At 48.4% G+C, this 140,313-nt stretch overlaps 6 protein-coding genes and 1 non-coding gene across 27 annotated transcripts in view; 2 read left to right on the top strand and 5 right to left on the bottom strand.

Moving 5' to 3' along the window:
- Snupn (snurportin 1) overlaps window positions 1-39,015 on the bottom strand; it is a 43,712-nt gene extending 4,697 nt beyond the window's left edge. For 2 of the 14 annotated variants that reach the window (XM_063265666.1, XM_006243128.5), the window contains exons 1-8: window positions 37,169-37,808; window positions 30,478-30,640; window positions 27,135-27,282; window positions 18,484-18,588; window positions 18,163-18,259; window positions 16,037-16,134; window positions 9,967-10,044; window positions 7,519-7,599 (exon numbers count right to left, since the gene is read on the bottom strand). In XM_063265666.1, coding sequence (XP_063121736.1) covers window positions 7,519-7,599; window positions 9,967-10,044; window positions 16,037-16,134; window positions 18,163-18,259; window positions 18,484-18,588; window positions 27,135-27,282; window positions 30,478-30,640; window positions 37,169-37,217 — 819 coding nt within the window. In that variant the 5' untranslated portion in view covers window positions 37,218-37,808. Of the gene's footprint in view, window positions 1-3,656; window positions 3,863-5,078; window positions 5,636-7,518; window positions 7,600-9,966; window positions 10,045-10,607; window positions 11,533-16,036; window positions 16,135-18,162; window positions 18,260-18,483; window positions 18,589-27,134; window positions 27,283-30,477; window positions 30,641-37,168; window positions 38,294-38,422 lie in introns of those variants that run through there. The other 12 variants (XM_063265673.1, XM_039081666.2, NM_001004270.1 and 9 more) reach the window with 12 other exon arrangements.
- Window positions 39,016-45,568: 6,553 nt separating this feature from the next.
- On the bottom strand, window positions 45,569-46,457 carry Imp3 (IMP U3 small nucleolar ribonucleoprotein 3). The gene has a single exon (NM_001108152.1). It carries the CDS (start codon window positions 46,446-46,448, stop codon window positions 45,894-45,896), a length of 555 nt encoding a protein of 184 aa, NP_001101622.1. The 5' UTR covers window positions 46,449-46,457; the 3' UTR covers window positions 45,569-45,893.
- Window positions 46,458-49,046: 2,589 nt separating this feature from the next.
- Rps15al7 (ribosomal protein S15a like 7) lies at window positions 49,047-49,534 on the bottom strand. The gene has a single exon (XM_039082397.2). The coding sequence runs from the start codon at window positions 49,485-49,487 to the stop codon at window positions 49,080-49,082; it is 408 nt and encodes a 135-aa protein (XP_038938325.1). The 5' UTR covers window positions 49,488-49,534; the 3' UTR covers window positions 49,047-49,079.
- Window positions 49,535-57,028: 7,494 nt separating this feature from the next.
- Snx33 (sorting nexin 33) lies at window positions 57,029-68,822 on the top strand. Of its 2 annotated transcripts, XM_006243123.5 has the most exons (3): window positions 57,029-58,945; window positions 59,141-60,824; window positions 67,253-68,750. In XM_006243123.5, the coding sequence occupies exons 2-3, from the start codon at window positions 59,354-59,356 to the stop codon at window positions 67,504-67,506; spliced, it is 1,725 nt and encodes a 574-aa protein (XP_006243185.1). In that variant the 5' UTR covers window positions 57,029-58,945; window positions 59,141-59,353; the 3' UTR covers window positions 67,507-68,750. The 2 variants fall into 2 exon arrangements, with proteins under 2 accessions (XP_006243185.1, NP_001120960.1); NM_001127488.1 differs by having other exon boundaries at window positions 58,446-60,824; window positions 67,253-68,822.
- Window positions 68,823-85,967: 17,145 nt separating this feature from the next.
- Window positions 85,968-121,013, bottom strand: Cspg4 (chondroitin sulfate proteoglycan 4). The gene is made up of 10 exons (NM_031022.2): window positions 120,856-121,013; window positions 102,425-102,588; window positions 97,276-100,824; window positions 95,704-96,186; window positions 95,236-95,412; window positions 93,529-93,727; window positions 93,294-93,428; window positions 93,024-93,190; window positions 89,122-89,305; window positions 85,968-88,828 (listed from the first exon to the last, which is right to left on the bottom strand). The coding sequence occupies exons 1-10, from the start codon at window positions 120,941-120,943 to the stop codon at window positions 86,994-86,996; spliced, it is 6,981 nt and encodes a 2,326-aa protein (NP_112284.2). The 5' UTR covers window positions 120,944-121,013; the 3' UTR covers window positions 85,968-86,993.
- Cimap1c (ciliary microtubule associated protein 1C) lies at window positions 104,970-137,229 on the top strand. Of its 7 annotated transcripts, none has more exons than XM_039081470.2 (5): window positions 104,970-105,094; window positions 134,178-134,306; window positions 135,068-135,178; window positions 135,834-135,947; window positions 136,599-137,229. In XM_039081470.2, exons 1-5 carry the CDS (start codon window positions 104,998-105,000, stop codon window positions 137,078-137,080), a joined length of 933 nt encoding a protein of 310 aa, XP_038937398.1. In that variant the 5' UTR covers window positions 104,970-104,997; the 3' UTR covers window positions 137,081-137,229. The 7 variants fall into 7 exon arrangements, with proteins under 7 accessions (XP_038937398.1, XP_038937399.1, XP_017451140.1 ...); XM_039081471.2 differs by lacking the exon at window positions 104,970-105,094 and adding an exon at window positions 116,178-116,647; XM_017595651.3 differs by lacking the exon at window positions 104,970-105,094 and adding an exon at window positions 116,751-116,862.
- Trnap-agg41 (transfer RNA proline (anticodon AGG) 41) lies at window positions 115,527-115,607 on the bottom strand. The gene has a single exon. It is a non-coding gene; the product is annotated as a tRNA-Pro (tRNA).
- Window positions 137,230-140,313: the final 3,084 nt, after the last annotated feature.

Here is a 140,313-nt window from a genome sequence, read left to right as displayed (position 1 = left end):
TGAGAAAGGACACTTTCAAGAGCCAGTTCTTCTAGTCGACATGTAAGTCCTAGGGGTGGAACTCAGGTTGTTGGGTTTGATGGCAGCCCTGTATCTCACTGGCCCCAAAATACCATCTTTTTTTGAGACAAGGTCTCCATATGTAGAGCTCTAAGTAGCCTAGAACTCTCTATGTATACCCAACTGGGCCTTGAGCTCACAAAGATCCACCTCCCCGTGACTCTGAGGTGCTGGGATCAAAGGTGAAGGGTGTATGCCACTAAAGCTGGCCCAGCTTCAGTCTTGGGCTAACACAATCAAGCATGGTATGACTATCCTGCTCCTACAGATCTCAGACTACAGATGGACTGATGAGGAAAAACCTGGGGGCGACAGAATGACCAGCAGTAACTTAGTGACAAGTCACACTGTACATACACTGGAATAAACTGACATTGTATTTTTACCATATCTCCCATAGACACTGTCCTACATTATTTTCAGCTGGTTGTGATAGCATAGGTCTTTGATTCCCAACATTCAGGAGGCAAAGGCAGGCAGATCTTTGTGAATTCAAGGATATTCTGGTACACATGGTGAGTTGTAGACCAGCCAAGGGTTCAAAAAGAAAGAACAAACCTAAAAAATTAAATAATTTTTATTTATCGTCTAATCTCACCATAATACTATAAAGGATAAAATAATAAATTTCATTTTACAAAAGATTTTTTATGTGTGTATGTATACACATATATGGCAACACACATATACACACATATATAGAAGACCTATATTACCAATATAGACTCAGTCATCTAAAACAGAAAGTGGAGACAAATTAAGGAAGATACCCACCATTGACCTCTGACCTCCAGATGTATGCTTATGTATGCACATGTGCGCACGCACGCACATGCACACACAAAAGTCACCAGTGCCAAACATGCTGGCGCACATCTGTAGACACAATACAGGTTGAACCCAAGTTTGACTCTCATCCTCCATCCAAAAAAGAAGGGTGTTGGTAGAGTGCTTGTCTAGCATGCAGTAGCCCAGAGTTAGATCTTGATTCTCAGCACTGTATGAAACCTTGTAGCAGAGTTCAGAAGTAGACATAGGACTAACTAAAATTTCAAAGTTGAGCCTGGCATAGTGGTATATGCCTTCAATCCCGGCAGAGGCAAGCATGAAGTCCAGGCGGACTGTGAGTTCCTAATTTTCCTTTCTCTTCTTCTTTCCAAATGCTGGGATGACAGGTGTGCATTCCACCATAGGCCAAGGCCAAGGTGAGGTCAGTGGCATAGCACACACACTCACACACAACCTCTCTCTCTCTCTCTCTCTCTCTCTCTCTCTCTCTCTCTCTCTCTCTCTCATACTTTTATTGATTTAGGAATTTCACACCATGAACCCCAAGCACACCCACTTCCCACTCTCCCAAGTCTTCTCCCCACCATTGGGACACACACACACATACATACACACCAAGTCCAATTTGTGTTGCCCATATACTCACTGGAGCATGGCCCATCTCCCAGTGGCCCACCCCTTAAAGAAAACCAAGTCCTTCCCCATCCACAAGAAGCCATCAGTGTGGAGAGCTACACTCCAGCATCCTTATCACAATGTTTAAAAGTTCTCTTTGATAACTTTCTGGCTAGGCTATAACTTTGTGGGGTGGGGTAGGGGTTGTCACATAAGCCTTCCATTTCCTTCTTTCTCAACTGAATCTATAGTCATCAATATATGGCTGGCAAAAGTAGCTCCCTTGTCCTTCAGAAGCATGGACCATGGCTTCCACGTGGTCTCAGTGTCAGCAGATGCCACTGACCTCAGCTTGGTCTCCTGTGGCAGTACAGACCATAGACGTCAACCCAGCATCTTCCACAGGCCACAGACCATGGATACTAACTATCATAGCCCTTGGCAGCAGCACAGGCCACTCACATCAACATGGCTTCAGGCTGTAGCACAGGCTGTATGGCCTTTATATGTTAACATGGGCCAGTCATCAGCATAGACCTTAGCTGTAGCAGGACCATGGACCCAGACACAATTCTTGGTGGCAGCACAGACTTGGACATCACCATGGCCTCCGGTCATAGTGTAGGCCACTTATATCAATATTGAAAATCTCTCCTTTTAATCAAATTCATATAACTAAATTTATAGTAGTTGTTTTTTTTAAGTCAAGCTTATTTTTTAAGATTTATTTATTTATTATATATGAGTACACTGTAGCTGTGTTCAGACACACCAGAAGGCATTGGATCTCATTTAAGATGGTTGTGAGCCACCATGTGGTTGCTGGGAATTGAACTCAGGACCCCTGGAAGAGCAGTCAGTGCTCTCAACCGCTGAGCCATCTCTCCAGCCCTATAGTACTTGTTCTTAAAAATCTATGGCAAATTCAAATCACCTAGAGAAACATAAGTAAGGGGCAAGTGGTTCCATAATTCCCAAAAAAGTATGGCTGGGAGACATACTATTATGTATGACCAATAATACCAGTACCTCGGTTAAAGATATTAGGAAATATTTATTTCGACAATATAAAATTTTGTTTGTTGTTAAATTTAGTCGATACATGTTTTGACTTCTCCATGAATCTGTCTCCAGAGTGGGTGGTTTGAGGAAGTAATCCTTACAGGTTTATTTTGGGTTTTACTTATTTATTTTTCAGATAGTGTCTCACACTATAGCCCTGGTTGGCCTCAAAAGCATGGCAATCCTCCTGTGTCAGCTTCCTAAGTACTGGGATAATAAACATAAGTCACTATACCCAAAGCCCAGGTTTACTTGAAACCAGGCCTTGTCAAGTTTATTTCTAAACTAGGGACTTATTACTAAACCAGGCCATGCATGACACTGACATGCACAGTCCCCAGATTGGATAATGCTGGCTGCTAAAAGTCAGGGCCTGCTGGCCAAGGCATACAATCCCAGCTAGTTGGGAGGCTGAGAGTGGATTGAAAATTCAAGGCTTTGCCTGGGCTGAAATGCAAGTTCAAGGGCAGCTTGCAGAAACTAAATGTCTAATGTTTCTACATATTCCTGAACACAAGGAACACTACTATATTCATATTGCAAACCTGACCCTACTACTAGAAAGACCTTCTGTAGGCAAATGCCTGTATCTGTAGCTAGTGGGCTCTATAACTGGGTGAGAGTAAATGCAGGGTTCTCCCTGCCTGATCAAAGCATCATATGCCGAAAAGAGCATATACTTGAGGAAGTTCCACCGGATGCACTGGTCTGTGGCATCAGGCTCTGCTTACCCACTACTTCTGGCCAGATTTCTCTTCAGAACTAATTAACTCAAAAGGACCACTGAAGTCCTAAGACCTGCCCTGGATTCCCTTGAAAGTTTCTTCACAGGACACTATTTCTGTTGAAGGGAACAATGATGTCAGTTTGTCCAGTAAGAGCAATCCTGGTGTTGGCCACAAGTCAAAGAAATTTATTCTAGATACTACCATTTCGTTTTCAGACTCCATTTAATCATAGGGAGAAACCAAATTCAAGGTCCGTGGCCCTAAGGTAGCTGAGGGCTTCCCTATATAGCTGAACAGCTTTTGTTGTAAACAGTTTTCTGAGTCCAGACATCTGCCTGATGCAGGCATCTCAAGGACAAGTTCATGATCCCAGGCCTAGGAAGGATCCCATTTCTCCAAATGTTTTCTTTTAAGATTTTTATTTATTTATGTATGAGTGCTCTATCTACATATACACCTGCATACCAGAAAAGGGCATCAGATCAGATCACATCATCAGTTGTGAGTCACTGTGTGGTTTGCTGGGAACTGAACTCAGGACCTCTGGAAGAGCAGCTAGTACTCTTTAACTCTCCAGACCTCCAAATGTTTTCTTAATTGTCTGTTAACTGGTAAAAAATACAGAAATTGCTGTTACGTAAACCAAGGTGCATAAGTTGCAAAAATGCATAACCAAGTGTCTATTAGGCCCTAATTATGTGCAGCTGCCCCACTCCTCTGCCCCCCGCTTCCCCACCCCCTATCACTCTGAGCTCTGGGTCAAATGTTTAAGAGAATGAATCAAGGACCTTGAGGCCAGGTGCCCTGGATACGGTCCAGTCTCCAACAAGTACTCCCTTGTTTAACCCATAATGTTCAATCAGATCCTGAACTGGGTGCCTCCCAAGAGTGCTCAGAAAATTAAGCTTTCCTACCTGATGTGAGTTTTCTCTGCCTCCCCTCTGAACCCAACACTAGGAATGTGGAAGTCAGTGTTGGCTGCAGACTGGGGCCATAGGTCCATAGGCTCACTTTCTGAACACAGTGAAAACTAACTGGTCGACTTCAAACACATCTCTACTTTCATTGCTGATGAAGAGCTTTGGTTCATACATCTTGCCCGAGGGCTTCTCCTTAACTTCCTTTCACAAAATCTCCCTCTGCCCTCCAGCATCCTCTCCCCAACTCTCCACTCTTATTTTATACCACACCATGTTGAACATACTTGATTCTGGACAAATCCCACCCTGCTCTAGGGAAGTGCCCCTACATACTATGTAACTCTTTGAAGACCTGCCTTCTTACTGGTTTGCAAAGTATACTAGGTCCCTCCCCAGGGCTCAGCCCGGCTATATCCTCCTCTGTGAAATCTGCTTTTCCTTTGTCCCTAAGCTCTGGACACTTTCTGCACTAAAGCAATCACTTCACCACACTCTACACAGTGTAGGGCTTTTTTCTCGATGAATGAGGGGTGCCTCAAGGACTTGTCTGCCTCTATAACCTACATCTCAGAGGCCTAGCACAAAGTTTATCTCCTGAAAGGGGCTCTAACATTTCGGAAAGTAAATGAACCCCATTAGCATTTTATCTCTGGAAAGGTCTAAACAGTAGAAAAAATCACACTTGTTTTCTCAGAAGAAGGAACATATTCAAATACCAAGAATTGCAGTTCCTGGTAAGACCTTTCAAAAAATGGCATTACCAATAGCAGCAACTGGAAACCAGCAGAATGTTTGAATGCTAAAAGGGAGAAATGGGCCAAGATTTGAACAGTCATGCTACAGGCATCCTAGGGAGTTGGGGAAGGTGGAGGAATTTTCTGAATCTGAATAATCACAAGCAAACTTTTTCTTAAGAATCACATATATTTACAAGGTGGACTAGGATATACTTAACACATCAAGAGATATTCATATCTCTCTGGATTCCAACTCCATCCGAAAGAGACCCACCCCCAACAGTCTGAGCCAACGTTCCAGACGGGGGCAACCTGTTTTTGGCAGCATGGGTTTGGGAAGTCTGCTCTGAAGTGAGGTCACCTATGGCTATCATCACTGCCCTGTGCCCCAGTCTTTCATGGGTTGTCCAGTTTAGCTGTCCATGAGGCTCTCAGAGCTGTGGGGAGGACTCCTCAGCTTGGGAGTAGACAGGTGCTCCAGCTCATAGTGGCCATTCTCAGAAGCCTTGTGTGTGAGTTTCTCCTTTGTGTCCTCCTGACTCCTCTTGTGCTCAATAATCTGTTGGAGCTGGTGCCCAGCATATTCTGGCTTGGTGGTCAGAGGACCAGCTGGAACAGCTACACCTAGAATATCTGACACCATGTAGGGGCGCAGCCAGCCCACCAAAGGGGTACTCCCCGGGCTATAGTGGGTCTGTTTGTGGTAGAAGAGCAGTCCATCTACCTATAGGAGAGAAATCAGGAAGCATAATGACTCTGGGCCACATATTTCTAGGACAGCTATTCAGCTATATAGAAGCTTGTGGACTTTCTTTCTTTCTTTTCTTGGATCTGTGGGAAGCAAGGTCTCTTTAATATGTAGCCTGTCTATCTGTCCTGCCATGTAGATTAAACTGGCCTTAAAATCACAGAGATCCACCAGCCTCTGCCTTCTGGGATTAAAGCAGGTGCAACCATGCCCAACCAATTTTTCCTGTTTTATTCTGAGTCACTACCAGTAGAAAAAAGACTTCTTGTATCTCACATGCAGTTTCTTCAAATAAACAAAGTGCTGGGGCTAGAAATGGTGGTATACACCTGTAATCCCAGAACTCTGCAGGTTGAAGCAGGTAAGATCTCAAGATCAACCAGACTGAGCTGTAGAGTGAAGCCTTATCCAACAGGAGGGGTTGGGGGAGAAGATTTCATAACAACACATGCGTACTGCTCTGTGACAGGATGCTTTCCCACTCACTGATTTCCCTTCTTACCCATGCAGAGGGGGACTCAAGAAATGGTGTTTCTCACCATACAAAGTTCTAAGCACAACATAAAGACAAAAGTATGAAGCAGGAATTCAACCTGAGTCCTTGTCCTCTGACACCACATTCTGGACACTTTATACCACCCTGAAGTCTCAGTAGCAAAGCTGAGTTCCTTATAGGGGATAAAACCAAGAGATACGGACATTCCCACCAAGGCAGCAGACTGAGCACAGGAACAGAATGGTCCTTTTCAGAGGCCCTGCTTCCCAAGCTACTGTTGCTGCCTAACACACACACATACACACCCCACCCCACCCCAGCCCCTCCCCACCTCAGCCCCTCCCCACCCCAATCCACCCCCCTGCACCACCTCCCTCTGCACCCCGCACCACCCCCCTGCACCACCCCACCCCCCTGTACTACCCCACCCTACCACCCCCCCCACCCCTACTCCACCCCCCCCACCCCCCCACCCCGCACCCAGACTGTTTGGAGCCATATTCTGGGAAACTCAGTTTTTCTAAACGGGAAAACCTCCTACAGCCCATACTTTCTCTTCTGTGATTCAATGACTCACCCCTAAAAAGCATTTCTTGCCACTGGGATGTAAGGGTTATAAATAAAGACAGTGTTCTTACCACCTTCTTAATTGACTCCCAGAAATGAAGCAACTTAGTCTTTGCCATTTCCTTATCCAGGAAGCTGTTATCCTTTACAAAATTAAATAATCTTCAAACAGAAACTTGACTGTGACTAGGCAGAATTATAAAAGGGATGATGGGCAAAGAAAACTTTGCTTGTTAAATCAAGAGAGATGTTCTGAGGATGATAAAAGACTATCTCAGATCCAGGAGTTCCTGGGAACAGGAGATTGTCAGTGCTAACACATGACAAATAGGGGCAAAATAAATGAGTCAGGCCTCCCAGCGTGCCACTGACTAGTGAACACTGTTATCCTAGGAACTATGCTTCCACCGAAAGAGAACCAGAGGTTCAGCCAGCAACATGTGCCTATGTGCCTAACGTTACCTCCAGCCATGGCAGTCAAACAAGGGGCCTGATTCTTGTGCTTATGGCAAACAAGTCATACAATGATGATCTGGGATAAAGGAAATCTTTCTCTTCTCTCAGCCTCAGCTTTTCAGGGGATGCTGGGGACTATGACATTCTGGTGTTCTGACTTATTTAGTAGAAGCACAGCTGGGGCTCCTGGAGGGCAGCAGCTACATCATCTCTTTAGAATTAATCTTTAGCTCTGTTTTCATGCTAAGACAGAAAAATCAGAGGTTCCCTTAAGACTGCATATACACAAGTCTCCTTGTATCCTACAATCACTCAGAGCACTAAACAATGGTTTCATTACCTCAAAAGGAAAATCCATAGACAGCACCTTGCACAGGCTCTCAGGGGTACACGGGAAATTCTTAAGCCCCACAAACTTAAACTGAAATATAAATTAGAACAAAGAGTTAGTACATGTTTCAAATGATACTGGCTCCAGTGACTGAAAAGCTTTATCAAGTAAGTTTTCCTTCCCAGCACTCAGGAAACTGAGTCAGGGGAATATCAATTTTATGTTTCAAGGTCAACCTAAGCTATCAACCCTGTCTTTAAAAAAAAAGAGGTAGGGGTTGGGGATTTAGCTCAGTGGTAGGCTCAGTGGTAGAGCGCTTGCCTAGCAAGCGCAAGGCCCTGGGTTCGGTCCCCAGCTCCGAAAAAAAGAAAAAAGAGAAAGGAAAAAAAAAAAGAGGTAAGGAATAGGAAAAAATTATTGGACCCCACTTCCAGGACTCTGAAAAGCCCAGAAGTATATATTTCCCCAAGTCCCAGTTACTACTCACAGAGATCTGGGCTACACTGATTTACTAGCAAGCCTCAGGCCAGCATGCATTACGCAGAGAGACCCTGTCTTTTTAAAAAAAAAAAAGCTAATAGATTGTTGTATAACAGTTTCCTCAAGATTGAAACATTCCATTCATCCTGCAGGGAAGCTCCTTATGCAGGAAGATGGACAACTCAAAATAGCTTCAGGAAGTCCCTGAGGTTGACCAGATTTACTTAAGCCCTGCTCTGTGAAAGTAAGCAATAAAGGCTGAACATCCCTTTCAGAACAAAGCTACAAAGGCAGCTTTGGGACCAGACAGCTATCTGGAAGAAACAGAAACCACCCTGGCTGCCTGAAACCTGGTTAGACCAGGGTCACTTGGAAAGGACATTCTCCAACCTGTTGAGCTACTTATGGGTACTCCAATTTCCCAGCTCTTGTGAGCTGTTTCCCATGCTGGAGTGGGCTTTGGTGATGCAGTTGTCTTCGAATCATTTCTGCTGCTATAAGCAACCCTTCACCTATTTTCTTCTAGGAACCCCAATAGAACCACTGCTTCACCATGTTGGATGTTGGTGAAATCTTACTTTGGTCTACCATGGGTTCCCTATCTGGGGTGATTAGATGGGTATAGTGTCTCCCCGTGAAAAGTTTTGTCATACCACATAGACACAGCTCAGTGCTAAACATGTATGAGGCTCTGGGTTCAATTATGCTACACACACTCACACATGCACGGCATTTTATAGCAAGCATCATTTACTAAGTGTCTTAGCATAAGGATAAAGCTGTGAGGAGTTGTGGCATATACATGCTTCTTATAGTAACTGTTGATATTACCCTTTACTTTTAGAGATGGGCTCCCACTCTATTACTATGTTGTCCAGTCTAATACCAGTCTTGGAACTCCTGCTTCCTCAGTCTCCTATGTGTTATGATTACAAGTATGTATCAGCTCTCCTAGCTTACTAGTGCCATTTGAAAATAAAGAAAAACAGTAAGTAAGGCTACTATCCTTATAACTACATTATTATTTTTAATGGTGCTAGGGACTGAACCTAGGACTTTACACATGCTAAACAAGTTCTGTACACTGAGCCACACCTCCAGTCCTTACACTAGTAATTATTAAACCCACACACAAAGTTCAAATCTGGATAACTATTAAACCCATTGACTTACCATTATAGAATGATAATATGCTGCCTCAAAGGATAAGCTCATCAATCAAGAGTGGTGGCTCTGGGGCTAGAGAGATGGCTCACTGGTTAAGAGCACTGCTCTTCTAGAGGACCTGGCTTTGATTCCTAGCATCCACATGGTGGTTCCCAACCAGTCTGAGGAGATCTGATGCCTTCTGGTCTCAATGGGCACCAGGCACTCAAGTGGTAAAGACATATAGGTGGGGGAAACACCTTACACATAAAATTATAAAATAATTTTGGGCTAGGCATGGTGGTGCACACCTTAAGCCCCAGCACTCAGGAGTCAGAGGCAGGCAGATCTCTGTGAGTTTGAGACTGGTCTACAAAGTGAGTTCCAAGACAGCCAGGAATATATACACACTTCCCCCCCCACCCAACCCCCCAAAAAAAAGAAAAGAGAAAAGAAAGAAAAGAAGGGGGCTGGCTGGAAAGATTGCTCTGTGGTTAAGAAAACTGACTGATCGTCTAGAGGTTCTGAGTTCAGTTCCCAGCAATCACACAGTGGCTCATAACCATCTGTAATGGGATCCAATGCCCTCTTCTGGTGTGCATGAAGACAGCAACTGTGTAGTCATGTATATAAAATAAATAAATCTTTAAAAAAAGGAAAGGAAAGGAATTGTGGTTCATGCTTGTAATCTCAACACTTGAGAAGCTGAGGCAGGAAGATCAGGAAGTCATAGCTACATAGCCAGGTTCAAATCAGCTTGGACCTATGAAACCTTGTCTCAAAAACAATCAATCACACAAAAGAACTCTGTAACTGTAACAACAGCCTTACGGGATTAATCTTGGTTTTCTCTCCAAGTCCTTCTTCTTCTGGTAACTTTGAATTCATCCAGTAGAATCGGAAATCAGTCTGCCACAGAAAAGGTTGAGTAAAAAGATAAAATATTGTTCATTTCAAACTTTTATTCTCATTCTAATACCACTGACTTCTAAAGATCTAAGCCCTGCTGTTGCTCTCTCCATTTCCATTTATAACCACAGTTTATCAAGTCTTTCAAGGTTTTAAAAGGTGTGTGAAATGAACAGCATTGTTTATCAGAAACAGTTCCAGTCAGCCCCTGCCACAGTGAGAATGGCACAGCCGTTTCCTGCACAGTTTGCACTCCAGAAGAGAGCTGTGGGAAGAGGACTCAGCCACAAGACATTTGGTCCTAGGTGTTGGCAAAGCAGAGAGCAGAGGTTCTTCAGTCCACGCAGCGGTTCTTCTCTGAGCAGCAACAGAGCAAACAGATAGGAGGCAAAGCCCAGAAAGTGGACAGTGATACAAGTAAACCTGAGACACTGAGTGACCCTCCTGGTACCTGTCAGGAAAAAGTAGAAGAAAAGCCACCCCCTGCACCCACCATAACCACCAAACCTGTTAGAACTGGACCAATCAAACCTCAGGCGATCAAAACCGAAGAAACAAAATCATAAAGGCTGTGGTTTATTGAGGGTGGGTGGGCAGGGAAAGTGAAGTCAAATAATGCCAGCAGCCACGGGGTGAAGTGATCTGTGACACTGTCCTGTGAGATACACAAGGGGCATAGAGCATTTTACACTGACAGCTGCTACACCGATTACAACAAGGCTCCACAGGCTCGCACCTCCCGTGTAACATCTGCATCTTCGGTTGGTTTATATACAAGTGTGCAAACAGTCTGTAAGTGCGCACAGTTTAATCTTAAGGAGCATGAAACACCAGAAGTAGGAGAAAAGTGATAACCACAGAGTAGCTCAGCTGGACACTGGGCAGTCCCATTGCCCCATCAGCTGTGGTTCTTTTGCTCCCTTGTGTTCTTTGGATATGTCTATGGCATTTCTAGGCTTGAAAGTAAAATGATGCTATCTGGTGCTGGATAGAGGAGCCTTATTTTTTATTATGGCAGCTTGCTATTTTTGTAACATGGTGATTTGGTTGAACACAATAAAGTACAGTAGTAACTGATCTCCCCTTCTTCCTGGATGAGTGAGCAGATGATTAAATGTTGGTGTCAGCATCCTTGAGCATATTCAGATGAGCTTCTGCTTCTGTTGAAAAGGATGCTGTGTTTGATTGTAGTCCGAAGCTTTGAAGCACTACTTGGCATCTCCTTCCTTGGAGGTCTCACTGTTTAAACGTAACAGATTTGATAGCTTGTTGGTAAGGTGAGGTCCAGCTTGTCTCCACTAGGTCATCTTCATGTGAATCCGGTGGTTATACGGTTTTGTTTTAGGGATATTTCATTTTTTTAATAACGGTTTTAGCTGACATTCATGGAGAGAATGAATCCTTAGAACTGTGCCACTAGTGAAAGGAAATCCTGTCTAGAGTATGTTTCTTTACAAAGCTGTGTCACACCATCCTTTGGGCCCTCTGCTGGAAAAGTAGAATCAAGTCTCAAATAATGCCTTTTAAATTGTATCCTCTAGTATTATAGAGGTAGGACAGTACTGTATCATACCTCTGTGGATGTAAAATAGCTTGTACCTGCTTTATGATATGTAGTAGTGACCGTGCTTTATCAGAGCTGTTTTTAATGATGTTGCTCAGAATGTTTTCTTTCCAGATGATGATTGAGAAGCTAATTTAAAAAAAAAAAATGGTGCCAGGTACCACAAGAGTAACAGAACTGTGCTGTTTTCTGGGGTTTTGTTTTTTTACTTTTTTTTTTTAATGGAGTGTGCTGGATGTCTCTACAGTTTTGTTCAGATGACTGCAGAACCTGGAAAAGCTGTTGCTGCTGTTGATGCATAACACACTGCTATTATTGGTCTTTTTATATAAATATAAATATATATATACAGATATATAATTTGAATTTTTGGAAACTTTAGCTGTGCTGTCAACTTTGGAAAAAAGTATCCCCGTTTACTGTGTTGAGTTGGCACTGTACAGAAATTAACAGCCATATTGGTCTAGAAATGTTGAACTTAAGTTTTTTCCATTTGTACAGGGGTAACGCACTGTATTAAATATGTAAGGTCTTATCTACGTGGGTTTGATTACAAAAACTAATAAAGTATTCTCTAAATAAAAAAAAAGGTGTGTGTGTGTGTGTGTGTGTGTGTGTGTGTGCGCGCGCGCGTGTGTGTGTTTCAGATGGCAAAATGGATCAGTGGCTAAAAATGCTTACCATGTAAACCTGATAACCTAAATTAGATTTTTAGATTCCACACTTGGAAGACAAGAACCCTCATCTAAAAGATATTTGGCCTCCATATGCTCTCATTCATTCATTCATTCATTCAAACACATCACACACACAATAAGGATAAATAAAATTATAAAACATATTTTCATTGTTTATATCATACACAGTACTATATTACACACAAACATTTTTATACAAGTACATGTTATAAAGATCTTTTTCTTTTAAAATTTAGCAAAGCTGCCAGACATAGTGGCTCAAACCTGTACGAGTTCAGCATTTAGGAGGTAGAGGCAGGTCAGGTCATCCTTGACTACACAGTGAAATCAGCCTATACTACATAAGGTCAGTCTTGACTCTACTCTCCTTAAAAAATAAACACTTAAAATGGCTAAGTATGGGGGCTCGCACTTGTAACCACAGCAATCCGTAGTTTGAGTCAGAAAGACCACAAGTTGGAGGTTATCCTGGGCTATACAACAAGATCTTATATTTATTTAGTTAGGGTTTTTGGCGGGAGGAATAGAGTTGGGGGGAGGAGTTGGTTTTTCAAGATAGGGTGTCACTATGTAGTCCTGGCTGTCCTGGAATTTGCTCTGTAGATCAGCTGGCCTCAAACTCACAGAGATTCAAATGCCTTTGCCTCCTGAGTGCTGGGAATATAAGGCATGCACCAATACATTTGGCTATATTTATTTTTTTTTTAATTTTTTTTATTTACTCATTTATTATATATAAGTACACTGTAGCTGTCTTCAGATACACCAGAAGAGGGCATCAGATCTCTTTACAGATGGTTGTGAGCCACCATGTGGTTGCTGGGAATTGAACTCATGACCTCTGGAAGAGCAGTCGGGTGCTCTTAACCACTGAGCCATCTCTCCAGCCCTATATTTATTTTTTAAAGACAGGGTCTTACTGTGTTGTTCTAGCTAGCCTTGAACTCATAAAGATATGCTTGCCTACCCTGGGTCCTGGAATCAAAGGCATGTATGTACTAACAAGCAAAGCCAACACCTATAATCTAATTAATGTATCTTCAACCTCTTATATAGGGTAAACCTGCTTCAAACAAGAATAACAACAGGGCTGGATAGAGACAGGCAGATCTTTTTGAGGGTTCAAGGCTGGCCTGGTCTACAGAAAAAGTTCCAGATCAGCCAGGACTACACAGAGAAACTCTGTCTCAAAAACCAAAACCAAACCAAACCAAACAATAATAACAATAGAACCTTCACCAGGACATTAATCTTCAGGCTGTGCTTCACTTAGTTCATGCCTGAAATCTCCATTTTCGGAAAGCTTAAGCAGAATTATTCACAAGATTAGGCCAACCTGGGCTACACAGTTAGTTCCAGGCCAGCCTGAGTTACAATGAATGAGACCCTGTCTTTTTGTTTGTTTGTTTCTCAAGAAATGGTTTTTCTGTGTAGCCCTGGCTGTTCTGGAACTCATCCAGTAGACCAGGCTGGTCTTGAACTCAGTGGTTAAAGGCATGTGCTGCCACCACCAGGCTGAGACTGTCTTTAAATAAACAAATAGGTGGATGGTGGCGTCACAGGACTTTAGTTCCAGCACTCAGGAGGCAGAGACAGGTGAATATCCCTCAGTTTTAGGCCAGCCTGGTCTACAGAGCGAGTTCTAGGGCTACACTAAAAAGTCCTGTCTCAAAACAAACAAACAAAAATAAACAAACAAAAAACCAACCAATAAATAAACAAATGAATAAATAGATGGTAAATAAATAACTTCAAGTACACTATAGGAACTATATCATCTCCTGTCTGTTTTATATGCTTAGAATCAGAAAGGTGAAGTCACTTGCCTGGTTGAACAAAATACTGTGAGACTTAGAACTCCTCCATTCCAAAGCACATTATACCAACTCCCTTGTTTCATTTTAATATAGCTATTAACAAACACTACCCAGCTGAATCTTTCCCTAAGAACTGATTCTCTAAATTATTGATGTGTACCCTTCTATAGCTGTGAGACACTCCCTGTTCTTTTACTTTGCTTCTGGAAATTTGAAACAATAAGAGGAGTTTCCTTTCCCTTTTCTTCTGTTTTTGAGAGAAGGTTTCATGAGCTCAGGCTGCCTTCAGACTTGCTATTCGTCAGAGGATCACCTTGAACTTCTGATCCTCTACAGAGCTTATAGGAATGGATCAGTTTAGAAGGGGCCTAGGACTGAGCCCCAAGTTTTGTGTGTAGTAGGCAAGCATTCTTCCAACTGAGCTGCATTCTCAGCTCCTTGCTTTGCTTGGCCGAGACAGGGAAGGTCTTGCCATGTAGCTCAGGGCTGGGCTTGAGATTGAGGATATTCCTCCAGCGTCAGCCTATAACACAGAGGCTTCGTGGCTACCACTGAGCTGGTCTTTTCCTCAGAGTATACCTGTACATGCAATTTTAATTACCCAATCTGTCAGTTGTGAATATATGTGGTGAATATCCTGTAACAAAACTAAAGAAAATGTACCAGGAACAATGACAAACATCTGTAATCCCAACCTCTGGGGAGACTGAGACATGAGGAGGATCATAATTTGAGGCTAGCCTGAAATACAGAGTGACTCCTTGTCTCAAAAATGACAGACAGACAGAATCATCACTAGCTGGCATTTCCTGAAATCCACCATAGGGTAATAGCTATAGAAAGAAGCAGTCTAGCAGTCTATCCAGGTGTGGTGGTATATACTTGTGATCCCAGCACTCACGAGGCAGGTAGGTGCATCTCTGAGTTTCAGGATAGCCTAGTCTACATAGTGAGACCTTGTCTCAAAAAAGAAAAAGAAAGGGAAGGGAAGGGAAGGGAAGGAAAGGAAAGAAAAAGAAAGGAGTCAATCTGGAGCTAGGAATCATGGTCCATGCCTGTTATCTCTTCCTAGAGCAAGCTTTGAGATTGAAGACTTTGTTTCATACCAAGAATGACCTGGCATGGGGCTGGGGATTTAGCTCTGTGGTAGAGCGCTTACCTAGGAAGCGCAAAGCCCTGGGTTCGGTCCCCAGCTCAAAAAAAAAAAAAAAAAAAAAAAAAAAAAAAAGAATGACCTGGCATTATCAGGATCAGGATGTGGTGGGTGAAGGAGGGTACAGGAATTTGTTTAATGGTGCTGTCTGCATAAGATGGCGTACTTCTTACTCTTCAATCATCCCTGCAACAATCCTCCATTCTCTGGAGAGAAGCGGTGGGCAGCCACAGAGGCTAACATAGCCCAGCCTGCACCTCTGCTGCTTCTTCTTCCTTAAGATATGTCGTATCAGTTAGGCAGTGACGGCACACGCCTTTAATTCCAGCATCTAGGAGGCGGAGGCAGCCGGATCTTTGAGTTCAGGTCAGCCTGGTCTACAAATTGAGTTCTAGGGCTACACAAAGAAACCCTGACTCGAAAAAAAAAAAAAAAAAGAACTCTTTTTTTTTTTTTTATTAACTTGAGTATTTCTTATATACATTTCGAGTGTTATTCCCTTTCCCGGTTTCCGGGCAAACATCCCCCTCCCCCCTCCCCTAAAAAAAAGAACTCTTATATTTCTCTCAGTTCCTCCTATTTATTTTCAAAGTGCAGCTAATTCAAACACCCTCAAAGATGCAGAGAGCATTAGATAATGTTCTTGATTACCACATCCTGTACATACCAAGAAGTTGGTCACGTACCAAACCCACATGCTGAACCACCTTCCCGGGAGGAGAGAAGACAGGAAAGACATGAGGACATTATCAATCCTTACCTGACAGTCATAAAAAGGATGTCCCCGCCAGCACATCACATCCAAAACATAGTATGTCTGGTTCACTTCACTGTAAATGCAGTCCAGAATGGTGTAGTCTACAGACACAAGGAAGAAAGTCAGCATAGAACTCAGGTTCCAGCCCGGGTTCCATCCACCATGATAAAAGGCTCCTAAGAGGATCAAGGTGAACAATCCTCAGGGCTTATGGCAGTTGTCAGTACTAAGCATGAGGGGTTCTCCAAGAAAAGCACTCCACATAGCCCTCTGTAGCTACCTGGCTTAGTTTAAGAATGCTATAAGGTGAGACAGGATGAGAGAGAGATCAAAACAGCACTGTAGATAAATGGGAATTCTAAACAAGTTGGGACATTTTAAAATTTACCTTTAAAGCAGCTCTGATTTTAGTTTTGCTTTTTCTGTTTTTAAGATGAGCTAAGCTGACCTGGAACTCGCTATGTACCTGAAGACAACTTTGAACTCCTGATCTTGCCTCTCTCCCAAGTGCTAGGATCATAGGCAGGCGCCACCAAACCTGCTGCTTTGCTGCTTTGATCCAAGACAAGACCTCACTTTGTAGCCCAGACTGGCCTCACACTCATGGCAATCCTACTGTGCCCGACTTTAGGAATGCTGGGATCACAAGCGCCTGCTACCACTCTAGGCTATTTCTATTTTCTGTATATGTCAAAGAATTTTTACTCTGTTGCCCAAGCTGGCATTGCCCTTCTGAGTGACTGGCTTACAAGTACTTGTTACCTTCTTACTGTAAGTACTGTGCCATGTAGGGATATCAAGTATAAGTTAGCTACAGAGCAACTTGAAGGCCAGTCTGTGTGACAAGAGATTGTCTCATAAACAAAACCATGGTGCTGGAGCAATAGCTCAGAAGTTCAGAACAGTGGCTGCTCCTTCAGAGAACCCTGGCTCAATTCCCAGAATCCACATGGTAGTTTAGTGCTGGGGGGGGTTGCCAAATTCTTCTGACCTCCAGGGACACTGCATGCAAATGGTGCAGATATACACACAGACAAAATATCCATACACACAAAACAATAAAATATATTTTAAATTTTTTCAAAGAAAAAAAAAAACCCAGCCAAACAAAACACCATCTTGTACTAGTTTTTAAAAAAAATGCAAATACACCAAGCATAATGGCACATGTCTCTAATCCTACCACTTGGGAAGACCAAAGAAGATAAAGATTTCGAGTCTGGACCACATGATAAGCTTGAAGACAGCATAGGCAATGCAAGACTCTTTTCTTAGATGATAAAACTCAGTGAATAACTAGTATAATCATTTTATCTCAGTATAATCCTAGCACAGGGAAGGCTAAGGGTAGGACGACCAAGAGGTTTGGGCCAGCTTGGGTTACATGGCTTGCTGGATAGTTTTTTGTCAACTTGACATAAGCTAAAGTCATCAGAGAAGAGGGAACCTCTATTAAGAAAAGAAAATGCCTCTATAAGAATTGGCTGTAGGCAAGCTTGTAGAACATTTTCTTAATTGGTGGCTGATCAGGGAGGGCCCAGCCCATCCTGGTGGATGTCACCCCTGGGCCAGTGGTCCTGGGTTCTATAAAAAAGCAAGCTGAGCAAGCTAGTAAGCAGCACCCCTCCATAGCCTCCACCACCTCCAGGTTCTTGCCCTGTTTGAATCTCTGCCCTCACTTCCGTAAATGATGAACTACAATGCTAAAGTGTAAGGCAAATAAGCCCTTTCCTCTTGAACTTGCTCTTGTGTTACAACAGTAACCCTAACTAAGACACACGGCTCACATCATCCCAAGTGAAAACAAATCCGGGACCATGGATGTAGTTTAGTGGTAGAGTAATTTCAAGTTTTACTATTAATGTATGTTGCGTGAGCATGGCCATGTGTTATGGCACATATGTTCTGTGTGGCGACTACAGGACAACTCTTAGGAGTTAACTCTTTAACTTTCGCTGGAGGTTTTAGGGGTCAAACTCAGGTCATGAGGACTTCTCAGAAAGCACTTTCACCTATTGAATTGGCTGGATGGCCCCTGAGGCCTCAGCCATCCTTTGTGACTGAGCCTTAGCAACAAAGTGATGGTCAGAAGGAAACCAAAACACAGTAATGATGTCATATGCAGGTACCTTTGGCTGTTGTTGAGTTTCTCCTATTGCCTCCTGGAAGAAGGGAAGAAAACCTATTGACGCAGTAGCCACTCTTAGTGTAGGCACTGGTTGAGCCCTGTAGGGAGAAAGCCACCACTTCATCAGGCATTCACAGGTACCCTGGACTCTTGCTGCTTCATTCTATAGGGTTGCCATTCACACAAAGATGCTGGCAACAGATTTCTCTGCAGGAAAGTCCTGGAAGCCAACTGTAGGTCCAGCTGCCATGGCAGATGAACAGGACAATCCCTTTCAGCACACACTAGGCTTGCAGCAGAGGAGGAGAAAACAGCTACTCACCCTGGAGGCCACGATAAGGGCTCTTTTCCCAACAGGGCACACAACCACAATCCATTCCTGCCCCAAATCTGAAGGGACGTCAATTAACCACTCAGAAAGCATCAACTGGGAAGACAAAATGGTATAAAAGATCATCAGGAGTGTGCCGTTCAAACATGATAGGAAAACCATTCCTATCCTATACACGTAACACAAGTACAGATAAAGCTGAGGACAGAGGCACTTCCACCCCTGTGTGCTCAGGAAGCAAGCTGGTCTACAGTGTGACTGACAGATGGAAGACATTCGCTGGTGACTTGGCATCTGTCCTAATTATTATCACCATCTGCATCCTACTTACTCCCTTACCTCAAGGCCTGAAGTAAGGGACTTTCCCTTTCCTTATTTGCAGGCTGCCTACCAGCATAACTATTGCATTCTGGGTTTACACCTCAGGAATGAGCACTCATCTTGAGCCATGCTCAGACTTGACTATCATTTCCCAAATTGCCATGCCACACATTACAATAAAAGACACTAGGAGGTAGGCACAGTGGTATAGGTCTATAATCTCAGCTACTTGGGAAGCTCAGGTGGGAGGATGGCAAATTCACAACTTACCTGTGCAACTTAATGAGACGTTATCTCAACTCTTTAAGGTTGCCTTAAACTCACCATGTAGGTGAAAATGACTCTGAACTTATGCTTCTCTTGGCTCTACCTCCTGAATGTTAAGAATGCAGGCCTGAACTGGCAGTGATGGCTCACACCTTTGATCCCAGCACTGGGAAGGTGGAGGTGGGTGAATCTCTGAGTTCAAGACCAGCCTGGTCTATAGAGTGAATTCTAGGACAGTCAGAGTTACACAGAGAAGCCATGTCTGGGGGAGAAGGGAGAATTTCAGCATATCACATGCATGAGGTGCTCAGAAACTCATGCAGGCATAGATATAGTCACATTAAAAAAAAGAATTCTCACATGATTGCCAATATTTGCTGAAGGGCTATTCACCCACATTAAATACTTTAAAGGTTCTTTTAGATTTACTTATTTCATTTTACAAGTGAGTGTTTTGTATGCATCATTATCACTGGTGCCCTTAGAGGAGATCAAGAAAGGGACATTTAGTATATTTACAATAAACTAGGCTTAGTATACAGGCTTAGGCATATACCTTGGATATGACCTTACTCTTCTGAATATATTCTGGGATTCTCACAAACAACAAGATTATTCAGTTTTATTTACAGTTACAATATCCTAACTCCCTGTACCCCTGTGATCTACAATTCTGATTACAAAGTGTAATCCTGCCCCATAAGCCTCAGGAATTACCCTGTGGTCTCATTTAAATCTCCTAGCATATACATATTTTAAATGGGTATTTGCTTGCATGTATGTTTGTGCATCCGGTGCTCAAGGAGCCGGAAGGGTATCAGATCCCTCAGACTGGAACTACAAACTGCTGTGAATGATCATGTGGGTGCTAGGAATTAGATTTAAGTCCCCTGGAAGAGCAGCTAATGCTCCTCCTGAGGAGCTCCTCCTAGCAAGTCCTTAGTGACAATAATATCAAAACTCATCAGAACCCTGTGTATGGCTATCATAAAGGAAATGAGGAATAACTCCATCAGCGCCTCTCCTTCTTTAACTCCCACAAGTGAGTCTATGTTAAAAATACCTTTTTTTTTTTTTTTTTTTTCGGAGCTGGGGACCGAACCCAGGGCCTCGCGTTTGCTAGGCAAGCGCTCTACCACTGAGCTAAATCCCCAACCCCCTAAAAATACCTTTTATGAGGACTACAGAGATGGCTCGGCAATTCAGAGTACTTGTTGTTCTTGCAGAGGCCCAAGTTCAATTTCCACACCCACACAGTAGCTCATAACCATCCGTAACCCCCTTTTTAGGGAAGCTGATACCCTCTTTTGACCTCCACAGGCACCAGACATACACATGGTATGCATATATACAAACATGTAAGCAAAATACTTGTGCACACAAAATAAAATATAAATAATAAAATATTTTAAAAATTAGAAAACTTGGGGCTGGCGAGATGGCTCAGTGAGTGGTTAAGAACACAAGCTGCTCTCCCAGAGGTCCCAGGTTCAATTCCCAGCACCCATGTGGCAGCTCAAACTGTCTATAACTTCAGTTCCAGGGGATCTGACACCCTCACACCAATGCACATAAAATAAAAATTAATAAACTATTTTTTAAAATTGGGCAACTTCATTAAACAAACAAACAAACAAACAAACATCTGGTTAGCAAGATAACTCAGTGGGCAAAGACAATGTCCACAATTCAGGCTGATAACCTGAATTCAGTTTCTAGTGCTATGATAGACCAGGCCCAAAAGCAACTTAGAGAAAAGGGTTTCTTTCGTATATAACTCCATTGAGTAAGTCAGGGCAGGAATCTGGATGCAGGAGCTGATGCAGAGATGACGGAGGAACTCTGCTTCCTGACTTGCTTTCCACAGCTTGCCCAGCCTGCTTTCTTATAGCAACCCTGGACCACCTGCCCAGGGGTGGCACAGCCTGTATCAATCATCAATCAAAAAAGATGCCCTATAGACTTGCCTACAAGCCAATCCTATGGAGGCATTTTCTCAACTAAGAGCCCTTCCTCCCAGAAGAATTGGCTTCTGTCAAATTGATATAAAAACTAGTCAACATACACATGGATATATTCACATAAATAAAATGTTAAAAAATAAAATAAAATATAACATTACTTCCTACTTTCATTCTGAAATTCCTTTCTGAGACAAAGTCAACAATCTGGCTTTACTAGAGTAGAGTTCTGAAAAGGACTCCTCAGGCTGCTGGGGCAGCAGTGAGCTACATCTCTAGTTTGCTGAATCACCACTGACAGGGTCCAATCCCCCCACCCACTCACCCCACCCCCCGCAAAATCAAATGTGGCTGGGATACAGCCCAGTGGGGAATGCTTGTCTGTCAAAGTCCACAGAGTTGGGTTCAATTCCCAACATTGCTAAGGAAAGGCTAAAAGGGAAGGAGAGGGGAGGACAGGAGAAGGGTAGGAGATCAGAGCTAGGGAGAGGGCTCAAAGGGTTAAAGTGCTTGCTGTGAAACCAATGGGGAAAAAGCCTCTGCAAGTTGTTCTCCCACCATGGCATGTGCACACTTATGCGCGCGCGCGCGTGCACACACACACACGTGCGCACACACACACACACACACACACACACACACACTAATAAATGAAATATTCTTGAACATAAAGAAACTAAATGGTAAAGGATAGAACAGACATTTTCCTAAAGAGTATATACAAATGTTTAGTAAGCATATTAAAAGCTACCCTACACACACACACACACACACACACACACACAAACACGCACGTGTGCACGCGTGCACGCGCGCACACAAACTACCATAGCATCATTTATAATAGCCAAAAAGTAGAACAACGCAAAAGACCATTCACTGAAGAATGAGTAAATATGTCCCTTTAATGGAATATTAGTTGACAATAAACACACAGAATGATAAATACTATAACATAAGTGAACCATGAAAATCTTATGCTAACTGAAAGAAGATAATCACAAAAGTCACATTATCCAGAATAGGCTGGTCTATGATGTAGACAGATTTGCAAAAGGAAAACGAAGAACAGTGGAGAATGACTGCCAATGACTGTTGGGATATTTTTGAATACCATGTAGAGGTGTCTCTGTCCTTCCCCCACCTGCCTAAGGAATTCTCTGACTGGCTTTAGTAAAAAGCTGATGGCCAATAGCTGGGCAGAAAATAGTAGAAGGGACATCTAGGGGGAGAGAGGGACTGTGGTAAGAATCAGGCTCAGAGGGCTGGGGAGATGGCTCAGCGATTAAGAGCACTGACTGCTCTTCCAGAGGTCCCGAGTTCAATTCCCAGCAACCACATGGTGACTCACAACCAACTGTAATGGGATCCGATGCCCTCTTCTGGTGTGTCTGACGACAGCTATAGTGTACTCATATAAATAAAATAAATCTTTAAAAAAAAAAAAAAAAAAAAAAAGAATCAGGCTCAGAGAGACTCACTACAGAGTTGGGGAAGAAGCCAGACAAATGAAACTGAGGAGAGGTAACCAGCCATGATTAACTTAGAACTTAGATTACTATAAACAGGATAACTGAGTTATGAGCTAGTTGGAAACAAATGACTACGAAGTATTTGTAATTATGTGTGTTGGTGATAAAACTGTTCTAGAATTAGCCAGCAGCAGTAAAGTGTACTTAGAATTCTACACTTGGAAGTAAAATTCAGAAGATCTGGAACTCAAGATCATCCTTGGCTATATAGCAACTTAAAGGTCAGCCTGGGCTACTGTCTCAGCCAGCAGAACAAGACAATAGGTAGTGATTGCTGGTGCTGGAGAGGTGGCTCAGTGGTTAAGAGTGCTTGTTGCTCTATCCAGTTCCCAACACCCGTGTTCCAATGGCTCACAACAACCCACAGCTCTAGATCAGACCTCTTTTGACATCTGAGGTCACCCCCCATTTATGTATACATACATGCACGCACGCATGTATGCACACATGTATGCACACACACAGACACACAAACTCAAATATATATAAATAGAATGAATCTTAAGACATTACTGCTAACGATAATACAGTCTTACTAGTTATAAGATAACAGAAGAATCAACTTGGAGCTAAGATGGAAGCTTCTTCCTTCTAGCTAGCGTTCATAGTACCAGAAGTTGCCACGCAGACGGCTGGAGAGAAAAGACAGGCATGGCCTTACTCAGCTGTGGAAGACAAATTTATGGTCCTGCCCAGTACATGGCTTCATGCATAGAGTCACTAGGGGTAAGCCAAACTAAATCACACAGGGTGGAATTCCCCACCAGCCTCTGAAAACTTTTTTTTTCTTTTTTTTTTTTCTCTTTTCTTTTTTTCGGAGCTGGGGACCGAACCCAGGGCCTTGTGCTTGCTAGGCAAGCGCTCTACCACTGAGCCAAATCCCCAACCCCCTCTGAAAACTTTTAAACCCCAAATATTCCAGTTGTTCTGGGGATTTCTCTACAGGCACTCTCTGCCCTAAGGCCTCTATCGCACCATCCACGATTGCTAATCTCTTACTCTTTTACTTTAAGCTATCTTCTGTAATGAATCGCCTTCCCAGGTTTGTTTGTTTGTTTGTTTGGAATTTTGTTTGTTTAGTTTTTTTGTTTTGCTTTGTTTGAGCCAATATTTCACTATGTAACCCTGGCTGGTCTATAACTCAATATGAAGAAACTAGACTGGCTTTGAATTCTCAGATCTGCCTGCCTCTGCTTCCCATCCTGGAATAAAACAAATTCACTATATACCTGTCTCCTTTCCAGGTTTTAAAAGGAAGCCTCTTTTCCCCTTTAAGGCCCTGTCCTATTGCCTCTGATATATGAATTGCTCTTTTGATGCTTTCCAACTTCAAGGTTCAATCACAGACCCTTGACTCTCTTTGGAGAGAATGACAGTACTGAGAATGAGTGATGGTCGAATACTCAGTCCTAAATAAGACATTTGGTCTGGAGAGATGGCTTAGTTAAGAGCACTGACTGCTCTTCCAGAGGTCTTGAGTACAATTCCCTGCAACCATATGGTGGCTCACAACCATCTATAATAGAATCTGATGCCCTCTTCTGGTGTGTCTGAAGACAGAGACAGTGTGCTCACGTATATAAAATAAATGAATCTCTAAATAAGACATTTATACCTCCCCTCTAAGGCTTAGGGAACACCATGGAAGAAGAAATGGAAAGTATGGAGAAGAGCTGTAAAATGCTTTCTTCTCCATCTTATGGTATGATCTAACCACTGCCATCATGAACTCACAGCAACTACAGTTCCTTATACTGGGCCTACAAAAGACTGGCCCTGTCAAAAGGTCTACACCTCTCTGCTGAACTAGAGGCTACAGATAGATTCTGGGAGGGGGAAAATCAATACTTTCAGATGCATATCCATAAATGAGCATCAAGCTCCAATGTACAGGTTCAAATCCAGACAACACCGGTGACCCTGATTAAATACAGCAGGTCACAAGACAAAAAGACATGGACTTAGGACAGGGATTTGAAGGGAGTGGTAGGGTGACAGGGATATAAGACAGGGTGAAGGCTGAGTAAGCAAAATGCATTATATATGAGATTGTAAACGAATTAATGTGACTAGTGAAAATACTCCGCACAAGAAGATGATGACCTAGAATTGAATAGTGGTGATAACTGCAGTCCTATTCTCTCTCTCAATCTCTCTCTCTCTCTCTCTCTCTCTCTCTCTCTCTCTCTCAATTGAATTTTATACTGTAGATCAGGCTGATCTATAATTTATTATGTAGCTTTGGCTGGCTTTGGACCCTTGGCAATCCTTGGCCAAGGCCTTGGCCTCTCAACTAGATGCTGGGATTTAAAGATAGGAGCAACCATACTTGCTCAGGAGTTTTCTTTTCTTTTCTTTCTTTCTTTCTTTTTAATTTTTTTTTATGTGCATAAGTGTTCTGCCTTCATGTCTCTGTGAGGGTGCCAGATCTTGGAGTTAAGGACAGTTGTGAGCTGCCATGTGGTTGCTGGGGATTGAATCGAGGTCCTGGAAGAACAGTTAGTGCTCTCAACCACTGAGCCATCTTTCCAGCCCTGAATTTTATTTTCTTATAGAAAAAGTTATATTCTGGGATGGAGAGATGGCTCAGGAATTAATAGCACTGATTGCTCTTCCAGAGGCCCTGAGTTCAATTGCTAGCAACCACGTGGTGGCTCACAACCATCTGTAATGGGACCCGATGCCCTCTTCTGGTGTGTCTGAGGACAGTGACAGTGTACTCATAAATAAAATATATCTTTTCTAAAAAAGTTATATTCAGGGCTGGAGAGATGGCTCAACGGTTAAGAGCCCCGACTGCTCTTCCAGAGGTCCTGAGTTCAATTCCCAGCAACCACATGGTGGCTCACAACCATCTGTAAAGAGATCTAATGCCCTCTTCTGGTGTATCTGAAGACAGCTACAGTGTACTTATATATAATAAATGAATAAATCTTTAAAAAAAAAAAGTTATATTCAATGCTATTTACGATCCATGTCTATATCACTGTGAAGCCTGGTAGCATATACCAAGTCCTTTAATATTCCTGAACCGAAGTGAATTGTATGAGGCACAAGAATCATGAGTTCAAGGCCAACCAGAGCTGAATAGCCAAATCTTGTCACAAATAAATAAAAACAAAGTGAAGTTTATTGTAGAAGGTATTATCTGTACTATACTTGGGAGAGAAAACCAAGTAAACAGGTATTTCTAAATTCTGAAGCCAAGAGGATTCTACAAAGTAGTACATTACAGCAGGGAAGTCCCTGCCGTAACTCAGACTCACACCTTTCCTTCTGGACACAAGGACTGCCTAAGACTGCATCTTTCCTGTTTTCCCTGCAGCACCACCAGCCACAACAGAGCATTTAATTGAGTGTGGCATAGTGATTGGCTCTTTCATGGTTCAACATTACCTTAACCAACCGGTTGTTCTACCCAGGGTCTCTTTATTTAAGGCAATTAAGTAATTAAGATGTACTTCCTGCCTTGGTATACCGCGTCGGGACTGGCCTCCTAATATTCTAGGTGGGAAAGTCTACCAACCAAGGAAGGGATGAGGACACTAGGGTAGTGGATAGGCCCCACCCAAGCCAACTATGCTATGACTATTAAAAAAAAAAAAAAAAAAAGCCGGGCATGGTATCACACACCTTTTAATCCAAGCACTTGGGAGGCAGAGGCAAGCCGATCTCTTGAGTTCAGAGCTAACCTGGTCAACATGTGAGTTCTAATTCCAGGATGGCCAAGACCCTGTCTTAAAAAACTAAAAAAATATATGGAAGGCCAGATATGATGGTGCCTGTGAATACAGCAAAAGAGGGGACTGCTATAAGTTCAAGGCCAGCCAGGGCTACACAGAAAGACCCTATCTTTAAAAAAAAAAAAAAAAGGGCTGGAGAGATGGCTCAGAGGTTAAGAGCACTGACTGGTTTTCCAGAGGTCCTGAGTTCAATTCCCAGCAACCACATGGTGGCTCACAACCATCTGTAATGAGATCTGATGCCCTCTTCTGGCATGTCTGAAAACAGCTACAGTGTACTTATATAATAAATAAATCTTTAAAAAAAAAAGACAACCCCAGCTCCGAAAAAAAAAAAAAAAAAAAAGAAAAGAAAAAAAAAAAAGACAAAAGACAAGGAGGCTGGGATTCGAGCTCAATAGTGACAGGACATTTTGCCTAGCACATGTGAAGCCCTGGTTCTATGTAGTATTCCCTGCCCAAAAGAATGAAGGAGGATGATGAGAATGTGGAATCTGTTACTAGAGTAGGAGGACTCAGGAGCTTTCTGTAGCGAGCTGACAGCCTCTGGTTAACAGCACAGGCTCTATGGGCTAGGAACTCCAAACTGCTATCCACACACTTCATCAGTGGTTTTTGTTTTGTTTTGTTTTAGGGTCTCACTCCATAGCCCTGGCTGTTCTAGTACTATGTAGATCAGGCTGGCCTCTAGGTCCAGCTTCATCAGTGCTTTCAAGTCAGCCACTATTCTCCCTACAAATACCCTTCTTCACTAGCCTGCATGTATTTTGGTGGCTTGACTGCATGTGGAAGGAAGGTGCACATGCTGCACCACTCACTTGATTAGCATAGCGTTTTGGTAACTTCTTGACAGGGTCCAAATCCATTTCCTCCTCATCTTTCTTCTTCTCCTCTTCCCCACTCTCCATCCCTGTCCAGTCATCTTCAGCCAGTCTTCTGGCATGGTTCACATAGTCCAACCGCTTGCTGGAAGAGAAAAAAATAAGGTCAGGTTTATACCTATCATAAAAAGATAAGACACGATGTGACAGATTTCATTCAATTCAAAGATGACAAATTTAGATTCTGGTGTGGGTAAGAAATAACAGAATTTCCTTTGCGAAGTTAAACTTGTATCTGTCTCCTCATCATTCCGAATCAGGAAACTTCCTCAGAACACATTCAGCCTTCCTCAGAAATTAAGAATGTTCAAAATAAAATATTTATTCTTAAAGGAATGTCCAAGATTCACTAGCTGGATCTGCCGAACCCACATTACCCCAGATGAGGAGTAACATTTCCTGCTTGGCACAGCCATCAAAGGCCCCAGAGACAGGAGGGAGGAAACACTAAATGCAGTGAGAAGTCCAAAGGAAGAACATCTTCTGGGACTTTCCACATTAGACACCATGCTGACAAAATCAAGTAAACAAAAACCTCAGGCTAGAGAAATAGCTCAGCAGTTAAGAGCACTAGCTGCTCTTCCAAAGGTCCTGAGTTCAATTCCCAGCAACCACATGGTGGCTCACAACCATCTGTAATGGGATCTGGTATCCTCTTCTGGTGTGTGTGAAAACAGCAACAGTGTACTCATAACAAAAAAGAATAAATAAATTTTTAAAAATGTATTAAAAACAAACAAACAAACAAAAAACCAGAACCCTCAAAACTCAGGCTTTTCTTGTTTGACCTTCAAAAAGGGTCTCTTGGCTTAAGACTTGACATCATCCTGGTAAAATGGCACTCATCCTTGATCCCAGCACTGGGAAGGCAAAGGCAGGTGGATCTCTGAGAGTTCAAGGCCAACCTGGCTTACATAGTGGGTTCTAGGAGAGTTGCGTAATGAGACTAGTCTTAAAAAAACAGAAAAGAAACAAAAGCGGCGCCATCTTTAATCTGTTCCTTTTCTCTTACCTTTTCCTCCCACTTCCACTTCACTCTACAGTGAGATTTAAACTTAGGGCCTTGTACTAAGACATCCGAGGCTGGCCTCTACCAATAAGCTGCATATCCCCATCCTCTCTTGCTTTTTATTTAGGTATTTATTAGGTCCAGTTTCACCTACTTGCCCAGAGTGACCTGCAACCAAGGCAGGCTCTGAACTCCTCTGCTCTCCAGCCACAGCCTTCTGTTTTGTTTTTCTTATTTTTTTGAGTGTTCTGGCTGTCCTGGGAATCTAAATTGAGGTCCTTATATAAGAACTTTATACACTGAGTCTTTTCTCAAGCCCTGAGACTCTATCTCAAATAAATAAACAAACAAACAAACAAATAAACAAGAACGAGAAGAACCAGAGACTATTAAGCAAACATGCAGATATAGTAGGTATATAGCACATTGCTAGTTGAATTTTTAAATTACTACATTTTATCTATTTATTTTATGTGTGTGACTTTGTGTTCAAGCGTGTAGGCCCACATGTGCCAGGGCACATGAGGAGATCAGAGGATAACCTGTAAGGAATCAGTTTTCTCCTTCAACCATGTGGGTCCTTGGGATGGAACTCAGACCAACAGACTTGGCAGCTGGTATCTTTACCTATTCAGATAACTCACTGGCCTGAATTGTTTAATTGTATTGCAAAGATAAAATAAGATTGTATACAAGTAGACACTTCTATCTGTACAAGATAGCTTTGCAAGGGTACACGAGGAACTAGTAATTTCTGGGCAGAACTAGGCCAGGAAGGAATGTTTTTATCATATACTTTTTCATGTATTTTCAGCCATATGAATGTGTAACCTACTTAAAAGTAATAAACTGGGGTTGGGGATTTAGCTCAGTGGTAGAGCGCTTGCCTAGCAAGCGCAAGGCCCTGTGTTCAGTCCCCAGCTCCGAAAAAAAGGAAAAAAAAGTAATAAACTACAATTGAAAATAGGGAAGGAGCTGGTTGGTGGCGGCACACAACTGTTAACCATAGCACCTGGAGGCAGAGGCAGGTGGGTGTCTAGGTTCGAAGCCAGCCTGGTCTACAGAGTGAGTTCCAGGACAGTCAGGGCTACACAGAGAAATCCTGTCAAGAAAAAGCAAAAAAGAAAAGAAAAGAAGAGAAGAGAAGAGAAGAGAAGAGAAGAGAAGAGGGAAGAAAAGAAGAGGGGAGAGAGAGGTGGGAGAGAGGAGAGGGGGGGAGAGAGAGGAATGGGGAGGGAGAGAGAGAGAGAAAGAGAGAGAGAGAGAGAGAGAGAGAGAGAGAGAGAGAGAGAGAGAGAGAGAGAGAACACAGAATGGAGTTCTGTGGAACGGCATGGGAGTATAATCAGCAAACAGCTCAGAACCCATAGGATTATCTGTTAAACTCATCTACTGACACAGCACCTCACAAGGTCCACACTCGATGGTAGTGGTACAGCTGTGGATCATTTCTTCTAATCCCCAGTTCCTTCATTTCTGACCCCAAAGAGGCTAAAGACACATTGAGAACGAAGTTCAGGCCTTCAGTACAGACAGCCTAAAACATGCCTATCTTGCCCTTTCCTATTTGTGCACTCTGGCATTTAGAGTTACGTGTATGGGAACCATTTCTGCTGATTCTCTATGGAATTAACTTGAATTCCCAAGGGTACTACAGAAACATTTGAGCTGAAGGCGGATGGGAAGAGCATACCAAGACCATCATCACAGTGAGTGAGAAGCCTCGTGAGCGATCCAGGGAAGGAGGGGAGGGGAAGTCTAGGCATGGCTTTCATAAATCCTTAAACTGCAAAGTTGAGTACTGTTGCCAAGAAAAACAGAACATTTTAACCAAATAACTGAGTTTTGCTTCAGAAGTTCAGCTTTTCTCTCCTTATTTTCCTAAAATGTAGGGACAAAAGATAATTACCTGTGACAGAATTGACCCACCCCACCTTGTGCACAGGAAATGACCTTCTTCTGTGAAGGGGGCTCTAAGGAAACAACATTCCTAGCTGCCCAGGAATGATGCACAGCTCCCAGCATAAAGAAGGAAGCCAAGGAGTTAAGAGCGCCCTTACGGGCTGGAGAGACGGCTCAGTGCTTAAGAGCACTGACTGCTCTTCCAGAGGTCCTAAGTTCAAATCCCAGCAACCACATGGTGGCTCACAACCATCTGTAATGAGATCTGATGCCCTCCTCTGGTGTGTCTGCAGACAGCTACAGTGTACTCATATATAATAAATAAATAAATCTTTAAAAAAAAAATAAAAAAAAAAAGAGCGCCCTTACGATTTCTGCAGCTCTAGCAACTGGCGCCGCCGCTCACTCTGCTCCAAGGAGCTATACTTGGACTTGTATTGAGACAGGCGAGGGTGTGGGGCAGCTGTGCTGTTCAGTTCTTGAGACACAGAAAAGCTACTAGCTAGGGCTTGGCTCAGTTCTTCCATCTTCCCTATGAAAGAAACATAAAGACAATGGCTTATTAATTCACTTCACCTATGATTATAGGCACTTATGATGTAATTAAAAACAAAACAAAATCAAACAAAACAACTCACGTAACCAAAATTAGTTGTTTCTGTGGTGGGAAGGAGTTATACATTAGCAACAATAATGTTATTTTCTACCAGTACTTCAAAAGTTTAATAGCTGAGAAAATAAAGTCACTCTTTGATTGACTTTTTTCTATTTTCCATTGAATGAGACACCCCTCACATCCAGTAATGTAACTGAACAACTTAATTTTTTCTCCTAAGTAATTCTAAAGAGCCATCATCACTTAATAATAAGCATAACTCTGATAAAAACATTTTGTATTTGCTTTGAGACAGAGACTCACATGCAACCCTGGCTGCCTTTAAACTTACAAAGACCTCCCCCTGCCTGGGATTAAAGACATAACCTTAAAAAAAAAAAAAGGAAAGAAGAAATGAACTGGGAGCCAGGAGAAGCAGAAACCATCTGGGACTCAGGGCCATCCTCAGCTAGAGAGGAAGGTTAAGGTCAGCCTCCATAATGAGACCCTGCATCAAAAAACAAAAGCAGGGCCTGGCATGGTGACACACCCCTTTAATCCCAGCACCTGAGAGACAGAAGTAGGTGGGTCTCTGTAAGTAATTTACGAATTTAAATATTATTCCCATGAAAATTCACCCCAAATTCCAATAAAACTATTTACAGAACTAGAAAAAAATTCAAGGGGTTGGGGATTTAGCTCAGTGGTAGAGCGCTTGCCTAGCAAGCGCAAGGCCCTGGGTTCGGTCCCCAGCTCTGAAAAAAAAAAAAGAAAAAGAAAAAAAAAGAAAAAAGAAAAAAATTGGGGCTGGAGAGATGGCTCAGTGGTTAAGAGCACTGACTGCTCTTCCAGAGGTCCTGAGTTCAAATCCCAGCAACCACATGGTGGCTCACAATCATCTGTAATGGGATCTGATGCCCTCTTCTGGTGTGTCTAAAGACAGCTACAGTGTACTTATATATACTAAATAAATAAATCTCAAAGAAAAAAGAGTCTACCCTTTAAAAAAGAAAAAAATTCAAAACTCTATATAAACACAGAAAGACCACATATAGCCAAAGTAGCCCCAAACTGCAGGAAGTATTACAACATCTGACCTCAAGTTATCCTATGGCACTACAGCAACAGACAGAACAATTCTGGCACAAAAGCAAACATGCAGAAGAGTGAAATGGAGGACCCAGAAATAAATCTACACAGACAAACCTAATTTTCGACAAAGTCATCAAAAACATATGACGGGGGGGGGGGGGTTGGTAGGAAGAGGGGAGGAGAACCACACTGGCAAAAACTTGGTATCTACACACAGAAAAGTGAATTCATTCACACCATTTACTTGCCCAAAAAAATCTATTAAAAATGGCTCAAAGACTTTAATTTTAAAATTTGAAATGTTGAAACCCCCTAGAGGAAAACAAGGAATACACCTCAGGTTCTATTTATAGGCAACTATCAACAGTGCACAGGAAATAATCCCAGAGCCAACAAGTGGGACTACATGAAATTAAAAATCATATGAAACTATCAGCAACCTACAGAATGGAATAGAAATCTTTGTGCACATATAAAGAACTAAAATATATTAACCACCTCTGATGGTTTGTATATGCTCAGCCCAGGGAGTGGCACTATTAGAGGGTGCGGTCCTGTTGCAGTACTTAAGGCTTGTTGGAATAGGTGTGTCACTGTGGGTGTGGGCTTTTAGACCCTCATCCTAGCTGCCAGAAGCCAGCATTCTGCTAGCAGCCTTCAGAGGAAGATGGAGAACTCTCAGCCCTGCCTGCAACATGCCTGCCTGGATGATCATGAACTGAATCTCTGACCTGTAAGCCAGCCCCAATTAAATGTTGTCTTTATGAGAGTTGCCTTGGTCATGGTGTCTGTTCACAGCAGTAACCCTAACTAAGACACCACCAAACCCAAAATGGACAAATCCCTCCCAACAAATCCATGAGCTAATGAAATGGATAGAACTCAGTAGAAGAAACACAAATGGCCAATTAATATTTTTCCAAAGATTCAGCAGGGGCCAATGTGATAGCCCAGAGGTAAGGCATTTGCTGCCAAGTCTGGGGACCTAAGTCTGATCCCTAGGATCCACATTGTGGGAGTCATCAGGAAAATGTAAATTAAAACCACTTTGAGGGGCTGGAGATACAGCTCAGTGAATAAGTGCACTTGACATTGCAGAGGTCCCAAATTCAGTTCTTAGTACCCATGTGGTCATTCTTAATCCTCTGTAACTCCAGTTCTGGCCTCTTCGAGATATTAAGGCATCACACACACACACACACACATACACAGGCAAGTCCTCATACAAATAAAAAAATAATTAAAAACCACTTTGATATTTCACCTCACTACAGTCAGAATGGCTATCACAAAGAAAACTGATAACAAATACTGGAGAGGTTGTGAGGAAATATGAATTTATACTTACTTCTGCTGGGAGTATAGGCCTATTCAGCTATTATGGAAATTAGTATAGATGTTTCTAAAAAAATTTAAAATAGAGCTATAAATGACACAGCAATACCATTTGTGCTGGCTAATTTTATGACAAATATGACAAAAACCAGAGTCATCTTAAAACAAGAAACATCAATTAAAAAAATGTCCCATGATCTGGAGAGACAGCTCAGCAGTTAAGAGCATGTACTGCTATTGTAGGAGACCTGGATTTAACTGACAGCTCACCACAGCCTGTAACTCCCGGTTCCAGGGTTCAATGGCTTCTTCTGACTTCCAAGGTCTCCTGCACTCACTTTGCTGCACAAACATACACTCAGGCAAACATATACACATAAAAAATATTTAAAATATAAATAAGTAATGCCAAGGTCAGGTGTGGTGACACACAGGGCCTTAATTCCAGCCTTAATTGGGAGGTGGAGGCAGAGGCAAATCCGGTCTACATAGAGTTCCAGGACAGCCAGGGCTACAAAAAAAAAAAAAAAAAAAAAGAGGAGGAGGAGGAGAAGGAAGAAGGGGAGGAAGAAGAAGAAGAGGAGGAAGAAGGGGAGGAAGGAGGAGGAAGAAGGAGGAAGAGGAGGAGGAAGAGGAAAATGTCCTCACCAGACTGGCCTTATAAGAAAGCTTGTGGTACACTTTCCCCAATTAATTTATTTATTTATTCACTTTACATCCTGATTACTATCCCCATCCTCCCAGTGCCTCCTCCCCTTCTCCCCTGAGAAGGGGGAAGTCTCCCCAGGTACCAACCTACCCTGGCACTTCAAGTCACTACATCCTCTCCCACTGAGGCCAAACAAAGGAGTCCAGTTAGGGGAATGGGATCCACAAGCAGGCAACAGAGTCAGGGACCTGCTCCAGTTGGGGGACCCACATGAAGACCAAACTGCACATCTGCTACATATGTGCAGGATAGGGGTGGGAGGTAGGTCCAGCCCGTGCATGCTCTTTGGTTGGTAGTTCTATCTCTGGGAGCCCCCAAGGATCCAGATTAGTTGACTCTGTTGGCCTTCTTATGGAGTCCCTGTCCCTTCAGGGTTCTTCAATCCTTCCCCAACTCTCCCACAAGACTTCCCGAACTCTGTCTAATGTTTGGCTGTGGTACTTTTCTTCATTGATGGATGATGTGGGAGGACCCAGTTTACTATGGGCAGTGCCCCTGGGCAGGTGATCCTTCATGCTATAAGAAAGCTAGCTGACTAAGCCATGAAGAACAAGCCAATAAAGAAAATTCCGCTACAGCCTCTGCATCAGTTTCTGCCTACAGGTTCCTGCTCTCATTCCCTCAGTGACAGACTGTTACCTGGAATTGTAAACCCCTTACTCCTTAAGTTGCTTTTGGTTAGTGTTTTATCATAGAAATAAAAGGCTAATTAAGACACCACTTCTGGATATATACCCAAAGGACTCAGTGTTCTCCCGGCCTTCTTTCCTGTTATGTATGTGTTTTGTTTTGTTTTGTTTTGTTTTGTTTTGTTTTGTTTTTTTTGTCCTCTCCTCCCTTTAAAAAGACTTATTTTCATTTTCCATTTCCTGTGTATGAGTGTTTTGCCTGTATGTATATATGTGTGGCATGTACAAGCCTGATGCCCTCAGAGGCCAGAAGAGGGCATCAGATCCTTGGAACTGGAGTTACAGAAATGTGCAGATCCATGTTTATCGCTGCATAATTCACAAAACCAAGGAAATGGAACCAGCTTAGATAGTCAACAGAAAAGATAATAAAAATATGGCATTCACCAGCTAGGTTGGCACACCTTTAATCCCAGCACTTGGGAGACAGAGACAGACAGATCTTTGTGAGTACCAGTCCAGGAAGGGCTAACATGAGACCCTGGATCTGTAAAGCATTGTTTTAAGTGAGGTAATAAAATAGGTAGAAAGATAAACATTGAATGCTTTCTCTCATATGTGGATCCTAACTTTTAGTGTTATATAAAAGGGTATGGGTTGGGGATTTAGCTCAGTGGTAGAGCGCTTGCCTAGGAAGTGCAAGGCCCTGGGTTCGGTTCCCAGCTCCGAAAAAAAGAACCAAAAAAAAAAAAAGGTATAAGAATTGATATAGGTAATTGATCAAGATATATTGAAAGGGTATTTGGGATGGGTCTACAAAGATGGCTCAGCAGTCAAGAGCACTGGATGCATGTGGAACATAGAAGTGTATACCTTTAATTCCAGCACTCGGGAGGTAGGTGGATCTCTGTGAGTTCAAGGACAGCATAGTCTAATAGTGACTTCTAACAAACAAACAAACCATAACTATCCACTCTTCTACAGGACCTGAGTTCAGTTCCCAGCACCTACATCAAAACCATCTGAAACTTCAGTTTCAAGGACTTGGTGCCCTCTTCTGGCCTCTAACAGCACCAAGCATGTATATGTTGCACATATACACATATAGGCAAAACACTCATATACAGGAAATGGGAAATAAAAATAGAACGGGAGAGGACGAATAAGAAGAACATACACAACAGGAAAGCAGAAAGAAGGCTGGGAGAAAAAGCATAACAGGGAGATGTTGGGAAGAGAAACAAAAAGAAAAATAGATTTTTGTCTGAATATGCCGCAATGACACCTAAGTCTCTACTTGCTATTAACAAGTCAACAAACACATAAACAACAAAGAGGTGGTAGCCAGGTACACACATTCCTATAACCACAGCACCCACAAGGATCACTGCAAACTGAAAGCCAGGCTGGTTTATATAGTGCGCTCCAAGTCAGTCAGGAATACATTAGAGAGACCCTGTTCTAAAACCACAACAAAAAACATGGTGATTCACACCTATAATCTCATAACCTCAGCTACTCCACAGGGTGAGGAAGGAGGCTGACAGGTTAAGGCCTGGCTGGGTTACAGAGTAAGCTCACAACCAGCCTGCTAACCTGGTCAGACCTTACTTACTGACTTACTTACTTGCTTTGTCAGGAAGAAAAAGAAAACAGGCTGGAACCAAGCTCACCAATACCTAAAATCCCAGCACTGGGGGGGATCATGGAGGGATGGCAGGAAAGGAGGATCAGCAATTCAAGACCAGTCTCAGATACATAGGGAATTCTAGACATGTGCAGGTCTATTGAGACCCTGCCTCAAAAAAACCAAACAGGCTGGAGAGATGGCTCAGGAGTTAGGAGCACTTGCCACTCCTACAGAGGAAACTAGGTTCAATTCCTAGCACCAATACAGTGGTTCACAACAAATCTGATACCCTCTCCTGGTCTCTGTGAGCACCAGGCAAGCACATGGTACACATACATATAGTTAGGCACATAAATAATAAACTTAATCTTTTTAAAAGGGGGTAGCTGGAATTATAGCTCAATAAAGGAGTTGTCTCCTTTGCATATGTGATGCCCCTAGGTCCAACTCCCGGTTCTGCATCAACGTAGCTGTGCAGTTGGCTTTGTAGCTCAGTGACAGTGCTTGGTTTTGATTGGTTTGGGGGTGGAGCAAGGTTAGTAAACATGAATTCACCATCTTAACCTCAAATATACAGTTCTGCAGTGGAAAGTATTTTTACATTGTTATCAACTGTTTCCACCCTGCAAGACTGGGCAGGACAGGATAGGATCTAGGGTGGAAGGGTACTGGAGAGATGATTCAGCCATTAGATTAAGAGTACTGGTTGCTCTTCCAGAGGACCTGCGTTCCACACGGTGATTCATGACCACCTGGAAACCAGTTCCAGGGAACTGGAGCCCTCTTCTGACTTTCCTCCCAGCACTGCACCCAAATGGTGCTGATACACTAAGGCAAAACACACATACACATATGCATACATGACCCATGAAAATAAATAGGAAAAATAAAGGATGGTGCTATACCTCAGTTGGTAAAGTACTTGCCAAGTATGCACCATATTTGCACCAAGCCTTGGGTCATACATAACCCAGGAGAAAAAAGAAAGCTGCATTCCTATATTCTTAAGACATTAAACATATTTTTCTTCTGTTTTGTTTTTTTCGGGACAGGTTTTCTATGTAACACACCTGGCTGTAATGGAACTCGCCTTGTAGACCAGGCTGGCCTCGAACTCATAGAGCTCTGCCTGCCTACTGAGCGTTGAGATTAAAGGCGTGCGCCACCGCGCCCAGCTAAGAGTGCTTTCTTAGAAAATTTGTTAAAAGTGCCATTATCAGTGTGAATTTAAGGTGTGCATTACAGTCTTTGTAATATAACGGGGAGTATTCGGTAGATAATTACTGCGCTTCCCCCTCAGTATGCCATTGAAACGGTCCCTAACGGTACCCTAGGTGGCATACACCTGCAAAGCAGCAAGGCAGGAGGCCGAGGAAAGAAGCAAACGAACTCTTAAGTGTCAGGCCCACCAAGCCTCTTCTCCAGCGCTACAGATGCTCCCACCACGCGTCCGTGAACTCTGCCGTCCTCCCCTCTGCTGTCTCTCTGGCAATGGAGTTGTCTGTTTCTCGGTTATAGAATTCGCCTTGCTACACATTAATGTTCCTCATGAGTTAGGGCCAGTCTGTCTGGAATACGACGACAGAAAGATGGCCAAATCCGAGACCCGCAAGACTGGCCGGCCTCCACAGGTAACAGCGGTGAAGCCAGAATCCGTCGGAAGAAGTTACAGCTTGCGCTGAGAGAGAACTCCAAAGTAGACAAGGCCAGACTTACCACACCAAGGTGCCACTCGCGCACGCCGCTGGTGCCTACGCCGATTGACCAATTAGGTGCCCTAGCGGAGCTAGGCACGCCCCCTCAGACTTGTCACGCAAACTTCCGGCTCCGCCTGCCGCGGTGCATCGCGGGAGTTGAGTCGCGGCAGGCCATTACTTCCGCCCTGAGCTAAGGGACGCTTCTCGCCAGGAAGGGGCTTTCAGATTTGGTTTAGGGTTTGTTCGAGATTCTAGTGATATTGTCAGTGGCGCGGAAGCTTCAGTACTGATCGCAAACTTGCCCCGTGTCCTTTCACCGACAAAACTGTGACTTCATGGCCGCCACCTTCCCAGGTCTGCCCAAGTTGCAGAGTTGCGGCGACAGCCCCTTTGTCTTGCTTCTGTGGTTTTCTCAATGACTTTCAAGTTTCGAACTAATAAACTTTTTTTCCCCATTATCCCTTCTAACACGACGCGAAAGGGCCCTGATTCGATTCCTGAGAGGTAGCGTTCAGCACTTGAGTCCGATGTGAAAGTGACTAAATGAGTGGACCAGACCAAACCCATAAACCGTGTCTGCAGGGTAAGACTGCTAGGATGTAAAATGAAAACAGGCTTGCTACTTACCCAGTGCTTATAATGAGAGCCAGATGCGTTGCTTCTAACGCCTCAATGAACCCGGGTGTGGGTAGGGATGTAGCTCAGCAGAGTGGGTAGGTGGGAGGTGAAAACAAGACTTGTGATAGTGCTAGCGCATGCCTTTTAATACCAGCACTCAAGAGACAGATAGGCAGATCTCTATGTTAGAGGACACAGAGTCTTCAGAGTTCCTGGAAAGTAAGGAGTCCTGTGGGTGGCCGGGAGGGAGTAATTTGGAGAGGGTGGTGGTGGTGGTATCTGGCGCAAGCCATTAATCCTAGCACTCAGGAAACAGAGGCAGGCATATATCTGTGAGTTCCTGCCTCAAAAAGAAATGACAAAATATACATGTATAAAAATAGCAGGATGGACTGGAGAGGTGGCCCATCGGTTAACAGCACTAACTTCTTTCAGAGGTCCTGAGTTCAATTCCCAGCAACCACATGGTGGCTCACAACAATCTGTAATGGGATGCGGTGCCCTCTTCTGTTGTTTCTGTAGAGAGTGATCCTCCTGAGTTCAGCCCAGACTGCCTAGAATACGACGACAGAAATATGGCCAAATCCGAGACCCCACCCCACCCCCCAAGACTGGCCGGCCTCCCCAGGTAACAACTGGGAAGCTAGAGTCCTGGGTCTGTCGGAAGAGGTTACAGCTTGTACTGAGAGAGAACTCCAAAGTAGACAGGACCAGACTTACTGCACCAAGGAGCCACTATCCCGCAGCTAGTGCCTTCAAGGACTGACCAATTTCTGAATGACCATGTCATTCAGAAAATCACATTAGCAAGATAAAGGGTCTGAGCAGACCCAGGGAGGTGGCCACCATGAAGTCACAGTTTTGTCCTCAAAAGACCGGGAGCAAGTTTGATTATCAGTATTGAAGCCTCCACACCACTGCCAATCTCAATAGAATACAGAACAAATAAAATAAATAAATCTTTAAAAATAATAATAAGATAACAGGAACAGGTTGTGGTGGCCCTTGACTGTAATAATAGGCACTTGAGAGGTAGAGGCAGAAGAATTAGGATTTCAAGTAACGTCTTGGCTCTGTGACACGTTTGAAGCCAACCTGGGCCACATGAGATCCTGTCTCATAAACTAACACAGAGGGGATGAAGAGATGGCTCAGCAGTTAAGCACATTGGCTGTTCTTCCTGAATTCAATTTTTTCAGCTCCGAAAAAAAGAAAAGGGGAAAAAAAAAAAAAGAAAAAAAGAAAAATCCCAACTCAGGAACCTAAACTGTAGGATTTAGAGTTGGAACAGTGGTTCATAACCAAAGGGGGGAAAATGCCAGCTAGCATGTTGGCACCATGTCTCTAATTCCAGCACTTGGGAAGTAGAGGCAAGCAGACCTCTATGAGTTTAAGAGAAGCCTGCTAAGTTCCAAGACAATTAGAGCAACATAGTGAGACCATGTCTCAAAAAGCAAAAAAAGAAAAGAAAATGCCACCAGGCCAGACTGAGTGAGTGCTGAAACAGAGCAAACTGCAGACCTGCAGAAACTTCGGAAACCAAAATGCAGCAGACATCTGAGTTCCCAAGGCAGAGCCACCAGAGGGGCAGATAGAAGTCCTGGCAAGTGAAGAGACAAATATATTTTGGGCTACTGGGAATTGGAATTTCTTCAGGAATCACATGTTGGGAGAAGGAAAAACCTGAAGCCTGGTGCCAGCAGAGGAAGAAACATTTTCCTGGATAGAGATTTGACACTGCTCCAACATCTTATTAGAGACCACCTTACCCAAGATTCCTTTGGTTTAATTTTCACCTTTATTTAAGTTCTAACCTCATGTCAAGACCCTGAGGATATGAAGGCAGGTCACTGGCCACTCCTGCCTCAGTCTCTTGAATAACTGGAATGTGAGTCTATAACATCTCTTACTGATGTGTTCAGTGGAATGCACCATGCCTGGCTTCATCTTCCTTCTTTTTGGGAGTTTGAAGGGTAGGGATAGTTTCAAAAGTCTTGTGCAGCCTAGGCTGGTCAGGAACGATACAAGTAGTGGATGACCTTTGATCCTTCATCTGTTCTGAAGTTCTGAGATTACAGTGTATACAGCACGTCCCATTTTTCTTCCTCCTTTTCAACAGTCAGCTGACATCAGGTTAAATGTATTCAGTCAGCAAGAGAGGCCAGTTAATATTAAATTTATAATTCTATTTTCATTGTATTTATTTTTCATTTCAGGGTACTGGGGACTAAACCCTAAGACTCACATTCTAAGTGCTTTTCACTGGCTAACTGAGCCATCCATTAATCTAAAGGAAGCCTTAGCCCTTTATAGCCAGTCCTTTGTGGGTCTCATGAAGTTGCCTAGACTAGCACAGACTTACACTTAAATCTAGGAAGGTTTGGGTTGGGGATTTAGCTCAGTGGTCCTCCAGAAAAAAAAAAAATCTAGGAAGGTTTAATCTTATAATTCCCAGCTTTATCATCCAAGAAGCTTGGATTACAGATCTACACAAGACCCAATTTCTAGATATTGTTCTTGTTTATAAAGATTTATTTTTAGGGGGCTGGAGAGATGGCTCAGCAGTTAAGAGTACTGACTGCTCTTCCAGAGGTCCTGAGTTCAAATCCCAGCAACCACATGGTGGCTCACAACCATCTGTAATGAGATCTGATGCCCTCTTCTGGTGTGTCTGATGACAGCTACAGTGTACTGATATAAATAATAAATAAATCTTTTTTAAAAAATAGAGGAAAAAAAGATTTATTTTTAGTCTGTGTGCATGATTTGCCTAAATATATGTGTATGTACCACAAGTATATATACCTGCTACCCAAAGAAGGCAGAAGAGAGCATTTCAGAGGGTATATAAATGCTAGAGCCCTGATTGGTTGTTGGGTTGTTGCTGGTTAAGTAGTCATGTGCAAAGACAAAAGGAGAAATATATCCTCATGGTAAAGATCAAACTTGCCCAATCTCATGGAGTCATTTTCCTAATTGAGGATCCCTGAACTCTAGTGACTCTATTGAAAAAGAAGTGTATGAAATGTGTGCGGAGCTGGAGATAGCCTGGCAGGTAAGAAGACTTAAGGAGACTGGGCCCCATCACTCGCACCAGACATCTCATTAACACATAATTCCAGCTCCAAGGGACCCGACAGCTAGCCAGCACAGCAGGTAAGAGCATATCTGGTCTTCCAGAGAACCTGAGTTCAATTCCCAGCACCCATATTAGGAAGTTTGACACTTCCTGTAACTCCAGCAAGCTCCAAAGGCATCCAATGACAGGGTTTTTCTGTGCAGCCTTGCTGTCCTGAAACTTGTTCTACAGATCAGACTGGCCTCGAACTCAAGAGATTAGCCTCCCTCTGCCTCCCAAATGCTGGGATTAAAGGTGTGTTCACCACTGCCAAGGAGTAAATCTAAACAAAACAAAACAAAAATCTTTTGAGCTGAATGTGGTAATAATCACGTGTAATCCCTGCTCCTCTAGAAGCCAGAGGCAGGAGGATCACTGCTTGGGTTCAAGAATTCTAAACTAGCCTGGACACTATAAAGCTCGTTTCAAAAATTAAGCTGGCGCCTGCTTTTACTCTCAGTATTTGGGAGACAGGGGTTGGTGGATCTCTTGAGTTCAAGATCAGGATAGCCAGGGCTACATTGAGACCATGTCTCACCTCCTACCTTCCAACCCCATGCCTTAAAAACAAAAACAAAAACAAAGAAAAACCAAACAAACAAACAAAAAAAACCAAGAAACAAAACACAAAAAACCAAAACCAAGAGCTAGGCATGGTGATGTACACTTTAATCCCAGTACCTGGAGACACGCAGGAGGAACCCCCCCCAAATCCAAGACCAGTTGGTCTACACAGTGAAATCCAGATCAGCTCTCCAGCTAAATAGTGAGACCCTAGAAATAATTTAAAAAGTAAAAGAAGCCAGGCAGTGGTGGTGCATACTTTCATCCCAGCATTCTGGGGGCAGAGGCAGGTGGATCTCTGAGTTTGAGGCCAGCATGAGCAACAGAGTGAGTTCCAGGATAGCCACGGTGACACAGAGAAACCCTGACTCGAAAAACCAAGAGTAAAAGAACTAGGCTATAGCTTAGTGGCTAAGTATTTGTGTAGCATGCCTGAGGGGAAAAAGAAAAAAAGGACTGGCTCTTGCTGCTAGGAGATGCAATAAACACCTCTGAGCCAAGTTGCCATAGCTACTTTTAAGAAATATGTATTTATTCTCATTTTATGTGTATGAGTGCTTGCCTGAATGTATGTATGTTTATCACCTGCATGACTGGTGCTCAGAGGTCAAAAGCAGGCACTGGATCCTGGGAACTGGAGTTATACATAGCTATAAATACCATATGGGTATTAGACATCAAACCTGGATTTTCTGCAAGGAAAGCAAGTACTCTGAACTTCAGAGATCTCTCTCCAGCACGAGGCCATAGCTATGTAACAAACCCCCAGACCTCACACACTGATTCCATGGTGGGAGAGCCATTCAGGCTGTAAAACAATGAAACAATGAAAACAAATACCTAATCCATCAAAGTCCATAGTTCTGGAAAAGTCTCTAAATGTACTAACTACTTTTTGGCTTCAGTAACTCCACTTCTGGCAAACTGTTCTTGTTAAGTATGTCACCCCAAAACATGATTGATTGATTTTGTGCTTAAAAGCTCCCCCTGAAAAAGGCTCTGTGTAGTTGAGTAGACTGACAGCCAAAAGATTTTCTAGTGACAAACCCACATCCAAGCAGTATTCTCTGGTGAATACCCCACAAGGTATTTATAACAAACATACATCCAGGCTGAGCCGTCTCTCCAGATCATTCTTGTTCTTCTCTTCTGTTTTTGTTTTGTTTAGTTTTAGACAGGGTTTCTCGGTGTAGCTCTGGCTATCCTGGAACTCACTGTAAACCAGGTTGGCCTCAAACACAGAGATGCACCTGCCCATACCTCCCGGGTGCTGGGATGTTTAAAGGCATGTGCCATACAGCCCAGCCTCTATAATCCTTTAAAAGAATTAATTTTGTTTATGTGTATGCGTGAACATATGTAAGTGCAGGTACCTAAGGAGGCGAAGTTATTTCATGCCCCTGGAGCTGGAGTTATAGGTAATAGTAAGTGTAACACCCTGGGATCCTCTTGAGGGGCAGAGTAAGCTCCTAACATCGGAGCCATTTCTGTCCTCACTTTCAGCGGTTGTTTTGTTTTTTTTTAAGGTTTTTGGGGTAGGTGGTATTGAGACACGGTTTCTCTGTGTAGCTCTGGCTGTACTCGAACTTACTCTCTAGACCAGAGATCCGCCTCAGCCTCCTCAGTGCTGGGATTAAACGTGTGTGCTACCACTGTCCAGATGAGTCAAAAGAAAAATTATGGGGTTGGGGATTTAGCTCAGTGGTAGAGCGCTTGCCTAGGAAGCTCAAGGCCCTGGGTTCAGTCCCCAGCTCCGAAAAAAAAAAAAAAAAAAAAAAAAAAGAACCAAAAAAGAAAAATTATTAAAGGCATTTGCCATCACACCCAGTCTTTCTCCCCCTCTCTTGGTATATGAGTATTTTGCTTGCATATGTCTATATATCATGTGCACGACTGAGGACACTGGATCCTTGGAATTAGAGTTTCCGGAAGAACGGCTAGTGCTCTTCACTGCTTGGTTATCTCTTTAGTCTGTTTCTTGAGACACCCTGGCTGTGTAGCCTTGGCTGACCCCACATTCTCAGTGTTTCTCCTGTCATTACCACCCAAGTGCTTAGAGCATAATACAGCAGCTCTGTCTAACTTCTTAAAAAGAATCCTGCTGAAACCAATCATGGCCTAGTGTCGCTACTGAGCAGAAAGCTTAGACTCCTACACACCTTTTAAGGGCCAGCTGTGCATTAGTACTCAAAAGATTATCTTAATCATCATGCAAATACTGATTTATCAGGGGCTGGGGATTTAGCTCAGTGGTAGAGTGTTTGCCTAGCAAGCACAAGGCCCTGGGTTCGGTCCCCAGCTCCGAAAAATAGAAAAGAAAAAAAAAAATACTGATTTATCTTCCATTCTCTTCTGAAAAATGCAGGGTAACTGGTCTACCCATTTAAATGGGCTTGTCGGGAGGGTTAAATAAACTAATGTCATTACCCACCTAAAACTTAATCTAGTATTTGGAATCATTTAATGTTACCTCCCCTAGTTTACTTTCTTTTGCTTGTATGAATGTAAATGACATACCATGCATGTGGAGGGTCAGCTCTCTCCTTCCAGCATGTGGGTTCCAAAACTAAACTCACAGCTTGAGCAGCAAGTGAGTGCCTTCCCCAGTGAGCTATCTTGCCTGGCTCACTAGTGAAGAAGAGAAAATACAGACAATCTGAGCCTCATCAGTGCACAACGCAATCTCCACACTGGAGAGGCTGAGGCAGGAGGATCCCTTCAAGTTCCAGACCAGCTTGAGCCTCAAATCAAAACCTGTCTCAAAAGAGAAGAAAAATACCGGCCACCACATACAAATACATTAATCTGCTGGACTCTGATGAATTTTATTTTGTTTAGGATAAAACTTGGTGATCTATTTACCAGTTCTATTGCTTCATGTTTTTCCTTTTGCTGCTGGTTTTTTTTTTTTTTTTTTTTTTTTTTGGTCCTGAAATAGTTTCTCTGTGTATCCCTGATTGTCCTGTAACTCCTTAATGTAGACCAGGCTGGCCTCAAACTCAAAGATCTGTCTGCTTTAACCTTCCAACTGCTGGGTTTAAGGCTGTGCCAACACTACCCACCCCTTTTGCTCGTTTGTTTGTTTTTTTTTTGTTTGTTTGTTTTTTTTAGTAACTCTGAAGCCAGGACCTTGAAGAACATCTGTTTTCAGGAACCTCCTGGGTCCCTTCTAACCACTAGCTGGCCAAACTACAGGGCGATCATTTCCTTAGGCAAGCAAACACTCCAAGACTTTAATATGGTATTTCCTGGGGCTGAAATATCAACAGGAAGTCTTGTGGATAAAAGCTCTGCCAAAACATTCATTCCGAGAAAAGGACTGGGTAAGTGACAAATCTGCCCAGCGTGTACAACATCCTGCAGCCTCCACGTGAGGCTGCAGAGTCTCACGTCTACAACCCTTTTCCTCCTCTTAGGCTCTTCAGCTAGCGAGATCAACAGATATGGTAAGACGAAGGACCAGACCAAAATGTGCATTTAAACAACGTGGTCGGGACATTTATTGGCATTAGGAAAGGATTTCTTTAAATGGTATAAATAAAATGAACTCAAACTCTCCATCTGTTCTATTTCACGATGATAAAGCAAAGAAGGGAAGAGGTAACATTCCTGCTTCTACACCACAGTTTAAGGTACAAGAAGCTAACAGTCCCCAGAGCAGTAAAAACTGCTTCCCACTGTCTCTCAAGACACAGTCAATTGTCAGTCCAAATTCTAAGAAAATTTCCCGGAACACAGAGGCGATTCTCCCCATCCCCGGTTCAGTGACCTGTAGCTGAGAAACCAGGACAAGACTCGCTAGGCATCAAGATCAAAGTCATCGCGCTCCTCATTGTACTCCAACACGTGCCGCTTGATCTTGGATGAGTCCACCCAGGTGACAAAGTCTTCCATGCTGCGAGTGACGAGAAAGGCGGGATCGGTGACCACGTCTGGGCCCACGCGGACGTGACCCTGCTCCACAAAAGCCACAGCAGCCTGGAGATGCTGTGCCATGCGTAGCTTGAGGAGCAAAGTAGGCAAGCGGCGGCGGCAAAAGGACGAGGCGGAGACGGAGTCGCAGAGTTCTAGTGAGCCGCGCGTGGGCACCAGGCCCAGAGCGTACAACTTGTCCAACAGCGCCGCCGAGGCGCGAACGCGAAACGGGTCGCGTTCCGGCAGGTCGCGCAGGCGCCGCGCCAGCTCGCGCACGGCCCGGCTCAGCTGGTTGTAGCGTGTGTACTCCTCGCGCCGCTGGAGCCCGTACCGTCGCAGTACGCGCAGCTCGTGAAGGTTATGGTCGGTGACTTCCCAGTTTAGGAAGTCCACCTGTTTCAGCAGCTTCTGCTCATGGAACTTAAGCTTCCGCACCATGATGGAGAAAGCCCGAGAAGCTGAGAGCACGTTGAGAACCCAACGTAATTTCCGCCACGACAAGGGAAGACCCCCGCCTCCATGCTCCTGGACCAATCAAAAGAAATATTGAAGACACGCCCCCGACTTTTCATTCGTCCAAATCTGGAACTTCCTGTTTTGAAAGGGGAGTGGGGAGAAAGACTTGCGGAAGGAGAGGCGTGTTGGGCAAAGACAGCTTTATTAGCAGTCCGGTAGACTTTCTCTAGTGTTGTGTTTTTTTTTGTTTTGTTTTGTTTTTAAGATTTATTCATTGACGTATTTTATGTATGTGAGTGCTCGGTCTTCATGCACACCAAAAGAGAGCTTCAGATCCCATGTTTGTGAACCATCATGGGATTCCTCAGGACCTTTGAAAAAACAGTCAATTATTCTTTTTTTTTTTTTTTTTTTTTTTTTATTTTTTTTACAGTCAATTATTCTTAATGAGCCATCTTGGCAGCCCCTAGTCTGTCAGATTTCTGTCTTTGATGACCAAAGACAGTCTGCCCCCTCAATAGATGCAGATGTCAGTTCCCAGAGTGAGGAGTTATCGTCTTTAAAAGAATTGTCTCATATTTTTGGTTGTGAGCCAAACTTTTAATGGCTGAGCTATCTCTCGAACCCTGGAAAGATGGTTCAGCAATTAAGAGCACTGGCTGCTCTTCCAGAGGTCATTGAGTTCAGTTCCCATTACCCAGATGGTGGATCACAACCATCTATAATAAGATCCGATGCCCTCTTCTGGCATGCTCATGTACATGCAGCTAGAGCACTGATAAAAGAAATCTTTAAAAAAAAAAAAGAAAGAAAGAAAGAAAGAAAAAAAAAAGGGTACACAAAGTTAGAAAAGTAGAATGCTAATAAATTTTTAAAAAGAGGAGAGTATTGTCTCTGCCAAGAACGCGGTTAGAACTCTGCAAACGTCTCAGTTCCAGTGGTTCCTAGAGTTGAGGAATAGTTCCATCCCAGCCAGCATCAGGTCTGTCACTGGACTGGCAGAGGGATTCTTCTTGCCAAGTAATACTGAGCAATACCAAACAAATAATCAGAATTGGAAGCAGCTGTGCCTTTTACTTTTTTTGACACAGTTTCCTTAGGTAGCCCAGGTCAGCCACAAATTCACCACAATCCAACCAGCTTCGATCCAAATTAATGAGATTACAAGTGAGCATGAGCCACCTTGGCCATCATTTTATTTTATTTTATTTTATTTTATTTTATTTTATTTTATTTTATTTTTTATTGAGACAGGATGTCTTAGCACTAGTTGTCCTGGTAACTTTTATATAGACCAGACTGGCCTCAAACTCAAAGAGATCCATTTACCTCTGCCTCCCAAATGCTGGAGTTAAAGTGTTGCTCAGGTTGGTCTGGAGGTTCTGTGTTCCTGCAATTCTCAGTGACTAATGGAACCCACCAATTATGAGAAATTCAGAGTGTAAATACAAGACCTAACCCCTTCATCGGTAAGGGGTGAACAGTCTGGCAAACAATTCCTGTCTGAAATCACAGAAGCAGAACTAAGGCCGGAAGAATTTCTACTGAGCCCCCACTCATTGGGGTAACCTTCTGCCACACATACCATACCAACTGACTATGAAGGCGTGTTCCTGTACTCTCCTTTGTTAATTCCTCTGAGTGGTGCTGGCAGGATATATGGTGTTGTCATTTCTATAGTCCACAATACATGCTTTCTATGTGTAAATATGTGTCGCTTCCTCATCTACCCCAAAAGATGACTCACTGAGGTTATCATGTTGAAAAGCAAGTTGGTGTAGGGGAGGTCCTGTAGCCCTCAATCTGGTCAAAAGGTAACACTAAGAGACAGACATGGTATAGTCCTGCTGATTGACTCAGAGTAAGGAAGCTGTGGAACCTCTCCCCCTATGCCAAGAGCTTTTTGTGTGAGGAAGGAATGTGGCTTTGAATGAATAAATTGCTGAAGGCTGGTGCAGGAAGGAGAATGGGATTGGAGCCAGGAGGGAGCAGAAAAAGCCACAGAGGTGGAGACACAGTGGTGGTGGTTGGGGGGGTGGAGTGTTGAATCTAGAGGACTAGCTAAGGAACTGCCTCAGAAAACAAGCCAACAGCCTTATTCTATACAAATGTCTCTGTATCTTTATTACTAAACCCCAAGCGGGCCTTCCGAAAGCTCCCTTTCTATCAGGATAGGCCAGTCCCCCTTCAAACCCTACCAAACATCAAGCCCTTGGTGACATGGCACACAATCCCCAATTCTAGTGATGGGAGTTCCCCTGTTCCTGCAGCCAGAGAGACACTCACTGCCCCTTTTCCTTTTGTTGTCCTCAGGGTCTGGAAAAAAGGGCAGTATATGAATGTGATATGGACAACCCATACATCAAGCCAGTATAGGTTTTTTTAAGGTTTATTTATTTTATGTGAGTACACTGTAGCTGTCTTCAGATACACTAGAAGAGGGCATCAGACCCCATTACAGATGGTCGTGAGCCACCATGTGGTTGCTGGGAATTGAACTCAGGACCTCCGGAAGTACAGCCAGTGCTCTTAACCGCTGGGCCATCTCTTCAGCCCCCCCTCCCCCACTATAGAATCTTTTTTTTTTTCTCACAGTCCACAGAGGCTTTTTATTTATGCTTTACATTTAAAAAAAAAGAATCCCAGGATTTTCCCTCCTGTATGTTTTCGTCTTGCTTCTTCATGGTCCATGATGCCAGCCGAGGTTGTCAGCACAATGAAACCAAACTGCCATGATGGGAGCAGATTGTTCTGCCACTTCTCTAGGTCTTTGAGTTGAACATAAAATCTAGGGCTTATAACTCCATACTTGTTCAGCCTTCCTGTCAGGTTCACAACAATCTTCCCAGCTCTGTGATCATCAATGATCTCGAATTCACCAATGTAGCCATGCTTCGTCATCACAGTTAGGAACCGAACGATGACTTTGGAACACGGCCTGATGAGGACCTGGCGTTTGCCCCTCTTCTCCGCATTGTTGATGCTCTTGAGAGCAACTGCCAGAACATTCATTCGCACCATGGTGACAGTGAGAGAAGATGGCAGAAAGAGTCCCACTATAGAATCTTAATTGCTGAGTTATCACTCTAGCTCTACAGTTATCCCAGCCCTATGAGAAGATGCACTTCAAGTTTTTTTTATAGGAACAGGCTCTAAAGGGAACTGAGGTAAGATGGCTTAGCAGTTAAGCACATTTGTTGTCCAGTCTGATGACGTAAGGTTGGCCCCTAGGACCCACATAGTAAAAGGAGAACTGATTCCCACAAGTTTTCCTCTGATCCCAAATAAATGCACAGTGGCACACACAAATCAAATAACGGTAATACAAAAATTTAAACTGAAAAAACAAACAACAATCCTCTAAGTATCATCTGATTGCTGTGTTGGGAAGAGGTGTGTGTGTGTGTGTGTAGAAATTGAAACACAGATACCATAAAGAGACTACTGCAGCCATCTAGTTGAGATCAGAAAGAAGGTACCTAAAGCCAGAAAAGTCATATGGAGATGCTTGTAAAAGAGGAATGAGGAAATGTTGATGGTATATTGGAGATACCTATTAAAAGTCCAAATGGTGGCAGGAGTAGTGATGAATGCCTTTAATTCCAGTACTGGGGAGGCAGGGGCAGGTGGATTTCCGTGAGTTTGAAGTCAGGCTAATCTATATGGAGAGTTCCAAGATAGCCAAAGGTATATAGAGATATTTTGTTTTTAATCTCTAAAACCCCATGTTGGAGGAAGAGAGTAGATTCCTATAAGTTGTCCTCTGGTACACACACCTCACTAAAATAAATGTATATTAAAAAAATCAACTTCCGGTTGGGGATTTAGCTCAGTGGTAGAGCGCTTGCCTAGCAAGCACAAGGCCCTGGGTTCGGTCCCCAGCTCCAGAAAAAAAAAGAAAAGAAAAAACAATTTAAAAAAAAAACAACTTCCCAAGTTCTTAAATGACAGCTGGAGCCATCTTTTTGGGCAGGGATCATGAGGCTGGGAGATAAAAGTGGGACAGTTTAGACATAGGGACCTCAATTCATGTCCTCAGTCATGAGCCAAAAATGTCCTGACTGGACATCAGAAAAATGCCAAACGTATTTGTGGGCTCTGTCCCCTGGTCTGGTTCCTATATGACTTTAGGATTACTTCTTCAAGCAGGGAATGGTGAGAACAGATAAAACATTTCTGAGGTGGGGCAAAAACCTAAGGCAACAGTTTAAAGAATGTCCTCATTGGAGGAGGAGAAACAAGGGGTTGGGGGAATGGGGGGGGTAGCCTGATGTGGTAGCCTGTACTACCACTTGAGGCCATGGTAATGTCCCAGTCCATACTGCCACCGAAGGCCATGTCTGTGGCCATGCAGCAGCAGTGCTCTGTATCTTTGTTCAATGTTAGTGGCCCATACTACCACCAATAGCCATGCAAACTTCCCTGGACTGGGCTGCCACCCTGGACCATGTTGGTATCCAAAGGCTGCACAGAGCTGGCCCTGCCCCTCTTGTTCAGGAGATCTTGCCCCATCCCTCACTGGCTGCCACACAGTAGAGCTGGGGTTGGGGGGCAGGGGGTAGTGAAAGCTGGTCTGAGGGTATGAATGCCAGTACAGGAGAGGTGGCCTCACCTCTCATCTGCTGTGTGGTGGTGTAGGTGAGGGAGAGATGACTGTGGCAGGTGGCAGAGCTGGCACTGAGGTCATTTGAGTAGGAGATCTGGCCCAGCTGCAGGCTAGCCATAGGTAGAACTTGGGAATGAGGTAACTGCACCTCCCCTGAGCAGTACAGTAAACAGACCCTAGGGTGTGGGCATTGGTGAGCCAAACCCAAAGTCCTGAGAGCAGGAGGAAGAGCTGGCCCTGCCCCTTGCCAGCTATGGCACTTCTGTGAGCTAGCCTGGACATTGCTGGAGAGCTGGTCCTGGTGGTGTGGGTGCTGCAGACCTGGTGGGCTGACCATTTCAGTTACCACCCAGGCCCAGATCAAGGGCTTTGAGTTGGCCCATCTCAACATCTACCCCATCTATAAAGTGCTGGAACATGTGAAGGAGTTTAGTACAGCGGATCTAAAACTGTGGTATCTCCATGACACCTGGTATGGTGGTTTGAATAGGCTTGGCCCAGGGAGTGGCACCATTAGGAGGTGCGGCCTTGTTAGAGGAAGCGTGTCATTTTGGGGGTGGACTTTGAGAGACCCTACTCCTAGCTGCCTAGAAGCCAGTCTTGTTTGCCTTCTGAAAAGGTTTAGAACTCTCAGCTCTTCTAGCCATGCCTGCTTGGATGCTGTTATGCTTCCCACCATCATGATAATGGACTGAATTTCAGAACCAGTAAGCCAGCTTAAATTAAATGTTGCCCTTTATAAGAGGTGGCCATAGTGTCTGTTCACAGCAGTAAAGCCCTAACTAAGACACATGGCAACAACAGGATATCTGAGAGGAGTGAGACCCATTGAGGATCCAGTATTGATAGTGTAGCAGAAGCCAGAGGCCTCTTACCAGACCATGAATGACTAATGAATATTAGCAAGTAAATTGTGTGGGAAACTAGGTATTGTTTCTGTAAAATTAGAAAAAATGTTGTCTTTTACCCCGCACTAGATCCGGCACCGCAGTGCCCCAAGATAATCTGGTAGATATCTTCATCTCAGTCAACAAAGCCTCTCACCTGCTCTGCTCCATCCCATATCACACTGGCTTCTCTCTGAGCCTGGCAGCAATCTCTCTGCCCATCTAGTTCCCAAGGCAGGTTGCCACCATGGCAGAGATATACATCCCAATTCTGTGGCGGCTTAGTGTCTCAGCCCACCACACACTCTCTTAAACTTAAATTGCCACATGAAAGAAACACACAACACAATAACCTCTGATCCAATTGATAAGATATAATTGCCCACCTAAACATACAAAGCCCTGTACACATCCATCCCTTAAGAATATTCATAACAACCTGTAAATGTGCAGAGAGGAATCTTAACATCAGCCTCCATGTTCTCTCCGTTGCTTCTTCTGCTTCCTCCAGTCTCCTCTCTCTCTCTAACTTTTTCTCCTGCCCATCCTTTCTTCTCATCCAATGACAGGCCTCGTTCTATCTTGTACCCGCCTACACCTGAGTGATGACATCATCCTACAAGGTTTACTGTGTGACACACCATGACACACTGCAGCTTCCACAGTGAGATTTATTTATTTTGTTTGTTTTTTGGGGGAGGTTGTTTTGTTTTCTTTTGGGGGGGAAGTTGCAAGGGCAAAGGGTGGATATGAAGGGACAGGGAAATGAGTGGAATTGGGGTACATGATGTGAAATTGCAATTTAAAAACTTTTAAAAAACCAGAAGAGTTCTGCTTTGTTTCTGTTATCTTTTTTTTTAAGGTTTATTTATTTTATTTGTATGAGCACACTGAGTACATTGTAGCTGTCCTCAGACACACCAGAAGAGGGCATCAGATCCCATTACAGATGGTCATGAGCCACCATGTGGTTGCTGGGAATTGAACTCAGGACCTCCGGAAGAACAGTCAGTGCTCTTAACCGCTGAGCCATCTTTCCAGCCCTTCTGTTATCTTCTAAGTGGCACCTCTGCCTAAAAGTTATAGGTATTATCTGTAACCTATGTGACTGTGGGGGAAAAAATATATATATATATATATATATATATATATATTTTCATGTTTCTCCTTCAGGAAACAGTCTCCCTGACAAAGTTATTGGTGAATGTATTTTCTGTCAAGGTTAACAACTCTGAAATAATCAGAGTTCAGGAAGCAAGAGTGTGTCTATGTGACCTTAGGGACAGCCATTAAGCCTGTAGGAAAGAACTCTGAAAACATGTGTTCAAAAATATACAACTTCTCAACTATGCAAAATATAAGGATGCACTATGAATTGAATAAGGGGCTTCAGGAACCTAAAAGAACAAAGGCAGCTGCACTGTGAGCCAGCTTGTCAGAAAGATACTAAGGAAGGAGATAAAGAGACTTGGGGAGTGGGGATTGCAGGGCAAGATCCCACCCAGGCAAGTTTATTGTTGTTTGTGCTTACAAAGGCAAGCAGATTCATGAGTTCAAGGTTAGCCTAGGACAGAGTGAGTTTAGGTCCAGGCCTAGGAATGGTGGGAATGGTAATCTCAGGAAAGGATCCCACCCAGCTAGCTTAGTGTCTGTACTTTTAAAGACAGTCAGATCTCTGAATTCATTTGCAATGTTAAAAAAAAAATAGGTTTGCTGCCTCTAAGAATCAAGGGGTGAGAGTCATGACATGATGATTTGTGGGATAATCAAAAGGGAACTGGGTTTTTTTTAAAAAAAAAAAAGGGAACCTGGAGTAAATGACTGTATTGATATGTAAAAAAAAAAAGACTGGGCTTCGGTCTTTGAGAGCTGAGCTATTTGGATAAGCTCTCTGGCGATCTCCAGAGAAATCTATTTTGAGCAGAGCACAATTATCAGTTTGTACCATAAGACCTGTTGGGCCAGGTCCTCACAATTCAAATCACTCTCAGTAACAAAGTCTTCCATATTCCTACTAGGATAGCCCATTAAGCCCCATTTAAAGCATTCTACTGCTTTCCAAATCCAAAGTCCCGATCTACATTCTTCCGAACAAAAGCATGGTCAGTACTATCACAGCAATACCCTACTCCTGGTACCAACTTCTGTCTTAGGGTTTTACTGCTGTGAACAGACACCAGGACCAAGGCAGCTCTTATAAAGTCATTTAGTTGAGACTGGTTTACAGGTTTGGAGGTTTAGTTCATTATCATCAAGGCAGGAACATGGCAACATTCGGTCAGGCAGGTACAGGAGGAGCTGAGAGTTCTCCATCTTCATCTGGAGGCTGTTAGCAGAAAACACTTCCAGGCAGCTAGGATGAGAGTTTTATAGCCCACACCCATACTAACACACCTACTCCAACAGGGCCACACCTACTCCAACAGGGCTACACCTTCTAATAGTGCCATTCCCTGGACCAAGCATATACAAACCATCACAGTCCTTTCCAAAGACGTGAGCAGGGTACAGGGATAAGGTCAGTCCAGTTTTCTAGTAGCCACAAGGCTGTTATCCTTAGACCTGATGAGGACTGCTTAGTCAGGGTTTCTATTCATGAAGCAAGTTGGGGGGAAAGGGTTTATATTCAGCTTACACATTCACATTGCTGTACATCACTAAAAGAAGTTGAAGCTGGAACTCAGGAGCTGATGCAGAGACCATGGGGGGATGTTACTTACTGGCTTGCTTCCCCTGGCTTGCTCAGCTTGCTCTCTTATAGAACCCAAGACTACTAACTCAGGGATAGCACCACCCACAATGGGCTGGGACCTCCTCCCTTGATCACTAGTTGAGAAAATGCCTTACAGTTGGGTCTCATGGAGGCATTTCATCAACTGAGGCTCCTTTCTCTGCGATAACTCCAGCTTGTGTCCAGTTGACATAAAAACCCAGCCAGTACAAGGACCCCTGGAATTTAGTGAGTAGAAGGAAGTTCTGTAAATCTCTGTAGGCTGAAATATTTGTTTTTCCTAAGAACTTGGAAATGAGGATCACCCCTAAGAATTAGAAGAACATTCCTAGAGCATGTACATAAATCTAAGATGGCTGTCACTTAAATGTGTGTTGGAAGCAAAGTAAATACAAGAAATAAGCCTGAAGCCAGAAGGGCTACAGAAAGGTGTGCCTGAATGACAGAATCAGTTCAAGGCTAATCTGGGCAACAGTGTGGTGAGTCCCTAACTCAAAAGATAACAAGAGTGCTGAGTTCAGCGATACAGTGCTTGGCCAACACGTCCAGTCCTAGATTCAACCCCCTCCCCCACCATACACAAACAAAAGGCAATCAAGATAGTAGGGTGTGTCCATGCTTTTGAAAGCCTATCAGTTGTATTAAGTAAGCTCTTAGAGGGAGGGAGTGTCTGCAGCTGGGCCAAGTACTCAGCGAGCACTCTGGAAATAGTTGCTATTGTTAGCCTCTGCTAGGAGAAAGGTCCCTGAACAACAGATTATGGGAACAAGAAGAGACTCACACTGGTAGGAAAATGCAGAGGTGAGAAGATGTTTACAAGTTTGAGACCAGCACGGTCCATAGCCAGCTCTATGTCAGCTAGGGCTACATAGCAAGACCTTGTCAAATCAAAAGGCAGCAGCTGGGAGGAACAATCAACCCAGTCTTCAGGGTCAAGGCTGTTTATATAGTAAGGAACAAGGTTTCTTGGGAAGGGGGGGAGGGGGAGATGCATCAGCCTCATGGGCTAACCCGGTGGTCAATGGGCATCCCAAAGAGCAAATACAACTCGATATATTGAAGCAAACATTCAGTTTTGCTTCACAGCTGTTTTTCCCTGAGTAAAATAACCCAGATTCTAGTGTTTGTGATTTTTGTTTTTTTAAGGCGGGGTCTCCCTTGTAGCTTTGGCTACCCTAAATCTACTCCATAGACAACGCTGGGCTAAGACTTGCTCATGCATCACAGGGATGTACCATAATACCTAGTTTTGTGACCCTCCAACTTACATAGGACCAAGGGTGGCCTCAGATTTGTGAAGTTTGTGAGATCCGTGGCCTTTCAAGTGCTAGGACAGTTGGCATGCCCAGGATTTTTCAATTTTTTTTCTTTTTTTTCTGGAGCTGGGGACCGAACCCAGGGCCTTGTGCTTGCTAGGCAAGTGCTCTACCACTGAGCTAAATACCCAACCCCGATTTTTCAATTTTTAATTTGAAACAGAGTCTTGCTATGTATCATTGGCTGGCCTAGAACTCACAGAGATCCTCCTGTCTCCGTCTCCCGAGTTCTGGGACTGAATGTGTCCACTACCACACCCAGCTCATTTGGTTTCTTTATTTGAGAAAGGGTCTCACACTGGAGACCAGCCTCCAACTCATGACAGCTCTGTTTCAGTTCCCGGGTTTGTTTTTTAACTTTTGGTAAGATCTTGCTAGAAGTGGCACAGGCTGGCCTGGCACTCACTCAGCCTCCCATGTATGCCATCACAACCAGCTATTATCCTTCACAGGGAGTCAAATTTTAACAAGGAAAATGAGTTTTGGAGCCAGTGGTCCAGGAATCGTGACTCTCAAAACAGCCAAAGGTCCCAACCTTCAGCAGCACTGCTTTATACCAGTTAGTGGACAATAAAGGCTCTAGGGCTCCAAGAGGAAGAGATCTGTGTGTGTGTGTGTGTGTGTGTGTGTGTGTGTGTGTGTGTGTGTGAGAGAGAGAGAGAGAGAGAGAGAGAGAGAGAGAGAGAGAGAGACTGAAAGAGACAAACATACAGGATCAGAGACACACAGAGAGAGATAGAAACAGAGAGACAGTGTTTCTCTGTAGCCCTGGCTGACCTGGAACTCACTCTAGACCAGGCTGGCCTCAAACTCAGAGAACCACGTGTCTTTGTTAGTGCTGGTACTGAAGGTGTAGGCCCAACGCTGGGAATGTCCTTGATATGTATTACACTCAGGCTGGGACAAGTGTCTTCCCATGGCATTTGGCTACACTAGACAGGAACACCTTGCCTACCTGTGAGGATACTTATGACCTTCCAGAAGATAAGCATAGTTGCGGTTAACTTGTTGGTTGGGATATATAACTTAATGATGAGACAGACTGTGTGAATTACAAACCAGAGGGGCACAGCAGCAATCCAACTGTTGAGATTCGCTCCAGAGTTCAGGGCAATTCCTGTCTTAAATAGCGCTCATCTAGTTTTTGCATAATCTGGAGGGTCAAATCCTGGAAGCCTAGAGGCTATCTACCAGACCACTCCTCTCTCCTAGCTATTTGCTGCTGGCCTGAATGGAAGATCGGGCTCCCGCGAAAGGACAAAGCAACCAGAATCCGCCTGTGCCTAAGCTTGTAACTTGTCAGTGCAGAAGTTTGTGGTCTTACGCACTCCCCCCTCAGCCCCCCCACCCCCACCCCCCACCCCCTAGGAGCTGCCTAAGGCAGGAGGGCTCCTCTCCCCAATCAGGCTCACAGCATTTGTTATCACGTGCAGGACACCAGGCTGGGAGCTTACTGCCTCCACCCTCTGAGAACAATCCCGGAGCTGTGTTAGTCCCTAGACAGATAAGAGTACCCGAGGCTGGAAAGGAGGCTGGGAGAAGGGAGTCCGCAGCTCTGTTCCCCTGCAGTTGGGGCGGTTCTCCTAGCTCCCTCCTCGCCACTCTGCGCTCCGCAAACTTTCGGAGTTTTCCTGCACTTGCGTCACGGAAAAGGCAGATGGATGACCAAGTCAAGGAGGCGAAGCTCGGCGGCGGCTGGCGAGCTCCCCCGCGCGGCGCTCCAACCCCAGTGAGAAGCTACTCTGGGCGCCCGCAACTCGGCTGCTGAAAGCTCGCAGCTCCCCGACTCCCGGGTCCATTTCCTGGATCCTGGCCACCCGGACTGAACCCGAGAGAGAGAGGGCGCCCGCCAGAAGGAAAGTGAGCGGAAGGCCGGCGGTGGCACCCTGGCCGCGGGAGGGAGGAGCTGCGCGGTCCCAGCCCGGCCAGGACGCACGGAAGTGCGGTAGAGTTTGTTGAATTCCGTAGCCTGCTTTCCCTCCCTCATACCTCCCTTCCACCCTCTCTCTCCACCCCTCACCTCCCCTACAGTTTTAACCTCCTTCCTCCGAACGCCACCTCCTGGACTCCCTTTTCCCCCTTTTCTCTCTCTTTTTCTTTTTTCTATTTCTTTTTCTTTTTGTTGTTGTTTTTTTGTTTTGTTTTGTTTTTTAAAGGAGGTTGTTTGTTTTGGACCTGGCTTCCTGCTGGCAGCGCTGAAGGGCTGCGAGTGAGGGGTAAGGAGGCAAGAGGCTGGGTCTCAGCTACTCAGCTAGTCCCTCTCGGGTCGTATCCTGAGGGCATCGCGGAGAACGAACCTACAGACGGTCCGACAAACACCCGGCCACGCCATCTATTCGACAGAGCTCTATCTACCGACTGCTGTTGAGTGTCTGGGGGCACATCAGGGGCAGGGATGGTGATGGTGATGGTGGAGGTTTCTACTAGCTTTACTTCTGGACAGGGGTTCTGGGTCTCCGATCCGGGTCAGCTTCGTACTCTGAAACTGCCGAGGAATTAGGCAAACAAAAGAGGCACTGAGAGAAAGAGGCCAGAAGTCCTCTGCGCCGCTTGTCGCGCCCCCTTGTTATCTGGGGGTGGGGGCTGGCCATTTGCAGGGCGGGAAGAGGGCACCAGAGCGGGTGAGACCGGGTCGCACCCCCTAGGTCGAGTAGTTATCGGCTGGTTGTGCAAGCTTTGGCCCTTGTTTTCCTGGCCTGGCTCGTTTGGAGGCCGGACACATCCACCCTTGGAATTGGTTCAGGACTCTGCTGTTATTCTCCTTGCCCCTCTTGGATTTTCTGGATTCTTGAAGACTCGGTGGCCGGGGAGGAGAGAGGAAGGAGGAAGGAGCAGATCTTCAGAGGAATGTGAGAGCCTCCCAAAGCCGGAGCAGCCAGTAGGAGCGGAGAGCCAGGAGAGGCAGAACCTTGCCTGCGTTTCTGGGACCGTGGTCTGAGGTTAATTCTCTTCCTTTGTACAACATTGTTCTAGTAGAAAGTGTCTGTCCCGTTCTTGTTCTAGCAGAGCTGGTTTCTCCAAGTCATTTGACTTTTCTGCTTGGTGTGTGGGGAGGGAGAGACTCGCTCCTTTTCATGGGCTGCAAAGGGAGAGGAGAAAGACTGCGGCCATGACCAACCCCTCCCTGCATACAGGCAGATACCCCAAGGCTGTTTCTGGACCATGGACACTTCTTTGACCAAGAGGCAGTTAGACAGCATCTGTGCAGCTGAGACCCTGTCCAAGGGGCTCAGTAGGGCGTACTAGACTTTGAGCTGCAAGCACTTTTCTTTTGGACTCCCTGCTGGACAACCTGGGTCTGGGCAAGGCATTTTCCTTCCAGTCTTGACCTAACAGATAACTTAGCCATGGCACTGAAAGGCCGAGCCCTCTATGATTTCCACAGCGAGAACAAGGAGGAAATCAGCATCCAGCAGGACGAAGACTTGGTTATCTTCAGCGAGACCTCACTGGACGGCTGGCTGCAGGGACAGAACAGCCGTGGGGAGACAGGGCTCTTCCCTGCTTCTTACGTTGAGATTGTTCGTCCTGGCATCAGCACCAACCATGGGGACTATTCCAACAGCCCTGCAGGCTCCCTGGGCACCCAGGTGAGTTTGTATAGCAGCCCTAGTACGGCCAGTCCAGCCAGGAGTAGTGGGGGCAGTGGCTTCCTCTCAAACCAAGGAAGCTTTGAGGATGATGATGACGATGACTGGGATGACTGGGATGATGGATGCACAGTGGTAGAAGAGCCACTGGCTGGTGGCCTAGGTACCAATGGACACCCTCCACTTAACCTCTCCTACCCGGGTGCCTACCCCAACCAGCATATGGCTTTCAGACCCAAGGCACCCCTGGAAAGGCAGGACAGTCTAGCGTCTGCCAAGCGGGGCAGTGTTGTAGGACGGAACCTCAATCGTTTCTCATGCTTTGTACGCTCTGGAGTGGAGGCCTTCATCCTTGGTGATGTGCCCATGATGGCCAAGATTGCTGAGACCTACTCCATTGAGATGGGCCCACGTGGGCCTCAGTGGAAGGCCAATCCCCACCCATTTGCCTGCTCCATAGAGGACCCCACCAAGCAGACCAAGTTCAAAGGCATTAAAAGTTACATCTCCTACAAGCTTACGCCCACCCACGCTGGCTCACCTGTTTACCGCCGTTACAAACACTTTGACTGGCTATACAACCGCCTTCTGCACAAGTTCACAGTAATTTCAGTGCCCCACCTGCCTGAGAAGCAGGCCACAGGCCGCTTTGAGGAGGACTTCATTGAGAAACGTAAGCGAAGGCTCATCCTCTGGATGGACCACATGACCAGCCACCCTGTGCTCTCCCAGTATGAGGGCTTCCAGCACTTCCTCAGCTGCCTGGATGACAAACAGTGGAAGATGGGGAAACGCCGAGCAGAGAAGGATGAGATGGTGGGTGCCAGTTTCCTGCTCACCTTCCAGATCCCCACAGAACACCAGGATCTGCAGGATGTAGAGGATCGGGTGGACGCATTCAAGGCTTTCAGTAAGAAGATGGATGACAGCGTCCTACAGCTTAGCACTGTAGCAGCAGAATTGGTGCGGAAACATGTAGGAGGCTTCCGCAAGGAATTCCAGAAGCTCGGAAGTGCCTTCCAGGCCATTAGCCATGCCTTCCAGATGGACCCTCCCTTTAGGTCTGAGGCTCTCAACAATGCCATTTCTCACACTGGCCGGACCTATGAAACCGTTGGAGAAATGTTTGCTGGACAGCCCAAGCATGACCTCTTCCAAATGCTCGACACACTGTCTCTCTACCAGGGCCTACTCTCCAACTTCCCTGACATTATCCACCTGCAGAAAGGTAAGCCCTTCATGAGTCTACTGGTCTCTGGGAACATGGGAGAGCCTGGACTATGAACAGCTCATCACACTCTCCTGTCTGCGTCTCCTTCGCTGGCTCAACAAGTGTGTTGACACGGTTCTCTGGAGAGTGCTGTTGTAGGCAGAGGGAGAGTGGGGACGCTTTGGTCTTTGTTCTTACTGAGCTCTGTGAATGCCTCTTGTCCATTGCGGTCATCGATTTGTTTTGGTTTCTTTCTTTCTTTCTTTTTTTTTCTCCTGTGTCTCATTTATCCCATCATGTATGGAACCCCAAGGTATTACTCTGAGTTCTGGGAACACAGAGATAACCAGGTCCCAGGTCTTGTCTTAGATGAACCCATGGGTTCAAAGAGGATCAAGACACAGGTAAGAGCACACTGCAGGTTATCTTTCCCCTCTCAGAGGCTCTCTCTTCACAGCCTCTAAGCACAGACTCCCTCTCTGGCCTGTCTGCTAGTCACTATCACTGCATTATCTGTTAGCCACTATCTGCCCTCTTTTTGGCAGATGAAGTCTGTCCACGGGAGAGTGGTTGCACACAAGTCTGTGGCTTAGCCAGCACTATCCCTTCCTCCCTCCAGCTCCCCAAGGACACATTCATATTGGCAGCCTCCCAGGCTGGTCACGTTTTCAGTTCTCATGGTCCCCGGTACGGGGGGAGGAACAGGATGAGCCCCTGCCTGTTGCTGCTGGAACTGTTAAGGAACTACCAGTGAAGTGACTCATCCTGGGTCACATGGGGCACTCGGCTGGGGGGTGGGCACAACCAGGGGTCTAGGGCTGTGTTCCCATGGGCCAATGTATCTCCTGCTTCCCAAGTTGGGCTTCTCTTGCATAAGGATTAAGCCAGGAGCTGAGTCCTGGGACTTAAGAAAGGCAGATGTCAAGACAGAGGTGTGGTCCTCCCTGGGGCTAGTAACTCAGGAAAAATATATGCAGGGCGTGGGGCTGGCTCCCAGGACCCTAGGCTCTGAGGTCAGAGAGTTTTGCTCTGGGCAGGAATACCAAATAAGTTACCCCCACACATAGGCCCCTGTCCTAATTAGGAAGGTGGCTGTCAGGGCTTCTCTAGCTTCTAGGTAACTTTAACCCTTCACCTCCTCCTTCGCCTCTTTTGTTTGCTCAATGCTCACATCTCCACCTACCTTTCTCCTCCTTTCAGCCTCAGGGTTTCAAAGCCTGAGTTCTAGCCCAGCTTTGCAGTCCAGTTTGCCTTGTGTCCCTGGTGGGGAAGAGCCTTTGCCCTCCTAGACCTTAATTTCTTAGGCCTTTGAGGTAGAGGCTTCTGGAGAAGGTCTGCCTTGTGCCTCAGACTGGTCCCATAGATCTGTGTTTGCACTCGAGGCACAGGAGATAACTGGTAGAGGGGCCCAGCCTGGCAGGGCTGGTGCCTCCCTGTGCGGAAGTAGAGCCACACACCGTTTTGGGCCTGGGAGAGCTGGTTCAACCAGCTCCTTGGATGGCATGTTATTGTGTGGGCAGCAAGAGGCTGGGCACAGTGATGAAACAGCTGCCCCAAACTCAGTGGCTAGAAACTCTCACTTAGGGCAGAGTTGGGGCAAGAGGGCAACCACACCTCCTCACACTCTGCTCCCAGGCTCCAACTGAAGCAGAAGGGAGTAAAGCCGTATTGTCCTTTTTACCTCAGATAGGTAGAAAGGTAGGAGAGACCATGTCTCTGTTCTACTTGAGATGTTTCTTAGAGTCAGGAGCTAGGGAGACCCTGAAGCAGATGCTGCCTACCTTCACAGTTAGGGGAGGCCCAGGCTAGGGAGTCAGGAAACCAGGCTTGAAGGGACCTCCGGAATGAGGTGACTTTGGAGAGTTTTCCCCCCTGATGTGACGTGGACTCTGACTGGAGCTGAGCTCAGCTCACCGGCCTGTTCTGCCCGTGTGGGCATTTGTGGGAAAGAAAAGCTTCGTAATGGCTTTTCTTGTCACAATCCTGTCACAAAAGTGGGTGTAGTGACTGGCCAGAGCGAACCAGGACTCAGAGTCCTCTCCTGAGAGCCAGCAAGGTCAGGGATCAATCCTACGCCCCTGTTACTAAGTCACTGGTATGGTCCCTTCGGTTTCACAGATGAACACCATTGAGGGGACTTGAGAGCAGAGAAGAAACACAGGGCAGGAATGTTGGGGTCCACTGCATCCAACAGATGGAAGAGGGAACCGCCTAAGAATTGGACCACTGGGGCCGATGACACAGGGGTGAAAGGAGGAAGGAAGGAGGGTTGGGCTGAATACTCCAGCCCCGCCTCAGTTTCTGTGCTTTGTGTGCCTGAGAAAGGCCTGGGACTGCAGAGTATCCTCAAGGGACCATGGGGCGCATGATTATCTGAAGGGGGATAGTGCCTGTAGGAGCGAGCTCTTGACTAGGGGACAGATATGTTTTCCCCTATGTAATCCTTGCTTCACCTAAGCAGCAGCTGCTGCTCTCTTCTTCCTCCTCCTCTTTTAGCTTTGTTTTTAATTATGTGTAACAATACATGCATTCCTATACTCACGTGAACATGCATTTACACATATGAACACGTGCATACATACACACATACATGGAGGCATTTTGCATATCAAAGCATAAAGCATTCTGAGTCCCAGCCGACGCAGGTACAAGGATTGGCACTTTGTGCACATTCAGTTAAACCTCAGTTCCTATAGAGCTGGTGCTGCTGTTGTCCCATTTTACAGATGTAGAAACTCTCAAGGCACTTTGTTGTTATGAGCACTTTACAGCAGCATCACATCACATCTAATACTCTCTGAGGACAGCCCAGCCAGAGTAGTAGTTTTTTTCTTGGAGGTGTTAGAACTGGTACTAGGACTCAGACCTCCTGCCCCCAAATTTAGAGTAGGTAGTTTTAAGTGGGGGAGGGTAGGAAAAATACCTGGGACCCTGGGACTCTGCAGCTGAGAGTCTCCAAACCCTCACTCCTCAACTCTGGGATCTAGTGTGCCAAGCCATGAAGCAACCCTGGGGGAACCTCACATTGAGTCCCAAGTGGAACGTAGAAGTGTTCTGGACACATGTAACACCAGCCTGCTCAAGTGGGACTCCTTAGCTTTCAATGGTCTTGACCCAGAATTAAGTCACCAGGTAGGGTTGGGGATTTAGCTCAGTGGTAGAGCACTTGCCTAGCAAGCGCAAGGCCCTGGGTTCGGTCCCCAGCTCCGGAAAAAAAAAAAAGTCACCAGGTGATGACTTCATGAAATGATGGTCTTAGTTACTTTTCTACTGCTGACCAAGACACCTTAGAATAGAAAGTATTTATTGGGGCTCATGGTTTCAAAGGGTTAGAGTTCATGCTCATCATGGTGAGGAGCATGGCAGCAGGCAGGGATGCTGCTGGAGCGGTAGCTGAGAGCTTACATCGAGAGAGAGAGAGAGAGAGAGAGAGAGAGAGAGAGAGAGAGAGAATGAATGGACTTTTGAAACTTCAAAGCCCACCACATGTCACACTTCCTGCAGTGAGGCCATATCTCCTAATCCTTCCCAAACAGTTCCACCAACTCAAGATGAAGCCTATGAGCCTATGGGTACCATTCCCATTCAAACCACCACATATAAAGAGAGCGGGGTGGGGGCCTCTGCCTCTCTTTGCTCCTCCTGAAGCCTTTATCCCCAGCCCTGCCTGTCTCTGGATACCTAGTGATTTCAGTAGGCACCTTCTTATCACGTGAGTCACTATCTTATCAACAGATGGCTTTAATTGTCCTTAAGGCCATGGGCATGAAAATCTTTCTTTAAAATAATTAACTTATTTTATGTGTATGAGTGTTTTGCCTACATAAATATGTCTTTGTACCATATACACAGTTGTGAGCTGCCATGTGGGTGCTAGGAATGAAACCCAGGTCCTCTGAAGAACAGTCAGCCTCTTAACCAGTGAGTTATCTCTCCAGTCCTAAGAACATCTTATTTTGAGTCTTGTTCTACCAGCACTGCTTCACCATCAGGCCAGTGGAATTCAGGCTTCTTCTGGGTCTCTGCTTCACGTAGACTCTGCTGAAGCTTAAACTCACTTTCTTTGTCCTGATCTTTTATTTCTTATGGTCCCTCCTATCCACTATGACCATCTTGGATCCTTGTAACCACTGTCTAAAGGCCTTGCATAGGGTTGGTTTTTTTTTGTTTTTTGGTTTTTTTTTTTTTGGTTCTTTTTTTCGGAGCTGGGGACCGAACCCAGGGCCTTGCGCTTCCTAGGTAAGCACTCTACCACTGAGCTAAATCCCCAGCCCCCTTGCATAGGGTTTTTGTAGGTATGCTGTCCATCCCCCAGATGTACAGGATCAGGCACTCTCCACTCATGGGAAGGGAGTTGGGAGCAAGTCCCTCTGGATCTTAGTTTCTTCCTAAAATAGTCACCGTGATGGGACTGGACAGCTGCCTCGAGGGTCTCTCCAGCTCTGCAGTTTCTTCCTGTTCCCTCCTGTGCCCAGGGTTGGACTCTCAGTTTGGAGCAGGAGGCAAGTGGTAACTGAGGGAAGGCGTCAGAGGCCTGAGTGACATGAAAGCTAGGGGCTACAGATTTGGGGCATGAGGTAAGAAATGCCAAGTAACCATTTAGCCCTGGGCTTGCTGACTGGTAGAGATGTTGTCTCGGATAAAGGCATCTGAAGTTATTTCCAGCATGCTGAGCCCTGGCAGATAGGAAATGCCTCGTAAGTGCATTTGAACATTTCTGGCAACTTGAGTGAGAATTAGGAGAGCACTGCATAGAACAGAGTAGAAGGGATGTATCTTATTCGGTGGAATACTTGCAGAATGTGCACAGGACCCCGGGTTCAACCTTCAGTGTCACATAAACAAAGTATACAGCACATGTGTTTGATATCAGCTTGGTCTACATGAGATCCTGTCTCAAAAAACTAAACAAAAACCAAATCAAAACAAAAGAAAGGCTGGAGAGATGACTCAACAGTTCAGAGCACTGGCTGCTCTCCCAGAGGACCTGGACACAACTCCTAGCACCCACATGGCAGCTCACAACTGCCTCTAACTCCAGTTCCAGAGGATCTTAGGCTCTGTTCTGGCCTCCAAGGGCAAACACTCATCCTCACAAAACGATAGATTTCAACAGTAAGTTTTAGTAATACTAAAGAAGGGCTGGAGAAACGGCTCCGTGGCTCGAACGTGTGCTGCTCTCACAGAGTACCCAAGTTCAGTTCCCAGCACCCATCTTATGCAGCCCACAGCTGCCTGTGACTTCAGGGTATCTGGAGGGATCCAGTGTCTCTGGCCTGCCTGGCACTCCTGTGTACACATTCCTCCTGTGCAACATACAAAAACTAAAAATGAAGTGAATCTTAAAACAACCAACATAAGGAAAAGGATGGGGGCTCCCTTGCACGGGGGGCTTCCCTTTGTCCTTTGAAGAATGAGTGCCAGGCACAGACACACTGCCATGTCTTCTTAGCAACTGGCTTAAAGGCAATGTTATTCGGGTGCCTTTTATTCAAAACCGAATTCATTAACTCTTTGTAGATTCATTCCAGTTCTCCTGGATTAAGCCCCCTGTCCAGGTTTACCCTTTTCTGTTCGCATCCGTTACCTGTTTATCTCTACAGTCTCTGGTTCTGTGGGGGCAGTGGTGAGGAGCTGGCAGCCATTGTGTGTAAGGGAGACATACCAGGTGGCCTTTTGAAGTGTTGTTTTAGGACTGGCAGTATGACAACAGGCTGGAGACAGGTGTGTTGGACAGCATTCTGCCTGGGGCACCGAGGAGAATGTGGTGTAGTAGAACCTGATCTAGGCTTTGAATGATGGATAAGGCTCCAGCAGGCATGGGTAAGATAGGAAAGAACTGGGACGGGTTGGATGGGCATGGTGTCATTGTGGAAATGACATGTGCAAGAGCCAACTCCCAGAGGCCTCTTAGGCTGGGGCCGGGTGTGGACTGTCATGTGCAGGCACTGAAGAGCCAGGCACAGCATCCAGCTTAGGAAATATCTTCCTTTACTGTAAGATAGACAGACTCTCAAGTCAGGGAGATGTCACTGTCATAGCAACTCAGGGACGAGATGAGTCATTTCAGCCAACGTGTCCACATCTGCCTGGGCCAGTTCCTTGTAAGAACTGGGAACACAGAGGAACACGACAGTCCTTGATCTCACCCAGCTCACAACTCAGGGACAGCCAGCCACAGTGTGAGAACTGAGACGGAAGATGTCGGGAGGCCTCAGAGGTCAGAGGGCACAGGGAAGGCTTTTTTGGAAGAGCGAGACCAAGGCTAAGATAGACAGTGAGACTTGTGATGTTCTGACAGAGACAGCCAAGCGGCTTCATGGGGGAAGTCCTTATAATGGAGCCAATATGGCTGTCATTCACCCTGCAGGGCTAGAGGGATATACAGAGAATGAACAGGGGAGATCCAAGCCCTAACCTGCTTGTCCTGTGCTCTGTCCTGCCAGGTGCCTTTGCCAAGGTGAAGGAGAGCCAGCGCATGAGTGATGAGGGCCGCATGGCTCAGGAAGAGGCAGACGGTATTCGCAGGCGCTGCCGTGTGGTAGGCTTTGCCCTGCAGGCCGAGATGAACCATTTCCACCAGCGCCGTGAGCTCGACTTCAAGCATATGATGCAAAGCTACCTGCGCCAGCAGATCCTTTTCTACCAGCGGGTGGGCCAGCAGCTGGAGAAGACGCTCCGCATGTATGATCACCTCTGACAGACTCTGACCAGCTATGCAGGGCCTCTTCCCACCGGTCCACCCCACTCCTGTCATTAGCAGCGGCTCAGGTGCACAGGGCGGGTGAGGTAGGCAGCCTGTTCTTTCTAGGAGAAGGGACTTTGGAGAAGTCCTGGTATCCTTGGCGTAATTTCCCCTGACTTTAGAGATGGATGAATGGCAGTAGCCCTTTGAGCCAAAGCCTGGGCCGCTGGTCAGTCCCTAAAGAGCAACCTTCTCTGGAGCCTATAGTGCACTCTCACCCGGCCACCACACTCTGTTCATTCCCTGGACTCTATAGACTGCCGTGGCCTTGGCTGAGACATTGGTGACCAAGGGGCTGGAACTTGCCTGTCCCCGAAGAGCCACTTTTCAAGATGGTTATTAGACAATGCAAACTGGTAGGTGACACCTGAAGATTCATGGGAACTCTCCTCAAAGGACCACAGAACTCTGCTGGTCAGGGGGACACTTCATGGAGTAGGTGACATTCCAGCAATCATCTTGAAGAATTCCAAGGACCTACAAAGGACAGTAAATGGAAAGGACGACATTTTGGGCAGAAGAGCGATGTGGTTCCCTCCCCTTACCTTTCCCAAAGCAAGTTTAGTGTCCTTTCTGTGGGTTGTGATCTGTGTGACAGAGGGGAGGGACATGCTTGCTCTGTGGTCCCTGGCTTTCCCTGCCCTACCCATGCCTTTGCAGGAGGGACTGCAGGCCAGCTCCCTCCTATAGGCCTTGGATTCCTCAATGCTTTGGTTGAGGGACCCTGCCCTACTTTTCCTTGATTAGGGGACCATGCAACAACTTTCCCTTCTGTATGTTCAAGGTGCTCAATCTAGGGAGCACTGGGCCCCCGGTGGTACCTTTCTGGAGGGAACTCTCAAGTTACCAGCAGTGACTCCCCATTCTCCTAGCAGGTCCAGGTCGAGTTCCCAGGCACCATTGTTTCTGTGGCTTGGTCTTCTCAAGTTACTCCCATTGCACAGTGGGAAATCTGACAGAAAGAAACTGGGAACTCCCGACCCCCATGTGTGGCCAGAATCACTGGTCAGTTTGCGTAGTCACCCACCTATGTTTACATTCTACAGAAATTACTGCTCTGTAACCCTCAGTCCTGGGTGCGGCCCAGCAGCGTGTTGTTGGGAAATGACCCTGCCCCTGGCCTCCCTGGGAAGCCATGTTCTGCTCCTAGGTCCTGCTGCTGGATTCTTTTCTTCATAAACTTTTACAGTTAACTAGTGTAACAGAATCACAGCCTCTTCTTTTTGAATCCTGGAAGCAGGGAGAGTTGTGGGGGTGGGGTGTGTTTGACAGAACCCAAACTGCCCCACTGGATTAGATTCAGTGATCATAGTAGGTCTAAAACTTAATTTGTAACTTAGAAACACAGGAACAGGGCTATGCTGGCCAGAGGCAGTAGAGGACCCCACACCTATAGCTGATTACATGGCTTCTTCCAACCAGGGCCTCCTCGTCATTTGCCTGTGCCACAGCGTGTGTGTGTGTGTGTGTGTGTGTGTGTGTGTGTGTGTGTGTGTGTGTGTCTGTGTGTGTGTCTGTGTGTGTGTCTGTGTGTGTGTCTGTGTGTGTCTGTGTGTGTCTGTGTGTCTGTGTGTGTCTGTGTCTGTGTCTGTGTCTGTGTCTGTGTCTGTGTCTGTGTCTGTGTCTGTGTCTGTGTATGCATTTGGGAGAGGTGCTCATGGAGGCCAGTGGTCAACATTGGGTGTTTTCAGTGCTTTCTGCCTAATATTTTGAGTTCTCATTGATCTGGAACTTACTAATTGGGCTAGGCTGGTTGACCAGTGAACTCTAGGGATCCTCTTATCTCTGCCTCCCCAGTGCTGGGATTACAACAGGCAAGCAGTATATGTGTAGTCTCGGCTAGCCTGAAAGTCAGAGATCTGCATGTCTGCCTTCCAGTTTTGTAATTAAAGACATGTGTGTTCATGCCTAAGTTCTGGCGTTTTACATATGTAGATGCTAGGGATTTGAATTCAGGTCCTCGTGCTAATGCTGCAAGCACTTTTTTCACGGAGCCATAATGCCAGCTCCTCCCCATCTCCAAAATGGGTTACGTCCTGTGTAAGGGTTTGCTGAGGACTGTAGGAGAGAATGATACTGTGCCCAGCATAGCCTCTGGTGATGCCTGTCCTGGGGAGCTGTCCCTGGAAAGCTCCAGTCCACACAGGGGAGGGGGAGACTTGTCAGTCTTGGCGACCCCATTCTGCAGTGGCTCCCATTTTAGAACCTAAAAGAAGACTCACCTCTGTGCCCCCGGGAATGCCCTGATGGTTGGGCGTAATTCTTTCACATACGGAATAAACACTGAACTGGTCCTCTTTCGGAGGCAGTGGGGATCAAGGTGGGCTTTTCCAGGGTCAGTTCACTAGAAAGGGCTTTTGGTCAGGTCAGAGTCTTAGGAGTTCATGGCAAGGGGTGAGGAATGGGCCTCATTTAGTCCAGGGTGTCCTCACAGGAACTTTTGGAATGGAGCCCCTTGGCTCTAGGTCAAAATTAGGTCAGATTTGGGACTTTCTGAGGAATTTTCCCCTCCCTGCCTGCCTTCGTTTTCCTACTGTTAAAGGAACTGACATCTCATTTGTAACCTCTACTCTGTTTTGACCTCCATGTGGTTTTTTGTAAAGAAGACTCTGGGGTGGGTAGGGGGTAGGGCTCCTTCCTGAGGCCCTCTGGAATGTTCCTCATAACCCATGATGCCTGGAAAGCCCCCTGCTAACACTTCCTGTCCTAAGGAATACCCTTGCCCTCCTGTTCCCCTCTGCTGACAGGGAACCACCTCCCGTTCCTGTAATCATGACAGTGGGGTCTCCAAAGGTCTTGGACCTTGGAGGAGAATCCGAAAGAAACTGAAGGCTAGAAGCCAGGCATAGTGGCTCGCCCAGCACTCAAGAGGTAGATATAGATGGATCTCTGGGAGGCCAGCCTGGTCTACATAGTGAGACACTGTAAAAAAAAGAAAGAAAGTAAGTAAAAGATAGAGACAGACCAGACCTGCTTCAGGGTCCCTGGCTGGTAACAGGTGCACGGGGATGTCCCAATCCCTGCCTCTGTTTTCTGTCTATGCACTGGAGGAATTTTTGATCATTCTGAGCTTGGCAGAGTGCCCCCCAGTAGGAGACTGAGGGAGCATGGCGGTTGGGGGGGCGTGCTGTGGTGACAGGGCTTGTTGGCCTTAGTCACATGCCAGGCAGATGTTCCAGACTCAGCTGGGCCCAGCTGCCTCTAGTTTCCTCTCTCACTTTGCTCTGAGAGGGTTGGAAAACAAGGCCTCCCTTTCTGTCCTGAGCAGCTACCAGAACCTGGGATGGGGGTTGGGGCCCAGAGGTTCCCAATCCTGGCCCAGCCCTGGAAAAGGAGTCTGCTTTGTGCTTATGTAGAGATGGGGGAATGGAGGCCGACCTGAGAGCCTGTATCCTGCCCTCTCTAGGATTAAGGAGAACTGTGCATCTCTGCCGTGGCTGTGGCACTGTGGCCTCAGACACAGTCCTTTGGTTGTAGATGTACTGCCACAAACAGACACAAATGCACACAGCCATACTCTTGCCAAAAGGCTACAGGTGACCACTCACACACATGAGCTCTTGTGCTAACATAAGCACACCTTGGTCACACGGCCGTACTCTGGCTTGTATTCACAGCTATGACCACTCAGGCGTTGCCATCTATCTGCAGGTTAAGTCTCAGCCACTTTGCTACGCAGCGACAACGCGGTCCTCAGCACACAATAGCAACCCTGCATGGCCAGAGTCACAACAAAGGTGTTCTATAAGTACATGCCGCTTGAGTTGTGCCTGTGTCACTTCAAGACCCCTTGAGCAATTCATTAGACACTCAAGAGAACTTTGAGGGACAAGCAGCCCAGACAGAGGCCCAGTGTCCCCGAGCAGATGCAGAGCAAGTTACAAGAGCACATATGGGGTTTGGGGATTTAGCTCAGTGGTAGAGCGCAAGCTTCAAGGCCCCGGGTTCAGTCCCCAGCTCCGGAAAAAAAAAAAAAAGAGCACATATGGGGCATGTGCTCAGAGCGTCTGGATGTCTAGTCAAGATGAACCCACGGCCCCAAGTTCAACTTACTCTACAGACAGTGACCCTGAGTCCTAGTGAAGGTGGTACCTGACCACCTCACCCAGGAGGGTCAGAGGATGCTCTGGGGCCAGAGCACAGCTCTGGAAAGGCTGGCCTGGTCCTGTTTACCCTGAGCCAGTCCTCAGGACCAGGCTGTTCTGAAGAAGGCCCCTGGCTGAACCTACCAACCACAATTCCAAGCTCCAGAGCATCTCCCGACTGCAGCTGAGTTTCAAATTCTAAGGGAGAAGGAGCCAGGATGCGGTGGACAGGGCCCACTCCTGGGCGGGAGGAACACTCCTGTACCCAGTTCTCCAAGAGCAAGTGTGGACTGGGCCCTGCCTTGCCTGCCCTGCTGACTCAGACCTCTAGGAGCCAAACCTACACAGCTCTCCCACCCACCCCAATCTGCTTCTCTACTACCACCCTCAGGCTTCTCTCTCTACCACAGGGGCAGGAAGAGACTATTAGCCCTAGCAAGAGGACTATAGAAAAATGTCAGAATTTACCACCCGTAGTGGAGGCCGATTGCAAAACCCAGCCCCAGGGAATCTACATAATAACATAAATGGTTTTCTCTTGGTTTTTGTTTTATTGGTTAAACATCAGATCATTTCATTCTGTTTAAAAAGCAGTGTCTGACACATAGCTGTGGCCTCTTTGTTTTACGGGCCAGTCCTGGTCAGCCACTCAATTTCATTCCGGAGGCAGACTCGGCCAGAGGGAAGAGGGATTTGCCCAGGCAGGCTTCTTGAACCCAGTCCCCGTTTAAAGCAGCACTGATGAATTCACTGGTGTCTAAAGATCGGAGGGAGCAGATCTCTGCTTCTGAGTGTGATGGAACAGGAAGCTGCTGAAAGGTGAGGGGATTGAGGGTTGAGTGAGGCTGAGAAGTCCCACTTTACATTCTGCACCCCCAGTGGGGTAAAAAAGGAAAGACAGACGTCTTCCTGCCTTGGGTTCTTTACAAGTAGGAGTGAGGAAGCTAACTCATCCTCATGTGTTTGTCTTGAGACAGGATCTTTTCTTGTTTGTTTTGAGAAAAGGTTTTCTGTGTAGCCCTGGCTGTCCTGGAACTCACTCTGGCTGCCTCGAACTCAGAGGTCCACCTGCCTCTGCCTCCCGAGTCCTAGAATTAAAGGGGTGCATCGCCATTACCAAGCTGAGACAGAATCTCAAACTGGCCTTGAGCTCACAGCAGTCCTTTCTCTGCCTTTTGAGTGCTGGGTTTACAGATGTGAACAAACACATCTGGCTTAGCCTGCCTTGGACTTCTCTGTACTCTCCCGCATGGTAGAAAATAATCTCAAACACTGTGGGGAAGCCTCCTTTTCCAGGGGTTGTTGACACATTTGAAGACCTTTTGCATCTTGCTGTCAGAGAAGCTGAATCTCACATATTCAAGTTTGTTCCATGTTAAAGGGTTAGGTTTACTATTTGACAGTGTTTATGCCTGTAGAGATTAATTTTTAAAAATCCACTAACTTTGATTTGGGTTTTTTCTTCATATTTTTTCTTCTCGTTGCTTCTATCCTCTCCTTGGCCCTGAAGGCCAATGCTATTGGCTGTTTCCTATATAACTGACTCTTGTGTTTGAAGCTGGTTCTGATGGCAGGGGATGCTTCCTGCCCTATACCTGCCCCGTGATACCCAACCTTGGGTTCTCTTGCCCCTGTATCAGGAGGTAGCAAAGGTCCCTCTGTAGCCTGTGTCCCCTTGTCACCATTCCACAGAACAGAAGGTTCCGGAGTCTGCTGACAGTCCTTGCAACTTCCTGAGAAGTCCCAACCCTTGAATCTCAACCTCTCTGAAGCCCCGTGGCTTGCCCAGTGCAGTCTGTGGTGGACACTGGGAGGTCATTATTCCACAACTAGATGATCAATATTACAGAGGAAAAGGGAAGTGCTAGACCAGAGTGAGACAGTACCTAGCCTGGGCTACTGGGGTCACCTGTTCGAAGAATTAAGTGGCTAGTGTCCAGGACGGTAGTTGGAGGCTAGCTGGTGTGCAATGGGACCCAAGCCACCTTGCTGCCTTTTGTCAGAAGTGCTCTGAGTGGGAGCAATATGATGTGCCATCATGCAGTCTTGCTGACCCGTAGGCAGCCACAGGCTCTGGCTCCTTTTCCTCCACCACAAGAGGCTGTGGAGCTGATGAGCCCAGTATAAGTCTTACCTAGTACGTGCTGCACTGATGCTCTTAGTTGCACCAGGGTTCCCATTTTCCTTTATATACCATGGAACTCCAGGTGGCTGCTGGGAAGGTTCTAAACATATCCAATGGGCAGATCTGTCACAGGAAACCCTCTTTGGGGAATAGCTGATATTATTGGTCTTGGGTGCAGCCAAAGCAGCCCTGGAGAAAGGCAGTGCCAAGAACTCTGGCATCCTGCTCCCTAGGTGAAAAGATAATTTGGGCAAGCCCTGTAAAGTGTAGATAGCATGGGTGAACCAGGGCCCAAGTCTCCTACCAGCCCCAGGCCTTGGGTCCTCACCCATGTTGCCACATTGTCTCTATAGTGAGCAGTTTCTGGACATTACGGTATCCACAGTCTGGATGGGATGGTCTTCAGGGCCACTGGCCATCACATAGATCAGAACACACAGTACAGCGTATCCCAGGGTCGAAGAGACTCAGACTCATATCCAGGTCTCTCGTGGATGGATTCATGAGATGATCATCAGCAAAGTCACCATTCAGTTTCAGCTCCACCTCTCCCCCACATTACTCCAACAGCGGTTATGACTATAAGGACCACAGGGTTAGAAGTGTGGACACTATTACTTTCCCGGGTGTAATATGTTCTCAGATAGCCAGCTAAGGCAAGCCTGAGTGTCTATCAGTAGCTAGCTTTTAGTCGTACTGTGTGCTATACTTACCGAACACCTTAGGCTAAATCCTGCTGAGTTGCCTAGGTTTGCTAACAAGCTCTGCAGACAGTAGCTTAGGGGCACTGAGTCACTTGTACGAGACGTGTAACCTGTGCAATCCAGACGGTGTGTGAGGCTCCGCCTTCATGGCAGCAGGCAGAAGAGCAGAGTTTGACCCACAGACAGTGCTAGACAAATATTTGTTGAATGATCATTTTCTATAGGGCCTCAGGTCGCAGTTTGAAAAGCAGGTTTCTGGACAGAAGAGGCCAAGGGAAGCAAACTGGAGGCAGGAACAGGACTCCATTAAGAACTGTCAGAGCCAGGTGAACCAGGGGGGCAAAGGCATGGGGAGATGGGTGGGGGTGAGGGTGGGGGTGGGGCAGGTATATACCAGAGGTTAAGGCAGAAGGATACTGAGAGTTTGAAGCAATCAAGGCTATATAGTGTCTTCCAGGGCCACCAGCTCAGGTTCTGTGGCAAGAGCCTGTCTCTAAAGCAAAACAAAAAAAAAATGAACAAAAATAATTGCGAAAACCTTTTCTCCCTTTATTAAAGGGACAAAGAGAGCTGTCAGGGGAAAAAGGAGACATGGGTCTTGTTAGTGCTGGGGCTAAGCCAGAGAGATGGCAATGAGTCTGGGGGTCATCCATGGGGAAGAACGAGTCAAAGAAGATGGGTTCCAGATACCCAGAGTGTGTGCGCATCCATTCATTGTGTGGTTTGTGTACCTGCCAGAGTGTAGCACTCAGTGACTTTTGTCTGTCATAGCCATCAAGCTCCTTGTCTCCCAGCCTAGAAAGCCCAAAACCTTACCTTAGAGCTCAGGGCTAGACTTGGAACAGTGCTTAGTGATAGGCTATTTCTCTGCCGGTGAAACGAGCCAATACAAGCCAGATTATATTATAGTAAATGCAGGCTTATTGGGAAGCTGCTCTTGGGAGAGTTCACTGGCCAGAAGGACCAAGGCCAGGGAAGTCACCATGGGGGGGGGGGTGCAGGGCAGGAGGGGGGGAGAGAGAGCGGGGCGGGGGAGGGCAGAAAGCAGAGAGAAGGGGAAGAAGCAAGAGCAGGAGAGAGTGAGGAGAGCAAAATGTCTGGATTATATAGGGAAGAGCCTCTTGGGGAAGGGCAGCCCAGTCCCTGGGCTGGATAGTTCAGGATTGGGGGCAGTGTATGCCAGGTAGGGACTGAGGGATGTTGGAAGAATCTGGAGGCCAGGTCTGCTTTGATGTGTAAAATATAAACCTCAGTCACTTGTCCCGGGGTAGGAAATCAAACAGCTCTGTTCTTGCTGTCATACTTCACACCACATCCGAGAGCAAAGCCTGAAAAGAAATTCCAAGCTGGCACTCTCACTACCACACTACAGGCTTGCACTCTGCAAACTCCAGTAGGAGTAATCTTTGCAGTCATATTCCAGATCAAACCAACTGTTTCCATGCTCCAGATAGATTACAGCTCCCCTGTCAGGGTCCCATCTTACTCCAGGAATTTCAGGGTGCCACTTAAGGTTTAATAATAAAGACACCGGGACATCTAAACAGTTTAAAGCTGCCAGCCTTTTGCTGGGGCAGTTGCAGTTAGCTTCCTATTTAACCTGACTTCTCTGCCATTTTGCCTTTCCACGTGGCACCCTCTGCCTACGGCCCTGACTTGTTCTCCCTTCTGCCTTGCTCCCTGTGTCTGTTCAGTCTCCTACCTAGACAATCTGCTTGTCTTTCTGCCCCAGCTCAAACCACCAGCACTTTATTATGAAAAAAGCCACACTCCTTCCTCAACCACTTGGCTTTGGGGGTTACAAGGCTTTCCCTAAGGCTTGCCTTTCTCTTTTGCGCAGGTGAGGAAATGACAAACATTTACATATCGCACTGGCTTGTTTAACAATTGCAAACACAGGGACACACTTTTTCATAGGTGGTAAATGCAATACTTGTGGTTCATCCCAACACCCTCTGCTCTCATCGTGGGCTCCCTCATCCCTTAGCTTCTGCAACTCTAGACTCACCAGTTCAGCAGGCCTCTTATGGCTCCCTCTTTCATATCCATATGGCTTTCCCTGACCGGAAAGGTCTTCCCTCAGAGAGAGAGAGAGAGAGAGAGAGAGAGAGAGAGAGAGAGAGAGAGAGAGAGAGAGGACACATTGATATTTCAGTTTTTATTGTTGATTTATTTAGAGGTAGGGGTCTCATGTAGCCAAGCTAGTCTCAAACTCACTATCCAGCCAAGGTTGGCCTTGAATTCCTCAGCGCTGGGATTACAGATGCACACCATCATGGTTGAATGCTACCTCCTCCAAGAAGTCTTTTTGACCATCCACTTTAAAGAGACTTCCTAGTGCCTCTATCCCCTTATCCTGCCCTTAAATTTTCATCTCATTTATTACCAGTGGTAATGATAGTATTTAGCTTTCTATATTATGGGCTATTTCAAACATGTACAAAAATAGAGAAACTGGTCTAGCAGGTTCCATGAGGCCATCCCTTGGCTTCATAATGATAAACAGTGGGCCAGTCTGACTTTCCTCATATCCAGCTTTCCAGCCAACTCCAGACACTTCATAATCTTATCTGCAAACCTTTCTATGAAAAAGTTTTTATTTGTTAATTCTTCATCTATTTTTTATTTATCTTTTTCCTATTCCCTGTTTTATTTTTTCATTTTATATATTTATTGTTTTTGAGACAAGGCCTCTCTGTGTAGCCTTGGCTGTGCTGGAACTCACTTTGTAGACCAGGCTGGCCTGGAACTCACTCTGTAGACTAGGCTGGCCTTGAACTCACTCTGTAGACCAGGCTGGCCTGGAACTCACTCTGTAGACCAGGCTGGCCTGGAACTCACTCTGTAGACCAGGCTGGCCTGGAACTCACTCTGTAGACCAGGCTGGCCTTGAACTCCAAGATCCACCGGCCTTTGTCCCTCCAGTGCTGGGATTAAGGGCATGAGCCATGACATCTGGTTTTAATTTTATTTTTGAGTCTAGGTCTCTCTCTGCAGGCCAAGCTGGTCTGGAATTCACTGTGTAGCCCAGGATGTAACTATAGTGTTACTTATGATTATTTTTGTTTACCTCAGGCTGGCTTTGGGCTCCCATTCTACTACTTCGACTTTCCAAGTAGAATAGCATTAAAGGGATGAATCACGAGGCCCATTTTTGTTATATTATCTGTTTATCTTTATTTTATTTTTTTTTAAAACATTTTTTTTTGTTCTTTTTTTCGGAGCTGGGGACCGAACCCAGGGCCTTGCGCTTCCTAGGCAAGCACTCTACCGCTGAGCTAAATCCCCAGCCCCTCTTTATTTTATTTTATTGCTACAAGGTCCCATATAGCCCAGATGAGCATCACGCTTCTCTGTAGCCAAGGATGACCTTGCATTCCTTGCCGCTACCTCCTAACCTGCTAGGATTACAGGCGAAAAGCTATTTACTGAGGTATGAAGCAGCATCCATGGCAACTGGGTTTGTCTAGCTTAGTCACTGCAATGCCTCATGTCTAACACAGTGCCTTGCTCAGAACAAGTGACTCCGGACATCTGCAGGGATGTCAGCTCTTCTCAAGACAGTGCATGTGTAGACTGTGGTCTCCATGTTCCTCTGCGCATGCATGTGCACGGGGCACGTGACAGTTCTGTGAGTATGTGCTCGCCGGCTTGTGCGTGCTGCCATCATCACAGCTGGTGGCTGAGAGCATGCCTCGTTCCTGACATCATCTCCCACACCCCCAAGTCCCAGTGACTCACACAGGGTGTACTTCCCTCTTTCTCAGTCAGGCTCGAGGAGGGAAGGAGGTGTCCCCTGGCCTTTTCCAGCCCACCAGAGGCCCAGAGAGCTCCCTCCGGTCTTGTCCTATCATTCGTTGGTTATCTGCTATCCCCAACCAGCAGAACTGCAGCATCCTCTTCTCCAGCCTTGAAGCCCCGCCTAGCTGGGCCAGCAACAGCTAAGTGGGATTTAGAGTCCATTTGCGGGAAGAATGACCATGTCCCATCCGTTGACTCTTGGTATGTTTGCTGTAGAGCTGAGCAACCACATTTCAGTCACTCAGTCCAGGCGGGGCAACTGGGAACAGATCTGTCCCCGAGACTCAGCCGCACCCCAATGCTACACCCATTCTGCATCTTAAAGGATTGTTCCTGAAAGGTTGATGACAGCAAAGATCCAGTCCATCACAGATGGGTCTATACCCTGTCAGACCAGGGACACACAGATTTTCAGTGTTCCTGATGGGACTTTGCCTTAGGCCCAGAGACACGGAGTAACTTTCCTTCAGTCACACAGCAACTCATTGGCAGAGCTGGGCAGAGCTAAACCTTACCAGCTGCCAAGGATGTGCCTCTCAGCATGGGCTTCCCAGCACATGAGCCAGAGGTGTCAGACATAGGGGTCAGGGTAGACACTCCTGAGATCCAGGGAAATCTGTGAGGTGGTGGGAGCTGGTCTGTCATAGATCCAGGTAGAGACAGGAAATGGGACTGACATGAAAGCAAGTGTGAGACTCAAGTCAGAAAGCTGGGACTGAGTTCTGCTGGACCTGAGTTCCCCTAGATTGGGAATAACCTCGGCCCAGTTATCCTGTCTTGAATTAGACTAGGTGAGTGGCCTTTGTACAACTACGTCAGGTAACAGTCACTGTCGCTGCTCCCCCTCTTTCCATTTATGCATTCAGTCCCCTGACACTGAGGTGGACTTTGAAAAAGAAGTCATGGGGGCTACAGAGGTGGCTAGGTGGTTAAGAGCACTGGCTGCTTTCTAGAGTACCTGGGTTCAAGTCCCAGTAGCCACATGGCAGCTCACAACCATCCATAACTCCAGCTCCAGGGGAATCTGACTCCCTCGCACCAATGCGCATAAAATAAAAAATTAATAATTTAGAAAAAATTATGACTTTTGTTCATGTGTGTGTGTGGTCAGAGGACAGTTTGCAGGAGTCAGCTCTCTCCTTCCACCATGTGGGTCTCAGGGATCTAACTGAGTGGATGTTGAGGGGTGCGTGAGGGTAGGTGGTTCTGTGTGTGTGTGTGTGTGTGTGTGTGTGTGTGTGTGTGTGTGTGTGTGTGAGAGAGAGAGAGAGAGAGAGAGAGAGAGACACCTCAGGTTTTCTGGCTTGGCAGTAGGCATCTTTACCAGGGGGGCCATCTTGTTTTCTGGGCAGTCTTGAACAGAAGAGCAGAACCCCTCTGAGGGTGTAGAAACGTCCTGTCTGGGCCTTGCCATGCTCACAGGCAGAGCCAAGAGTGATCCGTCAGCGCAGCCTGTGTCTCGCCTTCTAAGAGTGGCCCACTTTCTCTGACAGGTTTCAATAGGGTTCTGGGGTTCTCCTACTGTGCTTGGGCTCTCTTGAAGGTCTCTGGGTGTGTCCCTTGTCCACCACACTTGCCCCAGGAGCCTCTCTATCAGGAAACCAACTGCTAAGAAATGGAATGCTGGGGCTGGAGAGATGGCTCAGCGGTTAAGGGCACTGACTGCTCTTCCAGAGACCCTGAGTTCAATTGCCAGCAACCACGTGGTGGCTCACAGCCATCTGTAATGAGATCCGATGCCCTCTTCTGGTGTGAAGAAATACGATGCTGGCAGTGTTTAAAGCCTCGAAGAGGCCCAGCACTGCCAGTGAGTCACTGTACAGCTATGGGCAAGACACTCTTTTCTGGGAAGGAAGAATGCAAGGCCCTCTGGGAGGGAGAGGTAAGGTGCCTTGGGTCTGTTCTTCACCCTTTACTTGGCTTCAGTGAGCCCTTCAGAATGGACAGCCTTGCTGAACAGGGACTGATCCAATCTAGAGGTTCTGCACCACTACGGTCCGGGCAGGAGAAGTCTTGGAGGTGGTACTGGTTTATGTTTGCCTCCTGCATTGCTTATGGCTTTTGTCTGGATAAGGTGAGCTCCCATGAAAGATTCGTAAACATGTTTTGCTCATAGAGTTCATAAATAGTGGGTAGGAGGGAGCTGTGGTGAGTAGAGGGGTGAGGGTGGGGTGGGGGTGGGGCTGGGAGTGAGAAGCAGACACTCAGAGAGAAATTCAGACTGTGGTGCTCTACCTGCCTGGGTTCTTGCAGAGCTCCTGGCAACAAGGTAGCAGTTGGAGCCAAACTATACCCCTGGGGGGTGGGGGTGGGGAGAGTCAAAGGAACCAAAGTCATTCTCAAAGTGGTAGCACCAGCACCTTGGAGCCAAAAGTTTTTTGGCTTGAGGGTATCTCTGTGGAAAAGGAAGTGTTTTTATTCTAGCAATACCTGTTTACTACAAGCCAGTACTACCTATCACTGGGCATACCAGTGACTGGGGCAGACTGGACTCTAATGGGATGTACAGGACTAATACTACAAGGTAACAAGTGTTGGGCCTTTGCCTAGGCTAGACACTCAGCAATTCAGAGAGGGAAATGGGGAGGGCCAAGTCTCTTTCTGAACCAGGACGACACACAGGGTGGGAGTCACTTTGCCAGATGTTCCTTCCGGGGCCTGGAAGGACAGTTGCACTGTTTGGTATTGTTTGGTTTTAAGATGATAGCTCACTGGGTAGCCCAGGCTGGCCTGGAATTTGAGGTCCACCTTCCTTGGATAACCAAGTAGTGAAATTACAGTGTGTGCCGTTATGGCTGGCCACCCACCGGGTATGGATGGAGAAGTCTGCGTGGCCTATCCCCTCCTCTCTGATAGTTTTTTTCCTCTACCCTTACTGGCAACTGCTATTCTTCCAGGCAGAGGCTTTCCAGATGAGCAGGGACTGGTGACTTTGTCCAGAGATCTCGGTCTTTTTTCATTGGTAGATGAGACTAGCCCAGATGCAGAAAGCAGTGTGTTTGGGGCTGTTGCACTAGCCAGGGGATGGTTTTGGGGGTGGGGGGAGGACTGGAATGGACTGTTCCCTGGAGAACCTCCACCAGACCAGACCTGGTTGCCAGAGATCTCTTACATAATTTCCTTCTCTTGATCTTGCCGGAGAGTCCAGTGGTTAGAACCCTACCCTGAGGTAGGGCATGTAGGGGGAATTTACAAACCTGCAAGGAAGGACAGATGGCATTGTGAAGTAAAAGTCAAAACATTTGGACAGGGTTGGATGGTCTGACTCCTTCCTGCCCAGCTACTGACTGTGCTACTGTGACCTGCCTTGCTCCAGTCCCTCAGTATAATGCGCTAGTTTCAGGTTGAGGAGTGGTCTTCAATGCACCATAAACTTTATTGTGCTGCGTGTACTCCAGTTGCCTGTAGCCTTATTAAAATCTCACTCAGCCATCTGGGAAGGGCCCTGGGAGTCTTCATTTCCTTTTTGCAACTTTATAACTGCTTAGGTGAAGGCTATGCCACTGAGCCAATCTGGTCATTCATTTCTTTAAGATAGGGTCTCATAGAGCCAGGTCTTGATGCCCTGATCCTTCTGCCTCTACCCCACAAATGCTAAGATGATAAGTATGTGGCTGCCATACCTGCCCTTTATTTCTAACAAGCTCACAAGTAATGCTGTTAGCCCACAGGGGACTTTGGGCAGCAGAGAGGATAACCCAATTCATCTGCACCATCGGAATCCAGGGAGTCCTCTGCAAACCGCCCAACAGAGCGTCAGAATGTTAGCTGTGGAATAGCTTCAGCCTCTCGCTAACAATGCTCAGGTCTGGGAACAGGAGATCTCCATCCCCAGCCTCGTTCCTGTTTATGTAGAAAAGTCCTTTCTTGGTTACTGCTCGATTTAGCCAAAGGGTTGTTTCACATCTGAAATGGAAAGGAACACAATTCAACCCACTCATTATCTTGATGGCCACAGGAGGCCCTCTGAGGAGGTGACGCCCTTTATGAGGACAGCAGCCTTCAGTTAAAGACTATGATTCATTACACTGAGGATGGAAACATGCTCAATTCCTGTGGCTGCCTGCCGTCTCTTCAATGGCAATGCCCAGTTGTCTGTCAGAAGAGAAGGGAACAGACAAGAGTCAGCTAGCTCTCCCATTCTGGACTTCTAATTGGCCAGCTCCATTGGCTTGAGGCAACACACATCATAGCTCCTTAGTTACTTTTTGGAAGGTATGGGCCTCTTTAGGAAAGGTTAAGTGGATTTCTATTCGTGTCTACCTCAGCAATTTTGGCTACCTCAGCAATTTTGGCTTATTGTGCCAAGACCTGAGTAATCTTAGGGGTAACTGCAAAGTGCATAGGAGAGCACTTACTGGGAGGGGACCCAGGGCAAGAGGGACATCAGGCCAACCTTACCTACTTGCCAGGACTCCTCCCATGTTGTACACGAGAAAGGGACCCAACCAAAGAATCTGGAGCTCTGTCCTCAGGCCATCACTCCTTTAAGATGTGTATCTTGTGAAAAGCTTTTTCATTGGTCAGGGGAGGTTGGGTTGCAGTTGGAAGAAGCACTTCTCTGGCTTCCTATTGGAAGATGAGTGTTCTAACTCAGTGAACTGCACAATTGCCATAACAACCACACTTGAAGGGTCGGCTTTTAAAGGGCTCCCTTCTTTAGACTCTGAGAGGTAATAAGTAAATTTTCCAAGCTGAGTCTAGAGATCTGGGGATCTGAGTCTCTGCAGAAAGCCCCCCTCACATCCATGGGTTCTCTTTCTCTCCTCCTCTTCCTCCTCCTCCTCTTCCTCCTGCTCCTCTTCCTCTTCCTCCTCTTCTTCCTCCTCCTCTCTTCCTCCTCCTGCTCCTCCCGCTCCTCTTCCTCTTCCTCCTTTTCTTTTTTCTTTCTTTCTCTCTTTCTTTCTTTCTTTCTCTCTTTCTTTCTTTCTTTCTTTCTTTCTTTCTTTCTTTCTTTTTTTTTTTTTGAGATGAGATTTCTCTGTGTAGCCCTGGCCATCTTGGCACTCTCTCTGTAGACCAGGCTGGCCTTGAACTCAGAGTTCCATCTGCCTTTGCCTCTCAAGTGCTGGGCTTAAAGGCATGCACCATCAGCAAATGACTTTCTCTTATCAATGATGTTAGTACAAATCCTTTAATGGGTAGGATGTCCTGACTCCTTAGCTCCTAGGCCTTTGGGAGGGCCAAGGAGAAAGGCCCATGCTTCCAAAGCTTGTATATATTTTTCATGGGTTATATATTATTTAGCCAAGTACTGATCTCTGTATTGTGTGTCCAGATGTTATGAGAAAATACCATGTTCACATATGTAACCAGGTCATGTGTTTGTGTATGTGTGTATAAAAAAGAGGGTTAAGGGCTGGAGAGATGGCTCAGCAGTTAAGAGCATGGAATGCTCTTCCAGAGGTCCTGAGTTCAATTCCCAGCAACCACATGGTGGCTCACAACCATCTGTAATGGGATCTGATGCCCTCTTCTGGTGTGTCTGAAGACAGCTACAGTGTACACACATATATATAAAATAAAAAAATTTTTTTCTAGGGGTTGGGGATTTAGCTCAGCGGTAGAGCACTTGCCTAGCAAGCGCAAGGCCCTGGGTTCGGTCCCCAGATCCGAAAAAAAGAAAAAAGAGAAAAAAATTTTTTTTCTAAAAAAAAGGGGGTTAAGTTTTCAATATCTTAAACATTGTTCACAGATCAGTTCCTATCTCTCTCCAGAGCCCAGGAGGAACAAGCTCCTTAGGAAAGGAGAAGATGTAATCCTCTTTTTTTGTTTTGTTTTAAAGATTTAATTTTTAAGTATATGGATCTTTTGCCTATATGTATGTTTGTATGCCTGGTACCCACGGAAGCCAGAGGAGGGTGTTAGATCCCCAGAACTGGAGTTACAGTTAGTTGTGAGTCACCATGTGAGTGTTGGGAATCAGACTTGGCTCTCTTAACCACTGAGACATCTCTCCAGCCCTTCATCCTACCACTAAAACTATATCCCCAGCCTGCATGAGCTATTTAGTAGAGGGGGATGGAATTCCACTCTTTAGTTTTAGGGGTATATTTAAAAGGGTCACACACACACACACACGCAACACTGTGTTCGGTCCTCAGCTTGGCTGTGTCATGAAAGGCTTAGATCCTAGCATGGCTGTGGGTACAATGTCTGGGTACCAGCTTAGTACCTAGCCAGGCTCAGAGCAGCAGAGCTGTGTCAGCCTGTGCCAGTGCCTGGGGGCAGGGCAGGGCAGGCTGTGTGAATAGAGGGTGTTGTCAGTCCTCTAGGGGAAACAGGAGATGAGGGCAGATCCTGCCTGGCAGGTTTGTCACCCATATCTCTGCTTACACTTTCAGGGAAGCTCCTTACTCGGGGTGGAGGCTGGCTCACGTAGCAAGGCCCTGAGGATCCAGCCTTAACTTCCTGGGAGTGGCAAGGCAGGGCTATGAGTGTTTTATAGGGATGCTCTTGGTCTTCCTAGCCTGGGGACCAGAGACTTCATGTTTATAAAAAGGAAACTAGTGTTAGCAGCCTGAGATGCAGAGTTATTTCTGGAGGCCATCTTCAGGGGAGGGGCAGTGATTTTCATAGCAGTGTTTCTCTCTGTGGCACCACTGAAGCCTTGCTGGGTCTTGACTAACATTACTCTGCTGTGTGACTCTAGTTGAGTCTCATATCTTCCCTGATTCTGTCTCCCTGTCCCTCCTGTCCCTCTGGAGACCTTTTTGTCAGCAATCCACTTGGATTCCAGATTTCCTGCCTGAAGCCTCTTCGAGGGGGCCAGATGTTAAAATGAACATCACACCATGAAGGAGGGTTGTCTGGGGACATCGTGGTGAGTGGGAGCGAGGCTCAAATGATACAGATGCTGGGATACATGTGGAGCTCATCCTAGTCCCCAGGTACAGATCAGCTGCCAAAGGCCACTTTCTGCCCTTCACCTCTAACTTGCCTGTTTAGGCCCCAAAGTCCCAAGTTTTCCCCAGAGTGCAGACATCTATGGCTTCCCTCCCTTGCTCTCAGACAGTATCTCTGGTAGCCCAGATTGGCCTTGAATTTTCTAGGGCCAAGAATGACTTTGAACTCATTTTCATGCTCCTGCCTCCCAAGTACTGGGATCATAGGCAAGAGACACCAATCCAGCTTTCTGTTTTTTTCTTTTCTTTCTTTTTTCTTTTTTTCTTTTTTTCGGAGCTGAGGACCGAACCCAGGGTCTTGCACTTGCTAGGCAAGCGGTCTACCACTGAGCTAAATCCCCAACCCCTCTGTTTCTTTTCTAACGACTTCAGCCCATTTACCAGAGCAGATGATCCCCCTGTCCCCTGTTTGCTTCCATTGCCCCTAATCTTGCACCATCCTCTCAGAGGAAGGGCCAGAGTTGTCCATCCACCTAGCCACTCATTTAATGGCTTTTTTTTTTTGGAGACTTGGGGCCTCAGGACCCATTGCTAGCTGAATGATATGCTGGACAGGGCATGGTATCTACATTGCTTCCTCTCCTTGAGAGAAGTACTCAGTCCTCCTGGTGAAGGGTAGAGATTGTAAAAGGTTCCACATAAAAGTCTGCATACTCAATTCTTCCCTTCATGCGCTGTGTCCCGAGCTTGGACATCCACCCCCCCCCCATTTCCCTCACTTTTGCTTTTGTAGCCACAATGAAAGGAGGTTGGGGAGGGATAGGGCTTTGGAGGCCAAAACCCAGGCTAAGGAGCTATGGCTGGGAGCATTTATTTTTATTTTGTTTCCCCCCTTGAAGTTCCCTGTAGTGTAAGGGCTTTGGTCCCATCTCAACAAACACATCTGCCAGCACAGGTGAGAGGAGAGGATGTTGGGAACGCTCCAGGAGGTGGAAATTCAAGAGCTTGTCCATCCCCACCCCATGAAGCTAGGCCACACGGCCTGCCCCAGGGAGCAAAGCTGCCACGGAATCAGAGCCCAGTGCACAGTCAAACACAAGACAGTGCACAGCTGTCCGGAGCCCCTGAAGCACCATTCACTAAGGCTCCATGGAGTCAAGTGCCCCAGTTTACCCGCTCCCTAGTCTTGAGGAGCGCATGGTCACCAGACTGGCCTCCAACCCTCCCAGTCCAAGTGCTGAAGGTTGCCCGTCAATGTTTCCATGCTCTGCCACAGGGCTCTGTGGGTGAAATGGCTTCAGACCTTTGTCCATCCCATATACTCCAGGGCTTCCATTAGGTCTGGCTAGCCCAGCACCATGTTAAATAGCTTTCTTGCCTTAAATTAACCAACCCCAGAGCAACCCCACCCATCTTGCACCTTGAATATATTAATCTATTGCCTAACATTCCTCCCCATTCAGCTTCAGGAAAACACCAGGGAGGGAGAGTTTGTTCTTCAGAGACAACAAATGACCAGAGCTGGGGTGGAAAACCCAGGGTGCTCTCTTCTCCCGACCTTGGCAGTCTGAGTCAGGTTTGACGTATCTCAGGTCACAGTCCCAGGACCCGGAGTTGTGATCCATCGAGGATGTTATCCTGTTTTCTGCAGTGAGCTGACTTAAGCTGCCTCTCACCTTGGCCCCTGTGGCTCTCTAGGTCTAAGTGAGCTGAGGAAGGCTCCAGCTCTCGACTCCACTCACTCCAGGACCTCTAGACTGTCTCCCAGCTCCCTCCACCCCTGGCATCTCAAGGTCCTTTTGGCTCTGAAGATCCTCGGGCCACACCAGGGTACAGAAGCAGTGGGCCTGGAGGGTAGGCAGCATCTGGGCACAGGGCAGTCTCACACCCAGTACTGGCCATTCCTGAGGGCAGGATTGGGTGTCCGGCAAAACTGTAATAGTTCTGGGTCAGGCTGGCCTCCGGGTGGGGGCCCCTGGCCAGGTACAGTTGTGAGTGGAATGGCTTGGCCTGGCTCCACCTTTCGAAAGGTCTCTGTGTCACCAGCTAGGCCATTGCGGGGTTTGGCGGTCAACACCTGGACATCATGCTTACCTGTCTTGTTGCGTTTGCGGAGGTAGAAAAGCAGAGGCAAGATGAGAGCCAGGAGCAGGAGGACCAGGCACACGGGGATGATGACGCTGAACATGTTGGCCTCTAAGAAGCCCAAGAAACCACTTTTGGCTACAGTGGGCATGGGGCTAGATGCTGCTTGGCCTGGCTGGCCAGTGGGGGTGCTTTTTCCTGTTTTCTCTGTTTCTGTACGAGCAGCCTCAGGGACACTGAGTAGGGTCACCTTATAGAACTTGGCTGCATGGTAAGGCTCAGTGGCAAAGTCCAGCAAGGCCACAGCAGGTGGGACACCCGTTGCCTGCAGCTCCAGGGTAAGTCTATCACCTGTTGGGCCAGTGGACCTGCCCTCTGGCCTGCCCACCTCTAGCCCCAGCCTTCCCTCTTCCAGGTCTTGCTGTGTGAAATCTTCCACAAGTTGGTTGGTCCTAGATTCTGCTCGGCCTTGGGACACACGAACCACACGGCCGTACCGGGGTCCTTCCAGGAGCCGGAAGCGGGGCATACTGCCTGTGCGGTTGGCCAGTTCACTGGCATCGAGCACAGTGGGGTCAAGGCGCAAGGTGGTACCCTGAGGCCATGGCCCACCGGCCCACACATGCAACAGGGCCTGCACTGTGACATTTACAGTAGCTGATGCATTCACACCCCTAGCAAGAGCCAGGACTTTGAAATGATCCTGAGAGGAAGAAAAGTTGGTGAAGGCAAAGACCACGTCCCCCTGGTCTACCTGCAGCTGGCTGAAGGCTGAAGCGGGCTGCCCCCCCACTAGTACCTGCCCATACAGGGGCCCCTGAGTGAGGCGGTAAGCTACATCTGGCTCCTCACGATCTGAAATCACCTGGAGCTGCTGCCTGCTCAGTGAGGAACGTCCTAGGGCTTGAGGCACCTCCAGGGGCGCTCGCAGCTGCACCTCAATGGTGGATGGCAAGACATCCACAGCCAGCGACATGGGTATTGGGGGGCTGGCTCCATCAGACATGCTCAACTGGAAGACGCCAGCCACACTGCTCCCATTTGCCACAAAGGCCAGTCGCCCTGCATCCACATCAGCCTGTGTAAAGTGAGTCACAGGCCCAGTGTTGTCCCCAGCCAGGCTCAGGAAGCCATTGTGGGGTGCCCTCTGTACTTCGTACTCAATTTCCCCTGGAGCTGAGTCTGGGTCTACGACACTCAGCTGGGCTCGAGAGACAGGGGCTCGTGAGCCCCTGGTGATGCGGAGAGGAATGGAGGCCTGTGGCTGAGGGGGTCGCTCATTCACGTCCCTCACAGTGATGACAAAAGCCTCAGAGGTTTGGGGTCCTGCCACGGAAGCTCCCGTTGGTCCCTGGAGGTGGGCACGGAAGCGGAAGCCATCCTGCTGGGTGCCCCCACCACCGTGGGCATACACCAGCTGTCCTGCAGTCAGCTCAGATTGCAGGAAGTGGGGTCTCCTGGCATGGAGTGGCTCCTCGGACACCAGGAGCTGACCCCGGGTGGGGAACTGTGTGATCTGGAAGAGTACATCATGCCGACCGCGCTGAGATGCTGGCACACTGGCTAGGAGGTTGGCGGCATCAAGGGCAGCCACAGTGATCTTGGCCCGCTGGCCCTCAGGGACCCAAAGACCTGGGGGATGAGACATAGGCTATGAAGGTCCAGTCCACTGGAAGAAGAACCATGAATCCGCAGAAAGGAGACCCTGGGGCAAGTCTGCACCTCCCCTTTCGACCAGTAGTAGCTCCAGGATGGGGCTCATGGCCTTGGGAGAATGAGGACTCCTGATGTCAGTGTTTCCCAGGCGCCATCCCTGTCCCTTCCCGGGACTAAGACAGAAGCTGCTAGTCAGGCTCTATCCCTCTGTTTAGGCATTCTCTCCTTCCCTGTATCCTCAATTGCCATCATCCTATCATGCAACTCACCTTTGTTCCTCCAGAGACGGCTAGGCCGCTGGGGACAGGCAGCGTCGAAAGACACAGTCACAGCCAGGGTGGCAGCCAGATCCCTCGCAGGTGATGAAGACAGCAGGAGACCAATGGTATCGTGGGCTTCCCAGAAGGGCTCAGAGGATATCTCATGCTCATACAGAATATTCCCAGCATTCACCTGGGGGGAGACGTTGTGGTTGGGTGTGGCAGGTGGGCTCAGTGTGTAGTACCTGGAAGCTCCCTTTCACTCTTTAATCTCCTCAGTGCCCAGACTTACTCTGAATTCTTCTCTCTACCTCATTGGTTCAAGGAGTCACCACTAGAGAATTACATGGCAAGGAAAGGCTGGGCTCTGAAGGCGGAAGCCTGAGTTTCAGCTCCAGCTTTAGTTGGGAAAACTGGTCATTGATTAATGTTTCCATTTAAAGTGGGTCCTTCCTCCCTCGCAATGTCTCCCATCCCCCTTGCTTCCCACAGACACCACTTCTAGTCTCCCTTCTGTTACATCAGCTTTCCCCCAAATAGATTATCTTTTTTTTTTTTTTTTTGCTATGCAACCAAGTTAATTTTTCCTTTCATCTTAAAGGAAATCACTCTTGAATTTACGTTTCTTTTTTTTTTTTTTTTTTTTTTTTTGTTTCAGGCATCCTAGTCTGCCCCAGAACTTGCCAAAATGCCAGTTTTATGTGGTGGTGATGACAGGAACCAGGGCTTCATGCATGCTAGGCAGGCAGGCTTCCATTTGAGCTATAGCCCCAGACCTCAGTTCATCTTTTTTGCTGGCACTGTCACCTCTTCTCTTTTCATTGCAGCAGAATTCCCCAAGAATAGTGTCCACAGTTGCCCCACATCCTCAGCCCCCTCCACTCAGGATTTTGTTCCCATGATGTCATTAATGGCACTAGTGGGCCCTGTGCAATAGAGCCAGACACTGGCTTAGGTCTCACTGACTGCTGAGCATTGCTTGACAGGATGAAACTTCCAGGAGGTGATATTCTGTTTTGGGTCTCCTCAGATCTCCTTCTGTGGTATGGTCTCTGTCCTACCTACTCCATGCAGTCTCTGGGCCTCAAATTACCCTTACCAGGATCTCCAGCCCAGTTTACTCTCACTGGAAGCCCAGTCTCAAATCTCCATCTGTGTCTTTTGCTCCACAGATGTCTAATGGACGTTTTAAGTTCCCTAGGCCCAGATGTACTCTAGTGACTTCACCTGAGACTCCATCGCCATGACAGCAGCTCTGCTGAGTGTCTCAGGGGAAACCCCAGAGATTTCTCAGGCTCCTTTCTCCCTCACCACCCAGGTCCTATCTGGGTTACTGCAAACGTTTTCTCTCTCATGTTCTGCTCAAGGCCTCTGCCCACTGCCTCTACAGTCCTAACACAGGGTAAGCCTTTGAAAACATAGGGTTAGTTTCCTGTTTTTGTTTTGAACAAGAGTCTCACTATGTTGCCCAGGCTGGCCTTGACCTCCCAAGCTCAAGTGATTCTCCTGCCTCAGCCTCCCAAGTAGCTGGTGTGGGCCACTGTGCCAGGTTAGCATTTAAGCTTGGCTCTTGTTCAGTGCTGCAACAGCTCACTATCTGATCACAAAAACGCCATTGTTGGGGTTGGGGATTTGGCTCAGTGGTAGAGCGCTTGCCTAGCAAGCGCAAGGCCCTGGGTTCAGTCCCCAGCTCTGAAAAAAAGAAAAAACAAAACAAAACAAAACAAAAAAACCCACCATTGTTATCCAGGAGACCTCACACTGACTCCCTGTCACATCAACTTTACGACCTATTCTTTAGGGCTATACGTATGCTCAACACCAAGTAATATTATTTGTCTCTGTAAAGAAATCTGTTTCCTGCACCTTCTGATCAAGACACATCCTCATGCCTTATCTTTGTTTTCCCCTTTTAGGAAGGAAACACAGGAAGATTTTTCCTTTCAGCAAAACAGGACTTGCGCAATAGTAAAACAGAAACAGAGTGGGATCGTTGTAAGCAAGCTATCTTGGAGTCCCAGAGTATTTCAGTAGGGTTGTGCTGTCTACACTGGGAGCCGATCCTCATTAGGAGAGGGGCATCTCCTCAGTGGTTTGCTACAAGAAGGAGCACAGGCCTTTAAAGGATTGGTTTAACATGTTTCTGTGAACTTTCCTAAGACTTCAACGCTGACAACTAATGTTAAGATATTAAATGTAATGTGTACTCAAATAAAACACATCTGTGGGCCAGATGTGTCCTGAAGGATTGAAGACTGTCAGTTGTAACCTCTAACCCAGGCTGATGGTGGGCACGGTGGGAAAAGGAGCCTCCCAGCAGTGGTGGTGGTGGTCAGTGTGACACCTGGCTGGCTATTGGTGCTCCTGTATGAGAAGGCCTCAGTGAGAAAAAAGGCAAAACTCAGGCCAGGTGTGCAAGGGTCTCCCAAGCTCTGGGGACAGTGTCCTTGGGTGAAGGGGACTCAGACAAGCAGTTAGAAGGCTTAATCATGGCCTTGCTTCTTACTGGCCATGTATACAAATAAAAATCACCTGACCTCCTACGCGCTTCTTTGTCTGCAAATTGAGGTCACCTGAGCCCTGCCCTGTCCAGCCCAGTGTCTTGAAGGGCAGTGGTACTGTCAAGCCACTGCATACTGCTGCCTGGTCTCTGCCCGTGGAGGAGGGTGTCTGTGCCACGTAGCCTCTTTCCAGCCTTCTTGGGTGGCACTGCCACTCTGGCCCCCTGGTGGCCATTCGCTCCTGTCCTTTGTGTTACTGGAGCGTGGGGGACTGCTGAGTGGGGGAGGAGCACTCATGGCCTTGTCCCAGTCTCTCCTCCTTCCTGGTCTCTGATAACAAAGCTCCCAGTGACTCAGGACAAACAGCTGCCCTAGCCACTGGCAGATTTCATTGTGGGGAGGGGGCAGAAAGAGGCTGTGGTAGATGCTAGGGCCTGGGAGAGGAGAGAATACAAGCCTAGCAAAAGATGTGTGGGCTCTGAGGAATCATACGTGAACCTAGTTAAGACAGCTTCTTCCTCTGAGCTGCCTGCTAGGTGGGAGTTGCTACCCCCTGCCAGCTTCTCTACCTCACTACTTCTCATGGGGAAGCACACACCCTGATGGGGTAGAAAGGAACTTGTGGGGCCCAGAAGGCCTCTGAGGGAAAGGAGTGCTGGAAAGAGACCTAGAGATAGGTCCTGCCCTTTTTAAGCGCCAGGGTAAGCCCCTTTGGAAAGTTCTTGGAGCGGCACCACAGTACTGCAGATCCAGTGGCAGGGCCAGCTGTGTCCTTTTGGATCCTGCTCATGTAGAAATAATGGGGGCCATACTGTAATTTTATGGCCTCTAGGTAGGAGCACCAAGTGTGTTGTTTGCTCACAAGAGCCTGTCCTCCACCATGGACACCCAGAGGAGCTGCTCACAGTGCTTAGACCCTGTGGGGACCAATCTGCACGTGTTGTAAGGTAAGTGATAACTGCCTAGTTAGCATCAACAGCCCTAGCATCTCAGCAGCTCAGTCAGCCTCGACTGGGAATTATAATTTTCACTGGTGGTCCTGGGGTGCCCTAGGAGCTCTGCTCCAAAGAGCAGATACCAGCGTCCCTCACCTTGACCCATTCTGCCTGCGACTCATCTGCTCCCAGCTTGCTACATTCTCTGGCACCTTTCCTGAGCCTCAAGCTCAACTTTATCCTGCACTGTCCCGCTGAAGTGAGCTCAACCCATCACCAGCCGCTTGGGTGCCTCTGGTCCACCTTCCTGGGCCCTTTCAGCCTCTAGGATCCAGCTACAGCTTCCTTCTGGAGGCCTAACCCTGAGCTGGGGCAGAATCCAGAGATGCTAGCTGCCTGTGATGTGTATGCTCCAGCTGGCAGCCACCTGAGGTAAGGTGGTGTCTGTGGGATGGCTGAGGAGTGAGGCCCTTACCTCAGCCTGGGTGAAGTTCACCAAAGCCTCCTCTGCACTTCCTTGCTGGGCATGGAGGAGTCGGCCGAGCTGGGGGCCTCTTACCACCTGGTAGAGCAGGTGACGAGGGTCGGAGCCTGTACTGGAGCTGGCACTCAAGCTCTGGCTGCTGAGTGGCTGCACAGACTCTGTAAAGCATGAAGGAGCCTGTTAGCTTCTGACAGGAATCAAGGCAAGGATCCCGTGCTACCATCCTCAGTTCCGCCTCAGCCACTCAGCGTGCAGACCTACCCGGACAGACAGTCAGCTTCCGGCTGCCCTCCAAGGAGAGGAGTACCTGCTTCTGGGCTACCACTCGGAAGAAATGTCCAGGAGAAGTGTGTACGCCATCAGAGAGGTCGAAGTGGAAGCCTCCTTCCAGGGCTCCTGAGCACAAGGGGTGAAGCTGGATCCTGCTGGCCCGAGGTAGCTACCCCCCTCAAGGTACCTCAACCCCAGGGGACTGAAGAACCCACTCAGCACCCACCTCTGTGTGAGAACAGCACAAGCCCGCTGTCCAGCTGGGCCTGTGTGAAGCGGTGGGCCTCGGCGTCTGGTGCTACCCTCAAGGCTATCCGTCCATTGCTGGGCTGCTCGATGGTGTAGACCAAGTCTTCCGGCCCTGAATCACTGTCTATTCCCCTGAGGGCCTCAGGAGGGATGGGCACAATAGCCCCCTCCCAGATCTGGGGATATAGACCTGTGAAAGTTCTGTCCATATTGTGCCCATCCCATCCCCTTCCTCCTGACCCGGGGACTGCCACCAGGTCTCCATCCTGTTCTGCTCAGCTGTCATGGACACTTGTGCCATTCTGGGCTCCACCGCAGAAAGGGCCTTCAATCCTTTTCTGTCACACAGGTTCCTTCTCCACCTGGCCTAATCTTAATTGTACCTCAAAGCCAGACCACAGCCCCCTGCTTAGAAATGCTCCTGTTTGACCCTTCCTGAGTTCTTGCTTCACAGAGATCCCCATTCCTGACCAGAGGTGCTGCTGTGTCTTACTGGTGGGCAAGGATCTCCCTTCCATCCGGCCATGGCATACACAACCTGGCAGGGGAGGGCACAGGACAGAGGTAGTGGTGTAGGCCAGCACAGGACACTTAGAAATAGGTTCTCCTGCCAACTGAAGGTCAGGAGGCAGATGGAGAGTGGAAAGGAGAGGTGAATTTCTGTATCAGCTAGGAACCTGCCCATGCAGAGTGCAGGGGAGGCCCCATAGGCTACCCACCCACAGGGCAAGGTTCTCTTCTGGAGCCCTGTTCCTTGTGGCACAGGGCCAGTCACTGGGGCTGTTCTGGGTAGGAGGCCCTCATATCAGAAAACATCCTTCTAATACTCATGAGCTTCTCCCTCCTAGAGTAAGTTCAAACAGCAGTGTTGTGCTCCAAGGGGCTAACATGGGTGGATACTGCCACCTAGTGGCCAACTCACCACACATAATTTCCAACCTGTAATTTTAGGCAATCCTTAGTTACCTAGACCAAGGCTCACTCCCTAAGTGTCCTCAGCCATCAGCCGTCTCCCACAGGTAAGACTATACCACATCTCCATAGATAACCACAAAAGACTCCGTGCTAGAAGCAGCTCCCACGTTACCCTTCTACAACTTTCCAAAGCTACATGTTGGTGATCTAGACACCAGAAGCTGTCATCTAAAACTTAGTCCAACCTCTATTGTCCTGTGTGGGCCTCTCAACCAACATCCTTCCTGTTCTGCTGGTACTTTTGTGATCACGAACTCTGTCCCTGTCTGGTCCTTAGCTTCCATTTATGCAGAACAGGGTGCCACTGCTCTGCAGACTATAGGGACAGAAACTTGGGAAGACTTGTTGAGATCTTTATTTGCTGTGACACTCGAGCTCCCAACCTGCAGCTCACAATACAGGGCTTATAATAAATTTCTTTAGCTTTTTGGGCCTAAATCATGAGGGAAAACCTTTCTGCTAGAGGTGGGCCCACGGACTAGCAGGGGCAAGGAGGGTCTTTCTTAAACAAGACTGCCCGCTGTATTTATATGTGCCCAGTAACAAAACCTCACAACAGTATTACAACTATCCTTCCGATAGCCAGGTATGTGGTAGTGAACCCATTTCACAGAGGATGAAACTGAGCCTGAGAGCAGCAGAGGAGTAAGTAAGGGACTCTAGTCCCTTTCCAAGACCAGAGATGAGGTAGGCCCAGGGGTGAACTCACCTGCAAGCCTGTGTTTGTGGTGATGACAGGGGGTTGGTCATTAACAGGGAGGATGGTGATAGTGAAGGCCATGGGCTGGCTCTGGCGATCCATCTCTGAGGCATTAGCTAGCAGGATGAAGCCGTCCGTCTGCGTCTCACTCCCATCATGCACGTATCGGATCAGCTGCTCTTCCACCTATTAGGAGACCCAAGATTGGTTGTCAGGCTTCGGCTAGTCTAAGACTCAACAGGGATCTTGGGACCAGCACCCTTAATGTCCTGTTGTCTGTTGTTAGGTACAGAAGACAGATCCCTTAAGAACCCGTTTCTATAGGTAAGGTGTGTGTGTGTGTGTGTGTGTGTGTGTGTGTGTGTGCGCGTGCGTGCGTGTGTGTAAAACGACAAGGTTTCCATTTCCCAGAGGAAGACTGAAATAAAGCAGTTGCCAGGAACCAGGGCTGCACTGACGCCCTAGGGTCTCTGGTACCTCTCTCCAGGAGAAAGTGCTGAGGGTCCCATCTTGAGGACGGTCCTCCTTCTGCAGGGCCCCGTGCTGCGGTGGCTCTAGCACCTGTAGGACAAGGCCTGGCAGTGTGGGGAAGTAAGGCCCAGTGATTTGGATCAGCGGAGGGGCCAGCGTACGAGTGCCACCCTCAGGAACGCTGAAGTTTTGAACATCCAGGGGGATGACGGTGGGCAACACTTCCAGCTCCACAGAGATGCCTTCGAGAGGATCGCCCAGACCCGAGGCCACATCCAGGGAGAAGGAATCACTCCAGGCTCCAGGGCGAGAGTGCAAGTAGAGAACCCGGCCTGAATTTATTGCCTCTTGGGAGAAGCACTGCACAGGGTCCAGGCTGGGTGGCCCATCTGCTGAAGCACCGTGGGACACCATCACCAAGTAGCCAGCGTTCGGGGGGCTTCTCAACGAGAACATGATGTCGGCAGGCAGCACTGCCTCCTGGACTACCTGGTCAACAGAGACGATGGGATATATGGGGTCACAGGCTGTAGTAGACCTCAGGCGGCAGAACAGGCTCCCTTGCCTGCCGTCCGTTGCTAATGCTCTGCTCAGGCTCTGTAGAGCTGACACTATGTACCACAAGAGGGCGCTCTCGCCATACCTAGCAGCACAGGCTCCCAGACTCCAGGTCTTAAGCAGTTTGCGGATTTGGTTCAACCCAAAGGAGGCTGTGTACGCCCTCAGTGCCCGATTTAGCCACAAAAAACGTCTAAGCACCACTCTTAAATTACACTTCTGATTCTATGCCTTTGCAGAACACATTCTTTTAGCTCGGAATGCCATCTGCTGGCTTGTGCTGTCTATGCCCCATACTTTTCTCTTTTCTCTGCCCCCCCCCCCTCATTTGTTCCTTGTCGGGTCTGGAACTCACTTAATAGACCAGGCTGACCTTGAACTCAAAGAGCTCTGCCTGCCTCTGCCTCCTGAGTGCTGGGATTAAAGGTGTGCACCCCCATAGCTTGGCTAATATGCTACCTCCTCTGGGGCGGACACTTCCTGAGACATTTAGTCATGGTCTTTCTCAAAGTCCAAACACTCAGAACCAGAAGGGCCTCAGAACTGGAAAGGATCTGGTCAGGGTTTCACAGCAAGGCAGTGAGCCTGCTGGCCAGTGTTGTGCTGGGAGCTCCCTGTGTTAATAAATATTTCATAGACCCTCACAGTCCTGGTGTGAGGTGTAGGGAGAGAGATGAGGACCTGTGGATCTGAGGGGCAGTACTCCTCAAAGCTCACTGCTCATGGTAACCTGCTAGGAAGCATAATAGAATATATACTCTTGGGCTCTGTTTCAGAGATTCTGTGGATCTGGCTGGAGCCCAGCATAGCCATAGCAAGGACACATGTGTATACGACTCCTGGAGGTACACATGACACCTACAGGTGTATGCATAACAGACTTCCTAGAAGCGTGGGGAACTACAACACCTACAGGAGAATAGTGAAGCTACCTGATACTCCTAACACCTGCATCACCTCAGGAGCATCCCCTTCACGGAAGCACTTTTCAGCTTGGCGAGGCCGTGTGCACCATCTTACCTCTAGCTGGTCCCTTCTGATCTCAGCTGCCTCCCCTTGGAAGACATAGATCCTTTTGTGCTGCACCAGTTGTAGTGGAGCCAGGGGGCCCTCTAGGGCAATGGTCACTTGTAGGACGGTGCTAGTGTGTACTGGCCCTGCTGCCACAGAAAGGGCCAGGGTGTCTTGCGGGCTGAGGCTGCCATTGTGGCTGTAGAGAATGGCCCCATCCAGCAAGTCCCGTTGCGAGAAGGAGGTGACTGACTGGCCATCCCGGAGCAGCTGTCCCCAGTGAGGGCCAGCTGTGACATGGTAGTGGACCTCATTCCCACTTCGTATATCTAGGTTGGTGTCCAGGTGGAGCACGGCTGTGTCGATGGTGCCCTGGCCTCCTTGAGGAACCACAAGACTGGAACTATTGGCTACGTGGAGATAGGGCTCTGAGGCCTGCACCTCCAGCATGGCAGTAGCCTGGTGTTGCCCATCAGACACCTGTAGCTGGAGCCAGCCATGGTCGGCCCCTGAGTGCACAAACAGGACTTGCTTCTTCCTGAGATCCTCTTGGGTGAAACGGTAGATGGGCCTCGTGGGCTCCTCCATAGCCACGATGCTGCCAAAGAGGAGGTCCTTGCGGGTCAGCACCAGTTGCGCGTCACTGAAGCCCGAATCAGCATCACTGAAGGCCACATCATCTGTAGTCAACAGCCGCTGTCCGCCCCGGGCCACGTGGAAGACACGGCTGATGGTCTGCACAGGGGCGTGATCGTTCACAGGCTGGATGGCCACTCGGAAGACACCACGCACCTCCTCCCAGGCCATGTCACCGCTGCCCTCACCCTGGCGTGTGGCCACAAATGGGATATCATCCTCTATGGTCTCAGAGTCATCGTGCTGGTAGACCAGTCGGCCGTGTAGCAGGTCCTCATTAGTAAAGGATGTTACTGGGGTGGCTCTACCTTTTGGGTCCCTCCAAGCCAAGCTGCCATGGTGGGGCTGCTCCATAACCTCATAGAGATAGCTGGCACTGTTGAGACTCTTGACAAAGAGGTGGTCAGCAGACAGCACTCCCTCCCCTCCCTCGGGTACCATGAGCAGGACGTTAGTGAGGACAGGAGCGTTTGGGTCACCGCCAATGTGGATAGGGAAGGTGTAGAGCGGGGAGAAATGTGGTGGAGATGTGACCCGGAAACGGAAGGAGTCCTCAGCTGCCTCAGAGGTCCGCGTTGTGGCCCTGTAGGTCACACGACCGGCCTGCAGGTCACTCTGGCTGAAGCTCTGGCCATCTGACAGCCTTGTACCCTGGAGCAGGAGGTTGCCTCTCCTGGGGGCCTGAACCAACTCATAGTGGAAGATATGAGGGTATGGTCCTCCTTCTCCCTCCTCCTCCAGAGAAGCCTCTAGGTGGGCTGAGGTGAGGGTTTCCTGATGAGGGTTCTGTGTATGCAGAGGCTCAAGCCGCAGCATCCATACTGTGGCTCTCTGGATGGTCACTGGGAAAGACAGATTGCTCAGTGTCTCCTGGCCCACCTGCACCTCCAAGGTCAGGTCCTCCACTGTGTCTTGGGTGTGGTGTTGTGGGTCAGTACTCAGGTACCTCACTCGGCCTTGCTCCACATCGCGCTGGTGGAAGGCCAGTGTATCCCACCACTCGGTGCCCTCTACCCCTCCGGCCCCCTGCTTCTGCAGCTCCCCAAACTGCAAGGTGCCAGTGACTCGGAACAGCACGCTCACATCCTGTCCTACTGCATTCGTTTCTACCGACAGGTTGGCAGGCAAGATGGCTGCAGCAGAGCCCTGGGCCAGGCGCAGCCCTGTGTTGTGGAGGATCTGTATGGCTGGCCGGACGGCCACGACCTTCAGTGTAGCTGGCCCACTGGCCTGCATTCCATCACTGACCCGGAATGTCAGGTCCTGTGCAGGCCCGCCACGGTGGACATAGACTATGTTGCCTGCCTCTAGGTCTCGACAGGAAAACTCAGTCACTGGCTCTCCGGGCTGGTCTCGGTGTTCCACAGGGACACTAGCGGAGACACCAAGAAGCTGGATGGTGAGACCCTCACAAGCAGAGTCTGGGTCATAGGCCTGGAAAATCTCGGGTCCCAGAGGCTTCTGTGTGTGCTCCAGGATCACCATGAGGCTGCCGTGCGGGAAGACGATGCGAGGTGGGTCGTTGACGGGGTTTACCTGGATGGGGAGAATGTAAATTTGGCCCCTCCGCAGGCAAGAGGGCACAGGTGCCCGAGAAGTCACTGATACCTCCAGCATCAGCTGGTCAGAGGTGTCTTCAGAGCCATCGTGAACAAAGCGAGCCTTTCGGTTCACCACGTCCAACAGTGTAAACATTTTTCGGGTTTGGGCTCCCGGGATGTCTAGCTCCAGCTCGCCGTGGCGTGCACCCTGGCTCACGCTGAACAGTACCTGGGACTTGCGCAGCTCCGCCTCTGTCAGGTCCAGCGTGGGCTGCACGTGCCGCCACTCAAGCCAGGCTGTGCCACCCTCGGCCACGACCAGGGGACTAATGGTGAGCAGCTGCGTGAAGTTCGCGAAGACGGCAGGCAGTCCCGGCTCAGGAACACACGGCTCTGGCAGATCCATGACTGGCCAGGCTTCGGGCGCCAGGGTGGAGAAAGCTTCAAACGGGCCATAGACCTCTTCCTCATACTCATCCTCCTCAGGCCTGCAGCCTGCTGCCATGTCACGGGTCAGCCAGGCGTCCCGGAGGCCCAGCCTCCTGCCATTAACACTGAAATCTTCTATGCAGCCTACCAGGGAGATGTTGGCAGCCCCCGGTGTCAGGCCCAGACGGTGTTCTTGGAGGTGGCGAGAGGCCTCTGTATCGAGCCCCCCAAGGAGGAGACTGCCACGAGGCTCCAGGTAGCTGAGGACCCCACGGTTGAAAGTACGTGTAGGGTATTGATCTACAGAGATTTCCAGCCGGTGAACATCTATGTGTACGCTGACCTCATGGGGCTGCCCGTCAGCCACAGGCACGCTGTTACGAAGCAGCATGGTACCTTGGCCCTTTTCAACCACAGCCCGCAAGTGGCCCTCAAATATGTCCACGTAGATAAAGTTGCCACGCTTGTCCCCGGCCTGGAAGGCCAGGGGTGCTTGCTGACTCCGAGTGGTGAGGGTAAACTCCAGGGTGCCTTCCTCCCGAGTGCTCCAGGCAGGGAAGGCAGCCAGTGAGTGGGGTCCAGAGAAGCCCAGGCCAACTTCATCACCAGCAGAGAATTCTTCAGCACAACCCTCATGAACATCGGGGGTTAGTGGGCGGAGAAGGTTGCGGCCATTGAGAATGGCTGAGTGGAGGCAGCCCCTCAGGGGTCGACTGATTCCCTTCAGGTAAGGCAGGTCAAGGCTTCCAGAGGAGCCCACAAAGAGCCCATAGGGGACTTTGAGGTGGGATGCTTTTGGGATGAGGGCAGAGGTGTTCAACACTCCATCAACAGACAGCACAGCCCAGCTGTTGGAGACGGTGAGCACTACGGTGTGGGTTGTGGAGTCACTCAGCACCGTGTCTGCTGGTGTCTGCAGACTCAGCTCATTTTGTCCCAGGGCAAGTCTGACCTGAAGAGAGACAGGGAGATCAGGGGTGGGAGCGGCTGACGTTTCTGTCTATACCACACTGAGCCCCCTTCACAATGGGACTAGGACAGGGCTTTCCATGACGTCATCCCTACCTCCCAAGTGTTTCAACTGGGTAGAGTCAAGGCCCCAGTGTGGCTCGGAGACTGTCCTTGACCCTATGGATTTACATGAAGCAAAACTTTCTCCTGAAGTAGCACTTCGCTTTGTCTCATCCTTCCTCTCTTTCCTTGAGTGAGCAGTGCCAGAAGACCTACTGTGGGTTCTAGAAAAGCTACCTCTGGAGGAGTAATGGGCACTCTGGAATGGACCCCGATGAACCCCCTTAATAGGCAAAAGTAGCTTGGCTCACTGTTAAGGCTAAGAACCCAAAGAGATGGTCTGTGTTTTCTTTTTAATATTTTATCTGTTTAGTTGTGTGGATGCATGTGTGAGAGTGTGTACAGGTATTTGTGCATGTGGTGTGCATGTGTGCCTGTGCCTGTGCCTGTGTGTGTTGTGTGCATGTGTATGTGCCTCTGTGCGTGCATGCGTGTGTGTGTGTGTGTGTGTGTGTGTGTGTGCCTCTGTGCCTGTGCCTGTGTGTGTGTGCATGTGCGTGTGCCTGTGCGTGCAGGCACATGTAAAGGTCATAACTAAGGAGTCAGTCCTCTCCTGTTACTTTGTGTGGGCACTGAGCTTAGGTCATCAGGCCTGCACTAAGGTGCATCTGCCCACCAAACTGTCTCGACAGCCCAGATGCTTTGTTTTTGAGGATCTACTAGAGGAGGCATCCTCTGTGAGACACAGACACCAGGACTGGAGTGGGTGATGGCAGGGCCCAAGATCTCAGGAATCCAAGCATAGAGCATCTGTGGACCTTACTGTTATCTGCTGCCCCAGGACCAGGCTCATAGTGACACCTTGTGGCAGTGAGAAGCCACGACAGCTGCAGGATGATAGGGCCAGGGGGACTTGAAATCAGATGGGTCCAAGCCTAAGACCCTGGGCTCCTAAATACTTTATGACCAGGGGGAAGACTCAAGAGACAGTTAAATGACCCCTTGCTAATAAAATCTGTCTTAAAGCACGCAATAAGATGGAAAGAGGGTGGCGGTAGGTGGAAACGACACTGTTACTATCTCAGATTGTATCACCACACTACAGGGGAGCCTACGGGGAAGGGGGAGTCCCGGTGGAGGAACCTGGGCCAGGTGAGTAGCACTGGGATACTCCCTGAGAGCAGGGATACTCTTCTTACATAGATGTCAAGGAGATGGGACTGGTCAGGTACAGGGAAGAGAAAGAAAGGCAGGCAAAAGAGAAGAGCAGGGGTAATAGTGATGTAAGTCAGATACTGTGAGGAGATGGACAAGGAAACTCGGTGCTCTTGATCCTGATGGGCAGCTAGGGGCTACGACGAGACATGAGACTGAGACAGCTAGTAGGCAGAGCCCTTGTACCAGGAGCTCACTCTGAGATGTTGGGGGCCACCCGCAAGACCCAAGGGCAGAGGGAACTCATCTGAGGTTGCCCAGCCAAAAGCGAGGCCTTCCAGCCTACAGAAGGGATGCCTAGCCCTGCTCCCAGGTGTGCCACTCACCTGTAGGTGTCCAGACTGGAGCTGCAGCAGGAGATGATCTGTTTGGCCTGCTGCCAAGAGGAGCAGGGCTTCGGGCTGCGATGTGGAGAACTGGAGCAGTAAGTCTACTCTGGTCAGGGCTGAGGGCACAGGCACCTCCAGGTGGTTCTCCCCGAAGAAGGAGGCTGGTGAGAGAGGGGGCTATGGTCAAAGTCAGGCTCCTGCTAGGAGGAGGCTAGGTACCATAGAGATGGACAGGTGGGCTGCAGGGGAGGGGAGAGCTTCTATGCCCACATGTTCCATGGCTCTGTGTGCCACCCATTGCCTAGGGTCCTCGTTAAGATTCCAGCTATTCAAGTTTCCTTGGGTTCCTGAAACCACAGGTTCTTACCACCTCTGGGACCCAGGGAGTGTCCATCCCGGGTCTGATCTCTCCCTATCTTGTCTTGATCGTCGGGCTTGGTAGGCACGGGTCCCCAGGAACAGAGTTCCGGGGGACTCTCACAATGAAGGCTGATCCCTGATCACGGTCTTCTTGTGCTCCACCCTTGCCACGACCGCGTTTTCATCTCTGTGTTTGGCTGTGGTTCCTGGTGGTGGTATGAAGGCAGGCCATGTCTTCTCTATTTTCCTAGTGTCTATGGGGATGGGGTGGGGTGGGGCCATTGATTGCTCAGAGCCTGCCAAGGAGCAAAGGTTCCCAGGCCGATAGGAAGCACGTGCGGCATCAGACAGAAAATGGGCCAAACTGTCCTCCACCACTCTGTGATTGCTTCCTGCTTCAAGCACTACCACCAGTCTCTGGTGAATACTCACATCCGGCCTCTCTGCCTGAGGCCAAACATGCCTGAGGAGCCAAGGAAGGCAACAGTGGAGATCCCCTTAGCTACTCCAAGCCAGGGGTGACTCTGAGTACGAGGCGGGGGATGCACCATAGATCTGCCTCTGGACCAACGAGGCAGCAGGACAGATGCGGTCTACCCAGGGTTGGTGAGCACCGTGCAGGCCCCTTTGGACCACACTGAGAACCTCTTCCTTTGAAGTAGCTTCAGCCCTCCTTCAGGCAGATCCCTAAAATTAGCTTTCTCCCATCTCCCCAATTTCTGACCCATTCTTGCAGTGGTTAGAACCTTGACTGCCTGCAGATATCCAATGTTGGGGAAAGACGGGAGAGAAAAGGAAACTCATCCCAGTCGGGCATCTTTGAAACTGCAGAGGCCAGTCAAGCTTTGATAGAGATGGTCTGGCATCAGCCACACCAGTGCTGGACCCTGGCCAGCTGGAGCCAGCTGACATTGCCTGAGATCAGCATCAGCCACTGCAGGGGGCTGCACCTTTTCTGCCCCCAGGAGAGATGGCTGAGAAAGATAATGCTGTGCTCAGGTCTGAGCTGAAATCCTCCCTGGTGGCTCCAGAGTTAAAAGGGTAGCCACCTGCCCAGGGCTCTTCAGGCCCAGCTCATGTTGTCGGGAACCTCAGACGTGGAGGCCGGTCAGCAATAGGTGCTTGTGAGGGTGCAGTGTCTGCTTGAGCAAAATGCAGCAGGCCAAACCATGGGCAGCCACAGAACAGAGGGTGGGGCACACAGCCCCCACAGGATGGAGCCACCACCCTGGTGGGCTGGAGTGGCTTGGAGCAGCTGGCGAGAACTGAGCAGTAAACCTTCAGGGATTTTGTGGGCCAGGTGATACTGCCCACTCTGAGAATATTTATATCCAGCAAAGAGGTAAACATTTCAAACCGGGGCTGGGCTGCTCTGGCACCCACAAGGAAGAGGGCACACTCCTCTTCGTGGGGGTGATTCCACCCACACTCCCTTGCACAGAAGGTATGTTAACCTCCTAGGTCTTAGACGAAGGCAGGGCTCTGGGTCAGGCGCTGAGGTGCATGGCTGGCCCTAACCACTGAACCACCTGCCTTTGCTCCCTTCCCACAGGAGAGAGCAGCAGCCTGTTTGACTAAGTGGGAGGGTAGCAGGAAGCAGAGGTACTTTCCAGAGAGCTGGGGTCTGAATGAGCCCTTTGAGGGACTAGGCCCTGCTGTTTCCTGTGCGGAGAGCCACTCACACTAGCTGCCTTGTGTTGCTGGAGTGTGCAGGCCGGGCATCCCCCTTGTCAGAACAGAGGCCTCTGAAGCCAAGCTGGCTGGGGTTTTGGAAACTCTGACAGTACCCCCACCTCACCTTCATACTTGTGATCCTCTCACCCTCTGACAGGCTGCATCCAGAATTGCTATCATTAGGTAGGTGGCAGTTGGAGAGGGCCTTCAAATATAAAGAGGGTGCAGGATGAAGAAATAACAAGCTAGAAGTCAATCCCAGAGGACTTCTTGGAGGAGGCGAGGGTGGCATAAAGCATCACAGAGGAAGGGGAATAAGTGATCTCAGAGAGAAGGATCAGTGGAGGGTCGACTAGCAGGGATGTATGGATCCTTTCGGATGACAGTGGAGGCCTCTGCTCCCATGCCCCCTACTGGTTCTAGACAACTTGCAGGCAGAGGGTGAGTGGTGCAGGCTGAGGAAGGGGGGTGGTGGTGGTAGTGTGTATAGGCCAAGCCCTCTGTGTGGGAGGGGCAAATGCCCCAGGCTCTGGGAGATGAACTGGAGCTACAGAGAGGCTGCTTGCTGCCTGTGTGGGCTTTTTCTTTCTTTTTTTTTTTCCTTTTTCTTTTTTTGGTGGAGGAAGGTCACAGGTGAGTGTCCAGGGCTACGCAGATGTGTGTGCATGAGTATGTGGGTGGCTGCTGGGGGGGTGCCTTTGGGGTTTGTGTAAAGCTACGTGTTTGTATATACGCACAAGGACCCAGGGCCGTTAGGACAGAGGCGCGATTGTGCCCAGCTAGTCCTGCCTCCCTTGCCTGCCTGCCATTACTTGGACAGGCCTGGCTCCTCAAAGAGGCCATGTGTTCCTGGAGAGCTCCTGCCCCTCCCGTCCCAGAGTTCTGCTGAAGGTGGGGAAGTCCTCGTGGCTTCCCACCCTTCCTCTCACAAACAGGGAGCTGCTGTCTGGGCCCCAGGGTGGGGTGGCTCCATGCTTTTCCTGAGACCCAGGGTTAGGATACAGAAAGAACCAGTGTCCTGATGTGCGGGTCTCTTTCACAGATGGTCAGGCAAAGCTTTGGTCAATCTAGCTAGCTGTCCTTTTGCAGGCCCCCAATTGTGCCCGCACCCCCTGGGTCTCTGGGGTGGTGACACTCGTGGGGAGTGTGTCAGTAAGGATCTGGTCTCTGCATTAGGCTTCAGGGACTCCACGTAGTTTTGTTGAGGTAGGGTCTTACATGTAGTCAGGGCTGGATGTGTAGTCTGCATCTTCTTGGTAGGAGTCTACGTGCATTAGCCTCTTTCTGCTGGGCTGGGAGCAAGGGTCCCAGTTTCGAGGCTTTCTCTAGTCCCGGGGGCCTGCTGCAGACCCTACTCCTCCAAACTCTGTGTAGGCCAACTGTCTGTCTTTCTATCTGTCTTATTTCTTGTTTTTTTTTTTTCTTTTTTTCTTTTATTTATCTGTCTTATTTCTTAACACCACCGCTCTGACTCCCAGCCTTGCCCACTGCCCCACATCTGGCCTCTGATCCCCCCTTGTCCCTCCTCCCCCAGCTTTCTCGTTGACTTTCCCTGCACCCATCTAACTGGGAGTACAACTCCCTCCCCTAGGATGTACCAGAGAGTCAGGCCTCTGGCTACCCCTGTCCTGGGTGCCCTACCCCTGGAGAGCCAGTTCCACAATATCAACGTTCTCTGTAGCCCAGGCCATATAGGGGCTTCAGGGGAAAAGCTATCTGACTTGGTTTCCGAAAGGTAAGCTTCAGGTCTCAGCTCAGCCACTGTCTAAACCCTACCCCAGCCCCACCCACAGCACCCTGTTCCCTGGCATCGAACCCTGTGAGCTCTGTGCTACCCCTCATAGCCTAGGGCAGTTGGGCGGGCTCCCACAGCTGGCTTGCGTCATGGGCAGAGGCAGCATTCCTGGTTGTCTGCCGTAGCCTGACTTTATAAGGGAGAAAATGGGAGCCCAGGGCTATTGGGCAGGATGGGTAGTAGGAATGTCTGCTGCCCAGTTGAGAGCAGGGTGGGGGTGGGAGCCCTGGGTGTGTGAACACTGGGGTGACGCCTAGTGTTGCTGCTGCAAGAGGTAGACAGGAGAGACGAGACCAATCTTCACCCATCATCTGTCCATCATTCCACACGCTCAGGCACGCACAAGCATATATGCTTATGTCCCTAATGCAGCAACTGGGATGGAAAAGAAGCACCAGCCTGAGAGAAAGATACTGAAAAGGAGACACAGTGACCTCTCACAAGGACTGAACTCAAGTGACACAGACTAGAGTTAGGAAAGGAGGCAAAGAAGCCCAGGGAGACAGAGGAGGCAGGATCTACTGCTGTGGGCTGGAATGGGGGTGTCCAGAGAGTTGGGAGGAAGAGGATCCTGCCTTGGGGAGGCTGGATTTCTCTACTGTAGCCTGTGGGGTCTGGCATCTGAGGTGATATATCCTGGTTCCAGGTCTGAGAGGCAGGGTGAGGCCAGAGTTTTCAAGGGAGTCTGAGGTGCTGTGGGATAGATTCTTGGGAGGGCTGAGGCAAGGTTGAAGGGCTCTCTGTCCTCACTCATGGGTGTGGGGGTCCACCTGAATACAGCCTTTGTAAGAGCAATGGGCCAAGTGCCCTGCCTGAGCCACTGTATTCTCTCTGAGGTCACTCAGTCCTCAAGCCAGCTTGCCTTCCCTTGTACCTCCAAGGACTCCCTCTTTTTTCTCCACCATAGCTCCCCTTCAAGCTAGGGAAACCTGAAAGAGGTTTCCCTAGGGATGGGCAGAGGCTGGTGGCCTGGGCACTGACTTTCTCTGCTCTGGGCTGGGGGAGCAAAGTGACAAGCTGATCAAAGCAGCCTGTGGAGTCCCTACAGATCTGAGTAGTCAGTGTGCATACGTGTGTGTGTGTGTGTGTGTGTGTGTGTGTGTGAGACACGCAAGCTCATGGGTGTGTTTTTGTGTGTATGTGCATACATGTGTGTATGTATGTATGCACATGCATGTACATTTGTTTATTCAAGTGTTTTTTATGCATGCACGTGCATATGCATGTGTGTTTCCATTTGTGTGTATGCATGAGTTCATGTGTTGTGCATGTGTGTGTGACACACAAGCTCATGTGTGTTTTTGTATGTGCATACATGTGTGTATGTGTGCACATGCATGTATATGTGTGTATGCATGTGTGTTTGTGTGTGCCCATGTGTATATGTATGCATGAGTTCGTATGTGTGTGCATGTGTGCGTGCACATGTGTGTGTGTGTGTGTGTGTGTGTGTGTGTGTGTGTTGGGGGTGTCAGCATACCTGGATAGTAAGTATAGGTTAGTGAGGATGTTGGATAGACTGATGGAACTGTGTGTTTGGGATCCTGGTTGGCCAGGACTGAAGGATAATCTACCAGATCTGTCCCGTCCTAAAACTACTTGGCAAGAGAAAATGTCTGGTGGGCCGAGTTGGGGGGCTACCTCCTCCCAAATCTGCTCCCCACACATCTTTCATGAGCACACCGATGAAAGGCCAAGCCATCATCCTGAGGCAGGCCCTCATCTTTCCTCATCCCTGCTACTCTCAAGGTATTCGGGGAAGGTGAAATGGAGCAGATTCAGGTGAGACCACAGGGACAGCAGCCTTCATAGGCACGACACTGGGTTATGGCCACATCTCTCACTGCAGGCTGTCTTCAGCTGTCCTCACTGGGCCCCAGCCTTTCCCGCTGGGAGAACAACAGTAGACCAGTTCACTGTCGTGTGGGATTGGAATTTAGAGCTGTCCTCCCCCTCGGGAGACAAGATCTCATCCCAGGGCAGGGCTGGACCACAAGCACTGTGTGACCAGGCAAACGACCACCATGAACAAGCATCAAAAGACTTCTGCTGGGCTCACGAGTCTCCTTCCCCTCATCCCAAGAACTCCGAGGCCACAAGAATCACTCAGACTTTGACTCTCTCCTCTACTCTTTGGTTCCCTGAAAGCCCAAAGAGGCCAGAACAGAACAGTTTCTCAATTATTGCCTGAACTCTGGCTCTGGCACGGGCCTCAGCTACTAGCCCACTAGACAACTACCATCAGTCAGCCATGTTGAGGGGCATATACTGAGGTTAATTTCCAAAGTATCGAGGCCCATATGGAGGATGATCACTCCTGCAGAAGAGGAACGGTCTCGGAGATCTGTGAGCTGTGTAGGGGGCAGGACTAGTGTCCTGGGCTTCCAGCCACATATGCCAACCCCAGGGCCATGCTGGGCACAAGAGGAAGAAGGAGGGAAAATGAGAGGTTTTGATGGAACCAATTGCCCAGAGTCCACCCAGGCTGGAGGCTGGGACAGGGAGGAAGCAGGCCTCAATGAAGTCTTTGTGGAGCTCTACTGCTCCCCTGCCTCAGGCAAAGAGGGTGGGACTAATGTGGTGGGGAACAATTCCAAGAGGCTTTTCTCTGCCTTATAATTTTCCTCCTTGTTCAGATGGGTGGATTTCCAGGGAGGGCCTTTTCCACTTTCCCTATCCTGGCTGGCAGGCCTTAGTGGGTGTGAGATTCCCATTTCAGTGGGTCCAGCCTGGGATAAGGTTACTGGTATGCAGGAGAAAAAGAAGGAACCCTTCCCAGTCCTAGCAGGGTCTCTATGAGAAAATTTCCATCTTACAAGAGAAGACACTGAGGCCTAGAGAGGTTTACAGGGACAGAGACCAGGCTGACACAGAAGCCCCTGTGGGTGTGGCTCCAGAGCTGGGTGCTGTGGGTGCTGGCAAGGAGGTGTACGCATACAGAAGTGGTGGCTGGAGCACATGAGTCGGAAGTGAAGCATCTGCACTGGCTGGGGTGGGAGGAGGGTGTGAGGGCTGGCTGGCAGCTTGCCTGGGGAAGACACACTTTTTCCCTTCTTGTCCCCCTGAGGCTCCCTCTGTCAGGATCGGGTGGAAGTGGGAGGAGTGGAGGGCCGGAGGGAACGCATCTGCTTTGGCTGACAGGGTGAGGCGGCCTCCTCTCCTAGAGCAGCTGCGGGTGGGCTCAGGGAGCTGCTGGGAGAGGGAGGGGCTGGTAAGAGGTGGCCCAGTGTTCTCAGAAGCCAGTGATTAAGTGCCAATCCTGCCCACTGGGGACTTGGAGGTTGGGAAGTGTGGGAAATAGAGGACCTAGAGACTAAGCAAGGGTGAGAGCTACTCTGAGTACCTGTTGGGCCTAGCTCTCTCGCAGTCGGGGCTCACAGGTCAGTGTCCCCTTAGAGCCACAGAGCAGTCACAACTGGGGTTCTTTTACAGGGCTATTGGGAAGGTGTCTAGAGTTTCCTTGCCTGGAAAGCTGGGTTTGGAGATAGATGGGGTGGGGAACAGTGACTGTGGGCCTGGACAGTGCTGAACTTAAAGGTTGGTGGCATTGTGTGTGCACAACAGGCTGTGTTCCTTGCAACATCATGTCTAACATTTAGGGAGGAGGGGGAGACCTGGACATAGATTAAGGATCATCTGTCTCCTAAAACACACACAGACAGATGGGCAGGCAGAAAGACAGACACACCCCTCAACTCAGAGACCCGATCTCCTACATTCTCTCTGGCCTCAGTCTTTCCATCTGTGAAAGGGGATGAGGGGAACAATCCATGCCTGGATTCAGGTCAGTCCAGACATGAGTGGCTGATAGAAAGCTGTGGCCACTAGAGTGGATCCTGAGGGCCAGCTTTGGTCCTCTAGCTGGAAGCCTCTGTGTGTGTGTGTGTGTGTGTGTGTGTGTGTGTGTGCACACATGCAAGCACTAGATCAAACCAGGCCCTTGCTCATTCTAAGCATGTGCTTTACCACTGACCTCCACATGTCAGAAGTTCTTTAGCATAGGACCCAGGCTTGTGTCCCTGCCTAAGGCACTTCCATATCCACATCCATAGATAGAGCAGAAATCAGAAGGAAGTGATGTTGGGCCCATGTGAGAATTTTTCTGTGTGTGTCGGTGTTTGCCTGCATGTATGTCTGGGTACATGCATGCAGTCCCTGTGGAGGCCAGAAGAGGGTGTCAGATCCCCTGGAACTGGAGTTATGGCCAGTTATGATCTACATGTGGGTGCTGGGAATCAAACTTAGGTCCTCCTGAAGAGCAGCCAGTGCTCTAATGTCTGAGCCATCTCTCCAGTCCTGAGAGTTTTCTATCAAGAAGATCTTTCTCACATAGGCAGAGTAGCAAAATATCACACTGGTGGGCATGCCCAGTCTTTGGAGTCTGTGGCTACAAGGTTGGGCCCAAAAACCACAGGGTCTCCACTAATAGCGTGAGGACTAGTCAGGCCTTCCATGTAGGCCCGCCTCCTTTTAGTATTGGTTCCCACTGAACTTTCCTGCCAGCGTAGCTCCCAGAAGCTAAATCCTACTTCTGCTACAATGTACCTATTTTTTCTTCTCCAGCCTCAGGCATGGGCCACCTTTTTTGCTGGACCCTCACAGGCCCTTGGACATCTGGTCCAGAAACTGCCATGTCCGACCCCACTCACAGCAAACAAGGTCATATTGCCCCAACCTCCTCACTGGCCTAATAAAGGTCCCGCTAGCCAGCCACTGTAGACAGAAACTGAGTTCTGGGCCCACTCTTTCCTTCCTCGCCACAGTTAAGGGATATCCACTCTCCATCTACCCTGCCTCTAAATTCTCCCTCAAATTAATCTCCTTTCCCACTGTGCTTGTAGGCAAGGCAGATCACCACCATCCCGTGCCTGTCTTAGTTAACTTCCTGCCTCTCTTTGCAAGTAGTAGCAACAGTTAAACCGATTTGCTCAGCATCCTCTCTGGTCTGAAGCTTTGGGTGGCTCTCCATCCCATGATCAGGCTCCAAAACCTGAGTGTGATGCGAAAGGCCATGGGTGGCCTTGCTTCTATCCACGGCATTCACCCATATTGCTGTGAACATTCTAGGTATCAGCCTTGCTGGACCTCAGGCTCTTCCGCCTAAGTCTAGCCGATACCTACGTCCTGTTTTGGATCCAGCTCTTTTGTCCTCTCTGAGCTGGCCTCATGAGTCCCTCACCCTGTCTCATAGCCAAGGCTATGAGGCTACCTCATCTTGTTTGGGGTGCAGATACTCAACAGTGGCTTGGGGAGCTGTGTCACCTCTCTTTGTTGACACCGTGAGTCTCGACATGAGGATGACCTTGTGTGGTGAAGGGAGACGAGGAGGGGTATATAAAGGGCAGCCCCTAGCTGGTCCAGGTAGCACGTTGGAGACTGCCTTGTGTATTTTCCACTGCGCTTCACCCCCAGCCCCCTTTCTAGCCCTGCTAACCATCTAAGGTGCCTGGACACAGTGACTGAGGAGGATGGGAGACTGCTCCGGCCAGGGGTTGCTTTTCTGGTCATGGTCACCCAGTCTGATGCTTGTTTTTAAAGAAAATAGACTGTGAGCCCCTATTTATAGCTGGAGGCATGACCACAGACAGAGGATGGGGTTTGAAGTTGTGCAGGCTTCTGCTCCAGCAGGACTCAAGGAGGGGCCATTCCCAGGCCCCCTCCCCACCCCCAGGCTCTAAGGAAGTGCCTGTGGGATCCTGACATTCCCTGGGACAGGATGTAGTCTATGCTTTGGGGTGGTGGACAGGGCAGGGTGAGGGGGATGGAAAATTTCTCTTGGGATTATTGGTCCCCCGGGGTCCAGACTCCCATGTTGGGATGGGTGGATGTGGGTCTATTTTGTCTACCGAGAAGACAGACGAGGGCCTTGGGGTGCCAGCTGCGGAGTGAGCACTTCAGACTGTCCCCCGAGCTGGGTACAGGATGACGTGGAGAAAGAACAGGACCAGAGCTGGGAGAGGCAAAGACGAAGAGGCAGCGATGTGAAGGGAGGGGATGGAGAAGTGAAGACAGACAGCCAGGGACTGGCTGGACCAGATGGAGAGACAGGGATGGGACAGAATAGGGTCTGGGAGAGAGATGGGGAGATTGCAGCCCTGTGGATCTGTAAGCAGAGTCGGGCAGGAGTGACAGGGGAAGGCAGAAGGCAGTGTCCCTGCCAACAAGGCGTCTTCAGGGCACTCAGGGCACAGTGTGGGTCCTGAGCTGGAACCAAACAGACAATAATAGAAATCTCTGGCCTTCCCATGCGTCCCTGGACACTGGGCATGGAGACCCCTCTCTCTCTGGTGGGGTGCAGTAAAGTGCTATAGGCGAGGCAGGGCCTTTGGGGTCAGCTCCACCTTTAGCTTACTAGGGAGTGAGCTTCCTAGTCCTGATAGGTTACAAACTAAATCCACCTGCTGCTACTCACTATGCAGATGCTGCCACTGTTGTGCTTTTAGGGGCAACGGGCTGGCTGCAGCCTGGGCATGTGTCATAGAACCATAGCCACAACCGGTGACTCAGACAGTTAAAAAAGGAGCAGTCCCAAGCTCTGACTCAACTGGCTCTGGAAGAGTTGGGTGGGTCTGGCTGGGACCAAATGGGGTGGTCTGGGTTTATTTTTGGCAGGGTGGGGCCAAGCTAGGGGGTGGAAGATGGGAACTGGGGGCAGAGGGAACTCTCATTCTGGGAGAGCCCCAGGGGTCTGGGGCCAACTTTGGAAAGTGTTTTCCCAATGCCCAGGAACGCTGGCTAACCAGTGCCCTTAAGCCCCGAGGAAGGTCTACCTCAGCTTACTGCATGACTAGGACAAGCAGCTAGCTAGATGCTGAGTCCCTGCCCCATTCTTAGGAGCTTGGACTCAGAGTTTTAGAGATGACTTGGGAGATTAAAGTTCCCCTGCAGAGGCACAGAGCGGGACAGAAGTCTGTTGAAGGTCACACAGCAGGGTCAGATATCTCAATCTGTCACATAGTAAGCATGAACACAAGTTGCCTACCCATTGATTGTTACTAAATGCAGGAAGAAGACTCCATCTTAGTCCCTACTTCCAGAAGGGCTCAGCTGGGCTACAGATGGGAGGCCTGAAGCACAGAAGCCCCAGATGCCTGGAGACAGAAACAGCCAGAGGCAGGCTCCTGGATTCTATTAGAACATCCGGGGAGCTGTCTGGGCTTTTCCCAGAGTGCACTGGGGTGAAGGCAAAGGTGTCCACACAGAGAGGCTTAGGTTCTGGGTAGTCCTTTATCCCAAGGATTCTTCTAGAGTTACAAGGCCAGGCTTCTCACCCTGCAGCCATCTCCGGAAATTCACCTCTCACATGTCCTCACTGAACTCACATGGACATTGTCACCACCAGCATCCCAGAGACATCTTTTCAACTTCGCTCAGCCTGAATTTCTGCCCCTTGTTATGCTGCCAGTATTGCTGATTACAGTGGTGTTAGTGGTCCTATGCTACTCTAAACCACTTTATGTCAATGTCACTGGGCCCTGGTCAGAATTGGAGAGGAGACCAAGAATTAGAAGGTCCTGTGGAGTTGGCAGAGGGAAAGAAAAAGAGGTTTCTGGGTTCCCTTACTCATAAACCGTACTGGGACCCATTTTTTCCTTCCCGGTCACTTGCTTTGGGGATGGAGTTTGACTACCTTTTGGTTACTCACGTGGCATCCTCTGACTGGGTTTCAGCTGCACGTCAGCTCATGGGCCTTGTACAAGACTGTCTGCTATTGAGAAGTAGGTTCTGGGTACCCAGGAGGGATCTTCTGCTCTGTCCGTGAGGTCCCAACAAGGTGAGACCTCAGCCCTCACATAGCACAGATGCAGAACCCTGCCTCCACTTTGTAAAGGGTCCTGAGCTGAGGGTGTGGTAAGTGGCTGGCAGCCCTTCCAGAGTCCTTGCCTTGGAACCTTTTCTGAACAGGGTCACCCCAACTACTGAGCCACCCACCCCAGAAAGACAGCAGGAACAGAATAACAGCAACCTCGGGCACAGATGCCTAGAAGAGCTTTTCTTCCAGGCCGAGATCTGGCTTCGTTGTCTTCAACACATATGAGAGGTAGGGGCTATTCTTTCCTGTTTTGTAAAGGGCTAACTGGAGGCTCACAGTGGGCCAAGCCCACAAGTCCTTGCACAAGGGCTGGGATCTAATCCCAGATGAATGCTCTAATACCATGCTTGTAACCGCTGTGCCTAGCTAGCCTTCTGCCTCCCCATAGAAGGTCTCTAAGGAACTGAGGGCTGAGAGCAGGAAAGGTGGGGGTTGAGTCAAAATGAGAATTAGAAAGATGCTCAGCCATAGCCCAGAGACTCCCCAAAATGGTGATTTGTTCTCCCTCTGCCAGGAAGTCGGGGGGGGGGGCGCAAGCCTGCCTTGCCCCAGCTGCAGCAGTTTCTTGGCCCCAGTGCCTGTGCACTAGAGAAGGGGGCAGGGAGGAGCTGATGTCGTGGGAATCAGCATCCTGGGCCCATTGATATTTATAGCTGCCCCTCCTGAAATGTGGGCGGGGAAGAGTTTGCTCTTAGGTGGGAACGGAAGTTGGGCTCCTCTCCCCGGTCTCCTCTGCTCCCCAGAGAGCAGATTGGCCGAGACTTAGCCAGAGGCCTTTTCCTGGCCATGGTATGTGTCTTGAATCGGGGGCTTCCCCTACGGCTGCTGGCTTGTAGGGTGGACATAGTCTTGGTCAGAGCCCACTGAACAATGTGCTGCATGTATATGTGTACATGCGGGCACACACATATTCATGCATGCACACCTGCTGAGTGTCTAACCATACTCAGTAGACAGAGGGAAGGTGAAAGTAGGGTGTTTTATACAGAGCCCCAAGAGAGAGGCTGACTACGTTGGACGTTAACTAATGGCCAGACATTAGGACATGATTCATGTTGACCACGGAGGGAGAGAAGGGCACGGCATAGTAATGGCATGGTGGTGAGTGTGGCCATGAGACAGTGAGGCTTCTGCCCACTTGGATGTTCAGGAATATTCTATTTGATTGTAGGAGGGGCAGAGTGGGAGTCTGGGCAGGAGAAACCTCAGAGTCTGGGTGTGTGAAGGCTGTGTTCTGGGTGTGTGAGGGGCTGCTCTCTGCCTTCAGGCTCCCTGTTGAATGGTCTGGAGAAGGAGACGTTACAGGAGACCCTGCAGTCAGCCTTGAGTGGGAGTCTTTGAAAGCTAGGAAGCAATCTTAACTAATCAATCTCCTTCTCTTTCTCTGCCACAAAATCCTCTATTAAAACAGTATATATATATATATATATTTTTTTTTTTTTTTTGGTTCTTTTTTTTTTCGGAGCTGGGGATCGAACCCAGGGCCTTGTGCTTCCTAGGCAAGCGCTCTACCACTGAGCTAAATCCCCAACCCCAAAACAGTATATTTTTATTGTTTTGTTTGACACAGGATCTCACGATTGAGCCAAGAATGTCTAAGGGCCTTAGACCCACTATTTAGCCAAGAATGACCATCTTGCTTCTACCTCCTGTGATAACAGGTGCATGCTCTCACATCCAGTTTATGCAATGGGGCTGGGGCCTGAACTCAGCTTTCATGCATGCTTGACAAGCATTCTAATAACTAAGCTACATCCTCACCCGACAGTGTTTATAATAATCACAATTACCACCACCACCACCACCACCACCACAACCACCACCACCATCATCATCATTATTTTGAGACAGGGTCTTGCTATGTAGCCTAGGCTGGCCTTGAACTTTCAACCTTGCTTCTTCCTCTTGAGTGCAGGTTTATAGGAATGTACCATCACTCTTGGCAAAAAGCAAATCAAACTCAACCTATAAACATTTGTGCAGGAAGCTGCTACACAAGTACTAGGTGAGACAGGCATCCCATATTCTCAGGATCATATACCTCTGGGTGGGCTGGTGTGTGATCTCTGGGAGCAAATTCCCTGCTCAGCCCACAGTGGGCAAACCCTGTGCTCGGCTATGTGGTGGAAAGCATGAGAAAGGGGGTGAGACACCAGGGGCTGCTGGTCCTATGGGTGAGGTCACCACCTATGCCAGGAACAAGGGCAAAGGGCAGGGAGGCCTAGTCCCCGATCCTCTAAAGAAGCACTAGGTGACTCCAGGCTTGCAATGTGTTGAGCCTTGCTGTGCAGGGCTTGAGGCTGGTCTAGAGTCAGGGTTTCTGCTGTGAGGTCTGTGGAGGGAGAGGGGGAGGGACAGACTGAAACACTTGAGTAAGCATGAACCACGGCTGCAGCCTGGTTAATGCACACCAGAGTTGGCAGCGATAGCTTCTCCACAGGGCGTGGGTAGGCACTGAGTGAGAAGAGCTGGTCAACAAGACAGGCACTGCTCCTGGCCAGGCCCGCCCACACTACCTTCAGAACAAGGATGATCTACACCACCGAGCCACCTTGACAACAGCCGCAGGCTACAACCGGTATCAGAGAGAAATGTGTGGCTTCCTTTTCTTTTCTTTTCTTTCTTTCTTTTTTTTCTCTAGCTGGAAGTAGGTGGAGATTTTTTTTAATGGGAGATTTGCTTCTGCTATGAGGTCGGAGGGCTTGGAGACATGGAGACAGCTGCTGGAGGGACAGCGACAGAGACCTGGACTTCTCTAGAGATCTCTCTCTTCTGGGGTGTGTGAGATCACTGGTGTGTGCCCTTACTCTGCTAGCCTGGTCTGGGGTGGCCACTCTATTGGGGGTGGGGGGCTGGGAGGTGGGTGGGGCCCTTCTTATTCTCTGAACCCAGTTTCCTCCTCTGTAAAATGGGGCTGTTTCCTGCCTTGTATCCCGGCACCCACCATGGGGGCAAATTCTCAGACTGAGTCATGAACTTGACCTTCTTCCCACTAAGAGGTTTGGATTCTCCTGGAGGCCAGAGAGCTAGGGAACCCTGCCCTAGAAAGGATCTAAACACTTAACTCTTGATGCTAATCCAGTTAATTTCAAGATTCCTTGCAGATTCAGCAATGAAAGCAATACTTTGCACCTAGACCCACTCCAATTGCACTCAGAACAAGAAAGAGTTTTATCTCTTGAAAGCTTTGCGGAATTGACATAGGCTGGAACAGAGAGCACGCTGGAGGGGCGCTGGGCCTGGCTGGCAGTTGTAGGGGAGCAGTTAAAACAGCAGAACCAAGCAGAACCAAAGAGGAAGCAGGCTTACACTCCAGTCCACATGTCCCTAGTTCATCTGCTCATGGTCCTGACCAGGAAGTACAGCTCTGGTCAGCACCCCCATGTACCCCAAGGCACCACCCAAACCCAAGTCTGCCAGGTAGAGGGCTGGAGATGAGGCAGCAGCCACTCCAGCCCTTACTGCCTCTGTCAGGGTCTGTGAGAACAGCTGTATACCACCATGGCCTGAGCCCCATCTGTGTGTACCAGCGAACAAGCAAGCATGAAAGTCAGGGATATCCAAGTTCCCCCCTCCCCTACCCCATCCTGGGCAGCACGCCCAGTTCTCAGACAGCCTATACACTTCCTGCGTGAGCGCCACACATGCCCAATCCCTTCCCTGTGGCCCTCTCCCCTCCTAGTTCCAGCAAACAGCAGCCTAGCCCACCTGGCATGGCTCACCCTCCCCCACAGTCCCTGCTCAGGCAGGCACTGCTAAAAGGCCCTTCTTGTGCTGCCTGGGCATGTGGACTTTGGGAGGGGGAACTCAGTTATCTTTGGTTCTGGGGAAGTTTTTCTAGAGTCTGGGTGGGCTTGGCCAAGGCCCTGGCCTCTGCCCTGCCTCAGAGTTCCGGGGCAGCACGCACAGTGCATGCACATGGTTCATCTGTCTCCACACCACTGATGCCCCTGTGAATCACTCTCAGAGCCAACAGAATCTACTCCGATTCTCTTTCTTGTATCTCTGGCCCTGGAGCCTGGTGGTCTTCAATACCCCATTGCTTTTGATCCCCATCCGGATAACCCTGAGAGCTCCTCTGGGAGGCATGTATGTAGGAGCTACCTCAGTCTCTCATATCCCGCCTTTTAGTCTGTGAGACCAGGCCAGAAAAGAGGCATGGCAGTCACTGTCCCCAGTGCTACACTCTGACACACCCCAGGATCTAGCTAGGGTTATAGTCAAACCTTCTTGTACTGGAATGCCATCTTCTTTCCCCTCAGCTTGCCCCTCAGGCAACACTCTCCCATGTCTGCTCCTCCATGGAGGGTCTTCCACAGAGCTCAGAAGGAGTGGACTCCTTTCTTCCCTGGGAATTTTCCTGGGCTGTTGGGTTTTTGCAGAAGCCTAGACTTTGGCTTCCCCTCTGGGGGCTCATTTCTCCTGTCTGTACAGTTGAGATGTTGGTCCAGATGGTGCCAAGAAAACTTGCCTCCCAGACCCCATGACCTGGATACTCTGGAATGCGGAGAGGTGTAGGGGAGCCACCCAAGTGTGCCTCAGCTGGGACAAGAGAACCTCCAGGAGAGGTGGGGGTGATGCTTTCTCAGGAGGGGTCTGGGCGGTTTGACGTCATGGGTCATAAAAGCCAGACAACCTGAGACAGCTGGAGACCCTACCAACAGAAATCAGCCTGAGGAAGAAATACAGGCCCATGAACTCCTGATGCCAGGCTGTGAGTCCAGGCCCCACTTAGATCCCCTAGACTGGGTTGGGGGTGTCAGAGTTGTTATGCAGAAGCTCTGTTTGGCACAGAGGATAACATCAGCCATTTCATTCCTTCTCCATGCCAAGTCTTTCCTGAAGTCCAAGGTGGGTTTAATGTTACAAAACAGGCACTCAGCTGCACCTTCTTCACACTATTGGTACCCAGGCTGTGGGCTTCATTTTGCCATTTAAGGTTTCTGTGTCCCAGCCCAATGGCTCTTCCTGTCCTGTGCTCAAAATATGCCTTCCAGTCAGGCTGCTGGCCTTTCTATTTCAACACCCTGTTACACCCACCTCCTAGGACCGCAGACAGGAGTGCAGACTCCCTTGACTCAAGGACAGCCCTCTGTCCCACCCATCTTGTTTCTGATTTCCTGCACATTTTCACCTGGATCTTTCCATACACAATCAGAAACTGCTCTTGGAATTTCACCTTACTTTTCTATCTCCCGAATTAACACAGTTCTCTTCTCTCCCCACTTTCTTCCCTCCTTTCTCCTCCCCATCTCTTCTCTTTTCTTTCCTGCTTTTTTCTTTTAGCTTGTTTTGGAGGCAGGGTCTCTCTCTAGTTGAGGCTGGTCTGATACTCATTCTGCAGCCCAGGCTGGCCTTGAATCCACAGTGCACTCAATCCCCTTCCTGCTACCTCCTCAATACTGACAGTACAGGTATGCATTGCGACACCCTGTCAGTCATCTTTGTGTAGCTCTAACATCACATCTCTGGTTGCCAGTGCTAAGATGGTGTCAAAGGATTATTCTCGGTTGAAGCCCAAGCAGGCAGGGGCTGCTGGGAACGATCTCTTGGCTGTGAAAGCCCAGCTACCTCAGTCTCCTTTCTCACATCTCTCAGGTCTGTTCATCTCTGGAGCTGTGAGATTTTAGGAAAGGCAGTCTGTGTAGCAGGGAGGAGGAGGCCAGATCCACCCGGAGTCACCTTGGTGTGCAGGGGTCCTTCCCTGACTCACTTCCCTTCTGGGTGCCTCGTGATGCCCTTCTTTAGAGCTGGTCTCCTCCATCTGGTGGGGAGAAGGGTGTTGTCTGGGCCCCTGGAAGGGAGACTCAAGTTCCTTCTCTGCTCTTAGTTGCTCTTGGAAATGGTCCTGAAAGATGTAGGCTGGCTGCCTGATTCATACATTGGTAGTAATGACTGATGGGGCCCCGAGGCTACAGATCTTATGGTATAACCAGACCTCATCTCCAGTAAAGGCAGAGTGCTGTACTGCTAGGATCTCTGGGGTGGTGACAGAGGCGATGTCCACTGGCACCTCTCAGAAGGTACTCCTCACTCAGTGTCTGCTGGTCAGACACCAGAACTAAGGACAGGGGGTGTGGCCTGGGTTGTCCCAGGCTATCAGAGAGATATCTGAGGGGTAGCAGCTTTGCCTCTGGAACCTGGAGAGTAGGTGGTCTTGTCTGTCACCAGTCAGGTCCTCTCAGTGAGAAGAGCAAGGGTGAGGGGAAAGGTATAAGGATGGATGGAGGTAGGGGCAGAAGCTAGCTAGCCAGCCCTGAGGACAAAAAGAGGGGTGCAGAGCTCTGAGAGGGCACAGAAGACAGAGAGAGTTAGAGAAGGCCATGGCAGAGGTGTGCTGGGCACACACAGGGTGGGGCGTTATGCCTCCTCTCCGCTTCTTACTTCACAGCACCCCCATTTTGGACCAGGGGTATCTGTGGCCAGGATGCACATTTAATGCTGCCTCTGGGTATCCTTGGATACCCACTGTGGTCACTCAAACCTACCTGGCAAAAAAATGGACAGCACAGAGGAGGCCTAAGTGTCCGGGACAATCTGAGTGGGCAGAGCCACACCCTTGGCAATCTAACTCCAGGGAGCCCTTTTCAGAGTCTGACTTTCTAGGGTCAGGAAAGCCAGACAACCTTGGATACCCGGAGTTCTCATAAACAGAGATCAGAGCCTTCCTTCCAGACCCTCAGCCTGGGGAAGAAGTACCGGCCCCTGAACTCTTGATTAGGGACCATGAGTGCAGTCCCCATATAGTTCCTTTAGGCTGGGTCAGGGTCTCAGCCCTTCACTCACCAGGAGCTGTAGATCTGACAAACAAGGCCAAGGTAAGAATCAAGGCCAGGGCTGGAGCTGACAGCGGGTGTCCCGGGCTGAGAAGCATCGTGGCGGGGTTGGGCGTCTGGACTTGTAAGGCGAGGGAACAGAGCGTGCCGAGTCTGGACAGCAGCGAGTCGCAAGTCACAAGTCAAGTCGCAAGTCAAGGGAGCAGGGCTCCTCGCGCAGGCTGGGGCGCAGGGGCTGTCCGGTACTTAACTCCAGGGGCGGGGCAGGCGCGGACCCGCGCTTGGATTTCGGGCGGGGGCTCCCTCTGCCTGCTCCCACCTCCAACCTTCTTAAAGGGGCCGTGCTGGGCTCTTGCTACTGGTTGGGGTTGAAGGACCTTCATGTCAGGCAGCCCAATGTCCCATTTTAAAGATTTGGGGCAATGTCTCTAAGCCTTTGGACCCCCCAGAGCACTGTGGACAGGATCGCTTGAGAATGGGACATAAAAGTGCGAGCTGCCAGTCCTCTTTTGCCCTTGCGGGAATGTAGGGGTTTAGGTGCCTTCAAGGTCACAGGTCCCTGAGGACTATAGTGGAGCAGACCACTAGGCAGGGCTCTGGGTTTGCTCTTCTCTTTCCACAGACTGTACATCCTCTGCCTGTAAAGACAATAGGTTTGGATCTTGTGGCGCAGAAGCTCAGCCCTGTGGTAACATATGCTTCAAAACAACCCTGCAAGGTGGGGGGCACTAAACAGCCTCCCCTTCATTTTGTGGAGGAGGAGCCCAGCTCAGAATCCAAGGTCAAAGGTACGTGCCTGGCCATTTCCTGCCAGGGTCCCGGCCTCCTGACCCAAAAATCTTGGTGTTTGCACTTGCCCCACTGCCTCCTGGAAATCTGGCCCTGGATTTAGCTCCTACCTAACAGCTTCAGGCTGGGGCCTTCTCCTCCTGGCTCCTTCCCAGGCAAGAGCCTGCCTAGTCCCAACCAGGAGTTGGAAAAAGCAGTTATTGTAGCCTTTCCCAGTGCCTGTGTTTGGCCAGTCCCAGCTGCAGTGGGACCTGGCCTGGGTTTTTCCAGGGGATGGACAGGGGAACACCCCTGTTCCTGTCTTCTCTTATATGCATCCCTCCACGGAGTTCCCTGCTGTCCCCACACTCCACGGGCACCCTCTTTCCGACCCTTACCCCTGAGCAGCAACAGTCACACCTCAAGTACAACATCTCATGACTTTTGATACCCCATTTGGATAGAGAGACGGAGGCTGAGAGAGATTAAAGGGCCCAAGCAAGTTGATCCAGGCGAGGGCAAGCCAAATCCTGGAGCCCAAGCTCTGCGCTCCTACTGCCATGCCTGGTCTGATGGCGTTCTTGATCCCAACTCTCTTATTTGACTGTCTGGCCTTTAGCTAGGCCCTTCTCCTGTGTTCCATTTCCTCGTTCACAAGTTTGAATTTATAAGCAGTAAGTGTTTTAGTATGTCTCAAAGGCCTACCCCCAGGGTCTGGCACACAGTAGGTGTTTAACACATATCATCTTTTTTTCTTCCCCTCTCGTTTCATACATCTCAGTACTTCACGGTTTGTATAAACTACCTCACGTCCTCCCCTTGATGGAGGGTCTTCTGTGAACCTTCGACTTTCCCCTCCATAGGCAGTTACGTACAGTAGGTATTCAATGAGTACCTGTTCAGGTTGACTGGGAAGCCGATTGTTGCTCTTCCACAGGGACTTAGACTTAGGGACTATCCAGGCACCCTAGGTAACCTGATGCAACGAGCTCATGCCTTGTTTCTTGTTCTCCTTCCTCTGAGTCAGCACAACACTTTGTCCTCATTAAGGGCCAATTACCGTCCAAATATGGATCCAGGGTTTAGGAGGGGAAGCTTCTTGGAAGGTTGGGGAGAAGAGTTCTCTCTTTAAGAATGAGAGGGAGGGGAATTGTTTGTCTTTTTATGAATTGGGAACTAGAGTGGAGATGTGCACCATCCTATACCGCCTGTCTTCTCGCATCTCGCTTGCTCCCTACCCATGGATGTATTTGCTCCCCACCCCCCCAGGAATCGTTTCTCTGTCTGAGGTGCCTCCAGACTAGTAGCTGCAGCCCAGCCCACAGCTGAGATTTAAGACAGGATGAGCTCAGAGCCTCCCAGCCTTGTTGCTGGTGGGGGTGAGAAACAGACCTAGAAAAATACAACCAGCACTTCGTTCATGACCCAGCTTGTGCATCTCTCCGGGGTTTGTAAAACATTTACCAGGGGGAGTACCTAGGCGGCAGAACACTTGCCTAGCATGCACAGGGCCCCGGATTCGCTCTCTAGCACTGGGGCTGGGGAAGGGTTAGGGGAGGATGGGAATGTAGCTCAGTGGGTAGAGTGCCTGGTGAGATAGAGTGCCTGGTGAGCATCACAAAGCCCTGGGTTTGCTCGAAGCACTGCATAAAACCTGGGTGTGGGGTGAAGAGGTCAGCAGTGAACAGTGCTTACTGCTTTTGCAGAGGACCTGAGTTTGGTTCCCAGCGCCCACATTGAGGGACTCAATGACTAACTGTAGCTCCAGTTCCGGGGGCTCCGACATGCTCTCATATCTTCCGTAGGCACCTGTACATATGCCATATGGTCACATAAGCACACACAGAATCAAATTCAATTAAAACGAATCTTATTTTTTTAAAAAAAAGGTTTATTATTTGTGTATATGAGTGTGCCACCTTCATGCACACCAGAAGAGGGCATCAGATCCCAATTCAGATGGCTGTGAGCCACCATGTAGGAATTGAATCAGGACCTCTGGAAGAGCAGCCGGTGCTCCTAAGGCTGAGCCATCCCAGCCCCCCTAAAACAAATCTTTAAAAACAATGAAAAAACACAACAAAACAACCCCCCTTCCCCAAGGACAAAAACTGGACAAAGCTACATAGATTTCAATCCTAACACTCAGAAGGTAGAGGCAAGAGAACAGAAATTCAAGGTCATTTTCAACTATAAAGTTAGTTACTGAGAGACAGAGAGAGAGAGAGAGAAGAGAGAGAGAGAGAGAGAGAGAGAGAGAGAGAGAGAGAGAGATTAAAAATAAGAACCATTCACCTAAGCAATAAACATGTCCCCAGACCAGATAGAAAACTGAGGCTCTCAATCCTGCAGGGCTCTGGATACGCATGCTTGGCCTCTGTTAGTCTTTAGCGTGAGGCTTGAACCCTGGACCGAAGCTCAGCAGAGATATGAGTTTGAGGCCCCATGTAGCCTTAGAATAGTCACCTCCTACTGACTCAGAACGTGCTGTTGGGTGGGGCAGTGCCAGCTCCTCAGTTGCCCTCACCCCAGCCTCTTGGGCATGCCTGTCATGAGCAGAGCTGACCCAAACCTCCCTGGCATCAACCTCAGGGTTGACTCTCGCCTCCCTTCTGCCTGCTAACCTTTGCCATGATTTTCCTTGACTTGGGTTGACCAGACACAGTGACTACTCCGGTGCCCTATCTCCCTGGTCATGTTTTACCTCCCCTCAGGAAGCCCTTGCTGCCTGCTTTCCTTGACAGGTACTTTTCTTCTGCAGACGCTATGGAATCATTTCCCTAGCTAAACCAGGGGTTGGGGGGGGGTTCAACTCAGTGCTCTCCCCACCCTGTAGACTGACACCGCTCCGCAGGACAAGGAAAGATGATGACTCTGAATATTCCCACCTATAAATCAGAGGATTGCAAATCCTCTGAAGCTTCAACGACCTAGAGTATGTGAGGCCTCAGTTTCCCCCAAGTACTCAGGGGAACGAGACAACAGACCGCCTAACAGTGTCTACTTTCCCAACAGTGTGTAGCTGTGCAGGTTGGCTCTTCTGGATACTTTTAACAGCCCCTGGCCCCAGTGCATCTGAGACTAAGCATGCCCGCTTTGGCAGTAGCAGCCCCGCCCTGCCCTCAGCCTGGGTGTTTTGCACTCTGACTGACTGGCTCCACCCGAGGAGCCTGCGGCCAAAGCCAGCCTGCTGGTAAATGGCATGGGCTTCTGCCCTCAAAGGGGTGGTGTCTGAGTGCTGTTGTTCAACTGCTTGGAACCTGCCCTCAGGGAATTGGTCCTTTGCCATAAAGGACACAGAATGCAGACTACCCTGTGCAAGGGGACATGGCTTTAGGCACTGGTTCCTCGATTCTACAATCTCATAATCAGAAACTCCTCTGCAGTGGCCTCAGGCTAAGCTTCTGCTAGGAGCAGTCTTGCTCCAGCTTCTTGGCCCAGGAGCCGGTGGGGCTCCTCCAAGTGCAGGCAGCCAGGCTCAGGCGGACAGGAGCAGCTAGTCCCAACAATTACACAATTCAGGAGCTGAGAAGTTGTCTTTGCTGGTTTGGGAGCAAGGCTGTGAATGGGAGGCCCGTGGGGAGCTTTGCCTATCTAGCCCTGATGGGTTCTAGGGCATGCCTATGCCATACTGGGTGGATGGCATGGGTGCAGGGGTGGGTTACCTTCTTGGGGCTTCTCAGGTTCCCCAGAATAGGCTCTCCCCTGCCACATCGTGTCCACAAAGGCTTGTGGCTTCAGTGGCTGTGACCAGCTGGCCACAGCTGACTCCCTTTGGGATATGCTATTTCTAAATATTAGTTCATGCTGTTAACCCTTGCTATGCTGTCCTAATGGACATTGGAAGCCTGCAGAGACAAGCCTTGGGAGGGGGGACTGAATGGGCCCCAGCTTGGTGGAAAACCTGCGAGTGTACTCACTCAGGGTCTGACATGGGTTGAGCACCTTTGAGGGGCTCTTTTGGTTCCGGGAAGGATGAGAAATACCTGCTTGGGCCTAGGACCAAGGCTTGCAATGGGTTTTAGAGGTGGATCTGAGCTGGCGATCTGGGTAGGGAAATGGAAAGAATGTGGGGTAAGGAGCCAGGAGCTGGGTCTTGCCAAGCCTTTTCTGTGTGCCTCAAATGAGTCATGCCACCTATCTGTATGTTTCCCTCATCTGCGCAGAGCCACCATGGTACCAGATGATGGCCTCCAACAGAGATACTGAGGCTTTGTAAGCTGAAGGGCAGAGCCTGGAGGTTCTGCCGGGGTCTCACTTTTTGTTTAGGACTCTCAGGATGCCCTTTAGGAGAAGGCCTCAGAGCAAGCTGGTGGGACTTGAGGAGTATGTGGTCTATAGGAGCATGCACAGCTTGGTGGCAGCCATCCCTGGTCTATTGACCACTTGCCCTTGTAGAGTGAAATGCTTCACGATGGGGCTGAGATGGTTGAGTACAGGTATGAGGATCTGATTTTGTATCCCCAGCACACATGTAAAAAGCTAAGCATGGCCTTGCCTGTGATCTCAGTTCTTATAAGTAGAGATAGGTAGATTTCCGGAAGTTTGCTGGCTAGCCAGTTTGTCTTAAAACTATGAGCTCTAGATTCAATGAGAGACCTTGTCTCAAAACACACACACACACACACACACACACACACACACACACACACACACACACTAGGAGATAAGGTGGAGTGGGCTTGGAGAGATGGCTCAGTGGGTAAGAATGTGCATTACTCTTCCAGAGGACCTGAGTTCAATTCCCAGGACCCACATCAGGCAGCTTATAAACCGCCTGGACCTTCACCTCCTGGGGCACTTCTGCATACATGGCATAGAGCCGCAAAGACAAACATATATACAGGATTAAAAATAAGATAAAGCTTTAAAAAGAGTAAGTTCAAAAGCAATAGAGGAAGGCATCTTACCTTAACCTCTGTCTTATAGGCAGACACACACACACATACAATCATATAATTTGTACACACACAACCTCAGAGTAGCCAGTGTGTAAGATGCCCTCAGCAGTCCCCATCTGGAGCAGTCCCTGCCCTGGACAAACAGAGCTGCCCTAAGAAGGCAGGGCAGAAAGGAGGCGCTGTGGCTTTGGCTTTGCTACCTCTGTTCCTTTGCTATGAGTGGATGAGCTACTCATCCCATGAGTAAGGACAGTTAGGCAGCCTGTGGAAGGCCCGTGTGGGGCGGGGCTGAGGCCTTTCCCTGACAGCCAGCACCACCTCACCTCTTATGAGAATGAGCCATCTTTGGGTGTGGCTGCCAGCTCCAAACGTGCTTTCTGATGACTGCAGGCCCTACCACCATTCTGACTGCCACCTCCCAGAGCTCTAGAACCTGAACCTCAAGCCAGATCTCTCCCAACAGTCCAGGCACTGTGTGAGACAGGAGATTGCTGTAGTAAGTTGCTTGTGTCTTGACACTAGAGGATAATGGGTATAATACTGCACAGCTGCCTGCCAAGGATAGACCAGTGAGTGGGATAGGCCTGTGTTTGCACCCGGAAAAGATGCCCTGCTCCTGCTGACTGAGTGGCATTTCTTTGATCAACCAGTGGGCCAGTGAATTAACTACTCGAGCTGCATTTCTCCATCCCCTGTGCTGAGAGTTAAACTCAGGTCTCACCCAAGCTAGGCGCCCTACCACTCCGGAGCTGCACCCTCAGCCTCCCAAAATGGTTTTTCTCCTAGTGTATGTTTCTACATTGTTTATTCATGTGTTCATGTGAGTGCATATGTGGGAACATGTATGTGTGTGCATCTGTGCACATGCATCATGAGGTCAGAGTTCAACATCAGGTGTCTTACTTAATTGCTGTCCACCTTTGTTTGTTTTGTTCTTTGAGACAGGGTTTCTCTGACAGCTTCAGCTGTCCTGAAACTCGCTCTGTAGACCAGGCTGGCCTTGAAGTCATAGAGATCCACCTGCCTCTGCCTTCCAAATATTGGGGTTAAAGGCATGTGCTACCACTGCCCAGCAGTCCTTTTTATTTTTAATGTGTGCGTGTGCGTGTGCGTGCGTGCATGCATGCGTGTGTGTGTGTGTGTGTGTGTGTGTGTGTGTGTGTACACGCTCATGAATACATGTTACATGTACAGTACATGAGTGGAGGCCAGAGGACCACTTTCAGTAATAGTTTCTCTCCTACCACTTGTGTCTTGGGTCTCAGGGTTCAAATTAGTGGTAAGTGTCTTTCCCCACTGAGTTGTCTGGGCAGCCCTTCTGCTTAGGTTTGTTTCTCCCTCTCATTATTTGTGTGAATGTATGCCGCATGTGTGAAGGTGTTGACAGAGGTCAGATGGGGATGTCAGATCTGCTGCTGCTTGTAGTTACAGGCAGCTGTGAACCAATGACGTGAGTGCTACCTTCAGAACACAGCTCTTATGGAAGTGCTTAACTCTTTAGCCATTTCTCCAGTCACTCCACCTTAACTCTAACACAGGGTCAGCCACTGGACCTGATCTGGATAGAATGACCTGACAAGAGTTCCAAAGATCTGCCTTTCTCTGTCCTTAGTCCCTGCCTCTCAGTACTGAAGTTATACAGCTTAGTAATTGGGCCTGGCTTCTACCAGGTTCTGGGGATCTGAACTCAGGTAATCATGACTGAACAGCAGGCGGTTTATTAACAGGTTTATCTCCCACCTCTCAAGAAATAGTTCTTAAATGTAGGCCAGGTGCCAGGCACTATGCCAGAAGCGGGCACTGGGGATACTAAGGTGACTGATTAATTATAGGAGTCAGAATTTTGGGATTTATAAGCTCCCTAAAGTGAGTTGGTAATTGGTTGGGCAGAAAGGACAAAAAGGTGTGCTGGACAAGCCCAAGGCTCAGGCACTGAGATGGATGGGGGTGGGAATGACACATTGAGATGGACTTGGGCTGGGGACATTTCACAAGAAGTCTTTGGAGGTTAGGGATGTAGCCCAGGTGGTAGAAGGCTTGTTGAGCATGTATGAAGTCCTAGGTTTGATCAGATGAACTGAACAAAATCAGGCATAGTGGTGCCCACACTCTAAACTTGAGCACTTGGGAGGTGGAGACATGAGGATCAGAAGTGCAAGGTCATCCTTAACCATAGAGTGACCTGGGCATGTTGATTTTGTAGCGCATGCGAACTCCAAATGACAAGGTGTAGGCATGAGCCTAACACTGCTGGGAAAGTAGGAAGAACTGAGCAATGCTGAGGAATTGTTGATTAATGAAATTAAAGCTACAAGAGGAGAGGGACTGCCTTGAGCAGGTGTAGAGCGACATAAGAGAGACAAAGATCCAGGTCTGAGTCTGCAGACACCAGTGCTGACAGCTTTGTTTTTAAAGTCCCCCCCTCTCGTGTGTGCCTGTGCGTGTGTGTGTGTGTGTGTGTCTGTCCGTCCGTCCAGTTCTTGCTTCCCCCCTTGTTTGAGGCAGGGTCTGGTTTGCTGCTCTATCTGTCAGGCTAGTTGGCTACCTGCTTCCCGTGACTCTCCTGTCTCGTTATCCCATGGTGCTGTGGGAGTCAAGGATTGAAAACACACGCTACTGAGCCTGGCTTTATGTGGGTTCTGAATATTCCAACTTGGGTCTTTGCAACAAAGCTCTTTTCTTGCTGAGCCATCGTCCCAGATTAATATGTTTCCTTTTGATTTATTTTTACTGCACATAGTTTTAGACTTACATAGAAGTGGCAAGATTATTGCAAATAGTTTTTATATACCCTTCACCTACATTTCTCGAGTGTTAATATTTTCCACGCCTTTGTTTTTACACAGGGTCTCTATGTAGCCCTAATTATTCTGGTCTACTCTATATATTAGTTTACTCCAGTCTGGCTTCAAACTCAGAATTCTGCCTCGTAAGTGTTGGGAGTAAAGGCAGATGCTTTTTATTTTTATCTATACATATTATGTATGTATGTATGCATCCATCCATCTATCTATCTATCTATCTATCTATCTATCTATCTATCTATCTCATCTATCTTTGCTTCCTAAACCAAAACCTTCCCTTTTAGAAGTGCAACGATTAACCAGGAAATAAATTTGGCTACATTTCGAAATAAGCAATAGACTTATTTCTGCTTCGGCCGATTTTTCTAACAATATCAAAAGCAAGCCAGGCCGGAACAATGGCTCAGTGGCTAAGTGTACCAGCTGCTCTTCCAGAGGAACCTGGTTCAATTCCCAGCACCTGCCTATAACTCCAGTTTCAAAGGATCTGACACCCTCACACACATACATTTAAGTCAAATACCAATGCATATGAAATGAGAATAAAGTTAAGAAAAAAAGCAAGTCCTGCCTTGCATGTTTCAGTGAGCTGTCTGGGTTTTTGAGTTTTTACAAATCTGACACAGTTCTTCAGGATTTCTTTGTTTTCTGTGATGCTGGCAGTTTTTTTGTTTTGTTTGTTTGTTTGTTTGTTTGTTTGAGTCAGGGCCAGGTACCTTGTGGATGGGTCTTGACCCCAGATTGTCTGGTGTTCTTGTGGTCAGATTTTACATCTTTGGGAAACAACAGAGTGGCGTGGTGGGGTCCTGATGTACCAGAACACACCAGTGTCTCCCTGGGTGGGATTTTGTTTTGTTTGCCTTTGCTTTGGTTTTTAACTTAAAAATATTGTGGAGGGGCTGGAGAGATGGCACAGAGGTTAAGAACGCTGACAGCTCTTCCAGAGGTCTGAGTTCAATTCCCAGCAACCACACGGTGACAAAGAGGTAGAGGTGAGGAGTTCGAGGCCAGCTTGGTATGCATGGTAAGTTCTAGGACAGCTGAGGTTGTTACATGCTAAGACCTGTACCCCACATCTCCTCAGCAAGCCAAGATAGTTTAGTGGGTAGAGGCACTCACTAACTTCACAATCTGAGTTTAATCCTTGGATCTCATGATAGAAGTAGAGCACTCACTCTTAAAAGTTGCCCTCTGTGGCATGCACACACCCATACAATACTAAAATGATAATAATCAGCTTCTGTGTGAGATGTCAATGTATGCATATCTGTTGGAAGCCAGAGGTCCACCACCATTGGGGAGCTTTCTCCATTGCTCCCCACTTTCTTTTCTTAGGCAAAGTCTCTCCCTGTACCTGAAGCTCCCTGATTAGGTCAGCTGAAGGGCCAGGCACGTGCCCCCAGTGCTGGGATTACAGGCACACACTGCTTCACCCAGCTTTTTATGAGGATCCTGGGAGTCTGGGCTCAGTCGTCACACTTGCATCGTATGCTCTTTACCCACTGAGCTTCGTCTTGTGTATCACCTGGCTGATGTGAGCCTGCCAGACTGCTTCCAAGCAAGCTTACTGTCCTCCATTTTTGTGATTAGTAAACATTTGCCAATGCTGAAAGGTCAGGGTGAGGAAGAAGATCCAGAAGTAAAGGGACAGCCGAAACCAGGGGAGAGAAACCAGGAGAACATCCTAGAGCTAGAAGAGGGTCTGTGTGAAGCAGGAGGAGTGGTGGGTCCAGTATGGTCCAGTGCTACCAAGAGGCCAAGTCAGAAGAGGTTGCTAAGAGTCCACTGTGTTCAGTGTCTGCCTGCAGGTCTGTGAGCATCTAGTCCAGCTTAGCTTGGGTGGAGCAAAGGGCCTAAAGCCAGCTTTCAGTGAGTCAAGGAGAGAGAGGCAGACTGGCCACCACAGAGAAAACACCCTTTGAGTCAATGTGTCTGTGAAATGGCAGAGACAGACAGGTAGGTTCAGAGACACGTGTGGGCTCAGGGGCAGGGTTGTTTTTATTTATTCATTTTATGGATGTCTGCGAACGCTTGAATGTACACATACACACCACATGCATGCAGGGCCTAGATGGTAGAAGAGGGTGTTGGACCCCCCTGGAACTGTAATTATGGGTGGTTGTGAGCTACCTGACGTCTTTCTGGGAGCCGAACCCCAGCCCTCTGGAAGAACTGCAAATGCTCTTAGCCAGTGAACCATCTCTTTAGGCCCCAGAGGCAGAGTTTTTAACAGATGGAAGGGACCTTGGATATCAGAGGTGACTGATGACAGGGAAATTGGAAGAGCAGCCGTAGCTTCCAGTGGGAAGTGGACGTGGGTAGGCCTCGCTGACAGGACTGCAGCTACAGCACTTCACGGTCTCTGTTTTCTCTTGGTGCAGGTGGGTAGGAACTGGATGGAGCTCTAGTCTTGTGGAGGGGAGTGAGGCATGCTGGGACAATATCTGGGGACAGGAAGCAAGCTGGCTCATTTAAGTTGCCAAATCCAAGGTTGAGAGCTCTGAAGGCAGGAAGGGCCTGAGGGTGAGGAGGTAGAGGAAGAAGAAGAGGAGGAGGAGGAGGAAGAAGAGGAGGAAGAGGAAGAAGAGGAAGAAGAGATAGGAAGTAGGAAGAGGAGGAGGAGGAAGAAGAGGTAGGAGGTAGGAAGAGGAGGAGGAAGAAGAGGTAGGAGGTAGGAAGAGGAGGAGGAGGTACGGGTTCATCAGTCTGGTGCATAAATACTGCGAGGGAGTGGGAAATGAAGGCTGTGTTTAGAGGGAGGTGGCAGTTGGTGCTGTGCAAGACAATGAGAAGCCCAGGACCAACCACTGCTGGGGACAGGGCCTGGGAGGGGCGTGGCAGAGGTCTTTGTGCATGGGAAGAACTGGGCATTGACTGAGAAGTGGGTCTTAGGCAGGCCAAAGTTACCAGGTCATGGTAGGAGTTAGGAGAAAGGCAGAGGTAGCCATAAACCAGGGCCGCTACTGGGTTGTGAGGAACAGGTGGCCCAGAGAAGCTGACGCAAGTTACTTCTGGTCACTGGAACCCGTGTGACAAAGAGGGGACTCTAAAGAGTCATGAATGGAAACCAAGGGCCTGCTTCAGGGGATCCCAGACTCCATCAGAGGCAGAGTGCATGCCACAGAAGAGAGCAACTTGGGGTGAAGGTGTGGGAACCCATTTCCCCAAGACAGCTGTGTGTGAGGGCATGTGACAGGAACAGAACAGACTTCTGGGAAGGAAGCACTGGGAGAACTTCACCAGGCAGGGGAGGGGGTGGCCCGGAGTGCTTACAGGGTGGGGTGAGCAGATAGCCTCTAGATGTGGTCCCCAGCAGAGGGGCTGCTGCTGGTGGCTGGGAGCCTGCTGTGTTCTGAGCCTTTCTGTCCTGAGACTCGATTTCCCAGCATGCTTTGATGATGGCTGTGCTTGGCGCCTGACATGAGTTCAGAGCATCACCACAATGGCAACTTTGTGAGCATCGAGACTGACCTGAAGAGATTCCTGCATTTTGTGTCCTGGTTCCCCTCTTGTCACTGATGAAGCTGGGGGGCTCAGGATAAGTCCTTGCTCCCTGCTGTGTCTCTGTCTACACTGGGGTGGTAACAGATCCCATCTAAAGGCCACTACTATTAATCTGTTTAGTTCCCATGATAGAGATCTTTCTTTTTTTTTTAAAGATTTATTTATTATTTATATGAGTACACTGTCGCTGTCGGCAGACACACCAGAAGACGGCATCAGATACCATTACAGATGGTTGTGAGCCACCATGTGGTTGCTGGGAATTGAACTCAGGACCTCTGGAAGAACAGTCAGTGCTCTTAACCACTGAACCATCTCTCCAGCCCCCAATAGAGACCTTTCTTAACCTGGCTCAGATCTAATCCCAGTGATGGATGTAAGGCTGAGTCCTGGATCCCCCTGAGCTCTTAGGGGTGAAGACGTCTCTGGGATTTTCCTAGGGGCTCATCCCTCCATCACATGGAGATTGCATAGCCTCCAGCGTTCAGTATTTCCTAACATACTCCCCCAGAGGTGTGCTCTCCACAAATTCATGGGAACCTCATGCTGTGGACTCCAGTGCGAGTCCTTTTCCTTCCTCTGTTGGCCCCTCACACGGTGTGCGGAATGCCACCATTAGGTAACTATTCCTTTAGCTAGGTGTGGACCCTTAAAGATGTCATTCCCTGGCAAAGGAGTTTGGGAAGGGACTGTGAGACAGTTCCACCTTAGTGGGAAATAGGTTAGCTTAAATACGTAGACTCCGATAGAAGAGAGGATTATCCAGAGTCTAGAGGAGACAGGTGGAAGGGACAGGGGGTAGAAGGTCCCAGGAGCCGTGGGAGTGGGCAGGAGCAGGAACCCTTCACCCAGGACCTACTCAACCTTTCTGTTTCTGTCCCCAATTATGAAATACCTACTGGTGAGTAGCTGGCTCAGAATCCGTGTCCCTCACTACTACCTTCCCAGACTGGGGGTATTGGGGAACGCCCAGGGCATTCAGCCTGGTTGGATATATGAGATGACATGAAGCTGAATTTTCCTGTATCTGGGCTCTTAGGAGAGAACTGCCATGCCACAATTCAGGCACCACGGCAACGGGGGAAATAAACACTCCGGGCCTCACAGTACAAGTTCTACTGTGATGTGATGTCATCCCTCACTCCAGGCGTTGGGCCCCCACCCCCACCCCACCGTGCTAGCTGCACTTCTGGGGTGGCTTCAGCTGCTGAGCCTGGGCATCTTCCCACACAGCCCCCACCCCAGCTGTTTTGGTGTCTCTGCCTCGGGGTGGGTAGTGGAGAGAGGGGCCCGGGCAGGGGCGCTGGCTCCCGGCTTCTCAGGCACTGCTTGTAACTGCTACTGTTTTCTCTCAGCTGTCACTATGAAACAGTTCGAGAGGGCCAGGAACTATGTGTTCTACGCACAGCACCCAGAGAAGGAGGAAGAGGTACCCTCATGGCAGGAAATCAAGCAGACCCCTGTTGTCATGGCCACAATCAAAGGTGAGAGCAGCTCTAGCCTAGGGCCCACACTGCTAGACTACTGCTGAAAGCCTTGCCTGCCAGCCCTGCCTCCAGCAAAACCCAGCAAACACTCCTCAAGGCCTTAAAGCCACCTGAACCTCCAAGCTAAGCCCAACCACCGGCTCTGTGAGATGCTGGAAGAAGGTTAGGACACTGGGGGTGAGGGCATACAGCATGTTTTGAGGGGAAAGGATTGGGATCTTTTAGCTTGATTTTTACTTTTCAGGGTGCTAGGGACTGAACCCTGGGACTCATACGTTGATAGGTGAGGGCTCCACCACTCAGCTACTTCACCAGCCCTGCCTTTAGTGGTTCCTATTTCCTTCAAGTGGAGACTGGGGGAATGAATTCTCACTAAGTTGTCACTGACTGATTATTTCTTGGGAAGTGTTTTCGAGTGGTGAGCGATGAAGTGCTTGGGTTCTCTTGAGTCTCACGCCGCCAGTTACTGTGGCTGAACGGAGTGGTTACTTCTTCGCCTCAGTGTTGTTATCTGTTAGATGGAAGAGATGAGAATATCTGTCTTAATAAGATTGTCTAGAGGCTCAACTGAAATTACCATATCAAGCGATTAGCGTTGAGTCTTAATACAGACAAAGTTCCCCATTGGCTGTGAGTGTTGCCTTTCTACGGTGAAAGTAGAAAGTAGAAAGTAGAAAGCCTTCAGTCAGAGTGAACCCCCGGTGTTCTCATGGTGGGCTGGGGGCTGAGGCTAAAGGTTATCTTGTCTGGCTTCACAGGTCCAGGGCCTGCCAAGTACCTGCGGCCATCTTGTACTGGCTACATAGCCCATGACATCTCCATGTTCCAGGAGCCAGCCTTCAGTCTGCATACACGGCACACTAAGAAACGTGAGCAGTCCCCACTGTCTGTCCCTTAAGGGGTCCAAGATTGCTGCCACAGGCCACTGGGGGCTGTGGCTGGTGAAGATGGAGACAGAAGGAAGCCAGTAAGATTTCCTAAGTGGATCCCCAACCTCTGAAGGTAGATCAGGCAGATCTCCCCAGGGAGCTGTGGGAGCCTAGACCTGTCACTGGCAGAGCAGGGATCTCTTTCCCTGGGGCTCTTGGGCCCTGGTGCCACATATTCTCCTAGGGAAGCTTGCAGTAGTCAAGGATGACCTGTGGCTGACAGCCAAGCCCAGTGAGATGAGAGGTTGGGCAGGGATATGGTCATGTGTTTGGGGCCCTGAGGTCTAGGGTGACTGCCCCCCTCCGCCTTAACATCCCTTTGGCAGAGGTTTCTTGGCTGGGGCTGAGCCCTTTCTCAATACTCACAGTAGCTGAAGTGGTTGTCACTGCCCTTGGCACCAATCCGGATATGTCTGCGGTAGGAGACTGACCACACTGTGGAACTGCCTGTGGCCTCCAGCAGTCTTGTACAAAGGGTCCCATTTTACAAATAAGGAAATCAAAGTCCATGGATAGCTAATAGCCAGAGGAATCTGAAGGGAGTCCTTGCTGGGGTGGCAGCTGTGGCAAGCCAGCCCTTTTTTGTCCCTTGCAGGGATCACTGACGAAAACAGCCCTGGACCTTGCTATTTTTTGGATCCCAAAGTAACTCGTTTTGGAATATCTACCTGTCCCCAGGTTCCCATGGAGGAGCGCATCCCCAACCTACGTAAGATGGGCTGGGAAAGTGGGCATTGGGAGGATGATGTGTGTGTGGGTGTCCATCCTTAGCATCTGGAAAGGGACAAAGCAGGGGCATATCTGAGAGCATTGGCATCTCAATACACATTAAGATATAAATGTCCAAGCAGTTGGAAAGCAGAGGTAGGGTAGCCTGGTCTACACAGCCTGTCCCAGGCCAGCCAAGGAAACATAGTATCTTTGTCTTTAAAAAGAGAAAATGGACACAATGTTGCCATTAACATGCATGTGTCACTGCTAGTCACAGGAGTCATGGATAGTATACATTGTGTTATGATGTCACAGGGCTCTTATCAAAGTAGTAACGTTGAGCTCACATAGCTAGTGACCTAAGAAAATTTCCTGGTGCTGTCATGAGACATGGGGCAACGCCATCATGTTGACTGCCAAGGAATTATTGCTACGATGACAGTGATGGCTTTTGTTTTACAACATTGTCATCATCCTGGGGACTGCCTTGGTGTCCTTTCCCTGCCCACAGCCCCAAGTCATCCTAATAACCTGGGTCTGCTATTGCACTGTTTGAAGCCCCGAGAGCTGAGCAAGAACTCAACTCTCTTAGTGACCCAGCAGCTAGTATTAGGAGCTGTGAGGCTCTCTCCTCTTTCCTTACTTTCAGGCATAACTAGTACGCCAGCCTCTTGCTACTACAACCTCCAGAAGACCCAACCCTCTGGGGAACGTAGGCCTCCCCAGTACTCTTTTGGCTATCGGTGTCCATATAGAGTGATGGACCCCAATCCGGCTCCTAACCGGTACAAGCTGCCATCCTCTCTGGGGCCCAACGTCCCCAACCTCTCAACTGCCCCTTGCTATGGTCTGGCTTCCACAAACAAGAACTGGTTCCACAAGGAGAATATAGCAGGAGGTCCTGGACCTGCTATGCGTACGCGACCTGAGCCGTCTGTCTACCAGAACCGCAGCCCCGTGTTTAGCATGGCCAAGCGCTTTGCCTACCCTCTGGACCACACACTTCGGCCTGGCCCAGGCTCCCACAACATCCAGCCAGTCACTGTGCACAAGCCCCGCATCCCTGCCTTCACCATGGGCATCAAACACTCACCCCACTTGTGCCCATTGATTGTGGACATTTGTGACTGAGGCTCCTGCTAGTGCATGCCCCTCCTGCCTCTCAGATGCTATTTTCCTAGATCACATTGAGCAACTTGACCGTGAATTCCTGTAACAGAGCTGGTGTCTGCTGAGTGGCCAGCACACAGAGGCACTGGATAAATATTTTCGTTTATTCATTCCTTTGTTTTGCAAACACTCTCAGCTGCTTCCTCTTGGCCTTGCTCTGGGTGGGGCCTGGAGATCCTTGGTACATTTATCTGGTATACATGGGTTTCCATGCTGGTCACTAGGGAAAGCTGCTGTGTGACCTCCAGGGCCCCTGGACAGGCCCACCTGAGAGTGGCCACTGACAAGCTGTGTGGTCCTTCCCTGCTCATCTCTGGGTCTCATAGTCCCTTTCCAACAACACTGGGGATGGCCCTATTTTTAGGGCTGTATCTCTGGTTCCTGGTTAGATGCAGACTAACCAGTTCCCAAGGTAGGAGCCAGGACATGGCAGAAATGGGAGGGACCATCTTGGTTTGGGAAAAAACTCAAACGGACACGTGGAGACTGTTGGGAGCAGGTAGAGGTAGAGAGACAGCACACAGGGTGACTAAAGTGTGCAAGCTGAGGCGTTGCTTGTACTGAGCTCTGGCTGTACACTGAGGGCTTTAGCTAGATGGGACAGTGGTTTTGTTTGTTTGTCTTGTAACCCAAGCTCTCTTTAGCCTTCCAAGTGTGGGATTAGTGCATAACACTACACTCAGTGAAGACTCTACATTCCTGAAGACTTTGGGCAGTTAGAGAAAGACAGCTAGCAATGGCCATGCTGGAGGTTGTGGCCAACCTGCGGGCTCCTGGGAGGGGGTCTGAGTGTCACATGCTATCTTTGGAGAGTCACTCGCTATGGTCCTAATCTCAGTAGCTCAGCCTGGTAGAGGATGGGCGGCAGTGTGGCCAGGGGAGGGCAGCACTACCTCAGTCTTCAAAGCCAGGCCTGGCTCTACTGGCTTTTGGGTGATAGGTACCTGTAGGCTGGAGCCTTTCAAGCAGACACCTGCCAGTTCTTGACTCTTGAGTCTTCCCCTCCAGACCCCCAATTCACCTCAATCCTTAGAGCCACTCTCTCCCACTCTCTACCACAGGAAGGTGTTGAGAGCCCTGATCTGCAGTTTACTGGGGCTCAGATCTAGGAGGCTAGGAACCTAGAAAGGAGAAGGGAAGGACTACGACCACAGACCTCCCTGGTTCAGCCAGAGGGGGGCATTTAGAACCAGAACCAGTATCTGATGGCTTGTCCCCTCTCTTATTTTATTTTATTTTATTTTATTTTATGTTATTTTGAGACAAGGTCTCTCTTTGTAATCCTGGCTGTCCTGGAACTCACTATGTAGACCAGGCTAGCCTTGAACCCACGGAGATCTACCCACCTTCCTGTGCCTGTTAGGTGTTCATGTGCATACGGGTACACATGCATATGTATGAATGTGGAGACCACAGTCAACACTGGGAGTCTGCCTCAGTTCCTCTCCACATTAGCTTTGGAGACCAGGTTTCTTAGTGAACTGGAAGCGCTTCAGTTTGACCGTACTGTTTAGCTAGGGAATCTCTGGCACTTCTTCTGTTTCCTCCTCAGGGCTGGGTGGGTCGCCATACCTGATAGGCGCTGGGGATCAAATGCAAGACCTCAGGCTTAATACCAGGCAGTTTACTGACTGAGTCATCTTTCCAGCTCCAGGATTTTGTTTTCTTTTAAAAGGCAGAGTTTTGCTGTGAAGCCCATGCTGGTCTTGACCTTGTGACCCTCCTGCCTCAGTCTCCTAAATGCTAGAGTTTCAGATGTGTGCCTCTACACCTGGGTTAACATTGTGATTTTGGCTGAAATGAAAACTGAATTGGATACACCTAAGTATGGAAGGCAAGGAACTGAGATCGCTGTTGGAATATTAAAAGAGACACAGCAGTGTTTAGGAGGGAGGCTTGTAGGAGCCACCTGGGTTCATACCTGTCTCAGAGCCCTGAAGTCTCTTCTTCCCAGCCCCTGAGTCCATGTCTGTCCCATTATCCCCAAACCTCTGCCAGGCTGGCCTAGGCAGGTTCTCAGCAGGGAGGGAGGGAGGGAGGGAGGGAGGGAGAGAGAGAGAGAGAGAGAGAGAGAGAGAGAGAGAGAGAGAGAGCGCGAGCGCCTGCACAGGGACCCATCTGTCTTGCAGCAGATTAGAAAGATGTCATTTTGCCGACAATGCCATTTATCATACCGGCTGCAAAAATTAGTGATGCCTGGGCTGGAAATGTTGGGTGGGGGTGTGGGTGGGGGGTGTGGGGGTGGCTGTGAGTTTCCTGTGTCATCAGGTCAAGTGAGCCTCAGTCTAGTATCTGAGCAGGCCTTTTCTTTTGTCTATTTTGGGGGGGGGGGGGTTGTTTGAGACAGGCTTTCTCTTTGTAACAGAGCCCTGGCTGTCCTGGACTTGATTTGTAGACCGGGGCGGGGGGGGGGGTGGGGGGTGGGGCTTGAACTCACAGAGATCCACCTACCTCTGCCTCCTGAGTGCTGGAACTAAAGGCATGTGCCACCATGCCTGGCCTAAACAGGTCTTTTCTGGTAGAGTGTCTGACGTAGGCCAAGACCACTGCTAGAAAGATGGAGCCGAGTCCCAGGGCAGAGGCAGTCCTGACTGCACAGTGAGTGGCCTGTCTCCAGATTCGTGTTGCTGTGTGACCAGGATTGGGGCTTAGTGTGGGATAAGAACTTTTACTCATCCTGGGACTGAGCCCACTCCTTTTTCACTGGACAGATCAGCCAGGCCCCTGGGCTCACCAGAAAAGAGCTGGGTCAGAGGATGTGAGAGCTAGAGGGGACTCTTGGAATGGATTTGGGGTTCTGAGGGATGGAGAAAAGGAGGAAAGAGTCACAACAAGTCCCTTGTGGACTTAAGTCCTTTACTTACAGGTACACAGAACCAAGATGTCTTTCAGAGAAATGGAAAACCCACAGCTTACTTTCTACCAGCTACTCTCTCACTGTCCCCAGGGAGAAAGTAAGACCTCCTCTAGATTCCACAGCAGACACTTCCCTCACCTTGTAGCACCTCAGATACCCTAGGCACCTCCCCATCTAACATACCTTGTGCTGGTTCACAGATGCACCCCAACTCCCCAGAAGCAAAGGGTATAGAGTGCAAGAGTGGCAGAGCACATACATACATACACATGCATACATACATATATACACATGTAAATAAATACATACATAAATATGCACATATACGGACATACAT

Source organism: Rattus norvegicus, chromosome 8 (genome assembly GCF_036323735.1).
Source record: "Rattus norvegicus strain BN/NHsdMcwi chromosome 8, GRCr8, whole genome shotgun sequence".
Classification (NCBI taxonomy): domain Eukaryota; kingdom Metazoa; phylum Chordata; class Mammalia; order Rodentia; family Muridae; genus Rattus; species Rattus norvegicus.
The sequence above is the reverse complement of the archived record's forward strand: the minus strand, read 5'-3'. Positions and strand labels throughout refer to the sequence as shown.

Coding starts and splice junctions, on each gene's coding strand:
- Imp3 (NM_001108152.1), bottom strand. CDS start 46,448: ATGGTGCGGAAGCTTAAGTTCCATGAGCAGAAGCTGCTGAAACAGGTG.
- Rps15al7 (XM_039082397.2), bottom strand. CDS start 49,487: ATGGTGCGAATGAATGTTCTGGCAGTTGCTCTCAAGAGCATCAACAAT.
- Snx33 (NM_001127488.1), top strand. CDS start 59,354: ATGGCACTGAAAGGCCGAGCCCTCTATGATTTCCACAGCGAGAACAAG. Junction 60,825..67,252: donor CATTATCCACCTGCAGAAAG/GTAAGCCCTTCA, acceptor CTGTCCTGCCAG/GTGCCTTTGCCAAGGTGAAG.
- Cimap1c (XM_039081470.2), top strand. CDS start 104,998: ATGAACTGGAGCTACAGAGAGGCTGCTTGCTGCCTGTGTGGGCTTTTT. Junction 105,095..134,177: donor TTGGTGGAGGAAGGTCACAG/GTGAGTGTCCAG, acceptor GTTTTCTCTCAG/CTGTCACTATGAAACAGTTC. Junction 135,179..135,833: donor TACACGGCACACTAAGAAAC/GTGAGCAGTCCC, acceptor TGTCCCTTGCAG/GGATCACTGACGAAAACAGC.
- Cspg4 (NM_031022.2), bottom strand. CDS start 120,943: ATGCTTCTCAGCCCGGGACACCCGCTGTCAGCTCCAGCCCTGGCCTTG. Junction 100,825..102,424: donor TCCAGTCTGGACACCTACAG/GTGAGTGGCACA, acceptor GTCTCTCTTCAG/GTCAGACTTGCCCTGGGACA. Junction 93,429..93,528: donor TGTGCTGTTCTCACACAGAG/GTGGGTGCTGAG, acceptor CCTTGTGCTCAG/GAGCCCTGGAAGGAGGCTTC.